Here is a 144,179-nt window from a genome sequence, read left to right on the forward strand (position 1 = left end):
ATAAAATCAGATTGTTAAGAACTTGTTTCAATAGAATAAGCATTGCGATAAAATGTTGTATGGAAACAGCAGTTAAATATTTTTCTGTTGCTAAAATGTTCAAGGTGTTGAATTTGCTCATCTTATTCACAGCAGCAGTAGACACACTACAATTGGTCTTGTGTTCTTGGACTATAGTGGGTGAGAGGGGGGGAAACAGCCAAGGTTCATGCTCCTAATCATTATCTATTGACTTCTGCTGGAAAGTGCATGTGTGCAGACATCAGGTGTGAACATCATTGGGCTCTGTTATAGTTCCCCTGCACATAGTCTAAGAGGTTACTGGCACTGATTGTGTAGGGTCACTCCTGAAGAATGGCCACTTGGATAAGATACTGAAGGGAACCTGACACTAATAGAGATGAAGAGACATATGAGAAACTTCAAATCCACATCTGGTTCATCAAAGATTTTGCCCTGTAATATTACACACCTCCATCCCTACCTCACCCGATTTTATGCTTTCCTTCAAAACCACCAAATCTCTCCTTTACTTTCCTTATTAGCTGCCTGAATTCAACTCTACATGAACTTCAATTCATCCCAAGCTTCACTGCCTGTATCCTCTGTCATATAAAATCCCATTCCCCATTGCACATGTCCTTAGCAACCTCCATCCACTTTCTGTCCTCCTGTACATTTACTTCAAAATTCTTGTCCTTGTTTACAAATCTCCCTACAGCTTCACTCCATCCTACCTCTAAAACATTCCAGTACACATCCTCTGCTTTCCCAACTGTGGTATATTTTACATCTGCCTTTCACCATTGACAAGTGTTAGGCTTCAGTAACATACCTTTGTGTGCTGGAATTTCTCCCTAAACCATTACCAAATTTCTTTTTACTTTCAAACATCTCCTCTAAAATTACTGCTTCAATTAACTTCCCAAACTCTCCTCCCTCGTCCTGCTGAGTATCCTGATATACCTTCGGACATTTTTCTACCTTATAACATTTAAGTGCAGTTATTGGTTTTAAGGAGAAAAAATTGGAAGGAGGCAAAGAAAGTTTCAAGGTAATTGGTACAATTTGTAGTGACATAATATGAATAATACGTCTAGGATGGGAGATAGAATTTTCTGGGAAGGTCACAGTTTGAACTTCAAATTTGAAATACACAAAATTGCAAAAAGTAATTTGTTGCACAAAGCACTTTGAGTTGTCTTGACATAATTTACGTTTAGACAACGTCCTTTATATTATATTTATGAAAAAATACTTCTTTCTTTTGGGCCTCCTTATCTCGAGAGACAATGGATACGCGCCTGGAGGTGGTCAGTGGTTTGTGAAGCAGCGCCTGGAGTGGCTATAAAGGCCAATTCTGGAGTGACAGGCTCTTCCACAGGTGCTGCAGAGAAATTTGTTTGTTGGGGCTGTTGCACAGTTGGCTCTCCCCTTGCGCCTCTGTCTTTTTTCCTGCCAACTACTAAGTCTCTTCGACTCGCCACAATTTAGCCCTGTCTTTATGGCTGCCCGCCAGCTCTGGCGAATGCTGGCAACTGACTCCCACGACTTGTAATCAATGTCACACGATTTCATGTCGCGTTTGCAGACGTCTTTATAACGGAGACATGGACGGCCGGTGGGTCTGATACCAGTGGCGAGCTCGCTGTACAATGTGTCTTTGGGGATCCTGCCATCTTCCATGCGGCTCACATGGCCAAGCCATCTCAAGCGCCGCTGACTCAGTAGTGTGTATAAGCTGGGGGTGTTGGCCGCTTCAAGGACTTCTGTGTTGGAGATATAGTCCTGCCACCTGATGCCAAGTATTCTCCGAAGGCAGCGAAGATGGAATGAATTGAGACGTCGCTCTTGGCTGGCATACGTTGTCCAGGCCTCGCTGCCGTAGAGCAAGGTACTGAGGACACAGGCCTGATACACTCGGACTTTTGTGTTCCGTGTCAGTGCGCCATTTTCCCACACTCTCTTGGCCAGTCTGGACATAGCAGTGGAAGCCTTACCCATGCGCTTGTTGATTTCTGCATCTAGAGACAGGTTACTGGTGATAGTTGAGCCTAGGTAGGTGAACTCTTGAACCACTTCCAGAGCGTGGTCGCCAATATTGATGGATGGAGCATTTCTGACATCCTGCCCCATGATGTTCGTTTTCTTGAGGCTGATGGTTAGGCCAAATTCATTGCAGGCAGACGCAAACCTGTCGATGAGACTCTGCAGGCATTCTTCAGTGTGAGATGTTAAAGCAGCATCGTCAGCAAAGAGGAGTTCTCTGATGAGGACTTTCCGTACTTTGGACTTCGCTCTTAGACGGGCAAGGTTGAACAACCTGCCCCCTGATACTAAAAGGTGTAAAATAAGTATTGTATCGTGCATAGTGATAGACATCACTGAGTATGTCACGTGGAGTCTAGGGTTACTGTTAAAAGCATTCAAATATCTCCTTTCCTTACAAATAAAAATTGTCAGATCAATGGTCAAAACTTACAATTGACTTCTACTGTCATTATTATTGTTTTAGAACTCTTCACGCAGAAATATTAAAGATATCCAACTTCTTCCCTTCACTACACCTGGTCAAAAGAATGGGTTATCTGGGTATTGATCATTTTCCATGGATTAATTAAAATTTTATGAACTAGTTTCTAGTTTGTCTCAGGAAATATTGCTTAACATCGAACTGCACCTAAAATTCAAATTTTCCAACATGAAGAAAGGAAGCCAACTGTGGCTCTGTTCCCCCTGCAACAGCTGTTCCACATGCAAATGGGTCTTTAGGTACAGTCTGTTCAGCTATATGATGTCATCAGAGCCAAATTCAGTAGCTCAGCAGACCTGAGGATTGGGAGCAGTTTAGAATTCAGCAAAGGAGGACCAAGGGATTGATTAAAAAGGGGAAAATAGAGTATGAGAGCAAGCTTGCAAGGAACATAAAAACTGACTATAAAAGTTTCTGCAGATATGTGAAGAGAAAAAGATTGGTGAAGACAAATGTAGGTCCCTTACAGTCAGAAACAGAAGAATTTATTATGGAGAATAAAGAAATGGCTGACCAACTAAATGCATACTTTGGTTCTGTCTTCCCAAAGGAGGACACAAATATCATACCAGAAATGTTGGGGAACACAGGATTTAGTGAGAGAGAGGAACTGAAAGAAATCAGTATTAGTAGAGAAATGGTGTTGGGGAAATTGATGGTATGCATCCCAGGGTACTTAAGAAAGTGGCCCTAGAAATAGTGGATGCATTGGTGGTCATCTTCCAAGATTCTATAGACTCTGGAACAGTTCCTACAGATTGGAGGGTAGCTAATGTAACCCCACTATTTAAAAAGGGAGGGAGAGAGAAAGCAGGGAATTATAGACCAATCAGCCTGACGTCGGTAGTGGGGAAAATTCTAGAGTCCATTATCAAAGATTTTACTGCAGAGCACTTAGAGAACAGTGGTAGAATCGGGCAGAGTCAGCATGGATTTACAAAAGGGAAATCATGCTTGGCAAATCTACTAGAATTTATCGAGGATGTAACGAGGAGAGTTGATGAGGGGGAGCCAGTGGATGTGGTTTATTTGGACTTTCAGAAGGCTTTCGACAAAGTCCCACATAAGAGATTAGCGTGTAAAATTCAAGCACATGGGATTGGGAGTAGTGTATTGCGATGGATAGAAAATTGGTTGGCAGACAGGAAACAGAGTAGGGATAAATGGGTCTTTTTCCGAATGGCAGGCAGTGACTAGTGGGGTACCGTAGGGATCAGTGCTGGGACCCCAGATATTCACAATATATATTAATGACTTAGATGAGGGAACGAAATGTAATATATCCAAATTTACAGATGACACAAAACTGGGTGGGAGGGTGAGTTGTGAAGAGGATGCAGAGAGGCTTCATTGGACAAGTTGAGTGAGTGGTCTAATGCATGGCAGATGCAGTATAATGTGGATAAATGTGAGGTTATCCACTTTGGTAGCAAAAACAGGAAGGCAGATTATTATCTGAACGGCTATAAACTGAGAGAGGGGAATATGCAGCGAGACCTGGGTGTTTTCATACGCCAGTCACTGAAGGTAAGCATGCAGGTCCAACAGGTGGTAAAAAAGGCAAATGGTATGTTAGCCTTCATTGTGAGAGGATTCGAGTACAGGAGCAGGGACATCTTGCTGAAATTATACAGGGCCTTGGTGAGGCCACACCTGGAATATTGTGTGCAGTTTTGTTCTCCTTATCTGAGGAAGGATGCTCTTGCTATAGAGGGAATGCAGCGAAGATTTACCAGACCGATTCCTGGGATGGCAGGACTGACGTATGAGGAGAGATTGAGTTGGTTAGGATTATATTCACTGGAGTTCAGAAGAGTGAGGGGGGATCTCATCGAAACCTATAAAATTCTAACAGGACTTGACAGGGTAGATGCAGGAAGGATGTTCCCAATGGTGGAGGAGTACAGAACCAGGGGTCATAGTCTAAAGATACGGGGTAAGCCTTTCAGAACTGAGATGAGGAGAAATTTCTTCACCCAGAGAGTGGTGAGCCTGTGGAATTCACTACCACAGAAAGCAGTTGAGGCCAAACCGTTGTATGTTTTCAAGGAGGAGTTAGATATAGCTCTTGGGTCTAAAGGGATCAAAGGGTATGGGGCGAAAGCGGGAACAGGTTACTGAGTTGGATGATCAGCCATGATCATAATGAATGGTGGAGCAGGCTGGAAGGGCCGAATGGCCTACTCCTGCTCCTTTTTTCTATGTTTCTATGTAGTCTTCACTCTCCAGTGAGAGAAGTTAAGGAGATGCCATTAAGAGGCAATGTAATCCTACCATCCATAGAGCAAGTAAATATATGAAAGGGTTGCTTTGAAATTTTCGGGCTCATTGGACGTTTATCTCCTTTAATACGTGAAATGTTTCTATCTTCCACCTAGGACCACAATAGTGAGATCTGGAGCTCACTGAATAAGGAGTAATGATGTTAAACCAGATCCCATTCCTCCATGCTGGAGTCAGAGAATTCCTGAGAATATAGTAAAGGTAGAGGTTTGGGGAGCAGGTTTTCTGTTGGCTGCATTTGGTACATTACCTGGAAACCAGGAAAAAGGAGAGGAATGGGGGAAAAATTGGGTGATGCTCGAAAACGGGTGTGGGGTTCATGATGCATGATTCACCCACGCCTTTTAGTTGTGATGCAGGCAGTAAGCAAACTTCTTACTGCCTCCTAATTTAAATAATGGAAGTGTGCAGCCCAGCACTAAATGTGTAGCTGAGTGACTGTACACCTCAGCAGGGGGCCCAGTTCATGTGAGGCTAGCACCCCTTAAAGCTAGCCTGCACCTCGTAAGGGGAGGTGCATTCTGGTTGCAGCAGCTGCTGGAAGTGGCTGGGAAGAGTGTCTGGCCTGCACAAAGAGTGAATAAAGCAACAGGGCAAAGACTGAGCTTCAAGATTCTCTGATGTAGCATTGGAGTTCTTGGTGCAAGAGATAGACAGGAGGAGAGGCATCCTTTATTCACAGAGGGCCAGGAGGCCCTCCACACAGAACGAATGGTCATCACTGTCTCTGTAAGTAGTCTTGCAGTGCAGTAAGAAGTTAAATGACCTCAAAGAGTAGTCAAGATCAGTGAATGCATCTTCAAATGCCATTTCCTTACAACTGCTCAATCCACCACTGCTACCCCACCTCCCCGCCAACTCACATACCAACCATGACTAACATCTCACATTCATAGCTTCACTTCACCCACACACATTTAGCACTGCTGCAAGCCTCACGCTCACAGCTTGTGCACACTGTCAGCTATTCAACTATGACAGGCACCTCACCCAAATACATTTCTCCATGCTCACTGGCACACTTCCCTCTCTGTTGCAAGACAAGGTGGCACAGAACCAGAGGCAGCAGCACCTAATCAGCAGGGTACAGGTATGGCTGCATGCCCTCACCCTGATAAATGAGATGGCGTTGGCAATCATTGGAGTGGCCATGCCAGTGGCAGGCATGAAATCATTGAAGATGACGGTTCCTACAAAATCCATTTTCTCACATTCCACTTCCCTCCCATCCCACAACCTCTTCCGATTTACAAGCTGTAGATTGTGTAAACATGCACCACTTCCATGCCCCACGGCCCCCACCTTTCCCTCACCGCAACCCTACCCTTATACCCTTCTCCTTTCAGATACCTAAAAACTGCCACCTGGCCAGGCAGTGGTGCAGGAGCATGAAGTGCAAGAGAAACAAGAGACTGATGATGATCAAACATTATCAGGTGATCTCAGACTTGCAGACACCAGCTCAAATACTGGATTTGTGTTTACTGTAGAGAGCAGCATAGAGGTGGGATTTGCACACTGGGCATGAGTGACCTGCACCCAGGTCGGGGAGCAAGGGTAGCAAAGGTAGCCAGCTCCCCATAGGGTGAAGTTGCACACATGTTCTGCTGCAAAGGACTTAGATGTGGACTTCGATGAGGCAGCATGCAGAAAGAGACTGATGGGTATGTACACAGATATACTTGATGCTTTGGCAGGCCTGCCAGAAAGCCTTCTGTCATTGTCAAGTAGTGTGGAGGAGTCTGGCACCAATTTGGCACAGGGCTTTGCATGGAGCTTGGAGCCCATCCTTTCCAGCATGGAAGTGGTGGCCAACTCACTGAGAACACTTGGAGACCCAACGATGGTACAATGTCTGATGTTCAAAGTCTCATCAATTTCCACATAAGTAGAAGACACCCAATGTCTGAGTGCTGCAATCAAACTGAGGCCATGTAATCTCAGCTTGTTGCCATACAGACTCATACTCTGACCATCATGTCTGCAGATGCCAGACCTCAAAGGGACATGCAGGATCTCACAGCAATTCAGTAATCTGTCCTCCAACATATTACAAGGTTTGATGAGGTGCCACCCCGTGAAAGTGGCAGTGGTGCAATGGAGAATAAACCAGCAATCTTCTATCAGGACGACAGCGTTCGTCCTCCCACCACTGCCACTCCACCAGTGCTCCTGCTGTTGCCTGTCAGCCAGCCAGCCCAGATTGCTGCCACCTATGCCAAGGTGGTGTAATCTGAAGCCAGGCCTGATAAATCAACACTGCTCAAGGGTGTCCTGCAAGGCCAACTGCAGTCTCCCCCACTGAAAGTCATCAGCCTTCCACCAGGTATGCAGCCACTGGGGTAGCCAAGAGGATGCAAGAGGTCAATGATAGAGTGAAGGTAAGGTGTGTGACTATTGCAGAATGAGGAATTGGGGTTGTGCTCAATGGTACTGCAGTCGGATGAGCCGATTACAGACAGCCCAACTGGAAAGGGGATGTGTGGGCTGCCTCTTCCCTTCCTCTGCCTCCTCAGCTGCTTGCTATATAACTGGTGGCAAGGGCTGATCCCTCATTCTGGCAAGGTTATACAGGATACAGCAGACCACGATGAATCATGACTTGCGCCTTGCACAGAACTGCAGGACTCCTCCGGAGCAGTCCAGGCAACAGAAGGGTTACTTGAGCACTGGAATGGTCTGCTCAATGATTTTGTTTTGTGGCAGCATGTTTCTTATTATATGGATGCTGCCCACATGTGTTGCATTGCACACCAGACTCATGAGCCAAGTGGTCAGTGGATAGCCCTTGTCACCCAGCAACCACCCTCCAGTTTGATGTGGTGGCTGAAATACTCAACAAACATGGGGAGTGCAGCAGAATGAAGGCATCATGACTGTTGCCAGGATACCAGACATTCACCTGCATGATGTGCCAAGCTTGATCACACATTAACTGCACATTCAGGGAATGGAATCCTTTGTGGTTGTGGTACATCTCTGCATTGAGATACGGTGATAGCAATGCCACGTGTGTGCAGTTGATTGTATCGTGCCCCATGGGGAAGCCTACTATCCTGGCAAAGCCACGTTCACCCTCTGCCTGCTTCTCTCTGGTCAGAGAGAACACAATGTAATCCCCTCTCCTAGCTTACTGAGCATCTTATACAGGACAACAAAATGGGAAATGTTAAGAGATGTCACCTGTAGCCTGGAAGGACCCTGATGCAATGACACCTGCACAGGCACTGGCAGCACCATCCTCACCCTGTTCTGAGGCTGCAGGTCTGTCTGCAAGAGGAGTTCAATTTCTGTCAGTACCTCCTTCGTAAAATGGAGACATCGTACGCACTGCTCCTCGCTGAGGTTGAGGTAAGAGAAATGCACCCTGAGGATCTTGAGTGGATAAGTCCTCTAACTGAGAGCCCTTCTCCCCCTCCTCATTTTTGTCCTCTGTGTCACCTCTGCTCAATCTCCCTGACATGCTGCAGGCCAAGAGGGATAGAAACTGCAGCACCCATGACGGGGAGCAAGTTGTCAGAGCAGAACTCTTAAAGTCAGAACAAACGCTTTCACCAAATGCAACACCACTCCCCGCAGACTTCACTAATTTTAGCTCGCACTAGAAAACATACAGCATTTCTACAAACTCAGACAGAGCGAGTAGAAATTAATCAGCAACTAATTTGAAAGTAATTTTAATAGCACTGGTGGGGATTCCTTCCTGCTGCTGAATGCATGCTCAGCTGTGCATGTTCAAGAGAGGTTGAAATGACAGTGCTAGCATTAAGTATAGGCTACATGCTGACACGTCACGATCTGCCTACTCTATATACTTCTGGCGCACACTCACAGCACTGCGCAGGTAACCTACCCAAAGTGGCATCCAATGTGGTTTGCACTGGAAAGTGCGCAACCTGGTTGCCATTTTGGTACTAAAAGTGCATCCATAGCACGGAAACGCTACCGAGCCAAATTTTGCAGCAAATCATTTTTAAAAGGAGATAAAATAACTTGATTAAATGAGTTTCACTTATTTTTACACCTGTTTTATGGCATATACCTAACAAGCCTGCCAACAGTAATATTTTAATTTGTTGCGAACAGTTCTTGTTAACTTGCATGAGCATCAAGAACTTCTAGTTCTGCTGATGCACTGTTTCACCTACCTTATTGTTAAAATTCCACTTCATCAAGAAAAGCACAAATATTGAAAAGTAATTCTTCAATAATTGGAAATGAGTCCAGGGAGAAGACTCGGAGGGCGGAGTTCCGGACCGGTAAGTATAAAAAACTTACCTCGGGGATTCGCGGCCTTCATCCAGGGAGAAGACTCGGAGGGCGGAGTTTCGGACCGGTAAGTATAAAAAACTTACCTCGGGGATTCGCGGCCTTCATCCAGGGAGAAGACTCGGAGGGCGGAGTTTCGGACCGGTAAGTATAAAAAACTTACCTCGGGGATTAGCGGCCTTCATCCAGGGAGAAGACTCGGAGGGCGGAGTTCCGGACCGGTAAGTATAAAAAACTTACCTCGGGGATTCGCGGCCTTCATCCAGGGAGAAGACTCGGAGGGCGGAGTTCCGGACCGGTAAGTATAAAAAACTTACCTCGGGGATTCGCGGCCTTCATCCAGGGAGAAGACTCAGAGGGCGGAGTTCCGGACCGGTAAGTATAAAAAACTTACCTCGGGGATTCGCGGCCTTCATCCAGGGAGAAGACTCGGAGGGCGGAGTTCCGGACCGGTAAGTGTAAAAAACTTACCTCGGGGATTCGCGGCCTTCATCCAGGGAGAAGACTCGGAGGGCGGAGTTCCGGACCGGTAAGTGTAAAAAACTTACCTCGGGGATTCGCGGCCTTCATCCAGGGAGAAGACTCGGAGGGCGGAGTTCCGGACCGGTAAGTGTAAAAAACTTACCTCGGGGATTCGCGGCCTTCATCCAGGGAGAAGACTCGGAGGGCGGAGTTCCAGGCCGGTAAGTGTAAAAAACTTACCTCGGGGATTCGCGGCCTTCATCCAGGGAGAAGACTCGGAGGGCGGAGTTCCAGGCCGGTAAGTGTAAAAAACTTACCTCGGGGATTCGCGGCCTTCATCCAGGGAGAAGACTCGGAGGGCGGAGTTCCAGGCCGGTAAGTGTAAAAAACTTACCTCGGGGATTCGCGGCCTTCATCCAGGGAGAAGACTCGGAGGGCGGAGTTCCAGGCCGGTAAGTGTAAAAAACTTACCTCGGGGATTCGCGGCCTTCATCCAGGGAGAAGACTCGGAGGGCGGAGTTCCGGACCGGTAAGTGTAAAAAACTTACCTCGGGGATTCGCGGCCTTCATCCAGGGAGAAGACTCGGAGGGCGGAGTTCCGGACCGGTAAGTGTAAAAAACTTACCTCGGGGATTCGCGGCCTTCATCCAGGGAGAAGACTCGGAGGGCGGAGTTCCGGACCGGTAAGTGTAAAAAACTTACCTCGGGGATTCGCGGCCTTCATCCAGGGAGAAGACTCGGAGGGCGGAGTTCCGGACCGGTAAGTGTAAAAAACTTACCTCTGGTAAAAAAAACAGTAAAAAAACTGAAAAAGTGATGTCACAGGAAAGCTGTGACCTGATTGGCTGGTAGGGAATCTGTACTGAATTTGAAAATAAAACGTTGATAAAAATTGATTCATACCCTATAATTAACTAATTAATTAATAAGTAGAGTAACTAAACTAGAGGGAGGAGATTACTGTATTTAGTTTGTTTAGTTTAGAGATACAGCACTGAAACAGGCCCTTCGGCTCACCGAGTCTATGCTGACCATCAACCACCCATTTATACTAATCCTACACTAATCCCATATTCCTACCACATCCTCACCTCTCCCTATATTTCCCTACCACCTACCTATACTAGGGGCAATTTATAATGGCCAATTTACCTATCAACCTGCAAGTCTTTTGGCAGGAAACCGGAGCACCCGGAGAAAATCCACGCAGACACAGGGAGAACTTGCAAACTCCACACAGGCAGTACCCAGAATTGAACCCGGGTCGTTGGAGCTGTGAGGCTGCGGTGCTAACCACTGCGCCACTGTGCCGCCCAAATAGCAGATAGCATTTAATATTTATGGTAGCTATCTAGCACTAGGGACCATATAGTTAATTGTAACATAAAATTTAGTAAGGATTTAATAAGTATTTATTTATTTTAAATTAATTTAACAATTAGTGCTAGAAATGTCAGTTAGAGGGGCAAAGTGCTTCACCTGCGAGATGTGGGAGGTCCGTGACGCTTCCAGCATTCCGGGCGACTACATCTGCAGGAAGTGTACCAAGTGGCAGCTCCTCACAGACCGCATGGATCGGTTGGAGCAGCAACTGGATGCACTTAGGAGCATGCAGGTGGCAGAAAGCGTCATAGACAGGAGTTTTAGAGACGTGGTTACACCCAAGGTGCAGGCAGATAGATGGGTGACTGCTAGAAGGAGCAGGCAGTCAGTGCAGGAATCCCCTGTGGCTATCCCCCTCTCTAACAAGTATACCGTTTTGGATACTGTTGGGGGGATGGCCTATCAGGGGAAAACAACAGCAGCAGCCAGAGCAGTGGCACCACGGCTGGCTCTGTTATTCAGCAGTGAGGGACAAAGCACAGAAGAGCAATAGTTATAGAGGACTCTATAGTCAGGGGCACAGATAGGCGCTTCTGTGGACGTGAAAGAGACTACAGGATGGTATGTTGCCTCCCTGGTGCCAGCGTCAAGGATGTCTCTGAACGGACAGGGGGTATTCTGAAGGAGGAGGGTGAACAGCCAGAGGTTGTGGTACACATCGGTACCAACGACATAGGCAGGAATAGTGACGAGGTCTTGCAGGGGGAGTTTAGGGAGTTAGTTAGAAAGTTAAAAGACAGGACCTCTAGGGTTGTAATCTCGGGACTACTCCCTGTGCCATGTGCCAGTGAGGCTAGAAATAGGAAGATAGTGCAGCTAAACACATGGCTGAACAGCTGGTGTAGGAGGGAGAGTTTCAGATATCTGGATCATTGGGATCTATTCAAGGACCGGTGGGGCTTGTACAAGAAGGACGGGTTGCATCTAAACTGGAGGGGCACAAATATCCTGGCTGCGAGGTCTGCTAGTGTCACTCGGGAGGGTTTAAACTAGTGTGGCAGGGGGGTGGGAACCAGAGCAGTAGGACAGCAGGTGAAATAACTGGGGGGGAACTAGTAAATAAGGCCAGTAAGACTAAGAGAAAGAGTAGGCAGGGAGATGTTGCTGAGCACAGCGGGACTGGTGGTCTGAAGTGCATTTGTTTCAATGCGAGAAGTATAACAGGTAAGGCAGATGAACTTAGAGCTTGGATTAGTACTTGGAAATATGATGTTGTTGCTATTACAGAGACTTGGTTGAGGGAAGGACAGGATTGGCAGCTAAATGTTCCAGGATTTAGAAGCTTCAGGCGGGATAGAGGGGGATGTAAAAGGGGTGGGTGAGTTGCATTACTGGTTAAAGAAAATATCACAGCTGTACTGCGAGAGGACACCTCAGAGGGGTCATGCAGTGAGGCAATATGGGTAGAGCTCAGGAATAGGAAGGGTGCAGTCACGATGTTGGGGGTTTACGAAAGGCCTCCAAACAGCCAGCATGAGGCAGAGGAGCAGATATATAGACAGATTTTGGAAAAATGTAAAGTTAACAGGGTTGTAGTCGTGGGTGATTTTAACTTCCCCTATATTGACTGGGACTCACTTAGTGCTAGGTGCTTGGATGGGGCAGAATTTGTAAGGAGCATCCAGGATGAGCTTCTTGAAACAATATATAGATAGTCCAACTCGGGAAGAGGCCGTACTGGACCTGGTATTGGGGAATGAGCCCGGCCAAGTGGTCGAAGTTTCAGTAGGGGAGCATTTTGGGAACAGTGACCAAAATTCCGTAAGTTTTAAGGTACTTGTGGATAAGGATAAGAGTAGTCCTCGGGTCAAGGTGCTAAATTGGGGGAAGGCTAATTATAACAATATTAGGCAGGAACTGAAGAATTTAGATTGGGGGCGGCTGTTTGAGGGTAAGTCAACATCTGACATGTGGGAGTCTTTCAAACGTCAGTTGATTAGAATCTAGGACTGGCATGTTCCTGTGAGGAAGAAGGATAAGTTTGGCAAGTTTCGGGAACCTTGGACAACAAGGGATATTGTGAGCCTAGTCAAAAAGAAAAAGGAAGCATTCGTAAGGGCGAGAAGGCTGGGAACAGACGAAGCCCTTGAGGAATATAAAGAAAGTAAGAAGGAACTTAAGCAAGGAGTCAGGAGGGCTAAAAGGGGTTATGAGAAGTCATTGGCAAACAGGATTAAGGAGAATCCCAAGGCTTTTTCTCCGTATATAAAGAGCAAGAGGGTAACTAGGGAAAGGGTTGGCCCACTCAAGAACAGAGAAGGGAATCTTTGTGTGGAGCCAGAGGAAATGGGCGAGGTACTAAATGAGTACTTTGCATCAGTATTCACCAAAGAGAAGGACTTGGTGGATGATGAGTCTAGGGAAGGGAGTGTAGATAGTCTGGGTCATGTCGTCATCAAAAAGGAGGAGGTGTTGGGCGTCTTGCAAAGCATTAAGGTAGATAAATCCCCAGGGCCTGATGGGATCTACCCCAGAATACTGAGGGAGGCAAGGGAAGAAATTGCTGGGGCCTTGACAGAAATCTTTGTATCCTCATTGGCTACAGGTGAGGTCCAAGAGGACTGGAGAATAGCCAATGTTGTTCCTTTGTTTAAGAAGGGTAGCAAGGATAATCCAGGAAATTATTGGCCGGTGAGCCTTACATCAGTGGTAGGGAAATTATTAGAGAGGATTCTTCAGGACAGGATTTAATCCCATTTGGAAACAAATGAACTTATTAGCGAGAGGCAGCATGGTTTTGTGAAGGGGAGGTCGTGTTTCACTAACTTGATTGAGTTTTTTGAGGAAGTGACGAAGATGATTGATGAAGGAAGGGCAGTGGATGTTGTCCATATGGACTTCAGTAAAGCCTTTGACAAGGCGCCTCATGGCAGTCTGGTACAAATGGTGAAGTCACACGGGATCAGAGGTGAGCTGGCAAGATGGATACAGAACTGACTCGGTCATAGAAGTCAGAGGGTAGCAGTGGAAGGGTGCTTTTCTGAATGGAGGGCTGTGACTAATGGTGTTCCGCAGGGATCAGTGCTGGGACCTTTGCTGTTTGTATTATATATAAATGATTTGGAGGAAAATCTAGCTGGTCTGATTAGTAAGTTTGCGGACGACGCAATGGTTGGTGGAGTTGCGGATAATGATGAGGATTGTCAGAGGATACAGCAGGATCTAGATCGGTTGGAGACTTGGGCGGAGAAATGGCAGATGGAGTTTAATCCGGACAAATGTAAGGTAATGGAGGTATACGGTAAATGGCAGAACCCTTAGGAGTATTGACAGGCAGAGAGATCTGGGCGTACAGGTCCACAGGTCACTGAAAGTGGCAACGCAGGCCAAGCACAGGTTTGGAGGGCCGAATGGCCTGTTCCTGTGCTGTACTGTTCTTTGTTCTTTGTTTGTTCTTTGAGTTTGTGAATTTGCTTCAAACTAATTAAAAACTGGTTTTGCTCTGCATTGATAATAAATAATTCACTGATAGCAAATGATTTAAGAATACCAATATAAAAATATAATTCTGTGTGGACATTGTAGGTAAATGCTCCATTTTGGGAGAAACAGCAGGCACACAGGAACACCCCCCTCTGCAAGTTGCTCTCCAAGCCACACACCATCCTGACCTGGAATTATATAGCCGTTCCTTCACTATTGTTGGGCAAAAATCCTGGAACTCCCTCCCTTATTGAATTGTCGGTGTACCTACACCACATGGACTGCAGGTTCAAGAAGGCAGCTCACCACTACCTTCTCAAGGGCAATTAGGGATGGGCAATAAATGCTACTCTTTCTGATGATGGCCACATCCCGTGAATGATAAGCCCTCAAAAAGCAGCTCTTCGCAAGATTCACATACCTGCCCAGATTGCAGCAGGGGATACTTCATTGCCACCACTTCAAAATGCAACTGCTTTTGCACTCCGTTTGGAAAGTTGACCCCTCAAAGTAAGCTTCCCACATCACTAACCTGTATGATACATGTTCATTTATTCACTTACAAGCTGGGAAGCTGTGTGGTTACTTGGCTCTCATCTGTTCTTGTGCTCTTCAAGTTTTCAATATCTCAGAATCACTATTTCTTTGCTTGCAGCAGAACAGAAGGCAGCAATGCTGAGCTGAAGGACATTTCCCTTTGGTTAAAATTTTCAGTGGGTATGAATGGGCTATGCTGGACAAGGTAGTGCTTGAAAACAAAGAGGGAATAGGCCATGATGAAGCTGGAGGACTCCTTGAAGCTGAGAGTTAACATTATCCTTTTCTTGTTATTCTCCCTTCACCTACTTACTCATATTTTAAAGCAAAATACTATGACAAATCCTAAGCTTTATTTCAAGTGCTGCTTTTCAGACACTGTTCGAATGTCTGCTTTTGTTCCCTTTCTAAAGGTCCCTTTCTAAAAGTGCCCCCCAAAAGTGAGTCACAGGCTCATGCTCCACCCACAAAGCCAGCATCTCTCAGTAGTCAGCATCACCTATTTCACCTGCAGCAAGCACCAGCACAAGCGCATCCAACGCATGGGATTTGGTGGATAGTTTAAGGCCGAGCAGACCAGGAGCCTGAACACAGCACGTGAGGGAGTGAGAGAGAGAGTGGAACTGGAACCTTAAAACATATGAACATACAAGCATACATATCAGGAGCAGGAGTAGGCTACTCGGCCCCTCGAGCCTGCTCCACCATTCAACAAGATCATGGCTGACCTGATTGTAACCTCAACTCCACATTCCCGCCTACCCCCGATAACCTTTCACCCCTTTGCTTCACAAGAATGTTTCTATCTCTGCCTTAAAAATATTCAAAGACTCTGCTTCCACTGCCTTTTGAGGACGAGAGTTTCAAAGACTCACGACCCTCAGAGAGAAAAAATTTCTCCTCATCTCTGTCTTAAATGGGTGACCCCTTATTTTTAAACAGTGACTCCTAGTATTAGATTCTCCCACAAGAGGAAACATCCTTTCCACATCCACCCTGTCAAGACCCCTCAGGATCTTATATGTTTCAATCAAGCCGCCTGTTACCCTTCTAAACTCAAGCCGATACAAGTCTAGTCTGCCCAACCTTTCCTCATAAGACAACCCACTCATTCCAGGTAAAACAGAGTGAGAGGGAGCGAGACAGAGAGAGTGGATCCGGAGCCTTAAATCAGCACCAAAGGGAGTGAGTGAGATAGTGGACCCGGAGCCATAAAACAGCACCAGAGGGAGCAAGAGAGGGAGTGGACACGGAGCTTAAAACAGTGCGAGAGGGAGTGGACCCAGAGCCAAGTCTGAGGAGCAACTGCGTTCAGAGAAAAATCAAAGTGTGATGTCACAGGAAAACAGGTAAGTGATTGGTTCGTGAATATTTTTCTCATTTGTCTTTCAAAACTCATGTAATTTATGAATAATTTTAAGGTTTCATTAATAGTGGTAAGGCTTACTATCAGTAGTGTTATGAAAGTGACTCTGTTTTGTTAAAAATAATTTTTAAGGAAAGGAATTTTTATTTAAGCTAAATAAATGTTTTAATGAAAAGGACAGTGAGGGCTGGATTGGCACCAATGTTACTGTTTGTCATGTGGTTTGGGCTAGGCTTAGGGCAGAAGCCATGGCAACAGGGGCAGAAAATTGACAACTCTCCTTTGATTGGACAAGCCTAGTAACAGGCACAGAACATCTGGGTGGGTAAAGAAACTGCCAAGCTGTTTGGCTGTTAATCAGTGTGTGCATCAAACCTGGAGGAGAAGTCAAGAAAGAACAGAAGACCACAACCCAGCTTTGTTTTCCAATATTTCTGAAGGATCCTGTGAAGTCCACAGTGAATTTGTCTTGTTTCCTGTACTTCATTGAGGCCTGCTAAATTACTTTCAATGCCGTATGAAGACAACTAATTTCTGGAAGATTCTAAAGATCCTAAAGATTTGTGTGCTCAGAAAGTTGGATTGTATGCCAGTTTGGAACAATATATCTCATCTGCTGTTTACTTCAAAAAATTAGCTCTTTTTGTTTGTAACAGAGTTCTGATCTAACAATCCTTTTTTACATTTTCCAGTTAACCAATTTATGTATAGGAATATATACACGTGTGTGTGAGTGCAAGTGCAAGTGTGAAAGGACTAAAGTAAAAAGGGACTTTAAAACTGGTTAAGGTAGAAAAGAAGACTTTTTAAAAATTTAATTGGATATTTAAATGTTTGATACATGTGCTATTGTTTTACTTTACTGTTAATTTTGTTGTTCAGTAAAGAAACCTGGTTAGTGTGTTCTATTCTGGGGGGAAAATAGTGTATCCGATTGACTGTTACAACAAGTGGAAAATTTAAAAAAATGTGTTGTGACTTGTGAAGAAGTGGGACTGAATTGACAGTGCACTCCTCCCGCCTTGGTGTAACATATTTAATTGGGGCTCAATTTTTCCGGGATAAACCCTACGCTGACAACGTTCAATCGTAAGTGGGGTGATAAAAATTGGAAAAGGGAAAATAAAAGAACCAGGTTTCTTCTGTAATAGAGTACAGTTTACATCACCAGAATATCTTTAACAGTTGCTGTGACTTTTCTGGGGAAGGAGGTATCCCTCAGTGACTTGCAAAATTTAACCAAGGCTGAACTAAAGGATTTTGTAGCACAATTGGGATTAGAATTGAAATCAGGTGCTAAAAAAGCAGAGATAATTGAAGTAATAGCCCAACATTTGAAATTGAAAACAGAAGAAGAGGACAGTAAGTCAGAAATTCAATTACAGCTGAAAAAACTTGAGCAGGAACAAGAAATTGAAATACTTAGCCTTCAACAGGAAACAGAAAAAGAAAAAGAAAACTTGACAAGGAAAAAGAAAAAGAAATAGAATTGGAAAGACTTAAGCTTGAATTTCAAAGAGAAAGTGGAAGAGGAACAAAGGAATTCAAGTTAAAAGAGATGGACCTAAGACAAAAGGGTGATCTTGACTCCAGGGAAAATTCTGGTCAGGAAGAATCTGAGTCCAGCCCAGGACCCAGTGAAAAGCTGTTGAAATTTGTACATGCTCCCCCTAAGTTTGAGGAAAGGGATGTAGAGGCATTTTTCATTTCTTTTGAAAAATAGCCAAACAAATTAAACGGCCAAAGGAAAGCTGGACACTACTTATGTAAAGCAGGTTGATAGGCAGAGCTAATTAAGTTTATGGCATGCTTTTTGAAGAGGCTTCTGCAGATTATGAGATGGCAAAAAAGACTATTCTTGCTGCGTATGAGTTAGTCCCTGAAGCTTACCAACAGAAATTTCGGAACCTCCGGAGAGTGGCTGGGCAGACTTACATAGAATTTGAGAGGGTAAAACAAATTATTTTTGGTTGGATACGAGCATTAAAGATGGAAGCCATGTAAGGGACCCTTAAACAACTGATTCTCATGGAACAATTTAAAAATTCACTCCCTCCAGTAGTGAAAACTCATGTAAAGAACCAAAAGGCTTCAAGCGCCAGACAAGCAGCAGAAAGTGCTGATGATTATGATCTTGTGTATAAGCCCAAACGCTTTGTCCATCACACCCCAAAACCCAAGAAGATAGAAGGTGGGAGAGTGAACGGAAGGCAAGTTTTCGGGGACAAGAAGGGATAGCTGGGAAGGGCCCAAGATCGCCTCCTCAGGCCAGAAAGTAAGGTGCTGAGTGTAGAAGTGAAGTCCGCAAGCCAAAGTGTTATCATTGTCACAAAGTGGAACATCTTTGTTCAGAATGCTGGAAGTTGTGGAGTAAACCCATGGGACCTTTTGGAGTGTACAAAGCTAATGCAGAGAAAGGGGCTCTGACTAAGAGTACAGCAGATCAGGCTGTAGCTTTGACAGCAGCTGTAAAACCAGATACAAAAACCAATGTGAGTGTAGACGTTGAGAATAAAATACCTGAGAGTTATATGGAATTCTTATCGAAAGAAAAAGTAACTCCTTATCTCTTAAATGAGGCAGGAAAACCTATCGTTAGGGATACGGGAGCAACCCAAACTCTTTTGCTGGGGAAAGGCATAACATTTCCACCAGAGAGCACACTGAATGCTAAAGCTTTAGTGAACGGTATTAGCGGGGAGTATATACCCGTACCTTTGTATCAGGTGCACTTAGAGTGTGACCTAATGTCTGGAACGGTAGCTGTAGGAGATATCCTAGTTTTCCAGTAGCTGGAATTGACCTACACCTGGGGATGATTTGGCTAGAACAAAAGTATTAGTTTCTCCTATAGTCACAGAGAAACCAAGTGAAGTTAAAGCGACAAAACAGTTACAGAAAAAAGTTCCAGGAATTTTTCCTTTGCGTGTAGTAACCCGAGTAATCGCTCAACAAGTTCCATTGTCGGAAGTAAAATTGGCACCACAAAAGATAGCTGAATATCTGAAACTTTCTTTGGAGATTTAGATAATCCAAATGAGATGTTGAATAAATCTTCTCCGTTCACAGCACAACAAACTGATCCTGAGTTAAATAAAATGGCACAATCAGCTCTGACAGAAGCTGAGACAAAGGCATTCCAGAAGGCTATTATGTTAAAGATGAGGTTCTGATGAGGAGATGGAGACCGCCTCATAGATCTGCGGACGAAGAATGGACGTTTGTTCCACAGGTAATGGTACCGCCTAAGTATTGCCGGGATTTATTAAGGTTAGCACATGAAATTCCTATAGCAGGTCATATGGGGATCTGGAAGACCAAATCACGTATAAGCCAACATTATTACTGGCCAGGTCTAACCAAGGACATGGTGTAGTATTGCAAAACATGCCATACGTGCCAGATTGTGGGAAAACCGCAACCAGCCATAAAACCAGCATCTCAAATTCCCACACCAGTTACTGGGGAATCATTTAGTAGGGTTATTGGTAAAACCCTTGCCAAAATCAAAAATGGGACACCAATATATACTCACTATCATCGATATGTCTACTCGATTCCCAGAAGCAATTCCCTTGAGGACAATTACTGCTAAGGTAGTGGTAGAGAAGGTAACCCAATTCTTTCCGAGATATGGACTACTAATTGAAGTTCAGTCGGATCAAGGTTCCAATTTTATGACTAAGATATTTCAAGACGTTATGGGTAAGTTGGGTATCACAAAGTTAATGTCTTCAGCATATCGCCCACAGACAAAGGGAGCTTTAGAAGGGTGCCATCAAACCCACAAAACAATTATTAGGGCATCTTTTTTTTCTTTTGGGCCTCCTTATCTCGAGAGACAATGGATACGCGCCTGGAGGTGGTCAGTGGTTTGTGAAGCAGCGCCTGGAGTGGCCACAGCCATACTGTCATGAATAACACCATCTTTGGGATAAAGCGTTAGACTGTCTTTGATTTGTCACGTGAGATTCACTGGCTGGAATTTTATGGTAGGTGGATGGGAGCCGGCCACCGTCTGAAAAGTCGGTGGCGAACCCACTTCCGCCTCACCTAGGGATCCGACCTGTATTTTGCGGGCCCCCGGGCTTCAATTGATGTGAGGCGGGACTTCCACCCACTTGAGGTAGGAAGTCACGCCTAATAGAGCTGCTGGCCAATCAGCGGGCTGGCAGCTCATAGTCCCAGCTGCGCCACTGGGAGTGGTGGCCACTGCTGGGACTGCAGCCCAGCATGAGGACGAAATGCCTGGGAGCCAGGAGGGAAGGTAAGTCTTGGTTGCCTGGCCAGGGGTAATCAGTCGGGCCCCGGTGAGGCAAGTGTGGTTGATTGAGGAGAAGGGGGGACGTGTTGGGTCTTGAACGTGGTTGAGGTAGCGGGGGCGGCCCTCCATCGGGCACAGGGTGTCCGATCATGAGGGCCATCCCAGGACGCTCGGAAGTCGCCTGCTTTTCTTAGGCGGCTTCACCCAGCTCCAGGACGCCCGCTTGCTACGCGTAAAATCGGCGTGGAGGTGGGCGATAGCCCTTAAGTGGCCATTAAGAGGCCACTTAAGGGCCTTGATTGGCCTGACGCAGACGGACCGTTTTTTGCTGCTTCCACCCTGTGCAAAGTGGCGGCAGAGACAGAAGCAGGTCTGGAATGTCTCCTGGTGCCTCCCGCTCCATTTTACGCCATGCACCACCACCCCACCACCGACCCCCCTCCCACCCCCCAGCCACTAACCCGCTTGTTGGGATGGCATAAAATTCCAGCCACTGAATGAGTCGACAGGCTTTAGTCCTTTTGAATTGATTTATGGACATAAGATAAGAGGTCCTCTAAAACTAATCAAAGAAAGATTTTTAGAACACAGGGATGAATCTTCTGTACTAGACTACGTATCCGTGCTCCAGGAAAGGCTCACAAATGCTTGCAATGTGGCTCAGGAACACCTTAAAGCAGGTTTGCAGGCGTCACTTGGGAGGGTTTAAACTAGTGTGGCAGGGGGGTGGGAACCAGAGCAGTAGGACAGCAAGTGAAATAAATGAAGGGGAACGAGTAAATAAGGCCAGTAAGACTAAGAGGAAGAGCAGGCAGGGAGATGTTGCGGAGAACAGCGGGACTGGTGGTCTGAAGTGCATTTGTTTCAATGCAAGAGGTATAACAGGTAAGGCAGATGAACTTAGAGCTTGGATTAGTACTTGGAACTATGATGTTGTTGCTATTACAGAGACTTGTTTGAGGGAAGGACAGGATTGGCAGCTAAATGTTCCAGGATTTAGAAGCTTCAGGCGGGATAGAGGGGGATGTAAAAGGGGTGGGGGAGTTGCATTACTGGTTAAGGAGAATATCACAGCTGCACTGCGGGAGGACACCTCAGAGGGGTCATGCAGCGAGGCAATATGGGTGGAGCTCAGGAATAGGAAGGGTGCAGTCACGATGTTGGGGGTTTACTACAGGCCTCCAAACAGCCAGCGGGAGGTAGAGGAGCAGATATGTAGACAGATTTTGGAAATATGTAAAGGTAACAGGGTTGTAGTCGTGGGTGATTTTAACTTCCCCTATATTGACTGGGACTCACTTAGTGCTAGGGGCTTGGATGGGGCAGAATTTGTAAGGAGCATCCAGGAGGGCATCTTGAAACAATACGTAGATAGTCCAACTAGGGATGGGGCCGTACTGGACCTGGTATTGGGGAATGAGCCCGGCCAGGTGGTCGAAGTTTCAGTAGGGGAGCATTTCGGGAACAGTGACCATAATTCCATAAGTTTTAAGGTACTTGTGGATAAGGATAAGAGTAGTCCTCGGGTGAAGGTGCTAAATTGGGGGAAGGCTAATTATAACAATATTAGGCAGGAACTGAAGAATTTAGATTGGGGGCGGCTGTTTGAGGGTAAATCAACATCTGACATGTGGGAGTCTTTCAAACGTCAGTTGATTAGAATCCAGGGCCAGCATGTTCCTGTGAGGAAGAAGGATAAGTTTGGCAAGTTTCGGGAACCTTGGATAACGCGGGATATGGTGAGCCTCGTCAAAGAGAAAAAGGAAGCATTCATAAGGGCTGGAAGGCTAGGAACAGACGAATCCCTTGAGGAATATAAAGACAGTAGGAAGGAACTTAAGCAAGGAGTCAGGAGGGCTAAAAGGGGTTATGAGAAGTCATTGGCAAACAGGATTAAGGAAAATCCCAAGGCTTTTTGTACGTATATAAAGAGCAAGAGGGTAACCAGGGAAAGGGTTGGCCCACTCAAGGACAGAGAAGGGAATCGATGTGTGGAGCCAGACGAAATGGGCAAGGTACTAAATGAGTACTTTGCATCAGTATTCACCAAGGAGAAGGACTTGGTGGATGATGAGCCTAGGGAAGGGAATGTAGATAGTCTCAGTCATCTCATTATCAAAAAGGAGGAGGTGTTGGGTATCTTGCAAAGCATTAAGGTACATAAGTCCCCAGGGCCTGATGGGATCTACCCCAGAATACTGAGGGAGGTAAGAGAAGAAATTGCTGGGGCCTTGACAGAAATCTTTGCATCCTCATTGGCTACAGGTGAGGTCCCAGAGGACTGGAGAATAGCCAATGTTGTTCCTTTGTTTAAGAAGGGTAGCAAGGATAATCCAGGAAATTATAGGCCGGTGAGCCTTACGTCAGTGGTAGAGAAATTATTAGAGAGGATTCTTCGGGACAGGATTTACTCCCATTTGGAAACAAATGGACTTATTAGCGAGAGGCAGCATGGATTTGTGAAGGGGAGGTCATGTCTCACTAATTTGATTGAGTTTTGTGAGGAAGTGACAAAGATGATTGATGAAGGAAGGGCAGTGGATGTTGTCTATATGGACTTCAGTAAAGCCTTTGACAAGGTCCCTCATGGCAGACTGATACAAAAGGTGAAGTCACATGGGATCAGAGGGGAGCTGGCAAGATGCATACAGAACTGGCTCGGTCATAGAAGGCAGAGGGTAGCAGTGGAAGGGTGCTTTTCTGAATGGAGGGATGTCTAGTGGTGTTCCGCAGGGATCAGTGCTGGGACCTTTGCTGTTTGTAGTATATATAAATGATTTGGAGGAAAATGTAGCTGGTCTGATTAGTAATTTTGCAGACGACACAAAGGTTGGTGGAGTTGCAGACAGTGATGAGGATTGTCAGAGGATACAGCAGGATATAGATCGGTTGGAGACTTGGGCGGAGAAATGGCAGATGGAGTTTAATTCGGACAAATGTGAGGTAATGCATTTTGGAAGGTCTAATGCAGGTGGGAAGTATACAGTAAATGGCAGAACCCTTAGGAGTATTGACAGGCAGAGAGATCTGGGCGTACAGGTCCACAGGTCACTGAAAGTGGCAACACAGGTGGATAAGGTAGTCAAGAAGGCATACAGCATGCTTGCCTTCATTGGTCGGGGCATAGAGTATAAAAATAGGCAAGTCATGCTGCAGCTGTACATAACTTTAGTTAGGCCACACTTAGAGTATTGCGTGCAATTCTGGTCACCACACTACCAGAAGGACGTGGAGGCTTTGGAGAAGGTACAGAAGAGGTTTACCAGGATGTTGCCTGGTCTGGAGGGCATTAGCTATGAGGAGAGGTTGGATAAACTCGGATTGTTTTCACTGGAACGACGGAGGTGGAGGGGCGACATGATAGAGGTTTACAAAGTTATAAGCGGCATGGACAGAGTGGATAGTCAGAAGCTTTTTCCCAGGGTGGAAGAGTCAGTTACTAGGGGACATAGGTTTAAGGTGAGAGGGGCAAAGTTTAGAGGGGATGTGCGAGGCAAGTTCTTTACAGAGAGGGTGGTGAGTGCCTGGAACTTGTTGCCGGGGGAGGTGGTGGAAGCAGGTACCATAGAGACGTTTAAGAGGCATCTTGACAAATACATGAATAGGATGGGAATAGAGGGATACGGACCCCGGAAGTGCAGAAGGTTTTAGTTTAGGCAGGCATCAAGATCGGCGCAGGCCTGGAGGGTCGAATGACCTGTTCCTGTGCTGTACTGTTCTTTGTTCTTTGTTCATCCCAAACCACTATGAAAAAATGAGCAGACAAGCATGCTGAGACCCAAACATTTTAATGAGGGGTTGAAGTGTTAGTATTATTACCTTTACAGGGTGAACCGTTAAAAGCATGGTTCAATGGTCCATATAAAGTGGTCAAAAGAATTGGTAAGGTAAATTATTTGATTGACACCCCAGATTGCCGGAAAAAGAGTTGACTGTATCATTTCGATATGTTAAAACAATATTATCGCAGGGAGCAGGACAAACAAACGCAAGTATGTCGGGTAGTAGGGACGGTGAAGGATGAAAGGGATAGTGAGGATGAGGGCAGAAGGAGGCCTAGATGATTCTCAAATTGAACCTCCTATTATCTGGTTAGCTAATATGGAATTGCTAGGAAAATTGGACTTTCATATTTAGATGCAGAACACCGAGAAGACTTAACAAGACTACTCACAGCATTTAAGAGTCTGTAGGGATAAACCAGGATTTACAACCTTAGCCACACATGGCGTGGATGTAGGGGAATCCGTTCCTATAAAACAGCTTAAATCCAGACAAACAGGCCCAAGTAAAAGTAGAAATCCAATACATGCTGGAAAACAGTTTAATTGAACCTAGTCAAAGCAGCTGGAGTTCACCAATAAATCTGATGGGTCAACCAGACTTTGCATAGACTACAGAAAAGTTAATATGGTAACAAAGGCAGACTCCTACCCAATTCCTCACTTGGAAGACTGTATTGACAGAGTGGGCAGTGTGATGTTTCTTCCAAAGATAGATTTGTTAAAGGGATAGCGGCAAGTTCCTTTAACACTCTGAATTAAAGAAATATTGGCTTTTGTCATCCCCTAGTCTTTACCCAAGCCAAGTGATGCCATTCAGGCTAAAAAAATGCCCCGGCATTGTTTCAGAGACTAATGAATCAAGTAGTAGCCCTTGTTCCTAACTGTATAGTTTATCTTAATGATGTGCTGGTATACAATAACACTTGGAAGGAACACTTGAAACAGCTAGAAACTCTGTTTAAAAAGCTGCAAGCAGCTGATTTAGTGGTAAACCTGGCCAAAAGCGAATTCGCAACAGCAAGAGTGATCTACCTCGGGCATATAGTAGGGCAAGGACAAGTGTTGCCAAGAACATCGAAAATACAAGCTTTGGTGGAGTTGCTTACCCCTAAGACCAAGCGTGAAATCATGAGGTTTTTGGGGATGTGTGGTTTCTACAGAAAGTTTGTATCAAGTTTCAGCACTGTAGCTGCTCCATTAACAGATTTGCTACAGAAAAAGAAAATCAAGGTAGTATGGTCAGGAGAGTGTCAGGTATCTTTTGAAAAGCTGAAGGCCATTTTGACTAATGAACCAGTGTTACTGCTCCAAATGTCACTAAGATGATGAATCAGGCATAGGAAGACCAGTGGGATACTTTTCAAAAAAACTAAATGACCACCAAAAAAAGGATATTCCAAGTGGAAAAAGAAACGGTGGGTCTATTATCGGTTCTTAATCTTTTTGAAGTCTATGTCCACCACGACTACAGAGAAACACTGATATATACTGATCATAACCCACTAACCTTTGTGGAAAAATTTAAAACACCGGATGCCAGAATATTCTGATGGAGATCTCTGTTGCATACCTATCATTTAAAGAATGTCCACGTTTTGGGAAAAAATAATGTTATTGCAGATGTTTTGTAGCAAATCTAACTTTGTTTGAATTATATGAATAAAGATGGTACAAAGCAAAATTGTACTAACTAACTAACAAGTAGAATGAATGGGGGATGAGTGTGAGAATGTGTTTAAAATATTTTCAACTTTTTTTTATTACATAGTAATGAAACACATTCAAAAATGGCATTTCATTTCACCAAGGGCAGAGGTCATAGAGTTATACAGCACAGAAACAGGTCTTCCAGCCCATCGTGTCTGTGCCGGCCATCCAGCACCCAACTATTCTAATCCCATATTCCTGCACTTGGCCCATAGCCTTGTATGCTATGGCGTTTCAAGTGCTCATCTAAAGCTGTTACGAGATTTCCATTTTTTTTTAAACTTGAGAATCTATATTTTTAAAAAGAAACTATAAAGGATTTCAGTGGACATTGAAACATTTGGAGATAGCTGAACTTTATGGATACTTTAAAAAAAAAAGCAAGGTCAACAGGAGGTTCCTGGTTTTGACCAGTAAACAAATACTGGAAACCAGGTAATTTCAAGGAAACCAGCAGGGAGTGTGACCGAAGAGCTACCCTTTGTTGTGACAAGGAGTGATTTATGGTGGCCATGTGACTTGTTTCTGGAAAATTTTAGTTTCATTTTGAACTTTAAAAGCCAGTGGGTTAGGCCAAAAGCAGGCAATTGGAATTTGAGACGGACCTGCCAGGAGATGAGAAGAAGAACCAGACAAGTATTACCTCTCTGTAAAGAATCTTTGCTCTTGAAACACAAAAGCTTATATGAGGTGGTACTGTTGCCTCCTTCATGTTTAAAGAACCCCTGAATTTGCAGAAACCTTGCATCTTTAAAAGGACTTTAGCATCGAATGTGAGAATTGACACCTGTTGCTACACCCCTGATGGAAGACCTATGTGAAGCCTTCTACAGTTGAATTTCTTTGATTACTTACCCAACACAGACTGTTTATCAACCTCGCCTGGAAAGACTTCAAGTGGCGTCCAACTATTCGACTTTGGGACACCTCACCAAATCAAAGAACTTCCTTCCAGATCATTGCAGTCTAAGTTTTCTTCTATTCCTTTTATTCCTTTGTAAACAAAAATACCTTTTTTCCCAGTTAACTGATTTTTGGATGTATGTGCGGGTGCCTGAGGGTTGGGGAAAAAAAGGAGCTTTAATATCTCAACTCATATATATATATTTACTCAATTATTGGTTAACACTTGGTTTTATAATAAATGGATAATTTTGTTGGTTCATTAAAAAAAACCTGGTTGGTGTGCTTTATTCTAGGGACAAATAGAGTATCTAATTGGTTGTTTCTGTATGTGGGAAATTTTATTGATATTCTGTGACCTGTGGACAAGTGGGAATGAATTAACAGTGCACTCTTCCCACCTTGGTAGTAACACTTGGCATATTTGTGTCTTGGAGGATACTTATGCTTGTTCTTTTGTCTTTGATTTTAGAATATCAGGTCGCTAACGGATAACTCAGAATGACCTGAGAACCAAACAGCAATAGCAGCCCACAAGCCCCAATGGTTAGATATTGACATCGGGATCCTTAGAGAGACACATAGAACAGATGAGTGACAAATCAAAGAATATGGTGGTGGTTATGCTTTGTTCTGGAAAGGGAAATCATGAAAAGGACACAGAATTCACGGCGTTGGCTTTGCCATCAAAGAAAAAACTCATGAAGGGACTCCACAAACAAACCCCCTGTTGGGATCAATGAGCGTCTTATGACATTCAAACTTAAGCTCAAAGGCGATAAATCTGCCACCCTCATCACAGGTTATGCACCTACCTTAGACTCTCACAGTAAAAGATCATATTTCTTGTTCATTTAAATGCCAGGATGAGGGACAACCACAGCCTTTGGCTGAATAATACTGGAAAGCATGGGGTTGAAAAATCCAATCCCATCCCTTACCCTGTGCTCTGAACACGATCTTGTGATCTTCTTCTTTTTCTTCTTCTTCTTTGGCCTCCTTGTCTCGAGAGACAATGGGTAAGCACCTGGAGGTGGTCAGTGGTTTGTGGAGCAGTGCCTGGAGTGACTATAAAGGCCAATATTAGAGTCACAGACTCTTCCACAGGTGCTGCAGAAAAAATTGTTTGTCGGGGCTGTTACACAGTTGGCTCTCCCCTTGCGCTTCTGTCTTTTTTCCTGCCAACTGCTAAGTCTGTTCGATAGCCACTCTTTAGCCCCGCCTTTATGGCTGCCCGCAAGCTCTGGCGATCGCTGGCAACTGACTCCCACGACTTGTGATCGATGTCACAGGACTTCAAGTCGCGTTTGCAGACGTCTTTAAAGCGGAGACATGGACGGCCGGTGAGCCTGATACCAGTCGCGAGCTCGCTGTACAATGTGTCTTTGGGGATCCTGCCGTCTTCCTTGCGGCTCACATGGCCAAGCCCTCTCAAGTGCCGCTGACTCAGTAGTGTGTATAAGCTGGGGATGTTGGCCGCCTCGAGGACTTCTGTGTTGGAGATACGGTCCTGCCACCTGATGCCAAGGATTCTCCGGAGGCAGCGAAGATGGAATGAGTTGAGACATCGCTCTTGGCTGGCATACGTTGTCCAGGCCTCACTGCCATAGAGCAAGGTACTGAGGACACAGGCTTGATATACTCGGACTTTTGTGTTCCGTGTCAGTGCGCCATTTTTCCACACTCTCTTGGCCAGTCTGGACATAGCAGAGGAAGCCTTTCCCATGCGCTTGTTGATTTCTGCATCGAGAGACAGGTTACTGGTGATAGTTGAACCTAGGTAGGTGAACTCTTGAACCACTTCCAGAGCGTGGTCGCCGATATTGATGGATGGAGCATTTCTGACGTCCTGTCCCATGATGTTCGTTTTTTTGAGGCTGATGGTTAGGCCAAATTCGTTGCAGACAGCCGCAAACCTGTCGATGAGACTCTGCAGACACTCTTCAGTGTGAGATGTTAAAGCAGCATCGTCAGCAAAGAGGAGTTCCCTGATGAGGACTTTCCGTACTTTGGTCTTCGCTTTTAGACGGGCAAGGTTGAACAACCTGCCCCCTGATCTTGTGTGGAGGAAAATTCCTTCTTCTGAAGACTTGAACGCATGTGAGAGCAGCAGGGAGAAGAAGATCCCAAACCGTGTGGGTGCGAGAACACAGCCCTGTTTCACGCCACTCAGGATAGGAAAGGGGTCTGATGAGGTGCCATTAACACTCTTTTCTGCCAAAAAAAAGTTTCAATACATCTTGTCAACATTCAACATTGAAGCACTGGCACTTAATAGACTATGTGATAGTCAGAACCAAGGATCGATAAGATGTGCACATTACACAAGGCAACCAAAGAGACCTATGGACCCTCAATGCATGGACCAACAACAGTAGGATCCAAAGATGACAAGACTCTCCTCAAAGACATGGACAGTGTCGACACATGCTGGAGAGAACACTTTGTAGAGCTACTCATTCAGAACTCCACAGTGGACATGCACCTGCTGGAGAACCTCTTATAACATACAATCAGAAGTGAGCGAGATGATGATCCAATGCTTGACAAAGTGATAACTGCTGTCACCAGATGAGAAACAACAAATAGAACATAGAACATAGAACAGTACAGGACAGTACAGGCCCTTCGACCCACGATGTTGTGCCGAACCTTTAACCTACTCTAAGATCAAACTAACTACCTACCCTTCATTCTACTATCATCCATGTACCTATCCAAGAGTCGCTTAAATGTCCCTAATGTATCTGCTTCTACTACCACCGCTGGCAGCGCATTCCACGCACCCACCACTCTCTGTGTAAAGAACCTACCTCTGACATCTCCCCGAAACCTTCCTCCAATCACCTTAAAATTATGCCCCCTGGTGATAGCCCTTTCCACCCTGGGAAAAAGTCTCTGACTATCCACTCTATCTATGCCTCTCATCATCTTGTACCCCTCTATCAAGTCGCCTCTCATCCTTCTTCGCTCCAATGAGAAAAGCCCAATCTCCCTCAATCCTTCTTCGTAGGACATGCCCTCCAGTCCAGGCAGCATCCTGGTAAATCTCCTCTGCACCCTCTCTAAAGCTTCCACATCCTTCCTATAATGAGGCGACCAGAACTGAACACAATATTCCAAGTGTGGTCGAACCAGGGCCTTATAGAGCTGCAGCATAACCTCGCAGCTCTTAAACTCAATCCCCCTATTAATGAAAGCCAACACACCATATGCCTTCTTAACAACCCTATCAACTTGGGTGGCAACTTTGAGCAATCTATGGACATGGACCCCAAGATCCCTCTGTTCCTCCACACTACCAAGAATCCTGTCTTTAAGCCTGTATTCCGCATTCAAATTCGACCTTCCAAAATGAATCACTTCACATTTTTCCAGGTTGAACTCCATCTGCCACTTCTCAGCCCAGCTCTGCATCCTGTCAATGTCCCGTTGCAACCTACAACAGCCTTCCACACTATCCACAACTCCAGCAACCTTCATGTCATCGGCAAACTTGCGAACCCAGCCTTCCACTTCATCATCCAAGTCATTTATAAAAATCACAAAGAGCAGAGGTCCCAGAACAGTTCCTTGTAGAACACCACTGGTCACCGAGCTCCATGCTGCATACTTTCCATCTACTACCACCCTCTGACTTCTATGGGCAAGCCAATTTTGTATCCAGACAGCCAACTTTCCCTGAATCCCATGCCTCCTTACTTTCTGAATGAGCCTACCATGGGGAACCTTATCAAACACCTTGCTAAAATCCACATACACCACATCCACTGCTCTTCCTTCATCAATGTGTTTTGTCACATCTTCAAAGAATTCAATAAGGCTTGTGAGGCATGACCTGCCCCTCACAAAGCCATGCTGACTGTCTCTAATCAAACCATGCTTTTCCAAATAATCATAAATCCTGTCTCTCAGAATCCTCTCCAATAATTTGCCCACTACCGACATAAGACTGACTGGTCTATAATTCCCAGGGTTATCCCTATTCCCTTTCTTGAACAAGGGAACAACATTTGCTACCCTCCAATCATCCGGTACTACTCCAGTGGACAGTGAAGATGCAAAGATCATCGCCAAAGGCGCAGCAATCTCTTCCCTCGCTTCCCGTAATATCCTTGGGTATATCCCGTCTGGCCCCAGGGACTTATCTGTCCTCATATCATTCAAAATTTCCAGCACATCCTCCCTCTTAACCTCAACCTGTTCGAGCATATCAGCCTGTTCCACGCTGTCCTCACAAACAACCAGGTCCCTCTCACTAGTGAATACTGAAGCAAAGTATTCATTTAGGACCTCCCCTACCTCCTCCGACTCTAGGCACAAGTTCCCTCCACTATCCCTGATCGGCCCTACCCTCACTCTGGCCATCGTCTTGTTCCTCACATAAGTGTAGAACGCCTTGGGACTTTCCTTAATCCTACCCGCCAAGACTTTTTCATGTCCCCTTCTCGCTCTCCTAAGTCCATTCTTCAGTTCCTTCCTGGCTACCTTGTAACCCTCTAGAGCCCTGTCTGATCCTTGCTTCCTCAACCTTAAGTAAGCTTCCTTCTTCCTCTTGACTAGCTGTTGCACATCTCTTGTCATCCAACGTTCCTTCACCCTACCATTCCTTCCCTGCCTCATCGGGACAAACCTATCCAGCAGTCGCAGCAAGTGCTCCCTAAACAACCTCCACATTTCTGTCGTACATTTCCCTGAAAACATCTGTTCCCAATTTATGCTCTCCAGTTCCTGCCTAATAGCATTGTAATTCCCCCTCCCCCAATTAAATATTTTCCCATCCTGTCTGCTCCTGTCCCTCTCCATGACTATCGTAAAGGTCAGGGAGTTGTGATCACTATCACCGAAATGCTCTCCCACCGAGAGATCTGCCACCTGGCCTGGTTCGTTGCCAAGCACCAAGTCCAACATAGTCTCCCCTCTCGTCAGCCTATCTACATATTGAGTCAGGAAACCTTCCTGGACACACCTGACAAAAACTGCTCCATCCAAACTATTTGCACTAAGGAGGTTCCAATCAATATTAGGGAAGTTGAAGTCACCCATGACAACAACCCTGTTACTTCTGCACCTTTCCAAAATCTGCCTCCCAATCTGTTCTTCCGTGTCTCTGTTGCTATTGGGGGGTCTATAGAAAACTCCCAACAAAGTGACTGCTCCTTTCCTGTTTCTGACTTCCACCCATAATGACTCAGTAGACAAACCCTCCTCGATGACCTCCCTTTCTGCAGCTGTGATACTATCCCTGATTAACAATGCCACTCCCCCACCTCTTTTACCTCCCGCCCTATTCCTTTTGAAACATCTAAACCCCGGAACATCCAACATCCATTCCTGCCCCTGTGATATCCACGTCTCCGTAATGGTCACAACATCGTAGCTCCAAGTACTGATCCATGCTCTAAGTTCATCACCCTTATTCCTGACACTTCTTGCGTTAAAATAGATACACTTCAACCCATCTTCTGGACCTGACAATATCCCTGCGGAAGTACTGAAACATGGGAGGAAAACTGATCTCTCGAGTACATGCCCTATTTGTGAACATCTGGCAGAATGAAGAAATTCCAAGTGACCTTAGAGACGCTGTGATGATCGCAATCTTCAAGAAAGGAGACAAGTTGAACTGTAGCAACTACAGGAGCGTAGCATTGCTCTCGACTGTTGGCAAAGTCCTAGCCAGGATACCTCTTAATCGCCTCTCACCAGTTGCAGAGGAGGCCCTTCCAGAGCCCCAGGTGGCTTCCAACCCACCAGAGGAATGACCGACATGATCTTCACAGCACGCCAACTTCAGGAAAAGTGCGGAAAGCAGAACATCCATTTGCACATGGCTTTCCTCAATCTCACAAAAACCCTTGGCTCACTGAATTGAACTGCCCTTTGGAAGGTACTACAGTGATACGGATGTCCATCTAAGTTCACAAGCATCATCCATCTCCTACATGACTCGGCAAGTAACAGTACTCTGCATTGGCTCCACTGCAGACAACTCCCCTGTCAAAACAGGCATCAAACAGGGTGTGCCATTGCACTAACACTATTCTCAATCTTTCTTGCAGCAATGTTGTGGCTTTGTACTGACAGGCTCTCCCCAGGTGTGGTAATAACCTGTCACACTGATGGTAAACTCTTCAACCAACTGAAGACCAAAACCAAGCCAACAATAATTCCTATATTAGAACTACAGTGTGCTGATGACGCACAAGTTAGTGCTCACTCTGAAGAGGAACTACAAGAGATTGTTGACATATTCACTGAAGCCTATAAGAACATGGGATTTGCCCTGAACACCAGAAAGACCAAAGCCCTCCTACCAACCCCCACCAAATGTATCAAATTCAACACCTTCAATTGAGATTCATGGTGAACTGCTGAAAAATATCCCTCACTTCTGATATCTTGGAAGCCATCTATCCCAAAAGTTGACATTGTTGAAGAGGTACACCACCAAATCCAATGTATTAGCTCAGCCTATGTAAATTATGCACCTACGTTTTTGAGAATTATGATATCAGACCCTACACTAAACTGAAAGTCTATCAGCCATTGGCTTCCCCCACGCTTCTCTATGGTGCTGAAGCTTGGACAATTTATAGATGCCATATCAAGGCCCTTCCTTGGGGAGTGCAAGAGAAAAACAAAGATTGCTGGGAAGCAGAAATCTTAGTGGGGGAAAATAAAACCAACTTCAAATTAGATAGAGGAGCAGTGGTTTCTGCCCTATTTGACCAAACACGTTTGCTGAGGAAGGAAAGGCTTAGGGAAACCAACAAGAAATTATACGGGCCAGGAGGGATTCTGAAGGTTGTAGGAGAAATACAGACAACCTTAACACACAGAAATAACACCATTCCTGAAACCCTATATGTTATAAGGAACTAAGCCTGTTCACTACTCAATAAGAAAGCTTGTTTAGCCTTACAACTGTTCTGCAGGGTGGAAAGATCAAGGGTAAGGAAAAACAGCTCAGTGATTTTAGAGCTGAAGTTGCCAAATTATTTGAAGGTTTAGGGAATTTAAAAACAGAGTATCGCATTACTCTCAACAAAGAGGCGGAACCGGTATGTTTGTTACACCAAGAAAGGTCCCACACTGATTTCTAGAAAAGATGAAGAAGGAAATCGATGCCATGATAAACCAAGGAGTTATCTCTGCAGTAACTAAACCCACGAGGTGGAGCTCTGGGATGGTTTCAGAAAGGTAACCAAACGGGTCTATTAGGATTTGTGTGGATCTTACCCAACTCAATAAAGCTGCAGAGAGAGAGATTCACCCTTTGGCGTCAGTCGACGACAGCCTTGCCAAATTGGGAGAAGCTCCATATTTACCAAGATGGACGCAAATAGTGGGTTCTGGTAGTTGCCTTTAGATGAGGAGTCTAAATTGTCAACCACCTTTATCACATCATTTGGTAGATTCTGCTTCAGCAGATTGCCATTCAGTATTGCATCAAGACCAGGGATATTCCAGTGGGTGATGTCAACAGTCCTAGAAGGCTTGGAAGGAATCATCTGCCAAATGGATGATGCTCTGATTCATGGAGCAAACCAAGAAGAACACGATGCAAGGGTAAGAGCAGTATTACACAGACTACAAGAGGCAGGGCTCACATTAAATGACAAGTGTGTATTCTCACAGTCGACAGTGAGGTTCTTTAGCCACATAATTGATGGATCTGGAACCACAATAGATCCACAGAAGATGAAGGTAATAAAAGATTTCCCAGAGCCAAGGAATATAACAGATTTACAGTGATTTATGGGTATGGTTAACCAGGTAGGGAAATACCTACCAAATCTAGCAACTATTAACAAGCTTCTATGGCTACTGCTAAAGAGCAGCAATGCCTGGTGCTGGGAAGACTGCCAGAAAAATTCTTTTGAGAAGATCAAGGAAATGTTGACTTCATCAGAAGTTTTGGTGCATTATGATCCGGAACTAGTGACTATTATTACAGCAGACACATTGCCAATAGGATTAGGTACAGTCTTGTTCCAGATTCAAAAAGATGGACAACGTGGGCCTGTGTACTTTGCCTCTCGTTCACTGTCAGAGACAGAACAAAGGTATGCAGTGATTGAAAAAGAAGCATTAGCATCAACATGGGCGTGCGAAAAATTTTCGGACTACATACTGGGCCTCGAGGTCAAGATCGAAACTGACCACAAGCCACTAGTGACATATGAGATATGAGGCAACAACTGAATATGTCCCAGGTAAGCATCAGATGACAGCTGCTGCTTTATTGAGATCAAGTGATATACCTGAAGTGGGAGATGGCTCATTCCTGGAGGAAGTGGAAGTCTTTGCTTTAGCTATAACTGAAGATTTGCCAGGAACTGCTCAAAAATTATACCAAATTAGAAATCTACAGAAAGAGGATGAAGCCTGCTAAAAAGTAAAACAGTTTTGCCAAGAGGGCTGGCCAGAATATACGCCTAATAACCTGGTTCTAAGAAAGTATCATTTGCAGCAAAGCTATCTTACCATTGTAGATATTATGGTAAGGTGAGGAGGGGCCGAAGGGCTTCTCTCTCCTTGTTTGACCACAACAGATTTAAATGTTTTTTGAAGTGAATGTACTGGCCAATTCAGCAGGTGTTTGATTACTGACTTGCTATTATCATAACAAGAAACAATTGGATAAGTTTTCTTGAATTTAACAAAGTCAGAGGTTCACTTTATTGTACTTAAACCAAACTAAGTAAAATAATAAACTACGAGCCAACTTTCACTCACACAGAGTGGGGAAGGGTACAGAGTGCGGAAGGGTAGATTGGTTGGGTTAGAGTCCATAGACAAAAAAGGGGTATACAGTCTGTGGAGTTTGGTGATTCAGCTGGCTTCGAGCTGAATTCGGTGGTCCTGAGGTTTTTAGTTTGGAGAGATAAATGACTGATTCAGTGGGTCTCTTGGAGACAGCGATGTGGATGATTTCCTCCAAAGAAGTTTCTGATGCATTATGCAGAGGTGCTCATACAGCAGGCAGAGTTCGAAGCTTGCAAGCTGAAATGGGGAGAGAGAGAGAGAGAGCGGGACCCCCACTTGGGTCTGCGCATGTCAGAGTCCAGCAGATTCTTCTCAAGCTGCTGCAGAGAAGAATCAGCTTAAAAACCACAGATTGTTGGGGGTGGGGCTTGTCACATGATAGTCACCGAGTGATTCAAGCATGGTAGTTAGCAGTGTATTTCTTCTTGCTAAAAAGAACAGGCAATTCCCTTTAACTTCCTGGGTCTTGTTACTTGCTGGGTTGAGCAGCCATTTTGTCTCCATCTCACAGGCCTTGCAATATAGGGTACAGTATTGCAAATTAAGTGGCCATCTTAATCTGCTAGCAAAGTTATCTTTTAGCTGCTCCTTTTTAAAATTTCTTTAGAAAATATAAATTCAGATCTCCAGTCAATGGATTAAAGAAAATTATCATTCAACAAATCATGTTGGTGTGACACCTCCCCACCATGCAAAATGAAATGTGACAACAAAAGCATTTAATAATGAGGTTGCAAATTAAAACGAAACTGTTTGCATACACTCATCCTCAAACACTCACTCGTCAGTCTCACACTGTCATAGCCATACTCTGGTTTAGTTTTTTTCATCTTGAATTGGGCACGAGCACAACTGGGGAACTCCAACTGCTCTGACTGGGCTCAATCAGCTTGTGCTCCAGCATATATTGAATTTCCTCCTGAACCTGGGTCAGTTTCCTGGGACCCAGGCAATAAGGATTTTATTTTAAGGGTGGGGTGTCTGCTATATCCACCTCATGTGGGGTTAGGGTTGTGCACCCTGGTTTGTCCTTGCAGATCCCGTAAAACGCTATGAGCAGCCTTGTTAGAACAACTCTCTGTTCTGCATTTAAATAGGACAGTATGGTATCTAATTTCCCTAACATTTCAGTGTTAGCTAACCGGACGATAGGGGGTTTAATTTAGGAATCCTCCAGGCCTCCCTCTATCTTGTTTTCACAGTCCCTTTCACCCTCCTCTTTCCTGACTGCCTGTCAGACCTGTACTTGTTTGTCCCCTTCCTGGCTGTGATACCACTTTAACTTATTGATGTGACACAGCCTTTGCTTTTTCCTACTTTCTGGGGTGTCAATTATATAACTCACCTTGCTAATTCTCTTTGCTACTCTACACGGACCACTGAACCAGGCTTTCAATGGTTCACCCTTTATTGGTAATAGCACAAACACACGGTCTCCAGGCTGAAATGTTCTGACCTTGGCATGTTTATCCGTCTGCTTTTCATAGCTGTCTGGGAGGTTTTTAGGTGTTCCTGAGCCACTGCACAGGCTCTCGTGAGCCATTCTCGGAACATGGAGATGTAGTCTAACAGGGAAGGTTCGTCCTTGTGTTCTAAAAACCTCTCATTGATTAGTTTTAGAGGACCTCTCACCTTGTGTCCATAAACTAATTCAAAGAGACTAAAGCCAGTGGACTCATTGGGTGAGTCCCTGGTAGCAAACAGAAGAAATCCCAGCCCTTTGTCACAGTCATGGGGTTACTCATAGCAGTATGCCCTGATCACTGTCTTTAGGGTCTGGTGGTACTGCTGAAAATCAACTTGTGCTGTGGGTGGTAGACTGAGGACTTTAGCTGGATTATGCCCAGATTACCCATGATCTTTTGAAAAATACTGGACATAAAATTTGTGCCCTGATCTGCTTGGATCTCAGCAGGAAGCGCATATCAGGTGAAGAATTGGGTTAGCCCCTCCATCACTACCTTGGCAAAGATAGTTCTTCGAGGGTAGCCTCTGGAAATTGGGTTGCCACATCCATAATGGTGAGAAGATACTGGTAGCCCCCTTTTGTTTTCTGCAGGGGCCCCACACAATCCACCAGCACTCTGCTGATGGTTCCCCAAAAGCCAGTATGGGAATTAGGGGTGCAGGTTTATTGCAGGTTGAGACTTTTCCACAACCTACACATGTGGCAAGTCTTACAGAACTCCACCACATCCTTGTGGAATTGTGGCCAGTGAAAATGCTGTCTTATGTGGGCTTGGGTTTTTCTGATACCAACATGTCCAGCCATTGGAATCTCATGGGCTACTCTCAATATTTCCCAACGGTACCTCAGCAGCATTACTACCTGGTGAACCACAGTCCACTTTTCATCTGCAGGTCTGTGAGGAGGTCTCCACTTCCTTATCAGCACCTCATTCTTTAAATAATAGCACTCTGGAACTTCCTCTGCTTCAGCTTCAGTTTGGGCTGTTTGTGCTAACCTTTTTAACCCTGGGTCGGCTTGCTGAGCCACGACCTGTTGAACACTTCCTTTGGTTCCAATAAATTCCCAAAGTAGGTTTCAAATAACCAGACAGCAGGATCATCATCTGCAATGCCAGTTCAGCCTCCTCTGACAGAGCTTGTTTGCACATGGACCGGATCACCACACAGTGAAAGAAAATGCCAGGGACCTTTTCCTGTAACTGCCTTATCTCCCTGACTTTGTTTGGTCTCTCTAAGACCATTGGGGAAGCCAGGTCATTACCAAGGAGCAGGTCGACCCCGTCCATAGGTAAAGAACAAAGAACAGTACAGCACAGGAACAGGCCATTCGGCCCTCCAAGCCTGCGCCAACCTTGATGCCTGCCTAAACTAACACCTTCTGCACTTCCGGGGCCCATATCCCTCTATTCCCATCCTATTCATATATTTGTCAAGATGTCTCTTAAATGTCGCTATCGTATCTGCTTCCACCACCTCCCCTGGCAGCATGTTCCAGGCACTCACCACCCTCTGTATAAAAAACTTGCCTCGCACCTCCCCTCTAAACTTTGCCCCTCTCACCTTAAACCTATGTCCCCTAGTAACTGACTCTTCCACCCTGGGAAAAAGCTTCTGACTATCCACTCTGTCCATGCCGCACATAACTTTGTAAACCTCTATCATATCGCCCCTCCACCTACGTTGTTCCTGTGAATACAATCCGAGTTTTTCCAACCTCTCCTCATAGCTAATGCCCTCCAGACCAGGCAACATCCAGGTTAACCTCCTCTGTACCCTCTCCTAAGCCTCCACGTCCTTCTGGTAGTGTGGCGACCAGAATTGCACGCAATTTTCTAAGTGTGGCCTAGCTAAGGTTCTGTACAGCTGCAACATGACTTGCCAATTTTTATACTCTATGCCCCGACAGATGAAGGCAAGCATGCCGTATGCCTTCTTGACTACCTTATCCACCTGCGTTGCCACTTTCAGTGACCTGTGGACCTGTACGCCCAGATCTCTCTGCCTGTCAATACTCCTAAGGGTTCTGCCATTTACTGTATACTTCCCACCTGCATTAGACCTTCCAAAATGCATTACCTCACATTTGTCCGGATTAAACTCCATCTGCCATTTCTCCGCCCAAGTCTCCAACCAATCAATATCCTGCTGTATCCTCTGACAATCCTCATCATTATCCGCAACTCCACCAACCTTTGTGTCGTCCGCAAACTTACTTATCAGACCAGCTACATTTTCCTCCAAATCATTTATATATACTACAAACAGCAAAGGTCCCAGCACTGATCCCTGCGGAACACCACTAGTCACATTCCTCCATTCAGAAAAACACCCATCCACTGTTACCCTCTGTCTTCTGTGACTGAGCCAGTTCCGTATCCATCTTGCCAGCTCACCTCTGATCCCGTGTGACTTCACCTTTTGCACCAGTTTGCCATGCCAGACCTTGTCAAAGGCTTTACTAAAGTCCATGTAGACAACATCCACCGTCCTTCCCTCATCAATCATCTTCGTCACTTCCACAAAAAAATCAATCAAATTAGTAAGACACGACCTCCCCTTCACAAAACCATGCTGTCTCTCGCTAATGAGTTTGTTTGTTTCCAAATGGGAGTAAATCCTGTCCCGAAGAATCCTCTCCAATAATTTCCCTACCACTGACGTAAGGCTCACCGGCCTATAATTTCCTGGATTATCCTTACTACCCTTCTTAAACAAAGGAACAACATTGGCTATTCTCCAGTCCTCTGGGACCTCACCTGTAGCCAATGAGGATGCAAAGATTTCTGTCAAGGCCCCAGCAATTTCTTCCCTTGCCTCCCTCAGTATTCTGGGGTAGATCCCATCAGGCCCTGGGGACTTATCTACCTTAATGCTTTGCAAGACACCCAACACCTCCTCCTTTTTGATTATGAGACGACTGAGACTATCTGCACTCCCTTTCCTAGGCTCATCATAAACTTGTGACAATCCCATGCTTACTGGTCCTGAAACAAGGTCGCACTCCAGGTGCACCTGGTATAAATGTATGGGCATATAGCTTCCCTCGATAATGTTTAATAATACTTTAGCATTCAATGCAGTCTCTGGAGGAAAGGTCATGGCTTTTCACAGTAGAAGGGATTGGGTGGCCGTGTATCCCTAAGTATGACTATGGGCTTACTCACCTCACTCAAGGTATGGGGTCACTTTTCCTCTGGACACAAAATCCTGGTAACTCTCAGGGATTTTGTGAAGTTCTCCCACACACACAACGATATGTTTGCTGGGTTTTACTGCTGCAATTAAAGCCACAGGCTGGTCTGCTATGCTTTCCATCAGGGCCCCTTTTCTTGCACTGCTCTGGTGTACCCTGACTAAACCTATGGGTTTTCCCTGTAGCTTACCTGCCTTGTTACAATGCAAACATACAGGCTTCCGGGCATCACTTCTGTTCTCAGCACCTTCCTTTTTGGCCTGAGGAGGGCACCCTATGTTTCCAGCTCTCCCTTCTCGCCCATGGCTGTTCATCCTATCACTCTCCCGCCTTCTATCCTTTTCAGATTTTTGGAGGTGACAAGGGAAGGGTCTCCCTTGGGGAAAGGGCTTGTGAACAAATGTATAATCATCAGCCAGAATTTCTGCCTTCCTGGCTCTTGGAACCATTTGTTCCTCTCCATGGTTTTTTATGGAAAGGGGAAGTGAGTTTTTGAACTCCTCGAGGAGGATCAACTCTCTTAGGTTTTCATAGGTGGACTCTATCTTAAGTTCCCATATTCATAGGTTGCAAGCGAGTTGCTTAACCCTTTTGACCTCAATGTAAATTTGTTCCAGCTACTTTAGGAGAGTTTAGAATTTTTGGTGGTATGCCTCTGGTACTAACTCATATGTGCCCAGGATAGTAATTTTGGTCATCTCATTGTCTGATGAACTCTGGGAATAAACATCACGGGCTTTTCTCATTAATCTGGTTTGCTGTGGCAGGGTCCACTGCTCCGCTGGCCACTTCAACTCTTTTTCAAGCTTTTCAAATGAGATGCAAAATGCTTCCACAACTCCCTCATTGAATTTTGGAATCAATTGGGAGAACTTTAAGAGCTCAGCACTTGGTCCTGTGCTCGGGGTAACTCTCTTTCCAGAGGTGCCTTCAATGGTTGTTGGGTCTTCCCCTAGTTAGTTCAAATCGCCTTAACTCCCTTTCCTCTTTCTCCTTCTAGAAAGCTCTTTCTTTTTCCTTTCCCAATACTCTCCTCTTCCTCCTTCTGGAATTCTAATTCTAGTTCCTCTGTTCTAGTTGTACTTTAGCTAAAGTTATTCTGTCGTTTCCGACTCTAAACCTATCTCTGAGTCTTCAGTTTCAAGTGAAAAATGGCCACATGTTTAAGAATTTCGGGCTTCCTAGCCTTTGGACGGATAATAATTTCTAACTTCCCAGCTACATTCCTCAACTCTTCAGTAGATAGGGCTTTTAACCTGTCCCAAGTTACTTCACTCTGTTCTAGGAAGGTACTGGCCTTAACTGTGGACATCTTAGTACTGTAGCACTGAAAATCACAAGAAAATCTGTATTGAAGTTTTTAAATTATTGCTCGGGTTCAATTTGATTTCCTGCTTCCAATTTTGCATTTGTCTTTGGGTTTGATCCCAGACATGAGCCCCCAAATTTCTGTTATGGTCAGGTGAGGAGGTGTCGAAGGGTTTCCCTCTTTTCCCTCACCTTGTTTGACCACAACAGGTTTAATTCTTTTTTATAGTCGATGTACTAGCCAATTCAGTAGGTATTTGATTACTTACTTGCTATTATCATAACAAGAACCAATTGGACAGGTTTTTCTTCAGTTTAATGAAGAAAGAGGTTAACTTTATTGTACTTAAACCGAACTAAGTAAAATAATAAACTATGCAGCAACTTTCACTCACACACACACATTAGAGGTTCACGCACACAAATAGGTTACAGAGTGGGGAAGGGTAGATTGGTCGAGTTAGAGTCCATAGAAAAAAATAGGTATACATTCTGTGGAGTTTGGTGATTCGGCTGGCTTCTAGCTGAATTTGGTGGGGGTCTTGAGGCTTTTAGTTTGAAGATATAGATGACTGAATCAGGGGGTCTCTTGAAGACAGCGATGTGGATGATTTCCTCCAAAGGGATTTCTGATTGTAGCTGGAGCAGAGGTAGTCAATCAGCAGGCAGAGTTTGAAGCTTGCAAGCTGAAATGGAGAGACAGAAAGAGAGAGAGAGTGGGACCCCCACTTGGGTCTGCACGTGTCAGAGTCCAGATGCTTCTCAGCCTGCTGTAGAGAAACACCAGCTTAAAACCACGGATGGGGGGGTGGGGGGGGGCTTGTCACATGATAGTCACCGAGTGATTCAAGCATGGTAGTTAGCAGTGTATTTCTTCTTGCTAAAATGAACATGCAATTCCCTTAAACTTCCTGGATCTTAGTTCTTGCTGGGATGAGCAGTCATTTTGTCTCCAGCTCACAGGCTTTGCAATGCAGGATACAATGTTGCCAATTAGGTAGCCATCTTAATCTGCTAGCAAAGTATACTTCTATCTGTTCCTTTCTTAAATTTCTTTTAAAAATAGAAGTTCAGATATCCAGTCAATGGATTAAAGAAAATTATCATTCAACAAAGCACGTTGGCGTGACATAGACAAGTTACTAGTCTACAATGAAAGACTAGTTATTCCAAGAGCTTTAAGGTTCAACATCCTAGAGAAACTACATCAAGGGCATTTCAGAATCACCAAGGGTAGAGCAAAAGCGAGGAACTCCGTATGGTGACCGGGTGTTTCCAAGGAGATCAAAGATATGATTTCCAAGTGTATCACATGCGCTACTACCGGACTGGACTCTAGAAAACCACTGATGTCGTCTTTGTTTCCATCCAGGCCATGCAGCACCTGGGAATGGACCTGTTTGAACATAAAGGAAAGACTTTCCTTATTGTTGTTGACTATTACTCTTGATGGGTTGAAGTCAAACCAATAAATGGCCAGAGTTCTGAAGCCATAATCAAATCACTAAAAGAAATTTTTGCAACGCATGGCATTCTGGACCTAGTGATTGTTGATAATGGTCCACAATTTGCAAATGAAGCCTTCAAAGATTTTTCAGAAATGTATGGGTTTGCCCATATTACAAGTTCACTGAGATACCCCCAGAGAGAGGCTTTCGAACCATAAAAATACCACTAAAAAAGAATGAGGATTTTCAGCGAGCGCTATTAAACTATCAATCAATGCCACTCCAGGATGGGCTGGCTCCATGTGAGTTGCTAATGGGCAGAAGGTTAAGGACACAATTACCCACACTCCCAAACACCCTTCAGCCATGAAGTGGTGCAGATGACTGGGAAAGGGTGAAGGTGAGAGAAGAGAAAGAAAGGTCAACGCAAATGGAGAATCATAATAGACGTTACAGAGCAAAACATCAAACAGGTCTATAACCTGGAGATTTGGTTTGGATTAAAGATCAGGGTTGATATGGGGGAGTGATGAATAAATCTCCATATCCTCAGTCCTACATATTCCAGACAGAGCAGGATGGATAAGGAGAAATAGAAGATCTTTGGTACTGACATCTCAGAAAAAACAAATGAAGAAAGATCAAGAGAAACGGCTGCCCGAGAGCAGTGATGAACCAGTGATACAACCAACAACAGATCACCCAGATGACAGTGAAAACAGAAAACCTGAGTCATCCAATAGCTCCAGGGGAGGTGGTGGCATAGTGGTAATGTCACTAGACTAATAATCCAAAGGAGCCCAGCCTGGTTGTCTAGGGACATGGGTTCAAATCCTGCTATGGCAGATGGTGAAATCTAATTAATAAATATGGAATTAAAATCTAGTCTAACGGTGACTGTGAAACCATTGTCTATTTTTGTAAAAACCCAACCCATCGGGTTCACTAATGTCCTTTAAGGGAGGAGATCTGCTGTCCTTACCTGGTCTGGCCTTCATGTGACTCCAGACCCATAGTAATGTGGTTGACTCTTTACTGCCCTCTGAAATGGCCTAGCAAGCCACTCAGTTCAAGGGAAATTAGGGATGAACAATAAATGCTGGCTTTACCAGCGATGCCCACATCCCACAAAACAAAGTTTAAAAAAACCTCACACACAGGAAAGTAAGGAAAAAGACCCAGTGTCCCTGTGGCAGGGTTGTGAAAATCCCACAGCGTTACAGACCTGATGAATGAAGTCAGAGACTAGGGGGAAGATAGAGTGAAATGTACATAAGCTGTTGGTGGGTAGATTATGTATATAAACCTTAAGCATCATCACAGGATGTGATGTCAAGAGTCTGAACCTCCTGTTGCTCAGTGTTAATATAGATGCCTTAGATATAAGAGTCCTGTTACTTTGACCCAAAGTCTACTATCCTCATTTAATACTAACAGCACACTGACAATAAAGTACAAAAACTACCTGGAAACAGTTGAAACGAAGTGCAATCAAATTGAATATGAGTCATTTGCATATCTGCAGCTAAAGGTCACATTGCAGGAAACAGCATTGCCTATTACTACCTCTGCAGTGAAGCAGAGCCTGTGAGGGCAGATTTCATCTGACATTCCAAGGTATGTGTGCCTCGATGTGGCGACATGGCCTCATGAGTATAGGTGGGTAAGGACTGTTTCCTTTTTATACAATTTCCACATTTTGTTGTTTTAGCAAATACCTCATGTTCACAGCATGAGTTGTTTAGATAGTAGTGTTGACTACTGTGAGGCATTTCCATGTGATGGTTCATAGTTGCTTTAAGAACATAAAAACGCACCATTTAGTTCATCAAGTCTGCTGCTTCCACAGACCTTCTGCAATTTATTCTGGATTCTCCCTAACTCATTTGACCTCAGGAGGAAACGTTCTATAAAATTCTCCTTGGCCCTAGTGGTCAGTTTTCTGAAACTCCATGACATCTAGCTAGTACTATTTATCCATGAGTGGTTGCCTTCCTTGGCACATTTTCATACCAAGTTCCGAGGATCATCCCTCATTGCAGTTATCCCTATAACCCTTTGGGCAATGGATTCTTTTTACTATTATCATTTTGATGATAAATTTTTAGCTCTGGTGCATGACATGACTGCCTGAACCTGCAGGATAGTTTTCCCTTTATACAGATTTCTACAAATGCCTTGGACCAGTAAGTGGATTATCATCAAGTACCACTCATTTGTAGTTCTCTGGAGGAGGGCTTTTAACATTGTTCTCTTAATTGACAATATAGGGAATATTTTTTCTGATGAAACTAGATAGTCATCAATCATAATTATCCAGCATAATATGAAAATTGCAGTATGTGAGATTATTAGAACAAATCAGATGAGAAATATTCACTTCTCAATAGAACACAATTATTCTAATCTAAAAAATAATGCTTATGAATGAATAGCTCTCAGAATTATATTTTCCTCGGTTAAAAATAAATGGAAGATCTGTCCTTTTTTTTCATCTAAGTAAGTGCCCATGAATCCATTGCTGGATCGGTTGAAGATGTGGACCTGAATTTTACCAGCCTCTTGGTGACAGACTGGGAGGCTAGAAGGCTCGCAAAATGGTGCAGGAAAGCGTCACGGGCATGCCTGATGTCATCCTGCTATCATACTATTTAGCTAGCAGCGGAAAATCTGGCAGACATGCCGTCCGTCAGCAACCCAATTGAGTCCCTTAAGAGCCTTTTGTCAGCACTGCCACCACGTGGGCAGACAGTCCAGTGCAACATGGTGGCCCCCCAGCAGGTTCATTTATGGCATTCCATGGCCCACAGATGGGTGCTCTGTCAGCAATGGCCACCCTCTTGGCAACAGCCGCCTGCCCTCAGCAAATCTCAGCCCCCCCACCCCGCCCAGATTACTGGAATCTATCTGCCTGGCCCCAGTGTCCCCAGACTCCACTTACCACTCTCCAAGGCCACACAGCCATCGATGCACCCTCATCTTGCAGGTGCATGTTCAGCAACTGCCACTGCTAGCAGGGTAGTACTGCTGAGACTGCTGAACTGACAGCTCTCTGTTTGGGCTGGCAGCTCTTGGGGGTGGATCACCATCCTTAATAGGGATGGCAACCCCAGCGACAGCCACTTAATTTACCAATGCTGGGAATAGGTGTCCCCAGGTCCCGCCGCTGGCCAAAGCAGCTCGTCTCCTGCTTTTGGCCTCAGTGCGGGATTTCAGCCATCATGGAAAAATTCAGCTATAATTTCTGAAAGCACAATTTTGTCAGCAGAATGTGAAAAATAAGCCAATCACAACACACCTACAATAATGATCCAAACACTGCATGGGAGATGGTGGTGTAGTGCAAATGTCATTGGACAAATAATTCAGAGACTTAGGCTAATGCCCTGGGGACATGGGTTCAAGCCCCACCTCAGCAGCTAGCAGAATTTAAAATAAATTGAAAGCTAGTTTGGAATGGTGCCAATGAAGTTGTCATAAAAACCCATCTTTTTCACTAATGGCCTTTAGGGAAGAAAATCTGCCATTCTAGTCTGGCCTGTGTGTGACTCTTAACTGCCCTCTGAAACAGCTTAGCAAGTCAACAAATACTGGCCTTGCCAGTGACACCCACATCCCATTTTTTTTTTAAAAGGTGACAGTGAGTCACTAAATACAGAACACCAGTGAGACGTTGATATTGGAGGTTGTGATTGATAATTAGTTGACTGGTACAGGACAGGTACTGCAACATGCTGTGTGCCCCTCAGGATAAAATGGAAATAAAATAAAATGGAACCAAAGATTGGCAAGAGAAACTGTAATGAAACAATGGGTTATCTTTAAGGAAGAGATGCTTCAGGTACAGGTTAGGTACATTCCAACAGGGTCGAAAGGTAGGGGAGCCAAAAACAAAGCTCCTTGGATGACGAGGGCGATAGAGATCATGATGAAACAAAAAAAGAGAATGTATGATGTATGCCAGGTCAACTGAGAACCAGGCCAAATACATTAAATTGAGAAGGGAGGTGAAAAGATAAACAAGACTGGCAAAGAGAGAATAGGAGAATAGAATGGCTATCAACACAAAAGAAACCCAAGGCAGTAAGTGGGTAGTAAGAGGTGGAGTGGGGCCTATTACAGATAAACAGGGTAATATATGCTTAGAGACACAGGGCAAGACTAGAATACTTAATGAGTACTTTGTGTTTGATAAGGAAGAGAAATCTGACAAAATATTGGTAGAAGCGAAGAGAGTGGAGCCACTGGATAAGGTAAAAATTGAGAGGAAAGAGGTACTGGAAAGGCTGGCTATGCTTAAGGTAGATAAATCACTTTGTCCAAATGACTTGTATCCCAGGTTGCTTAAAGAAGTGAGGGTGGAGATAGTGGAAGGGCTTGTCATAATCTTCCAATCTTCCCTAGATAGAAAGGTGGCACCATAGGATTGGAGAGTGGCAAATGTAATACCCTTATTCATGAAAGGGAATAGAGACAGTCCTAGCAACTACAGGCAGTTAGTTTAACATCAGTGGTGGGTAAGGTTTTAAAACAATAATCAGGGGGAAAAAATCAACAGGCACTTGGAGAGATTTGGGTTAATTAAGGATAGTAAATGTTAGATCATACTTGACTCATCTAATTGAATTTTTTGATGAAGTAAAAGAGAAGGTTGATGAAGGGAATGCAGTACATGTTGTCTATTTGTATTTTTAAAAAGCATTTGATAAAGTACGACATAAAAGACGGGTTAACAAAATTGAGGCTGAACGAATAAAAGGGTCACTGTCCAATTGGATAAAAAAATTAGCTTACGGACAGAAAACAGCGAGTCGTAGTAAAATGGTTGTTTTTCAGACTGGAGGATAGTAGACAGTGGTGTTCTCCAAGAGTCAGTGCACTGGGCAACAAGGGCCTGCAACAGATCAACACATCAGGATTGTTGGCTGAGGATCAGAAGGAACCTAGCAAGCTATGGACATTCCTGGAAGATCAACTCAAGGTAAAGGTCAATTTGCAAGTGCATAGACTTGAGTTTATGACCTACTGGCAAAGGCAAGATGAGTCCATTGCCCAGTTTGTAGCAAGGTGCCGAGACAAACCTCAGGAATGCGACCTCACAGATATTGAATTGTCAGAATGGATTATAGAACTAGTCATCATGTCTACCCCACTAGAGGCCTTTCAAAAAGAGCTGCTGAAAAGAAGAAAGGGCACAGCAAAGATACATTACTTAATGATGGGGGAAAAGTTGAAGCCATCATGAGTGGGCACTAACAGTTACAAGCATTGGGGGTGGCTACGACAATTGGTATGGTAACCAAGGCTCAGAAGTCTGCTAAGCCTTCTGGCAAATGTGGCCTGACTCACCCAATTCACAGATGTTTGGTGTACCAGTACCAGTGCAAACCTTGTAGCATGCGAGGACATTGGGCAAGGCAGCGCAGAAGGCCGAGCTCAGATACTGCACGCGCGAATAGTGGCAGATCACATGCAGAGAGAACGTCTGCAAGACAGGATGGCAAGCATAATAAAAGGTATGACTACACACAACAAAAGCCCAAGCAGGTACATCAGGTCAGCAGACAGATTGTCAGGTGGATATGGATGAAGAGTGCACTCATGCGAACAGCGAGCAATCATTTCACATAGTTAATTTGGATCAACATGCCAATGCTATTACACAATCTGAGGCATTTGCCATGATTGGGATTATATGTCTGCAGAAGAGTGACAAATATGAGCTCAGAGTGAAAATCGACACTGGAACAAGTGCAAGTATCCTTCCCCGCTGTATATCAAAGGACATTTACTTAAAGAAATGGGAATCTATGGTACCCACCACAGCCGGTTGACTGTCTACAATGGTTTTCCAATCAAGTATATTGGAATGATAACCTTGAAGTGCAGCTATGGGAGCCCCGAATGGCTACCAGAAATCTTTTATATTGTCGACACAACTGGACCAGCCATTGCAGGATTTCCAGTAGGCTGAGATTTACGAATCGTCGCAATACATGAGGTCAACACTGCACCAAAAGACACAGAAGGTTGCAACACGGAGTGCATTGAGTTGGTTAGAGACCTGAACTTCCTTGACTCAGCTCTACCCAGACAAGATTAAAGCAAAGGTGATTTCAAGGATGATGCCATATTGCAAATGAGGGAGGATGTAGCTCCTACTATCGGCGTGCCAAGGAAGTGCAGCGTGCACATTCAAGAGAAGCTGAAAGTGGGGCAGGAAGTCATGGGACACAACAGAGTCATCCGCCAAGTGCATCAGCATTCCAATTGGTGCAGCTCCACTATCTGCGTGCTGAAGAAAGATGACAATCTCAGGATTTGCTTAGACCCACGACAACTGAATTTAGTCCTCAAGAGATGCCCACATAAAATCCTGACCCTTGAGGAGCTGAATCCTAAGTTTACTTATGCTAAGTATTTTTCAAAGCTCGACGTGAAGCATGTTTTTTAAAAATTCTTTCACAGGATGTGGGCATCGCAGGTTAGGCCAGCATTTATTGCCCATCCCTAATTGCCCTTGAGAAGGTGGTGGTAAGCCGCCTTCTTGAACTGCTGCAGTCTATGTGGGACACCAACAGTGCTGTTAGGAAGGGAGTTCCAAGATTTTGATCCAGTGACAGTGAAGGAACAGTGATATAGTTCCAAGTCAGGATGGCACATGGCTTGGAGGGGAAATTGCAGGTGGTATTGTTCCCATGCGTCTGCTACCCTTGTCCTTCTAGAGGGTAGACGTCGTGGGTTTGGAAGGTGCTGTTGAAGGAGCCTTGGTGAGTTGCTGCAGTGCATCTTGTAGATGGTACACATTGCTATCACTGAGTGTCGATGTTGGAGGAAGTGAATGTTGAAGGTGGTGCATGGGATGCCGGTCAAGAGGCCTGCTTTGTCCTGGATGGTGTTCATCCTCTTGAGTGTTGTTAGAGTTGTACTCATCCAGTCAAGTGGAGAGTACTCCATCACACTCCTGCCTTGTGCCGTGTAGATGGTGGACAAGCATTGGGGAGTCAGGAGGTGAGTTACTCCCCACAAAACTCCCAGCCTCTGACCTGCTCTTATAGCCACAGTACTGATATAGCTGGTCCAGTTCAATTTCTGGTCAATGGTAACCCCCAGGATATTAATAGTGGGGAATTCAGCGATGGTAATGTCATTGAATATTGAGGAGAAATGGCTGGATTCTCTCTTTTTGGAGATGGTCATTACCTACACTCGTGTGGCACAAATGTAACTTGCCACTTATCAACCCAAGCCTGAATGCTGTCCAGGTCTTGTTGCATATGGACACAGACTGCTTCAGTATCTGAGGAGTTGCGAATGGTGCTGAACATTGTACAATCATCAGTGAACATCCTCACTTCTGACCTTATGATGGAGGGAAGGTTATTGATGAAGCAACTGAAGAAGGTTGGGGATAGAACACTACCTTGAAGAACTCCTGCAGTGATGTCCTGGGACAGAGATGATTCACCTCCAACAACCACAACCATCTTCCTTTGTGCGAGGTATGACTCCAACCAGTGGAGCATTTGCCCCCTGATTCCCATTGACTGTAATTTTGCTAGGGCGCCTTCATGCTACACTCGGTCAAATGCTGCCATGATGTCAAGGGCAGTCACTCTCACCATACCTGGTCTGTAGTCTCAGTTGCTCACAGCATTTAGAATGCCATTCGGGAGATATTGTTTCAGACAGTTAACGTTTGATCTGTGCATCAGCCAAGTCTTTTCCAACAAGGCTGCGTTTGCTGACAACACAACCAGTAGGTGGTGCAGTACTTTCACATGCGCAAATGCAGGCTTTTCAACTGAAACATCAGTGTCTGAGACATTCAGGCAGCTGCCAGGATTAAAGATGGCGCTGCTCAATTTATCACAGGAAATGCTTATGGTTAGATCATCTCGCAAACTAACCTTACATTAAGTTGGATGGAAGCCCAGTAATATGTTACTATGTAGTTATAGGATACTAACTGTAATCCTCAGATCCATTTAATATTCCAGTAATCCTATCAAATGCAAATGGAATGTTATGATTGCATTTCCATTGGAAATCGGGCAAAGTATAAAATGTGTTGCCAATTCTTTATTGTGATTTGATTATATGACTGACCAGGACTGATTTCACCTGAATGCAGCTACGAGCTCCTGCCCCAATGGCCGCTCTCCTCCCACTCGGCAACTTGCTTTCTCCCCCTCCCCACCAGCCGCTTCCCCCCGTCAGCCGCTTGCTCCAGACCTCGTTGCTCCCCCTAACACCCCTGCCGATTGTTCCCCTCTCCTCGATACCCCGCTCTCCAGTCGCTCGCTCCCCGCTTCACCCCCCACCACCACCCCTCCCAGCCGCTAGCTCCATGCCGCGCTGCTGCCCTCCTCTTGGCCATTCGTTTCCACGTTTGATTGGTCCCAATGCGCTGCCCAAAGAAGCAAGGGGTCATGGGGCGACGTAGGAGCGAATGGCCAAGAGGAGGGAAGCGGCATGCCCTAGAGCTAGCGGCTGGATGGGGGCGGTGCGGGGGAAGTGGGGAGCGAGCGACTGGAGAGTGGGGTGGCGAGGAGTGGGGAACAATCAGCCAGGGGAGTGGAGTGGGAGGGAGCAGCGAGGTCCAGAGTGAGCGGCTGAGGGGGGAGAGCTCCAACCTCAAAGTCTCCCATTCAGCCGCTTCCTCCAATCGAGTGGGGGGCTGGATACCCGGTGACGCTGTATTGTACATGCGCAAAGATGGACCAGGTGCGTATATGTGATTACATTGGCGCTGCGGGGTGACGTCATCCCGCGCATGCGCCACTTACTCCTGGCAAGACATGTGGGCAGCTTGGCGCACTCTGATGACATCAGCGGGACGCTGCTTTGTCAGAAATCACTTTGTTCCAACAATACATGGACAGGATAACGGAAAATGGCCTGGGCTGTATCTGTATGGCGACGCTATTGCAGTGATGGGGCAGACCAAGGCAGAGCACGGCTGAAACTTGCATTTGCTAATGCTGGCTACTTGTCATAAGGGCCTTGTGGGGATTGTGTTTAATAGCAGAAAGTGCCAGGTCAACGCTGGGCACATCAACTTCTTTGGGTCGATATATTCCACCACAGGAATACACCCAGACCCAGACAAAATCAAAGATGTCAGAGTGATGCAACTCCTCAAGACTGGGAAGGCCTACAAGAGTGTCTAGGGCTGTTTATCTTTTGGGCCCTGTTCATCCCCAATTGCGCTGAGCAAGCAGCAACACTTAGGGAACTGTTGGATAAGGATGCCCCTTACTATAGCAGGAAGACAACCAGCAGGCATTTGAGTCTTTAAAGTAAGCTCTGTCAGGTCAAGACAGCATGCTACAATATTACGACACAACCAAAGAGACTGTGCTCAAAATTGACATCTGCATGATGCAGGACGGGAAGCCAATCGCCTTTGCGTCGAAGAGTTTGTTGCAAACCCAAGCCAACTACTTTAACATTGAACATGAGATCTTAGTTGTGGTGTTTGATATCGCTAGGTTTCACACCTATTTGTTCAGAAAACCTTTTACTGTGGAAACTGACCGCAAGCCACTCGAGACCATATGGGACAAACCACTTATGAGTGCTGCTCCACGGTTGCAGTGGCTTTTGGTAAAGGTCCAGGGCTACGATTGTGACGTCTGATATAAACCGGGCTGCAAACTGGTCACACTGAACACCCTGAGCTGGTTGCCTAACCCAAGTAAAGATGCAGATGTCTCGCTAGATTTGCATATCCTCAGTATGGATACTGAGATTGAAAATGACTTGAACATCGATCTCATGAATTTAGACCCCAAAATTATGAACAATTAAGAGATGAGACAGCACATGACCCTACCCTATTGTTGTTGTGGAAGGTGATTGTGGATGGATGACCTGGCACCATACAGGAAGTAACCGAACATCTGATAGAATGTACCAGACATCTTGCCGGAGAGACGGTCCACTGGCCAGGAATCGACAGGGATGTTGAGACGGTGGTGAAATCCTGTGAGGTATGCCAAAGTCATCAACCAAATCAACAGAAGGAACCCTTGTTTCCACCTGAAACTCCTTCACATCCATGGGTGAAGACTGGCACAGTCTTTCATGTTCAAGGTAATGATTTCCTCTTTGTTATGGATTACTTCACCAAATTTCCGATCCTCAGGCAGCTACGAGATACATCAAGTGCAGTGGCTGCTGACATGATCAGTGCACTGCTTAGCTTATTTGGCATGCCAGAAGAAATGGACCTTTGACAGCGGACCACATTATGCTGGAAGACCATTTCAAGACATGTGTGTCAGATGGGGCGTCCAACACATGACATTATCGCCACATTATCCAAAGTCCAATAGTACGGCTGAACACATGGTGCGCACAATCAAACCATGAATTTTGAAGTGTCGGTAGACGGGACAAGATTGCAATGCTAAACCTTCAAGATACTCCTTCGGACATGGGCTTACTGTCGCCTGTGAGCTGATGTTTGGAAGGCAGGTAAGAACTGCCCTGCCAAGGCGTCATCTTTCTAAGTTTTCAACGGTGAGAGATGTACTGCTTTCCAAACAAGGGAAGGTGAAGGTTTCTTATGACAGGCAAGCAGGGATAGAATTGGCTCAATTGTGAGAAGGACAGAAGGTCAGAGTCCTCAAACATGCATTGAGAACTTGGTATCTTGCAGAGGTTGCCGTATATGTGACCAGCCCAAATCGTACAAGCTCAAGAAACCCAATGGTGCGATTCTCAGATGGAACTGAAATCAACTCAGAGGGCTATACGACAATGCTACATGTGACAACCCTGTGGCATTGCAGACACGTTCAAAGACAAAGTCTGAAGATGAACGTACAGAGGCTACGAGCACAGAAGAAGAGCATGTAAACCAGAGTTCTGAGTTACCAGAATCTCAGAGGAGTTGTAAAGATGATCACAGCTCTGAGAAGAGGTTTACGATAACAAGACAGGGAAAAATAAGCAAACCTCCCCTACATTTTTACAGAATGTTAAACTTGCTTTCTTGTAAATTATATTTTGTTTTATTCCTGTACAATTAGTTTAGTTTAGAGATACAGCACTGAAACAGGCCCTTCGGCCCACCGAGTCTGTGCCGACCATCAACCACCCATTTATACTAATCCTACACTAATTCCATATTCCTACCACATCCCCACCTGTCCCTATATTTTCCCTACCACCTACCTATACTAGGGGCAATTTATAATGGCCAATTTACGTATCAACCTGCAAGTCTTTGGCATGTGGGAGGAAACCGGAGCACCCGGAGGAAACCCACGCAGACACAGGGAGAACTTGCAAACTCCACACAGGCAGTACCCAGAATTGAAGCCGGGTCGCTGGAGCTGTGAGGCTGCGGTGCTAACCACTGCGCCACTGTGCCGCCCACAACATCATTGTACACTGTACATATGTTTTTTGATTAATGGGATATGTTTTTTATCTTTGGCAAAATGGGGGATGATGTGGGATCAATTTAAGAGACTGTAAGTGGAGAGTCACCAAAGAAAGTGATGTCATGCTACCCATGACCAGAGAGCTGTGGGTGTAGACCAATAGAGAAAGGTGTGTGTAGGTGTGCTGCTGTATTAGTTGTGCGTATATATGTTCCAGTTTATGTTACAATAAAGGCCGACGTATTCTTTGTCAATTATTTGTATTCGTGTGAATCTTGTAATAATTCACGTACTAAGGGACAAATAATATAATGCTGGCCACTGCATTTTAGGAAGGATGTGAAGGTCATTGAGAGGGTGCAGAGAAGATTTACCAGAATGGTTCCAGGGATGGAGGATTTTAGTTACAAGGTTAGGTTGGAAAAGTTGAGGTTGTTCTTCTGGGAGCAAAGGAGATTGTGGGGAGATTTGATAGTGGTGTACAAGACTATGACAGGCTTAGATAAGTTAGACAAGGAAAGATTGTTCCTATTAACTGATGATACAAGGACTAGGGGACACAGATTGAAGGTTTTGGGAAAGAGATGCAGGGGGAATGTGAGGAAGAACTTTTTACGCAGTGAGTGGTAATGACCTGGAACTCGCTGCCCACGAGATTGGTGGAAGTGGTGGCGTAGTGGTATTGTCACTGGACTAGTAGCCCAGAGACCCAGGGTATTGCTCAGGAGACATGGATTCAAATCCCACCAAGGCAGAAGGTGGAATTTTAATTCAATTAATAAAATCTGGAATTAAAAAGCTAGTCTAATGATGGCCATGAAACCATTGTCGATTGTTGTAAAAACCCACCTGGTTGACTAACGTCCTTTAGGGAAGGAGATCTGCTGTCTGACCTACATGTGACTCCAGACCCACAGCAATGTGATTGAGTCTGAAATGCCCTCTGAAATGGCCTAGCAAGCCATTCAGTTGTATCTAACTGCTGCGAAGTCAAAAAGGAATGAAACTGGACAGACCACGCGGCATGGACTTAAGTACTGGAAATGACAACAGCAAACCCAGGCCTGTCGACCCTGCAAAGTCCTCCTTACTAACAACTGGGGGCGTGTGCCAAAGTTGGGAGAGCTGCCCCACAGACTAGTCAAGCAACAGCCTGACATAGTCATACACATCGAATCATACCTGACAGACAATTTCCCAGCCAGCACCATCACCATCCCTGGGTGTGTCCTGTCCCACCAGCAGGACTGACCCAGCAAAGGTGGCGGCACAGTGGTGTTAAGTCAGGAGGGTGTCGCCCTGGCAGTCTTCAACATTGACTCCAGACCCCATGAAGTCTCATGGCATCAGGTCAAACATGGGCAAGGAAATCTCTTGCTGATTACCACCTACTGCCCTCCCTCAGCAGATGAATCAGTACTCCTCCATGTTGAACAGCACTTGGAGGAAACACTGAGGGTGGCAAGGGTGCAGAATGTACTCTGGGTGGAGGACTTCAACGGCCATCACCAAGAGTGGCTCGGTAGCACCACTACTGACCGAGCTGGTTGAGTCCTAAAGGACATAGCAGCTAGACTGGGTCTGCAGCAGGTGTTGAGGGAACCAACAAGAGGGAAAAATGTACTTGACCTCGACCTCACCAATCTGCCTGCCGCAGATGCATCTGTCCTTGACAGTATTGGTAGGAGTGACCACTGCACAGTTCTTGTGGAGACAAAGTCCTGTCTTCACATTGAGGATACCTTCCATCGTGTTGTATGGCACTTCCACTGTGCTAAATGAGATAGATTTCAAGCAGATCTAGAAATGCAAAACTGGGCATCCACGAGGCGCTGTGTGCCATCAGCAGCAGCAGAATTGTACTCAACCACAATCTGTAACCTCATGGCCCGGCATATCCTCCACTCTACCATTACCATCAAGCAAGGTGATCAACCCTGGTTCAATGAAGAGTGCAGGAGGGCATGCCAGGAGTAGCACCAGGCATACCTCAAAATGAGGTGTCAACCTGGTGAAGCTACAACCCAGGACTACTTGCATGCTAAACAGCATGTAGCTAAGCGATCCCAAAACCAACGGATCAGATCTAAGTTCTGCATTCCTGGCACATCCAGCCGTGAATGGTGGTGGACAATTAAACAACTAACTAGAGGAGGTGGCTCCACAAATATCCCCATCCTCAATGGTGGGGTGATGGGGGAGCTCAACACATCAGTGCAAAAGACACGGTTGAAGCATTTGCAACAATCTTCAGCCAGAAGTGCCGAGTTGATTATTCACCTCGGACTCCTCCTGAAGTCCCCAGCATCACAGATGCCATTCTTCAGCCGATTCGATTCACTCCGCATGATACCAAGAAACAACTGAAGGCACTGGATACTGCAAAGGCTATGGGCCCTGACAACATTCCGGCAATAGTACTAAAGACCTGTGCTCCAGAACTTGCTACGCCTCTAGCCAAGCTGTTCCAGCACAGCTACAACACTGGCATCTGCCCAGCAGTGTGGCAAATTCCCCAGGTATGTCTTGTACACAAAAAGCAGGACAAATCCAACCTGGCCAATTACCACCCCATCAGTCTACTCTCAATCATCAGTAAAGTGATGTAAGGTGTAGTCAACAGTGCTATCAAGCGGCACTTACTTAGCAATAACCTGCTCAGTTTGGGTTCTGCCAGGGTCACTCAGCTCCTGACCTGATTACAGCCTTGGTTCAAGCATGGACAAAAGAGCTGAACTCAAGAGGTGAGGTGACAGTGACTGCCCTTGACATCAAGGCAGCATTTGACCAAGTATGGCATCAAGGAGCCCTAGCAAAACTGGAGTCAATGGGAATCAGGGGGAAAACTCTCCGCTGGTTGGAGTCGTACCTAATGCAAAGGAAGATGGTTGTGGTTGTTGGAGGTCAATCATCTGAGCTCCAGGACATCACTGCAGGAGTTCCTTAGGATAGTTGTCCTCGGCCCAACCATCTTCAGCTGCTTCATCAATGACCTTCCTTCAATTCTAAGGTCAGAAGTGGGCAAGTTCACTGATGATTGCACAATGTTCAGCACCATTCACGAAGCCTCAGATACTGAAGCAGTCCGAGTAGAAATGCAGCAAAACCTGGACAATATCCAGGCTTGGGCTGATAAGTGGTAAGTAATATTCGTGCCACACTAGTGCAGGCAATGACCATCTCAAACATGAGAGAATCTAACCATCTCCCCTTGATATTCAATGGCATTACAACTGCTGAATCCCCCACGATCAACAGCCTGGGGGTTACCATTGACCAGAAACTGAACTGGACCAGCCATATAAATGCCATGACTGCAGGAACAGGTCAGAGGCTAGGAATCCTGCAGTGAGTAACTCACCACCTGACTCCCCAAAGCCTGTCGATCATCTACAAGGCACAAGTCAGGAATGTTGCATTCTCTCCACCTGCCTGGATGGGTGCAGCTCCAACAACACTCAAGAAGCTCGACACCATCCAGGACAAAGCAGCCCTCTTGATTGGCACCCCATCCACAAACGTTCACTCCCTCCACCACTGATGCACAGTGGCAGCAGTGTGTATCATCTACAAGATGCACTGCAGCAATGCAGCAAGGCTCCTTAGACGGCACCTTACAAACCCGTGATCTCTACCACCTAGAAGGACAAGAGCAGCAGATGCATGGGAACACCACCACCTCAGGTTCCCCTCCAAGCCACACATCATTCTGACTTGGAACTATATCGCCGTTCCTTCACTGTCGCTGGGCTAAAATCCTGGAACTCCCATCCTAACAGCACTGTGGGTATATCTACCCCACGTGGTTCAAGAAGGTGACTCACCATCACCTTCTCAAGGGCAATTAGGGATGGGCAATAAATGCTGGCCTAGCCAGCAATGCCCGCATCCCACAAACGAATATAAAAAACAGAGACAATCTATGATTTCAAAAGGAAATTTGAAAGGCAGTTGAAGAAAATAAAATTGCAGGGCTACGGGATTGAGAGGGGGAGTGGGACTGACTGGATTGCTGCGCAGAGAGCTGGCATACACTTAGTGGGCCGAATGGCCTTCTTCTATGCCGTAAATGACTCGATAATAAATAGATAATAAACAGGTTTGGTGGTTTCTGGAAAATAATTTGAGTAGCACTGGCAATACAACTCTTGCAGCAATGTCACAAATGCTTTATTTTTTTATGAACCACTGGTTTCTGGTATTCTATTTACAAAGTGTATCTAGTGTGCTTTAATTATTTTGATAGTTAGCTTTCTGTTGTTTTGGGGAGCCTTTATTGTTCTGGCTGTGTAGTGATACATATTGTTGAGTCATATGCTATAATCCTGCTTTTATTTTCAGGGTCAATTTGAGGCTAGAGTTTGGAAAGTGAGTTTGTGCAGCCTAACAGTGACTGAAAGCCCGTCTAACTGGATCAATCATCCAAATCCTTCCCCTCTGACTCAGGTCCAAACCCCATCAAATTCTTCCACAAAATTAAACACAAATCTTCACTGTTTAATCTGCTTCCCAGTCTTTGACTTTCTGTTTATACAGTTTCCTATCTCTAGTGTGATTGAGTTCTTGATATAATTGACGTTTGGTGGCCACATGATAGACAGTGTGATGCTATAATGTCCAAAAACCTGTTTTAGCCGTCACTTGGAGCATAAACCATTGAGTGCAGACTGCACAATTTATGTTAATTATACTGCATGGTTTCAGCTATAAAACCTGTGTCCAATATAAAGTTGAAAATATAAATTTAGGAAATTATATGCCAGTTTTCATAGAAACCCTAGCCTCTGAAGATTACCAGCTGATCTGGAGCCTATTGTATGAGTTACTCACTGCAGGATTCCTAGCCTCTGACCAGTTCTTGCAGTCATGGCATTTATATGGCTGGTCCAGTTCAGTTTCTGGTCAATGGTAACCCCCAGGCTGTTGATAGTGGGGGATTCAGCAATGGTATTTTTCTTTTCACATTGCATGAGCACAGTAGCAGTACTTATCTTACAGATGGCTATTCCTCTACATTCAATTGTTGCCACGGAAAGGTAGAACCTGATCTGATGTATTTCAACAGGGCAGTTTGGTTGACTTAGTCCTCAGGTTCCATTAGTGGCACATAATTCTAATAGCTGTAAGGTAGTCCTACATATAGCACTTCACAATTTACTATATACTCCATATTAAAATACAACCCAAATACAATCACTGGATCCAGTTGGTGTTGTTGATGTAAATGAAAACAGTAAAGGATAATTAGGTATATAGCAAATCCAATATCTATTTTTACCTTCCTCTTGATGAGGAGCTTTGTGGGAGAGACAGTTTATTCACTCTCAATAACAGCAATCTCTGTAATCATGAAACCCAATTAGTTGGCAGTGTACTCAGCTATCTAAACTATTTGCTTACTGCTCTACATCAGTACTTTCAGAGGATCTCTAATTAGCTTTCATCTAAAGAGGCTAGTCAAAGGAAAAAAAGGGGCTTAAGTGATTGTACCACCACTCAGCATTCGGCAAAATAATCATAAGCAATTTCAATCAGATTAATTTTGTCACAGATATCACTGAAAATTACCTCCCTCTTCCCTCTTATGATAAGGACCAATCTTCATTCCCAGAGTACCAGCACCCGAAGGAGACCAAAATATGTTTGATAATTATAAACCATCAGCTAAAAAAAATATTTTCACTAGATTTCCCAGATACATTGTGTAGTATTAGGTTGCATCGTTGCTATGGAACACAGCAACAGGTACAGTTTAATAAATGCTGGACATAATTGGATTTGTCTAGCCATATTCTGCAGCAGCTGAGTACAATGGAAAAGTACAACCAGCTATAGCAGTGATGTATAAAAGTGTGAAGGCTGTGATAGAGGACTGTAATGACAGCACTTTGACTCCTTCAACATTGTGTTTGTTTAGGAAGGTCCCAGAAATTGTATTTCACAGACCACATTCGCTATCAACACACAATTATCTGGCTTAATCATGTGGAACGGTGGCAAATTCACCTGGGGCTTAGGAACTAATGACATTCGCGTATGAGCTGCTTTAGTGAAATGGCCTAGCACCTGAAGCAGGAACAGCAAGATTGCTGGAGAAATTTGGTTTTCTTTCTTTTTCCCATTTCACAGCATCGAAACTCAACTCAAATCAACAAACACTCTTGATTGAACAGTGGAATAGTTGTGTTATTTTCACTTGCTTGCATTGAGCAGAATATATGTCGAGAGTATCTCGTTCCTGAAGAAAGTTCTCTCCCTCTTCCTGAGGGGAGTAATGAACTCTGTCAATAAGTACATGAAGAATAATCACATTAATACTAGGGTTTTCAATGGGTGGCAAAATATAATGATATGAGTAAAAGCATCATATGAAACTAAGATAGTACAGCACCAAACAATTTAAAAGACTATATGAGACAGTCAGAAAAATGAATGCACTAGCAGCTATTAATTGTGAACCTGAAGATGGTGAAACCTTATTTCTAGTGACAGATATTCTAAAATCCCAATCTTACTTCATATTTGACTAAATGGAACTTTACTCAAGCTACAGTGGAATTTCTACCTGTTTATACTGAAAAGCTGCTCTACTTTTTCATTATTGAATCAAAAAGAACAATAATATTTCAAGAATATAAACCTGAATCATCTGTCTGAAACCCCAAATTAGATATCCATGCAATGATTGGCTCAGTTAATTATACTTTTTAAAGACATCCATTCCAGCACAGTTCATAGAATTGCAGAATCACCGAATTATTAGAGCATGCAAGGAGGCCATTCGGCCCATCGTGTCTGCACTAGCTCTCCGAATGAGCAATTCACTGAGTGCCATTCCCCCGCCTTCTCCCCATAGCCCTGCACGCTCTTCCTTTTCAGATAACTATCTAATTCCCTTTCAAATGCCTCGATTGAACCTGCCTCCACCACACTCACTGGCGGGGCGTTCCAGATCCTAACCATTTACTGTGTGAAAAAGGTTTTCCTCATGTCGCCATTGCTTCTTTTGCCAATTACCTTAAATCTGTGCCCTCTCATTCTTGATCCTTTCATGAGTGGGAACATTTTTTCCCTATCTACTCTGTCCAGACCCCTAATGATTTTGAATACCTTTATCAAATCTCCTCTCAGCCTTCTCTTCTCCAAGGAAAATAGTCACAACTTCTCCAATCTTTGTAAATGAAGTTCCTCATCCCTGGAACCATTCTCAGGAATTGTTTCTGCACTCTCTCCAATCCCTTCACATCTTTCCTCAAATGTGGCACCCCATACTGGACAATACTCCAGTTGAGGTCGAACCAGTATTTTATACAAGTTTAACATAACTTCCCTGTTCCTGTACTCTGCCTCTATTAATAAAGCCTAGGCTACTGTATGTTTTATTAACCGCTCTCTCAACCTGTTCTGCCACCTTCAATGACTTATGCACATATGCACCCAAATCCCTCTGCTCCTGCACCCCTTTTAGAATTGTACCCTTTATTCTATATTGTCTCTCCATGTTCTACCTACCAAAATGAATCACCTCACATGTCTCCGCATTGAGTTTCATCAGCCACCTGTCCACACATTCCACCAACTTGTCTATGTCCTTTTTAAATTCCACACTATCTTCCTCACAGTTCACAATGCTTCCAAGTTTTGTATCTTCTGCAAATTTTGAAATTGCGCCCTATACACGAAGGTCTAGGTCATTAATATATATCAGGAAGAGCAAGAGTCCCAACACTGACCCCCAGGGAACTCCACTACAAACCTTCTTCCAGTCCGGAAAAACATCCATTAACCATTACTCTCTGTTTCCTGTCACTCAGCAAATTTTGTATCCATGTTGCTACTGTCCCTTTTATTCCATGAGCTATAGCCTTGCTCGCAAGTCTGTTGTACGGTACTGTATCAAATGCTTTTTGGATGTCCATGTACACCACATCAACAGCATTGCCCTCATCAATCCTCTCTATTACCTCTTCAAAAAAAACTCCAGCAAGTTAGTTAAATATGATTTTCCCTTAACAAATCCGTACTGTCTTTCTTTATTTAACCTGCATTTGTCCAGTTAAAGAAAATAATTTTAAGACTATTTCTATTTGATTATATTTCTAACAAAGTATATAGCAGTTTCAGGGCAGGCTTGCAATAATTGCAAGTTTCTTTAGGTTAGAATTGAAACCACTCTTATAATTACTGCCAGGAATGCAAACAATGACCTCCCCCAATAAATCAGTTAATAAAGGCAGTGAGCTTCAACTTTCTGGACTAAAAAGAACAAAAATCCCATTTCAGATCACCATTTAGGGATTCTTGCTGGAAAGTGCAATTTGGCTCAACTATGATGACATCAACAGTTGAATAGCCAATTGACACTCAATGCCTAGGTTCATAGATGAATGAATTCTTGGTGAGACACACCCAACACTTGTGAAATCATTTGTCTGCAGGAGCTGATAACTTCAGGAAGAAAGAAAATTGGCAAAATAAAAGAAGAATATAACAATTTCAAGTTTACTGTAATTGAATGACCTTGGCGCTCTCCCTACTTGATCATACTGTCACTCAATAATGCTCAATTGGTTAACCCTTGATACAGCCACACTTCCAGTGCATAAAGTATTTTTATGGCAAAAAAAAGGATTTAAAGAGCTTCCCTCTACCAGAAGACCATAAATAGGCCTGAGTGCTTTGACTATCTTTCTGTCAATATATCATACGTTGCTGCCACATTAAATAAAGTCCAGATATATTCATCACCCCTCAGCCCTCAATAGAACACTGTGATGTGAAATGTTTAATAATAGGTTTAATATGTTAAACAAAACATGGATTTTATTTGATAAGGTCACTAAGATAGCTCGATGCAGCAACTATTATAGATTCTTAAACCCACTTAAAATTATTCTTGTCACATTGGTGAGTATGTATCTTTTTGATGTTCTCGCAATTCCCAGTGAATGCAGGTCCACATTGTTATGAAGGAAAGATTTGAGTTCTGTCTCTGATAGTAAATCATTCTTATTTAACATGAACACTGACAGAATTGTTGGGAATTTTACAGCAGCATTACCATTTCGCAATGGAAAAATATATCATATTGCACTGTGATACAGTTTTACTTGGGTGTAGCAGGCGTTGAATATTTGTGCCTTCAAATTCTACATTTTATAATTTGCAAGTCAGTAAAATAAGGTTTTCAATATTGAAAACGTTCCAAAATGGGATTCAAGCTAAACTGCAGATTGCATGATACCTGTAGATTCATATATGAAGGGCCTTATATAGTTATTTGGGTCTGAACATTGGTTATAATTCCTAGTTAACAAAACTAGGTCTACTTCATAACAAGAATCGATTTAGCACTAATGTTCACAAGACCACACACTATGTAGTACTCCCCAGTTGATCTTTCATAATTAGGGATAACAAAGTTTAAAGATAAATGTATTCCCATTCAAAATAGAATAATTATTGTCAGAAATGATCTCTGGGGAATCAGTTAAACTGATTTGATGGTGATGATTCTGCTATTCCTATTTACAGTTCCACTAGACACATCCTTTTTTTTCTTTACTTGTCCCATTACCATCTCTTTTTGTCTTGCACCATCAACCCTTTTGTCATTTAATCTCCCCTGTCTTCCAAGCTATCACAGACCTTCCCATTTGTTCTTTCCCCACTTTTCCTCTTTCCATCCCTCTGTACTTGCTTATACAGCTCTAACATTTTCCAATTCTGATGAAAGGTCATCAACCTGAAACCTTAGCTATGGTTCTCTCTCCACAAATCTTGGCTGATCTGCTGAGTATTTCCAGAATTTTCTGTTTTGATCCCTTAAGGTACAATGGCAGTTTCAAAAGGACTCAGTAAGACATAGCTGTACAATTTTAAGAAAGCCTACAACACATATATTTTAATCATACAATGGAATGTCCTGTGAAGTTTACAAATAGCACACAGAAGAATTTCAAAATTAGGTTTATTATTTATCTGATTGTATCCATTGTGCTAGGTGTGACGGAACTTAATTAGCTTCATGAGATATTTTGCAGGGTACTGCAACCGGGCTGGATTTTACCAGCTGCTCAACGTCGGGGGTCATGGTGGGGGGGCCGGAAAACACTTGCGGGAAAGGCCTGCCACGCTACCTGATGCTGAGAAGGCCCCACTCCATATTACTGGCAGTGGTGAGGCCTCAGTGCAGCCGACCCACCGCATGGCAGCAGAGCCTTCATTTCAACATGTAAATAAAGGTTAATGCATGCAAATAAACTTACCTTGTCCTGATATCCGTCCCGCTGCGATATTCCAGCCGCTGGCCAGAACTCCCGTGCCTTCGGATCTCCTTTTGGAGAAATCAAGGCGTGACACTGGTGAAGAGGGGGGAGGAGTGAAATTTTCAGGGCGGGGGGGGGGGGGGGAGGTGGGACGGGAGAACACTTTTTTGATTGGTGGGGGGGGGGGGGGTCGAGGGTTAAAGTTATTTAAGGGTGGGGGGAAAGGTTGGAATCGGAATAAAAGTGTTTTGGGGGGATGGAATGGGCAGTTAATGAATCGCTTATTCCTTGGGGGTGTGGATGAGGGGAGTGAAAATGTTATTGAATGTGTAACTTTAGTTTTCAACATTCTTGGCCTCCAAAACTTCAAATGCTGCTGAAGGGCTTGAAGCCCTTTAAAAATGGCGCCGGCGCCTGCGCTGTTGCCAGGGATGGAGTGGCCACCCGCTTTACGTCATTTGGGGAGGTCATTCCACCCCATCCATTTAAATGAGCTGCTGCGTGAAATATCGCGGCGGCTCAGCGGCGCACAAGTCGCACGGCGCCGCACCTTTTTTCAAGCTTGCCGCCGTTCTCGGCAAATTCAGCCTGTGATGTCTTATGGAAGAAGTAGATAGTATTTGTTCATGCACTTATACCTGAGTTTCAATTGTCCTTCAGCTTTGATTAGAATTATGCATTTGACAACTGTGCAAGCTCAGTTCCTGAGTGAAATATTTAATAATGAAAATGCAAAATATACAGTATAGCTAATACTTTCGGCACTTCAATCTTAAAATTCTCATTTTAGTTTTCAAATGCCTTGATGGCCTCGCTACCACCCTACCTTTGTAATCTCCTCCAGCCCTATAACCCTCTGAGAGCTCTGCACTCCTCCAATTCAGGCCTCCTGGGCATCCCCAATTTTAATCGCTCCACCATTGGTGGCTGTGCCTTCAGCTGGCAAAGCTCTAAACTCTGGAATTCCCTTCCTAAATCTCTCTACCTCTCTTTCTTTCTTTAAGATGCTCCTTAAAACTTACATCTCTGACCAATTTTTTGGTCGTCTCTCCTAATATCTCCCTATGCGACTTGAGGCAGGATTTCCATAGCCCTGAGCTGGTGAGCTCAGAGGCAGGGAGAATGGGAAAATAGCAGGAAGCCATATCGGAATGGCTTCCTGATACACTCCTGCCTCCAGCGAAGTTTCCCATGGGCGGGCCGGCAGGTGGATTGGCTGCCCGCTCAATTGACACGAGAGCCAATTGAAGTAATTACGGCTCCAATTAGGGGTGATTTTACCAGCATTTGCCAGCATCGAGTGGCACTCAATTTTTGCGAAGGCTGCCAGCTTCATAGTGGAGTCTGGGGGAGCCATCAGAGCCAGAGACTCCATTCCCCAAAGTGGGGGCCACAAGCAGGGAAGGCCGCACACGCAGCCCCAATGGGTTTCCCCTCCAATCAGAGGGGCCTGCCTGATTGGTCACTCTGAATGCTTATTTTTAACTTACGTCCCCAAGGGCACCTCCATGTTGAGGTTCCCTCTCAATCCATGGCCTGTCTCAGCAGCGTCCACGTCTCTCTGTGAGGTTGCCAACACTTCAGAGCTGCCGGCCCTGTGATGGTTCCAGCAGCATCAGGAGTCCGTCCACCATCCTTAATTGGATAGTGAGTTTGGAGGCAGCCAATTAGGAAGCTGTCTCCGGGAAAACAGCTCGGCCAGTCTGGCTCCCGGCAAGTGCAGCCTCAGGCTCCCCATTTGATCCCGATGTTAGGGTCCCGAAGCCCCCAGTAAAATTCCACTGTTGTGTCAAATTTTGTTTGATAACTATCTTATGAAGGATTTTCGGGCGTTCTACTAAATTAAAGGTGCTCTACTGATGTAAGTTGTTTTTGTTGTTGAATGATGTGGCTAGCAGGTAAGAAACTCTGGATCCCAGTTTCTTGACCTTCCCTTTAGAATTTTTGCAGTAATCTGTAACACACCAAAGTTTTTAAAAATGATTTTGATAATTATTTCCACCCAAAAAATGAATATTTGCATATGATACAAAATACTGTTAACTGTTAATAAAAATTACTGTGCTGTTGGTACAGAAAGTAGCATGATGGTTTGGAATTATCGGGTGGCACTGACATATTGCAGGTACAATTGATTTTGCCTTTGCTGCTACCAATGTTTATTGTGGCAGGAAAGCAAAGTATGCAGGCATATCTGATGCCTCTAACTCTCAAATATCCATCAAAAATATAAAATCCCTTTAAGCTGGTTTGTTTGTATTTTGCCATTTATGTTAGCAGATGAGAGCCAAATTGTTTTCTCTTACACATGACATCTAAGTTTTCTCCTGTGAAGAATGATGCTACTGCTTCAGGCAAATCTTGTGTAATTCTGACAACGTTTTACGAATGCAGACTTTGTGAGAAGAAAACAAACCAACAATTCACTTGAAGACTGCCTCAGAGCTTTTCAATGGAGTAAACTTGGTTACATGAGCGCTGGTCACCAAACAGTACCCGCAATAGGAAATATGCTTGAAGAAATACATTCAGTTGAGAATCCAGATATACAGAGCAGTCATTTATTTAGAAGCCGTAACACTGTTTGCTTTCTTGTATTAATCTTTCTTGAGACATGTAAAGTCTAATGGGTACAGTGTTCATGTATATGTGGAAAACCAAGCTTCAAACAGCTTGAGACCAAATAATAATTAAACTAGTATCTTACCATAAAAACATAGATGAGCTGAAGTAACTGGGAATTTCATAATTATACCATGTAATATCAATATAGCAAAATATCATTAATTCAAATGACTCAACTATTTGGCACAGTTCTATGTGTGTGGTTTATGATATGGTCTAAATCACTTCATTATGCTGGTGCCTTATAATAACTTCCTCTCAAGTACATATCATTTTGTTCCCAATCCATCCCAGTCTATCTGCTATTTTATCCTAGCAGATTTATCCTGATGTAATTTGACAGCTTTACTGAGATCTAGTATATCATAATATGCAGGCTATAGGGTTGAGCAGAAGGTGACGGTGTTTATTTAAAAATACACAATAGATGAATGACAATGAGAGCTAAAAATGACAGGTTTGTTCCACTGCACATTTTGATGTCACAACATAAAACATAAAAATTCCAGTGAAATTCAATGCAAGCTCGAGGAACAGCATCTCATTTACTGATTAGGCATGCTACGACCTGCCGGACTGAACATTGAGTTCAATCATTTCAGAGCATGACGGGCCCCTCCTTTTCATTTTTAGTTCTTTTTTCTTTTTTCTTTGTTTATTTTATTTTGGTTTGTTTCATCATTCTTTTTTTGTACTATGTGCCTGCCCACTGTTTTTTTCATGTTTTGCTTTTGGCCAGGGCTGTTCATTTTTCTGTCAATTAACACCCTCTCTGCACTAACGCTTTGTCTTTCATCATACCATTAACATATCATTTGCCTTTGCTCCATGACCTTCTGGTCAGTTATTCTCTGTGACCCTGTCCTATCAACACCTTCCCTTTTGTTATCTCTTGCCCCACCTCTGCTTTACTTGCTTAAAACCTTTGCCAGTTTCAATGAAAGGTCACTGACCTGAACTGTTAACTCCGCTTCTCTCTCCACAGATGCTGCCAGACCTGTTGAATATTTCCAGCATTTCTTGTTTTTATTTCAGATTTCCAGCATCTGCAGTATTTTGCTTTAATAAAAATTACAAAATTATTTTTGACTGTGCGGAATAGTTCCAGGATGTTCAGCAAGAGGCAGTTTCATTCACTTCTAGTGCACAAGATGTTGGGCGGCACAGTGGCGCAATGGTTAGCACCGCAGCCTCACAGCTCCAGCGACCCGAGTTTGATTCTGGGTACTGCCTCTGTGGAGTTTGCAAGTTCTCCCTGTGACCGTGTGGGTTTTCGCCGGGTGCTCCGGTTTCCTCCCACAGCCAAAGACTTGCAGGTTGATAGATAAATTGGCCATTATAAACTGCCCCTAGTATAGGTAGGTGATGTGGTAGGAATATGGGATTAATGTCGGATTACTATAAATGGGTGGTTGATGGTCAGCACAGACTCAAAGGCCTGTTTCAGTGCTGTATCTGTAAAAAAATAAATGAATACTTTACAGTTGTCCACATTTAATGTTGGCCCTTAAAATGTTGAAGAGATCATTTTTTTAGAATATTTAATTTTTGTTTATTTACAGTCTTAAGAATAAACAACCAAGAGTAATTCCATTGAATAGTTTCCTCAAACAATTCAAATGATATCATAAAACAATGACTAGCAATCCAGAGTCCCAGGCTAATGCTCCCACCATGGCAACTGGTGGAATTTAAATTCAAGTAATACATCTGGAATTGAAAGCTAGTCTCAGTAATGGTGACCATGAAACTACCAGATTGTTGGAAACACCCATTTAGTTCACTAATCTCCTTTAGGGAAGGAAATCTGTCATCCTTACTTGGTCTGGCCTACATGTGACTCCAGACTCTTAACTGCCCTCTGAAATGGCCCAGCAAACCATTCAGTTGTTAAGGGCAACTAGGGTTGGGCAATAATTGTTGGCCTTGCCAATGCCATCCACATCCCATGAAAGAATAAATGAAAAAGTAAAGCTAAAGTGTTCATAACAATTACCAAAATCCCAAAGTGAGACTCCAGCCTTCAGATCACTCATGTCTTTATAATATACATTACAAGATTTAGTGGCGAGTTCCCCAGAATTCAGCACAGAAAGCCCAGATTTACGAGTCTGGAAACTGCTTTATGCATTGTCATCTTATGAATGTTTAACATGTTTACAGCAAATTCTTATCTCTGCCATTTTAACAAAGACATTAATCCAGTTTTTAAAAAAGTGGTTCCTTGACAATTTCCCTGGCCTTGCCACACTAGAAAGGTAGGCAGGAGCAGGATTGGCATTGTGTTTAAATATAAAAGAATAATTTGTTCAGAAGAAATGAACTCAAATGCTTTTCCCATTTTTTCAAATAACAGCTGGCAGTGATGATTCTATGATTGCCATTTACACCTCCTTTACATCCATCTTTTGTATCTTTTCTCAGCCCATTACCACCTCCTTTGCCTTGCACCATCACTCCTTTTGTCATTTAATCTCTTTTGCCTTCTACCTACCTTCTCTTTTGTTCTTCCCCCCATTCCCTGGCTCTGTGCTTGCTTAAAACCTGTTACAAAACTAACATTTTCCAGTTTTGTTGATAGGACATCGACCTATTATCTCTGTCTCTCTCCAATGCTGCTTGACCTGTTAACTATTCCCAACATTTTATAGGAATAGGAGTAGGCCGTTTAACCTCTTAAGCCTTTTTCAACATCAAATAAATATTTACAAATTGTACCAGTGACCCCGTAGTGCTGTTAGTGTGATTTTTTGAAACATTTGCGAGTGCTTATGCGTTTGGACGATCTCTCGCCACCAGCCACACCAGAGGCAGGTGGCTGTTCAGGCTGCCCCATTGCTCTGGATGACTTTGGTGGGTGTCCTGTGCCTGTCCGAGGCTGTGTGGGCCTCGGTATGTTATGGTGACCCTGACGAGTCTCAGGAACATCCTCTGACATCCTGGGAGTATGCAGTGCGAATGTCACTGGCAGAGGGTTCGGAGCTGCAGGATGCATCAGGAGCACCCTGAGAGGATACCCCATATGAATTATGCTGCTGCCCCTGTGCCCTCTCAAGGCTCAATTGGTCCTCTCTGCTGACCTCAGAGGGATGAGCAGATTCCAAACGTCGCCTGAGCACCATACACAGATCTCTAAGGCACTGGTCCATGGAGCCCACTCTCTCTGTGAGGTTATGCATGGCCTCCAGGATCTGGCCCTCCAACACAGCCGCCAATCTGTCAGTGGAGGAAGCCTGATGGGCAGATCACAGGGACTGTGTGGGACTCATGGCCTGGATGGAGATCTCCAAAGTCCGAGCCATAGCACGCAATGTCTCTGGTAACTCTGCCATATCTCCACGCACCACACGCTGCACCTGCAGCATCTCCTGCCGAATGGATGTCAGTAGAGGCTCGTCATTAGCTTATGGCTCTGCACTGGGGAATGGGGGCAACTCTGCATTCTCTGAGCAGGGCTGGCAGCCCTTTAAAAATGGACAGTTGACATGCTCATGGCATCACCTAACCCGCTTCTCACCTCTCCATCACCAGGTTTGTGAGGCGCAGCAGATGACAATAATTCTAGATACCCTTGCTGACGAATATTGGAGGGTACCACCCGAGCGATCAAGACACCTAAATCTCATTTTGAGAAGACCTATGGTCTGCTCTATGGTGACTCTGATGGTTGCATGGCTTTCATTGTAACGTTCCTCTGCCTCATTCCATGGGTTCCTCACCAGTGTCATCAGCCATATCTTCAGCAGATAACCCCTGTCGCCAAGTATCCATCCTTGCAGACATTCAGGAGGGCTGAATAGTGCTGGCACCTGGGAGTTCCGGAGAATGAATGCATCGTGACTGCTTCCAGGATACTGAGTACACACCTGTAATATTCCCTTACGGTGGTCACAGATGATTTGAACATTCATTGAGTGAAAGCCCTTTCGGTTAATGAAGGCCCCTGACTGACCTGTAGGTGCTCGAATGGCCACATGAGTGCAGTCTATCATGCCCTGGACCATGGGGAACCCAGCAATGGCGCTGAAGCCTCTGGCTCTTTCGGCCTGACTGACGGCATCCGTCTTGAACTTGATGATCTGGTTGACACGTCTGAATATGGCATCAGTCACCATCTTAATGCAGTGATGCGCTGATGATTGCAAGACCCCGCACATGTCTACCGATGAAGCCTGGAATGAGACTGATGCATAGACATTTAGTGCAACTATTAGCTTCGGTGTAATTGACATTGGATGGCCACCCGTGCTGTCGGAAGCGACCTCCATTGCCAGAATCTCACAGAGAGATATGACAGTCTCCCATGACAGGTGCAGTCTTCTTTGGCACTGGCGCTCTGACATTTGTAGAAAGCTCAAACGCAGGTGGTAGACCTGGCCTGCTGGGTAGTCTCGTCTCCTGACAGGTGGTTGCACCCGGGCCACTCTGTCACTTTCTCCCCCTCCCCCATTATGAGGCTGCACTTGGTCAGCAGGTTGCTGGTTCCCCTGGCCAGTTGCCCTCCTATTCCTCCTTGGGGTGTAGTCTTCCTCATTAGATGAGCCGCCTCCAGAGTGGACAATTCCCATTGATGCAGTGTTCCAGAGATGTAATTAGTACAGGTATTACCAGCCTGCTGTAAGGACTGGCACTCACAAACCCCTCCCCTTAACTCAATAAATCAATACTGTTGGGGCCAGACCAGAAGTGACTAACACTCAGGTGACCCCTGGTGAATCAGCAGAAACAACCCCAAACGTAAAAGTAATGTACAGAAATATCACAGAATAATGAACCAAAACAGTACCTCCAACTCCTTCACAAGAGACACTGCTTGCCGCTCTTTTAAAGCTGCCGGGTTCCCAACTCGCCCCTCGACTCGTTTTGCAGCTGTAAAATTTGACAGCCGATGTAAAATGGCTGTCAATTGTTTTAAAAAAAAAATCTCAATTGGCATTTAATTGATGCAAATCGGACGGTGAACTGCGCCTCGATCTCACCCGTCATCCGACCTGCGTAAAATTATGCTTGGGCGTCATGACATCAGGGACCCGACCCGACGTCATCGCCTGCCATTTTTTACCTCCGCCACCTCAGAAGACTGCCATTTTTAGAAGGTAAAACTCCAGCCCTCGTTAGTTAATTTGGAACATGAGCCAGGCTTGAATGCTGATGTTACTAACTTCCAGAGAGGCTTGGGGAGAACTAATATACAGATGGCACAGGTGAACTAGAATTATTCGAGTCCAAGAGTGTACGAAATCTCTGGAGAGACAGGAAGTGGTGTGGGTAACTTCCACTTCTCACCTCCCAACTGACCACAATAGTGTTTTGTTAAAAATGGTGTGTTATTTCCTGAGTATTTTACGGTCAAATAAACAGACAAATGATAGGTTTCCGCATAAGTTTAAAAAAAATGAAGGTTAAATTTTACTTAAACAGCAAAATCTGAATTGTTCACAACCTTCACCGACTCTCACACTCACATACATGCATAGACAAGAAAAAAGGGTAGGATGCAATTAAAATCCAAAGTGAGGTAAAAGTTCGTGGTTCACAGAAACCTGTTGAATCTTCTCAAGAGGAAGGTGTAGGCCTATATGTTTGAAGTTATAAACTTGCTGACATGTCGTAGATTTCTGGTGGTTAAAACTTCGGTTTGGCAGTGGTGGTCATTTTTTAAGTTCTCTGCTGCAGCAAGTTGAATTATAGCATTAGCAGCAGGGTTTCTCTCTTATGCTGGACCACTCTTACAGCCCTTGGCTGGAACTGGCTTTTGGTGGTCTTTTCTTGATCTCCCCTCTCTCTTCAGAGGGCTACCTTTTAACGTAAATATCCATCACATTTGAGTCTCTGTCATGTCACACCGAGCCCTCTCCCCTGGTGTGACCACACAATGGTCCAAGATATGGAAACTATTGCTATCCGTTGGCGTCTGGATGAGGGTCATCTGTTACAATGGAGCTACTTCACATCCATTCATTTCAGTTTGGGCTGTGGAGTCAGTCTGTCTTACAGAACCTCTGTTAGATCCATTCCTGTAGGTAGGAGTCATTAACATGTAATGGGTTCCTTTGAATTTCAATGGGTTTTCCCCAGAGCTAATTCAGATACAGATAATGAGTTTCATCTTTGCAGCCAGGCTTGTTGATTGCCAGGACAGGAGGGGTCACCTGACCTCTACTCCGTTTTGTCTGTGGTACAGATGTTCCCATTTTCTTGTGGCTCAGTTTTATTGTCATAATTCCTCCAGTTCATTGTTTAAAAATTCTTCCGAGCATGACAAAACCAAAAAGCTGCAGCTTTGTGGGAGACACAAAATCTGCTCACAGGAAATGTAGCAAGATTGCTGAAAAAGCGAATGACTTGTTAACATTACCGCTCCTTCTTAGGATGGAACTTGAGCAGAGAACAGAGGGGTTGGAAGTTAAAGTCTTACCCCATTGATCAAGGCATAGCAAATCCAATAGAACAGGGATGGACACTTCTTCCGCCCATGACCCTACATCACAACTGTATTATGCTCATTTCAACGCACTGGCCTGTTCCTTTCATCACTTCATGTCACACACATTTCCCTTTGCATTGTTGTTTGCCTTTGCCTGGTAGTTGCATGATAGTAACAGCAATAATGGAGTTGTTGACTAAGAATTGGAATTAATGTAATTCAATTAGCCCATCAACTAGCCTACAACCATGTATCATGCCTCAAATTATTCAAATACTGGACCCCGAAATATTATCTTCTGAAAGAAATCTGTCTAATTTGGATAAATTACTCCTCAACCTTCTAAATTCAAGGGAATACAAGCCACATTTAGGCAACCTGTCTTCATAATTTAACCCTTTAAACTGGGGAACAAAGCATTGATCATCTGCTAAATGAAGCTGTGAACTGCAGACTGTGCTATGCAGTTGATGTCCCCTCCTGTAGTCTGAAAGGATCCAGCGGTAAAAATGTTCAGGGCAATGGTGACTTTGAGGGCCGTTGGCATGGCATGCACCCTGACCCAGCAGGCAGCAGATCCTGTTGCAGGAATGCAGTTGTCAGCAACAGTTTCCCTGGAGAAGTGCAGCCTCCTCTTGCACTGCTCCTCAGATATGTCCAAGAAGGTGACTCTTGGCCTGTAGATGCTGTGTGCTGGGTATGGCCTCGTTATGCATTCCCCAACCACACACACTCCACCCCTCCTACCTGAACTCTTCTGCGAGGCCCAGCTGCTAGTGCTGTTGTTGCTGCACCTTTAAGTCTTGCTGCATCCAGAACAGAAAATCAATAAATGCTCTAATAGTAAGTAGAGAAAGCTGAGTAAAGGGTTGTAAAGCAACAAAAGGTGTGGTTGTATAAATTGGAAGCTCTCATGGTAAACCAGACCTTAAACAATCCTGTGATTCAGTGATGTGCAGCTGCTGGATTATACTGCTTCAAAAGCTCAAAAGCTCTCAGACATCAAACCCACTAGGTTTTGCTGGACAGTCCAGGACTGGGAGAGGCTAGTTTCCTGCATATAGATGCACTAACCGAGTGAATGATTCATAACGTTGAATTTTCTCTAAGCAGACCCACATGGAACGGGGAGGCCAGTAGCGGGTTGGAACCCGTTTGCAATTGAAGTGTTTTAAAAAAAAATTCAGCCACACAATCAGCATTCGCTTATGGGTTTCCCTGAGAGGGTGGAGTGATGATGACCCGCATCTGTCAAAGGAAAGATTTCCACTTAAAGGGACCCCGGAAAGGATCAGAAGGGATGAACTGTACATTGATTCTTGTGGTTTTGGTAACTACAAGAATGAAGATCTCGCACATCAACTGCCACCACCACCGCCCCCCATCCCCACCCCACACCCCGAGGTCTCTGACTCTTATCTGGAGGACCCGCAATGGGATCTGAGGGACTGAAATGAGGTGATGCTTACTGAGATTGGGAGGAAGCGACCAGCCTCTCAAACCAAGCAGGCATGGATGGAAGTGGCCGAGGAAGTGAGCAGCAGAAGAGTGGTCCCTCAAACCTGGAGACAATGGCCCAAGAGATTCAAGGACCTCATTAGGGTGGGAAAGGTGAGTGGCATAACATTTGCAGGTGCCAGATCCCACACTCTGATTTTTCAGCATTCTCCTGCACAGCATTCCTCAGAACAACACACCTTGCAGTTGCACTCATTCATCTCTCTCCAGGTACCTCCTTTCATCCGCATCTGAACAGTCAACACTCAAACTCACCCTCATTTTTGTGCCATTTCACACCCATCTCTCACAATCACCCTCCACCAATGTTGTCCTCCATACAATCCATTTCTCACTCTGTGCTTTCTGAGCTTGCAGAACTCTAGGGAGAGGCAGAGAACTGAGGGGTGAGGGGTGGTTGGGGAGCCCCCCAGTGAGAGCTACCTTGACAGTCACTGGCAATGCTGCCCACCTGCTTCATTGGGAAGGAGGCCTTGCTTCAGGAGGCTGCAGATGTCAGCAATGATCTTCCATGAAAGCCTGAGCCTCCTGAGGCACTGGTGCTCATACATGTTGAGAGAACTGATCTTCTGCCTGTAGACCCAGTATTGAGGGTCTCACCTCTTTTGAACTAGATCTTTGTATCCATCCTCTCTGCTTATAGTTCAGAAGGGTCATCATTTTCATCTCAGTGAATAGCAACAACATCATTTTAAATCACCAGTGTTTTGCCTTTGGTTCAGACACAAGGTCTGAATTAAAAGGTCAAAGTTATGCTGCGATGATGTCATACGTGCCCCCACTGCAACTTAAACGCACTCGGTTAGTGCATCTATATGCAGGAAACTAGCTGACATTGCAGGTAATATCTTTAATTTTCAGGAAAGAGACATTACAGTTGAGGGAGATGTTGGACAGTTGAGAGTTAATAATAAACTATAATAATCATGGGGATCCCCAAAGACACATTGTACAGCGAGCTCGCCACTGGTATCAGACCCACCGGCCGTCCATGTCTCCGTTATAAAGACGTCTGCAAACGCGACATGAAATCGTGTGACATTGATCACAAGTCGTGGGAGTCAGTTGCCAGCATTCGCCAGAGCTGGCGGGCAGCCATAAAGACAGGGCTAAATTGTGGCGAGTCGAAGAGACTTAGTAGTTGGCAGGAAAAAAGACAGAGGCGCAAGGGGAGAGCCAACTGTGCAACAGCCCCAACAAACAAATTTCTCTGCAGCACCTGTGGAAGAGCCTGTTACTCCAGAATTGGCCTTTATAGCCACTCCAGGCGCTGCTTCACAAACCACTGACCACCTCCAGGCGCGTATCCATTGTCTCTCGAGATAAGGAGGCCCAAAAGAAAAAAAAGAATAATAATCATAATGAACCGTAGTAATAGAGAGTGATGGATGGACCAGCATGTTACTAGGTAATACAAAGAAAGATGAAACATGGAATACAAACAAAGGGGTTTTGTTTTACTCTAGGGGCTGAATTTTTTTGGCCCTGGCGTAGCGAGCTTGGAGGCAGGGAATCGGTAAAATGGGGACTCATGTTGGGATTTTGCCACCGACGGAGTGGTCCCCGTGCCGCATGTGGAGGTCGCCAGCTCAATGGAGGTGACCTCCCTGACAGGCCATGGGAGGTCATCGGTGCTGGAGATTCCATGTCCAATTGACAGGGCTGCGGGCAGGAAAGGCTGCACCCACAGGCCAAACGATGCCTTAGAGAGGTTTTCCCTCCACTTCAAGTCTTCAGCCTCATATTTCTTTATTTGTATCCATGCCTCCAATGACACTTCCAGTTGAGGTGCCTTTATGGTCCCCAACCTGCTTCAGCAGCACCCAGCTCTCCTGGTGGGGCAATTGAGGCTCCAGAGCTTCTGGCCCTCTGATTGGGCCTGCAGCATCGGGAGTCTACCCATTGTCCTTGTTAGGACGGCAAGTGCGGAAGCAGCCAATTAGGAGGCCACCTCCTGGAGGATTGTGCCGATGGTCTTGCTGCCGGCACGTGCAGGTCAGGACCCGTATTTGGTCCCAACTTCAGGGTACCAAAACCCACAGGAAAATCCAACCCTAGATATCTGGTTATCAAATGGAATGTCAGGGTATGCCAGCAAGAATGGACATTGACCATGGGTGATTCATTAAGAACTAATATCCATAATACAGAATGCTTTGAAATAATAATAAGACTGTACCTATCTCAAAAGAGGGTTAAACAGTCTGAAAGTCTGCCTTTGTCTGAAATACCAGTTTGTGGTAAACAATCAGTGTATATAGGGCTCAGTCAGGTAGCAGAAACAAGAGAAATCCGAATTGCTACCCTTTGTATTGTATGGACTGATCATCTACACTGCACAAATGGGGCAACATTTAGTGGAGCTGGCGGGGCTCCCTGAAGCCGAGCCAAAAAACGGTGGGAATCCTGTCTCGGCCTTTTGGAGCCCCTCCTGTAATATACTGTATTAGACTGGCTGAATGTATTGTGATATATGTAATAGTTAAGCATTGTTATACTGCTAAACTGCCTCTCTGCTGCCCTATCTGTTGGGAAGTGTAAATGAAAGTTGGCAACATTGCTGACCCCAGTAAAGACCTCATACAGTTTTACTCTGAATACACAACAGAACATGATGACGAAAGGATGGGATTTTTTTTTTAAATCTCATTCCAGAAATTACAGTCTGAAGAACATTCTGACACACTTTTTGAAATGCCCAAAGTCGAGTTTGAGCAATTTGAAAGATTATTCTGGGTGTGTCTTCAAATTGTGCTCAGCTACAACTCAGTGACTACATTATTTTAAAAATATGGCACTGAAGACTTATTGTGGAACAATGGGGGAATTCAACCCTAACAAAGAGGACTGGTGTAATTATGAACGAAGGTTACACATTTGGCTTAAAGCCAACAAAATCTTAGATGAGGATAAAGTGATTTAAAAGGGCCAAATGCCTTTGAGGTGGTGTTTAACCAATGTTGCCCATGAGATCCCTGTACTTTGGAATATTCTGAGATAAATAAGACTCATATTATGACTCGACTAAGAACAAAATTATGCTCCAAGTTGCATTTCGTGGAAGGAAGCAGTTGCCAAGTGAGTCTATTGCAGATTATATTCTTGAATTAAAGATATTGTCTCATCACTGTGATTATAGTGCCAACTTAGAAGTCAATCTTAGAGACACATTCGTTGGAGGTCTAAAGAACAGTAAAATCCAGGCCAAGCTTTTGTTTAAAGGCAATAAGCTGATGTGGAAGGAGGCCTTCGATGCGGCTACAACCATGGAAAAGGCAGGATGAGATAGTGACAGATTGCAAGGAAGTTCTTTTACTGAGCCCGCAGGGAAGGTCCACTGGATTTCAATGGGAACCAGGCAGCCAAGTTCACAGACTCAGAGTCAGAAATTTAGATGCTATCATTGCCCTGGTATCCACCAACCACCTAAGTGTTCCCATTTCCAGTCAAAGTGCTGCCTGTGGGAAAATTGGCATGCAGGAGCAGAGGAAATAGTCATCCACCAAGTCGTGGAAAAGCTCCAGGTCGCAGCAATGCACCAGGTCATGGTCGTGGTAGACCTAAATCTAGATCAGGCTCCTGGAAGTCCTCGAATGAGCATATGGTAGATATAGAAACAGATGTTGATGTCATCAAGCAGGAAGATCAAGAGTTGTACTCAGTCAGAGAGCAAGGAAAACAGAACATGGAAGTTGACAGAAAAAGGGCTGAAGATATAATTGCAGCACCTACAGTAAAAATGAGTGTCGGAGAGTCATAATTTAAGTTTGCTGTCAATACAGCTGCAGCAGTTTCTGTTATCTCAGAAGGAGAGTACAAGAAGTCCCTAAGTCACATTCGCTTATAAAAATCAGGTGTGAAACTGACTAGTTATTCCAATAACAGTATTCCAGTATCAGGTGAAGTGAGTGTTAAGGTGGAATACAATGATGCATCCTATTATTTGCCATTGGTAGGAGGAGGGAACAAAGTTTCCCTGATGGGAAAACAAAATTGGCTTAAGAAAATATGTTTAAACTAGGCTGAGTTATTTACAGTAGGGATCAGTCCAAGTATGTCTGACATTGAAGAAGTAAACAAAAACAAGAAATGCTGGAATCACTCAGCAGGTCTGGCAGCATCTGTGGAAAGAGAAGCAGAGTTAACGTTTCGGGTCAGCGACCCTTCTTCGGATTGAAGAAGTAAAGACTGATTAATTTTTAGCCCATGAGTTACCTATAGATTACTTTACATACACAAGTGGCACACTAGTGCCTGCCTGAGAAATTTCTGAAGAAGCTTGCAAGGATGTGGTGCTCAGTAAAGTATTCAGCCAAGTCATGAATGTCTGGTCTTAAGAGTGTGATAATGAGAAATTGCAGGAGTATTTTACATGTAGAAATGGTCTAAGTGCAGATCAAGGCTGTCCTCTATGGGGTTTAAGAGTCATTATTCCACCAAGGTTTAGACAGAGATTGTTAGAGGAACACACAGGGATAGTCTGTATGAAAGAAGTAGCAAGAAGCTATTTTTGGTATCCAAAGGTAGATAGATCTATTGAAGAGTTGGTGAAAAGTTGTGAAGTGTGTCTCAGAATGAGCAATGATCCAAACAAAGTTCCTTTTATTCCAAACGCAAGAAAACTATGGAAATGAGTACATGTTGATTTCATTGAAATGGAAGGTGAAGAGTACTTTGTTTTAGTCTATAGCTGTAGCAACTGGATAAATGTTGAGTTTATGCCCAACACCACAAGTGCCAAAAGTATCAAGGTTTTGAGAAGTTGGTTTGCAATTTATGGTTGCCAGAAGTGTTGGTGTCAGATAGTTTTCCACAGTTTATGTCAGAAGAGTTTGAAATATTTCTGAGTAAGAATGGAGTTGAACACACTCTAATATCTCCATATCACCCAGCATCAAATGGTGCTGCTGGAAGAAGTGTACAAGTTGTGAAGAGATCTTTGCAGAAGTATTATCATGCTTATGCGAGGCATGAAACTTAAGAGTTCAGTGCAGGTCAGAAGGTCATGGTGAAAAACCATCGAGGTGATAAGGGGAAGTGTGTGGTTGGAGTTGTTGTAAAAAGACTTGGTACATTCACATACCTGATGAAGATTGGAGAGAGATTCTGTCAGTGTCATGTAGATCATTTGCTTGAAAGAGGATATCTGACAAAGGGAGAGCATGAGAAACCTCCTATAGTCCATGTTCCTACAGTCCCAAGAAAAAGTCAGAATGAAAGTTTGTCAGTATCACAGAATCCACTAGTACAGCAAAGTGAGTCAGGGTCTTTGATTAAGACTAATCAATCAATTTCACAGTCCCAATCCATTAAGTGGAGTTGGTAGTCAAAGTCAAAGTTCAGGGTTGACGCAGATGTTGGGGAACAGAGTCAAGCTAATGGAAATGGAAGAAGATACCCAGATAGAAAGAGAAAGAAGCCGGATAGGTTAATTGAAAGTATGTGGGAAGGAAGAAGAAATAAGCTGTTCTTTTTGTCAGTTTTTGTCAATGATGACATTTTTGTTAAAGACATATTGGTGTTAAGGAATAACATTTTTTTACATGCAAAGTACTAGGAAGTATTGGATATATATGTTTTAGTTATTATTACAGTAACAAGAAGCACAGTGGCGCAGTGGTTAGCACTGTAGCCTCACAGCTCCAGCGACCTGGGTTCAATTCTGGGTACTGCCTGTGTGGAGTTTGCAAGTTCTCCCTGTGTCTGCGTGGGTTTTCCCCGGGTGCTCCGGTTTCCTCCCACAGGCTAAAAGACTTGCAGGTTGGGAGGTAAATTGGCCATTATAAATTGCCCCTAGTATAGGTAGGTGGTAGGGGAATATAGGGACAGGTGGGGATGTGGTAGGAATATGGGATTAGTGTAGGATTAGTATAAATGGGTGGTTGATGGTCGGCACAGACTCAGTGGGCCGAAGGGCCTGTTTCAGTGCTGTATCGCTAAACATAAACATAAACAAGAAGCATCCAACCCAACCTGTTAAATGTCAGAGTATTTTTATTGCTTTCTGGGAAATTATGTACAAGTACCATATTATATTTAATGTAAAAAAAAATTAAGTGGGGAGGGAGTGCAGTATACTGTATTAAACTGGCTGAGTGTATTGTGATATATGTAATACGTAAGCATTGTTATAATGCTATAGTGTTGCCCTCTCTGTTGGGAGGTGTAAATAAAAGTTGTCAATATGGCTGCTCCCGGGAAAGACCTCATGTAGTTTTACTCTGAATGCACAACAACCCCCAGCTCTATTTTACAGCACCAGGCCAATTAACAGCCCTATAAAGATGGGGATCCCGCCTCCAAGAGCTGCCAGCTAATCAGAGGGTTGCCCGCTCAGTGGTATCAGCATTGCCACCGGGAGCAGTAGCCACTGCCAGTACTACAAGAGGTCTTGAAACCAGGTCCAGTGCTGAAGGCCCGGACTGCAGATAAGTGAGGTACGGTTGCTGGGGCCAGTCTGGCGCTGGGGGGAGGGAGGGTGGGCATTGACTGCAGGGGGAAGGGGGGGTCAGGTAAGTAGGTGCTTTTCTGCCGGGAACCCTCTGTGGGCCACAGATTGCCCACGGAGGAGGGCCCCCCCCCCCACCACCACGAAGCCCACATGGAGGTCAATTCATTTTACTGGGCAACTTCCCGCATGGTGGAGGCCCCCCCACCCTGCCCCCCTCCCCACCCCGCCACTGGCTTAATTCCAGCGGTGGCAGGAAGAGGCCCTTAATTGGCTGATAATAGGTATCTTAAGGTCCTCAAACGGCCTTTGGGCAGGAAGGCCATCCTCGGCATATCCTGCCCCTGACTAAATTCCGGTGTGACAGGATGGCAATGGGCCCTCCAACCCCCACCTCCCATCGCAACTCTAGCCCATCTCCGGGGGGCCCATTTAATTCAGCCCATAATGTCTGTTCCGTACACTCAACCATCATGTACTTATTCAAAGCGTGCTGCCAGATCCCGTAGAGGGAATGAGGTTGACAGGAGATGTAGACCTTGACTGCCAATGCTGTTCCCGTGGCGGATATTGGCCACAATTCTTCACACAGTACACAGCAAAACTCTGCAACTACATCTATTGCTGACCTGAAGCTTGTTGGGCCATTTCCTTTCAGTCAAGGTCAGGTAAGTGTACCAAGGTTAGTGGCTTAACGGTCTGGCTCTGGTCTTATCTAATCTCTGCAGTGTTTTGAAAGTTGCATTGTGCATTTTGTCCACTTAAGGCTATCATACACACATATACCAGCAGAGACTGTCTGTAGAAGAATAAGAGGAATCCATGTTTTTAACAGCCTGTAGCAGTTCTGTGTCTTACTAACTCTGACTGAATAATGTTTATTCCCAAGGACATTGCAATGGCAACGAGGATGGTGAAAAATAGGAAACATTGCTTTCAGGTATGAAACTTTCGGAAGGTGTTTATCTGCTTTCTGCAGACAGCATTTTAAGTTGGAGTCTTAGAGAACACATTGAGGCTGTGTTAGACACACCCAAGAAGCTTGCACAGAGTACGCACGCACACACAGACCTCCCCAAAATAACCATGCAATCAAAAAAAATTGCAGATCATGACAGAGAAGTTTTCTTTGAAAGGAATGCTACCCCGGATCCCTGATCATGTACTACCACTGTGTTGCTGATCAATATGGCATTGTCTATGCCCAAACTACCACCTTTTGATGTGCGTTCAGAGTCATCATCTATATTCCCATGTTGGCAAAAGTGGCTGCAATGTTTCGAAGGTGCAATTGCAGATTTTGCAATCACAGAAAGAAAAAAGACCTTACTTCTCCACTATGGAGAAGAATTGGAAGATTGGAATTGAGACACTAACAGCTGAGAAAAATGGTTATGACTCAGTAAAAAATGCTCCAGCAACCTACTTCACGCCCCTATACTATATACAAAACAATTGTCTTTCGAAACACTAAGTAAGGAGCAAATGCGACAATTGACCAATACTGCTATTGAGGCAACTAGCAATCAAAATGTGACTTCAGTTATGTTGAACATGTCGAACGGGAAATCGACACACAAATAATCAAAGGTTGCCTCTCCAGTCAACTATGTTGAACAGCCCTCAAGAAAGACAGAAACCTGTCAGAGCTGTTGGAGTCAGCAAGATCACTATGACTTTCGGATATCAGTGCTACTGCAGTTGAGGCTGCTAACAGTAACTACCACACTCCAAGTTCAACTCCTGTGAACACTATTCATCATCCACTTGCCAAGAAACCACCTACAAAGCAACAACAGCCATCTCACAGAATTGTGACTTGTCCAAAGAATATTTCCACTGTGGCGGTGCTTACCATACAGGACAGAGTATCCTGCTACTGGTAAATAGTATGAAGCTTGTGGAAAACCTAACCACGTTGCTCGCGTTTGTCACTCATCAGCAAAATCAACTACTAAGACCAATACCAACAGAAGGGTGCTGCATATGCATACCACAGCAAAAGGGCAAGAGAATTTAGCCAATGTTGAGGCAGATGACCCTAAATATTCTTTTGCAGTCTCTCTCGGACACTGCAAACAGCCATGTGTGACAGTGACCATTGGCTGCTCAGACATAGATGCTCTCATCTGTCAGTGTCATGGGAGACAAAATGATCAATAAATTTTAGGATTGCCAGATTCTCTGCAAACTAGGGAGTACAAAAATTTTCCCTTTCGACTGTGGCAAACTGCTGAATGTACTCGGGACTTTTGAAACATCAGTCTTATTCAAAGACACTAGAACGAATGTTGTATTCTATGTCAAAGAACAAAGAACAAAGAAAATTACAGCACAGGAACAGGCCCTTCGGCCCTCCAAGCCTACGCCGATCCAGATCCTCTATCTAAACATGATGCCTATTTTCTAAGGGTCTGTATCTCTTTACTTCCTGCCCATTCATGTATCTGTCTAGATACATCTTAAAAGACGCTATCGTGCCCGCGTCTACCACCTCTGTTGGCAACGCGGTCCAGGCACCCACCACCCTCTGCGTAAAGAACTTTCCACGCATATCCCCCCTAAACTTTTCCCCTTTCACTTTGAACTCGTGACCCCTAGTAATTGAATCCCCCACTCTGGGAAAAAGCTTCTTGCTATCCACCCTGTCTATACCCCTCATGATTTTGTACACCTCGATCAGGTGTCCCCTCAACCTCCGTATTTCTAATGAAAATAATCCTAATCTACTCAACCTCTCTTCATAGCTAGCGCCCTCCATACCAGGCAACATCCTGGTGAACCTCCTCTGCACCCTCTCCAAAGCATCTACATCCTTTTGGTAATGTGGCGACCAGAACTGTACACAGTATTCCAAATGTGGCCGAACCAAAGTCCTATACAACTGTAACATGACCTGCCAACTCTTGTACTCAATACCCCGTCCGATGAAGGAAAGCATGCCGTATGCCTTCTTGACCACTCTATTGACCTGCGTTGCCACCTTCAGGGAACAATGGACCTGAACACCCAAATCTCTCTGTACATCAATTTTCCCCAGGACTTTTCCATTTACTGTATAGTTCACTCTTGAATTGGATCTTCCAAAATGCATCACCTCGCATTTGCCCTGATTGAACTCCATCTGCCATTTCTCTGCCCAGCTCTCCAATCTATCTATATTCTGCTGTATTCTCTGACTGTCCCCTTCACTATCTGCTACTCCACCAATCTTAGTGCCGTCTGCAAACTTGCTAATCAGACCACCTATACTTTCCTCCAAATCATTTATGTATATCACAAACAACAGTGGTCCCAGCACGGATCCCTGTGGAACACCAGTTGTCACACGTCTCCATTTTGAGAAACTCCCTTCCACTGCTACTCTCTGTCTCCTGTTGCCCAGCCAGTTCTTTATCCATCTAGCTAGTACACCTTGGACACCATGCGCCTTCACTTTCTCCATCAGCCTACCATGGGGAACCTTATCAAACACCTTACTGAAGTCCATGTATATGACATCTACAGCCCTTCCCTCATCAATCAACTTTGTCACTTCCTCAAAGAATTCTATTAAGTTGGTAAGACATGACCTTCCCTGCACAAAACCATGTTGCCTATCACTGATAAGCCCATTTTCTTCCAAATGGGAATAGATCCTATCCCTCAGTAACTTCTCCAGCAGCTTCCCTACCACTGACGTCAGGCTCACCGGTCTATAATTACCTGGATTATCCCTGCTACCCTTCTTAAACAAGGGGACAACATTAGCAATTCTCCAGTCCTCCGGGACCTCACCCGTGTTTAAGGATGCTGCAAAGATATCTGTTAAGGCCCTAGCTATTTCCTCTCTCGCTTCCCTCAGTAACCTGGGATAGATCCCATCCGGACCTGGGGACTTGTCCACCTTAATGCCTTTCAGAATACCCAACACTTCCTCCCTCCTCATGCCGACTTGACCTCGAGTAATCAAACATCTGTTCCTAACCTCAACATCCTTCATGTCCCTCTCCTCGGTGAATACCGATGCAAAGTACTCGTTTAGAATCTCACCCATTTTATCTGACTCCACGCATAACTTTCCTCCTTTGTCCTTGAGTGGGCCAATCCTTTCTCTAGTTACCCTCTTGCTCCTTATATATGAATAAAAGGCTTTGGGATTTTCCTTAACCCTGTTTGCTAAAGATATTTCATGACCCCTTTTAGCCCTCTTAATTCCACGTTTCTGATTGGTCCTACATTCCCGATATTCTTTCAAAGCTTTGTCTTTCTTCAGCCACCTAGACCTTATGTATGCTTCCTTTTTCCTCTTAGCTAGTCTCACAATTTCACCTGTCATCCATGGTTCCCTAATCTTGCCATTTCTATCCCTCATTTTCACAGGAACATGTCTCTCCTGCACGCTAATCAACCTCTCTTTAAAAGCCTCCCACATATCACATGTGGATTTACCTTCAAACAGCTGCTCCCAATCTACATTCCCCAGCTCCTGCCGAATTTTGGTATAGTTGGCCTTCCCCCAATTTAGCACTCGTCCTTTGGGACCACTCTCGTCTTTGTCCATGAGTATTTTAAAGCTTACGGAATTGTGATCATTCTTCCCAAAGTAGTCCCCTACTGAAACTTCAAACACCTGGCCGGGCTCATTCCCCAACACCAGGTCCAGTATGGCCCCTTCCCGAGTTGGACTATTTACATACTGCTCTAGAAAACCCTCCTGGATGCTCCTGACAAATTCTGCTCCATCTAGACCTCTAACACTAAGTGAATCCTAGTCAATGTTGGGAAAATTAAAATCTCCTATCACCACCACCCTGTTGCTCCTACATCTTTCCATAATCTGTTTACATATTTGTACCTCTATCTCACGCTCGCTGTTGGGAGGCCTGTAGTACAGCCCCAACATTGTTACCGCACCCTTCCTATTTCTGAGTTCTGCCCATATTGCCTCACTGCTCGAGTCCTCCATAGTGCCCTCCTTCAGCACAGCTGTGATATCCTCTTTGACCAGTAATGCAACTCCTCCACCCCTTTTACCTCCCTCTCTATCCCGCCTGAAGCATCGATATCCTGGGATATTTAGTTGCCAATCATGCCCTTCCCTCAACCAAGTCTCAGTAATAGCAATAACATCATACTGCCAGGTACTAATCCAAGCCCTAAGTTCATCTGCCTTACCTACTACACGTCTTGCATTAAAACAAATGCACCTCAGACCACCAGTCCCTCTGCGTTCATCATCTGCTCCCTGCCTACTCTTCCCCTTAGTCACGCTGACTTCATCATCTAGTTCCTTACAGGCTTTTGTTACTACCTCCTTACTGTCCACTGACCTCCTCATTTGGTTCCCATCCCCCTGCCACGTTAGTTTAAACCCTCCCCAACAGCGTTAGCAAAAGCACTCCCAAGGACATTGGTTCCAGTCCGGCCCAGGTGTCGACCGTCCAATTTGTAATAGTCCCACCTCCCCCAGAACCGGTCCCAATGCCCCAAAAATTTGAACCCCTCCTTCCTGCACCATCTCTCAAGCCACGCATTCATCCTGACTATTCTTTCATTTCTACTCTGACTATCACGTGGCACTGGTAGCAATCCTGAGATTACTACCTCTGAGGTCCTATTTTTTAACTTGACTCCTAACTCCCTAAATTCTGCTTGTAGGACCTCATCCCGTTTTTTACCTATATCATTGGTGCCTATGTGCACAATGACAACTGGCTGTTCACCCTCCCCCTTCAGAATGTTCTGCAGCCGATCTGGAGGCTGTGACACACTTATCAGTTTCCACACAGCAACAGATCTGCACTTGATTGCAGTCACATACGTGATTCCTTTGCATAATATCACCTTTCTTGAACTGTATGCAGACCACTTCACTGGTATCGTCAAACTGAAAGGTGTTATATGCAAGCTGCATGTAGACCCTAATGTGCTCTCAGTCGCACATCAACGGCGACAAATATCATTTCATGTCAGGAAACAGAGAGAGAAGGAACTTCAGCGCCTACTCAACCTTGACATTATTGAGAAAGTTGGGGATGAGCCTATCCCTTCGGTCTCACCCATACAAGTCGTCAAGAAACCCAAGAGTGCGAACCAAATGAAAATCTGCATTGATAAGCAATCATCAAACCAAGCCATACAACAAGAAAGACACTTGACACTGACAATTTATGATATTGTAGAGAAAGTGAATGGTGCTAAACTGTTCACTAAACTTGACCTCAATGAGGTTACCATCAAATCAAGCTTGCAGCAGAATCAAGATATCTTGCTGTATTATCTACTCTCATCAGTCATTTCTGATACAAGAGGCTCAACTTCAGAGTCAATTCAGCGGCTGAGATATTTCAGCATTTAATTCAGTCTGTACTTCAAGTACTTGAAGGCATGCTGAACATCAGGGATGACATTCTCATATGTAGTAGCTCTTACCTTTCAGGACCGGAGCGGAGAGGAATGGAGCAGACCTGTGGGGAGAACGCCGAGTGCTGAGCCTATATAGCGACCCTGAGGATCAAGGCCCAGTCTCTTACCTTCCGGGAGCAGAGTGGAGCAGAGCGGACCCGTGTGAGAGCAGTCGAACCTCTTCCAGCGCGCTGAAGTTTCGAAAAAAAAAAGTGACGTTTGCTGCAAGGTGATTGGTTGAGTGAGTAGCAGCTGTTAGAATATCTTAAAAAAATAAGGGGAAAGTTTTTTTTGTTGAAAAAAGTCCTCTGGTGAAAAGGTGAGTACTATTAAAGTGTTTTTTTTTTAAGGACTTCAGATTGAAGTGGGTAGAACAAGGCCCCTAGTGTAATTAGTATTTTTTAATTAAGGGAGTAATGAATTAACCTTAGGGTAAGTCATGGCAGGAGAGCTCAGCCCCGTGATATGCTCCTCCTGGGCTATGTGGGAAATCAGGGATGCTTCCAGTGTCCCTGACGACCATGTGTGCAGGAAGTGTATCCAGCTGCAGCTACTGGCTACCTGCATAACGGAGCTGGAGCTGCGGGTGGATTCACTGTGGAGCATCCGCGATGCTGAGGACGTCGTGGATAGCACGTTTAGTGAGGTGGTCACACCGCAGGTAATGGCTGCACAGGCAGAAAAGAGATGGGTGACCACCAGACGGAGTAGTAGGCGCAGGTAGGTAGTGCAGGAGTCCCCTGTGGCCATCCCCCTCTCAAACAGATATACCGCTTTGGATACTGTTAGGGGGGGAATGACCTCCCAGGGGAAAGCAGAACAGCCAAGTTCGGGGCACCACGGAGGGCTCTGCTGCACAGCAGGGGAGGAAAAGGGTTGGAAGAGCTATAGTGATAGGGGATTCTAAAGGGTGCAGATAGGCATTTCTGTGGCCACAAACGAGACTCCAAGATTGTATGTTGCCTCCCTGGTGCTAGCGTCAAGGATGTCTCGGAGCGGCTGCAGGACATTCTGAAAGGGGAGGGTAAGCAGCCAGAGGTCGTGGTCCATATTGGTATGAACGACATAGACAGGAAGAGAGATGAGGTCCTGCGAAGTGAATATAGTGAGTTAGGCAGAAGGTTAAAAAGCAGGACCTCGAGGGTTGTAATCTCAGGATTACTCCCTGTGCCACGTGCTAGTGAGGGTAGGAATAGGAGGATTAGGCAAATGAATGCGTGGCTGAAGAGCTGGTGTAGGCAGGAGGGCTTCAGCTACTTGGATCATTGGGATCTCTTCTGGTGCAGAGGTGACCTGTACAAGAAGGACGGGTTACATCTAAACTGGAGGGGGACCAATATCCTTGTGGGGAGGTTTGCTAGTACTATTCGGGAGGGTTTAAACTAGTCTTGCAGTGGGGTGGGACCCAAAGTAGTAGTCTCCCCGATGAGATAGTTGAGGCAAATGTAGAGTTTAAAGCAAGCAAGTCCAGTAGGCAGGTCGGGCAGGGACAGGACAGGGAGCGTGGAAGGTCTGGTAGACTAAACTGCATTTACTTTAATGCAAGAAGCCTTACAGGTAAGGCAGATGAACTCAGAGCATGGATCGGTACATGGGATTGTGATATTCGCCTTGTTTGGAATCCCTCAAACAGTGAAAAGTGACAATGGACCTCCATTCAACACCAATAAGTTCAGTAAATTCAAAAACTACCTCGGGTTCATTCATCAAAAATTCACACCCCGTTGGCCAAGAGCTGATGGAGACGTTGAGAGATTGATGCAAAATTTGAAAAAAGTGATAAGTACAGCTACAGCTGAGAACAAGTTGTGGAAGCAAGAGTTATATCGTTTACTGAGCAACTCCTCACTCGACTACTGGAAAACGTCCAGCTACACTCATCTTGGCACATCCTATGTGCACACGTCTTCCTGAGCTACACCGTGGAGCTAATGACCAACATGTATGCAAATGCGATGGAGAACACAAGGATCGAATGAAAGTAAATGCAGAGCGAAGCATGAAATTTAGAGCTACACTGCTAAAGCCAGGAGATAAAGTGCTTGTGACATCTGGTGGTCATGTTGGAAAGCAAACAACCCTTTATAACATCCAACCATTTGTTGTGACCAACACAAAAGGATCAATGATCACTGCTGAGCGCAGTTCACAAATCATCACAAGATACGCGTCATTCTTCAAAGCCCTGAAAACACCACTCGTCAGCATTGAATCCAATTCCAACATCGACACCTCAGATGAAGAACATGAGTTATATGAAACTACACCTGATGTCAGATGATATCCTATTCGTGAGAGAAAATGTCCACCATACCTAAGTGATTATGTTACTAAGTCAACTATTATCACTTGGTGAACAAATCTTTCGTCTGATATTCCAAACCCATGATCTCTACCAACTAGAAGGACAAGGGCAGCAAATGCATGGGAACACCACCACCTGCAAGTTCCCCTCCAAGTCACACACCATCCTGACTTGAAACTATATCGCCTTTCCTTCACTGTCACTGGGTCAAAATCCTGGAACTCCCTTCCTAACAGCACTGTGGGTATACCTACCTCACATGGACTGCAGCGGTTCAAGAAGGCAGCTCACCACCACCTTCTCAAGGGCAATGAGGGATGGGCAATTAATGCTGGCCTGGCCAGCGACACCTGGATCCCATGAATTAATAAAAAAAATGACAGAATGCATTGTTAAATCAATACAAAAGTTAGAATATGTAATAGTGTTACTGGTGAAGCTGAATGTTCAAGTTAAGCTTAAGTTTATTGTTTACACTTTTGGAAACAAACCATTGGAAAATGCTCTATCTCTCATTTACTAAGAAGGGGAGGGATCTAGTGCTTTGAAAATTGCATTGTACATTTTGTCCACTTGGAGGAAGCATTGAGGGTGGCAAGGGTGCAAAATGTACTCTGGGTGGGGGACTTCAATGTCCAGCACCAAGAGTGGCTCAGTAACAACACTACTGACCGAGCTGACCAAGTCCCAAAGGACATAGCTGCTAGACTGGGTGTGTGGCAGGTTGTGAGGGAACCACCAAGAGGGAAAAACATACTTGACCTCGTCCTCACCAATCTGCCTGCCGCAGATGCATCTGTCCTTGACAGCATTGGTAGGAGTGACCACCGCACAATCCTTGTGGAGATGACGTCACACCTTCACATTGAGGATACCCTCCATCGTGTTGTGTGGCACCACCACTGTGCTAAACAGGATAGATTTCAAACACATCTAGCAATGCAAAACTGGGCATCCATGAGGCACTGTGTGCCATCAGCAGCAGCCGAATTGTACTCAACCACAATCTGTAACCTCATGGCCCGGCATATTCCCCACTCTATGCCGGAGACCAACCCTGGTTCGATGAACAGTGCAGGAGGGCATGCCAGGACTAGCACCAGGCATACCTCAAAATGAGGTGTCAACTTCCAAACCACATCCAGCCATGAATGGTGGTGGACAATTAAACAACTAACTGAAGGAGGTGGCTCCACAAATATCCCCATCCTCAATGATGGGAGGAGCCCAGCACATCAGTGCGAAAGATGAAGCTGAAGCATTTGCAACAATCTTCAGCCAGAAGTGCTGAGTTGATGATCCATCTTGGCCTCCTCCTGAAGTCCCCAGCATCACAGATGCCAATCTGTAGCCAATTCGATTCACTCTACATGATATCAAGAAACGACTGAAGACATTGGATACTGCAAAGGCTATGGGCCCTGACAATATTCCGGCAATAGTATTGAAGACTATGCTCCGAACTTGTCGCACCCCTAGCCAAGCTGTTTCAGTACAGCTACAACCCTGGAAACTACCCGGCAATATGAAAAATTGCCCAGATATGACCTGTACACAAAAAGCAGAAAAAGTCCAACCTGGCCAATTACTGCCACATCAGTTTACTCTCAATCATCAATGATGGAAGGTGTCATCGACAGTGCTATCAAGCAGCACATGCTTAGCAATAACCTGCTCAGTGATGCTCAGTTTGGGTTCTGCCAGGGCCACTCAGCTCCTGCCCTCATTATAGCCTTGGTTCAAACATGGACAAAAGAGCTGAACTCAAGAGGTGAGATGAGAGTGACTGCCCTTGACTTTGACCGAGTATGGCATTAAGGAACCCTAGTATAACTGAAGTCAATGGAATCAGGGGGAAAACTCTCCGCTGGATGGAGTCATACCTAGCACAAAGGAAGATGGTTGTGGTTGTTGGATGTCAATCATCTCAGCTTCAGGAGATCACTGCGGGAGTTCCTCAGGGTACTGTCCTAGGCCCAACCATCTTCAGCTGTTTCATTCATGACCTTCCTTCAGTCATAAGGTCAAACGTGGGGATGTTCGCTGATGATTGCACAATGTTCAGCACCATTCACGACTCCTCAGATACTGAAGCAGTCCGTGTAGAAATGCAGCAAGACCTGGACAATATCCAGGCTTGGGCTGATAAGTGGCAAGTAACATTCACACCACACAAATGCCAGGCAATGACCATCTCCAACAAGAGAGAATCTAATCATCTCCCCCTTGACATTCAATAGTATTACGATCGCTGAATCCCCCACTATCAACATCCTAGGGATTACCATTAACCAGAAACTGAACTGGAGTAGCCATATAAATACCATGACCACAAGAGCAGGTCAGAGACTAGGAATCCTGCGGCGAGTAACTCATCTCCTGACTCCCCAAAGCATGTCCATTATCTGCAAGGCATATGTCAGGAGTGTGATGGAATACTCTCCACTTGCCTGGATGGGCACAGCTCCAACAACACTCAAGAAGCTCAACACCATCCAGGACAAAGCAGCCCGCTTGATTGGCACCCCATCCATAAACATTCATTCCCTCCACCACCCAATGCAGCAATGCACCAAGGCTCCTTAGACAGCACCTTTCAAACCCGCGACCTCTACCAACTAGAAGGACAAGGGCAGCAAATGCATGGGAACACCACCACCTGCAAGTTTCCCTCCAAGTCACACACCATCCTGACTTGGAACTATATCGCCATTCCTTCACTGTCGCTGGGTCAAAATCCTGGAACTCCCTTCCTAACAGCATTGTGGGTGTACCTACCTCACATGGACTGCAGTGGTTCAAAAGAGCAGCTCACAACCACCTTCTTAGGGATGGGCAATAAATACTGGCCTAGCCAGCGACACCCACATCCCATGAGCGAATATAAAAAAACTTAAGGCTACCATACACACATATACCAGCAGAGAGGGTCTGTAGGTGAATAAAAGGAATCTTTTTTTTTAACAATATGCAGCAGTTCTGTATCTTACTAACTGTTTAAATATTACAGTTTATTCTGAAGAACATCAAAATCTGCTCCTGGTGGCACTGCTGAGACTAAGAGCTGCTGGCCCGCTGATTGGCCGGCAGCTCAGTGAGGTGGGACCTCCTCCCACAAACAGGTGGAAGTCCCACCTCAGGACAATTAAAGCCCAGGGACCCATAAAATGCGGGACAGATCCCCTGGCTAGACGGAAGCAGGTTCACCACTGACTTTCAGGTCAGTGGCGAATTCCCATCTGCCTAAGGTGAAATCCAGCCCATAGGTTTTAAGGAGGAAAGAGAGGTAGAAAGGTGGTGAGGTTTAGGGGAGGGAACTCCAGAGTTTAGTGGCTTGGAAGTTGAAGGCACAGCTATCAATGGTGGAGCAATTGAAGTAGAGGATGCTCAAGAGGTCAGAATTGGAGGAGTGCAGAGTTGTAGGGCTGGAGGAGATAACAGGGATAGGGAATGGCGAGGACATGGAGGGATATGAAAACAAGGCTGAAAATTTTAAAATCTAGAGGTAACAATGGCATGGATGAGGGTTTCAGTAGCAGATGAGCTGAGGCAGGGATGGAGTGGAAATAGGCTGTCTTAGTGATGGTGCAGATATGTTGTCGAGCGCTCATTTCAGAGTTAAGTATGGCACCAAGATTATGAACAGTTTGGTTCAGCCTCAGACAGCTGCCAGGGAGAGGGATGGAGTCGGTGGCTAGGGAATGCAGTTTGTGGCAGGGACTTAAAACCATGGTTTAGTCTTCCCAGTATTTAGCTGGAAGAAATTTCTGCTCATCCAGTACTGAATATTGGACAAGCAGTCTGATCATTCAGAGACATTGGAGGGGTTGAGAGAGATGGTGGTGAGGTAGAACTGGGTGTTGCCAACATGTGTGTGGAAACTGATGCTGTGTTTTCAGATAATGAAACTAAGGGGCAGCATGTAGATGAGAAATAGGATGGATCCAGAGTTAGATCTTTGGGGGCACTAGACATAACAGTGCAGGAGCAGGAAGAGAAGCCATTGCAGGTGATTCTCTGGATGCAACTGGATAAATAAGAATGTACCCAGTAGAGCCAACTTATAACTTTTAAATTAGTTTGTTTTCTCATCGATAACTGAATTTGTTTACAATTTGAGCATTTAGCTTAGAATTCTGCATTTTGAAAGCTGGATCCAAAATCAGTCAAGCCAGTATGACTTACTTAAACACTGATAACTATAAGTAAAAGAGCAATGCATTTATATGTACCTCTAAGAATTTGTGCATCCAGCTACATTCCTTAAAGTCTGTGTTGCAAATGGAAAATAGGTGAGAGTCAGGCCTAATAAAAAGAAAATTCAGCACCGGGGTTATAGAAAATGTATTAAAATGCTTAATCTACAAACTACAGGCATTATTAATCTATCCTCGTAATATTTTTCTTCGCTTTTATGCTAAGTAATTTCTCATTACCATCTTCAGCATAGCTAAAACAAAGTAAAAAGGCAGTAACATATTACAGTGATGAGGTACCTGAAGCCTGCAGTGTATCTGAGCAGCAGTTAAAAAAAGCCTTAGCTTCTTGTCAATCAACCTCACATAATTTGCGGCTCGAATTTACAGTCATAATCTCCTGTGTGTTTCAACATTTATCTTCAAAAGCAAATAGATGAAAGAAGCACTAATACAACAATCAAACACCAACTTTCAAAAATGTTCTGCTCAGTCATCAAGTATGTCGATTATTTCCTGAAAACACAAAACATAAGAACTTTTTTTTGTCACGGCAAAACGATCATAAGAGTAATTATTAGATGACAATCCTCAGTGTACATGATTTCTAATGTAATTATCACCAGGAAATGTAGAGTGAGTTGCTCTTTGTAGATAAAAAAAAACCCACTGAGTTTGTATTAACAGCTCGAGAGAATATTTTTCCAGTAATCACTATTTCTTGAAGCCAGGTAGTAAATTCTTTCTGAAAGATGAGAAAGTCTTGGGAAGAAAAAAAGCTAATATGAGTTTTATTCTGTATACAGCAGGCTGGCAGTGAGTGACAAAGTTCATCACACAAAATATGACATAAAAAATAATCCCAATGGCAGTGTTTCATTTACTACAGGGACAGCGTTAATGACATATTTAACAGCTTCTTCTTGGTGTCCTCACTCTATATTAACCTGCTGCAAGATGCACTGAAAAAGAAGAGGAAGTGCAATCAGAACATCATTATGCTGACAGGCTGGGTTAACAGGGTTGTGAAAATAGGACAGTGGGGGATGGCAATTGTGTCCGATCAATGACCGGGAAGGGAGTGGCAGGTGCTTAACTGAACATTCTGATGAAAGGAACCTGATGATAATCATTGTGGATGTGAGGCTAGAGGTACAAAAATAAGCAGTCACTCCAACATCTTTGCAGTTATGCTTCACAGAGCCATAGAGGTTTGCAACACAAAATTAGTTCATTCCGCCCATTATGTCTGTACCAGCAATTTGGTAGGGTAATCCAAAACTAATCCCATTGCCCTGTTCTTTCCCACATCCGTGTTTCACCATCTGCTTTAAATATTTAACCAAAAGACTTTAAAAGGTACAAAGGTTACTGCCTCAATCATTCCCTATAATAATGTATTCCATGTTCCAACATCCCTCTGTGTAAATATATTTCACCTAACTTCTCTCCTCATTCTGTTAGTGATAATCTCAAATTGATTACTACTGTCATTGGACACTCACCAACCTAAGTCACAATATCTCAAGTCTTCCATAATAACTATACTTTCCCATTCCTGGTGCCATCCTTGTGAATCTATATTATATGCTCTCCATAGCTTTAATTCCCTTACCATGATGGAGTGCCTGAAATGGCATACAGTACACTAACTTTGGCTTAACCAATGTTCTGTATAAATTCAGGATGATCTCTTTACTCTTGAACTTCATTTATAAAACCAAAAATTCAATTAGCCTTTTGGTGGCCTTATCTATCTGCACTTGCATTTTCAGAGAATTGAATTCCCAGGTCTCTTTGTTTGTGCACAGCCTTCAGTATTTTCCCACTGAATGCACACTCCCATTCCTGTTTTTCTTCTCCCAAAATGTTTACACTTACACACATTAAATTGTATCTGCACGCTGTCTGCCAATTATGCTAAACTGTCTCTCTTCATGAAGTCTTTCAGTTATTCTCAAGGTTTGCCAAATCTCCTAAATTTAAGTCATCAACACATTTTGAGATTGTGTTCCCTGCACCTAAATTCAAATCACCTATAAAGACAGTGAACAAAAATGGACCCAGCAGTGACCTCTGTGTTAAACCATTTCCAGTCCATCACCAGTCCAAGCAACAGCCATCTATCCTAACCCTTTGTTTTCAGTCAATCAGCCAACTTTCTATCCATACTGTCACATTTCCTCATATTATATGCCTGAATTTTTCTATCAACTCTCTTGTGAGACACCTTATTGAATGCTTGCTGCAAATCCATATAGATGGCATTTTGTCTATTTTTCCAATCAGTCACTTCTTCACAAAAACATGATGACATTTACCTTTTATAAATCTGTACTGTCAGTTCTTGATTAACTCATACATCTCTAAATATTTAATAATTTTATTTCACATTACAGATGTTAGGAGTTTGCCCACAAATGATATTAGACTAATTGATTTAGTTACCCGATTTATCCTGAACAAAGGTGATACATTGACTACTTTCTAGCCCCATGGATCTGATAGCAGCATTATACCAACCAGTCCACTATTCAGTGGACAAACAGGTCTAGAGCCCAGCACAATGGTGATGGTTTAAGTGCAGCTGCATGATGCTTCCATTTCTCAGGACCACAGCACATGCCAGGTATCTAGCCTTCCCCTTTAGAGCACAGTGCAACTTGTAACTGATCAAGCAATTCAGCTCCGGAAGCAGCTCCCTTCCAGGAGCAAGCTGCCATCACAGAAGAGCCACCTGAGACCCATGAACCGTGTGTACACAGCAATAGGTAACCACATCTTGTGATTCTGGTTCTCAGGTTGCATCCAGGAGAAGCACTACCATAAGTGAAAGTAAAGCACATTTGGACAACCATGGGAGGCACATATAAAGATGGGAAAGAAGTAGGGTGGCTTATGGTGATTTTTGAATTGTTTGCAAAAAGGGGAAGGTGTATTTATTTTGTGCTCAGTTATTCATAGAGATTCTAAAGTTTGACACACTCATGTAGGGGCAAAATGGCCATGGTGCTTTGAGGTATGTACTGCATTAAAAGAATTGGAATTTACATGAAAGTGAGAGAAATAAAGAGATTGGTTACAAAGGGAGACTGTTAAATACTTCATTGATAAGTTGAGTTCGGGATACACCTTACAGTCATTACTGTTCTAATCCAGAAAGCCAGTTGTGAAAGATAGAACTGAAGCCTATCTTTATACACTTTCATATTTATTTACAGAGTTACACGTTACAAGCTTATACCTCCTAACCCAACAACCACAGATTTAGTCTGTGTCTATTTAAAGGGGCTCAAGTGAATCCTCAGTTAATGCCAACCACCTGCATACAATTAAATACAATTAATATACAATTAACAATCATGGAGGTGTCCTTGAAGTGACAGTCTTTGTGATGCTCCACTTCAAGACCTTCTGCCTCCAAAGCAGCTGGGGCCATCACCCCATACCCAACACTTTCTGACTGCAAAGTTGTGCAGGTCACAGCAAGCGCTATGTGAGATACCCAGTGGGGAGCATATAGCACCTTCTTCCGAATGCTTCATGTTTTAGCACTTGCCTGGCATAACTGCAGGAAAATGAGGCAGGAAATAAGACCTCTACTGCCTAAATTGCATAGCAACCCAATGCTCCAAGTGTAACCACTCTGCCTCTCCCGGACGAAAGCGCATAAATTCATGGGAATCAGAAAGGTCAGCAAAACACCTGATGTCACTATCTCCTTTTCCCTTAGCTTTTTTCCTGAGGCTTGAACTTCTCTAGGTGCACGGCAGAGGTAAATCGATCCCCTTAGGATAGAATCTCCAATTGTTGCTGCCTAATTTCTGCGGGTAAGGGGAGTGTCAATTTCAATATTGGAACAATGTTCCAATGACCTGACTTGACATGCATAGAATTTCTCGAATTTTGTGCATGCAGTACACAGAAAGAGCTACCTTTCCATATAAATTGGGCATCCACAGATATGAAAGGGTAATATATTTGCTGACGAAAGGAACAACAACAGACTCTCCTCCTCTGCCACCAGCTGCTCCACTCACTATTGCATGTCACCCAAAGCATTCCACTGTGGCTTACTGTCTAAATATGCTGGATCAATATATTTGAGCTAGTGTTTGGGTGGTATTAAGTGAATGCCCACATCTACTAAAGCCTGTCTTAGCTTCCTGAGGCACACTTAGAGCAAAAGAGGAATACAGGCTATAATGGTGTACTTTTGAGGAGTCTTCACTTATAGTAATAGAAAGGATGACCTGTTAAAGACCGTCAACACTATATCCTTTGTTGCCAGTAGGCGAATGATAAAATAGATGAGCAGCAGCAGATTTATCACAAACCCTGAGCTGACGGGAGTCCCAATCTCCAGCAGCCACGACTTCTTGTTTTCTAAGGCTTTCTAAGCTTTCCACGTTATACAGAATTAGATGTTGAATGTTTGTGTTCCTGGTTTGCAATCCAGGAGGAAGGTGTTATTTCTGGAGAGCAACAGGAGGAAGCCTGCCAGCCTGTCTAAGCAGGCATGGCCGGAGGTTGCTTGAGAGGTCAGCAGCCACAATGTGGTGAGCAAGACATGGATCCAGTACAGGAAGATCTTCAACGACCTTCTGAAGTCTGGCAAGGTAAGATGCAATGCCCATTTGGCAGACATGAAGTGGATAGATGTGGAGCCCACCTCTGAGCAGAAGGGCCTCAAGGCAGGCATCGCCCTGAGAAAACTTGAGACATGCCTGTCCATGTTGACTCCTCACCAGAGAGAAGGGCTCACAGCAATGTAGCTTTTGGAGAATGTTGAGTTGAACCCATCAACAGTAAATTGTCAGGATTACGACGTGTGAATGCATCTCATGATGTTATGGTGGGAAGTATCACAGTCTTAACACTCTTGATTGGCACTTTGCAGGTAAAACAAGCAAGCAACCCTCGTGAGAGAAATAATTCCGGGGGTGGAGTGACCCAGCTGACAGTTTTCATGCTGATGGAGGAGGAGGCTCTAGACGGGCAGTTGCCGAGGGCAAGATGGGTGTCCAGAACAGAGAGGGTGAAAGCTTCTTGTTGTATCTATGCAAGCACCTTGCAGCAGCTTTCTAATTTGTGTAGTCGCTTACGGCAGCCCACACTTGATTGTCAGCCAGGTGTCTGATGAAGCAGCTACTGAAAGATGGGAGGTTGAGTAACTGATGTTTTTTCTCTTCCACAGGGCCAATGCCAAAAGAGCAGCACTAAGCGATGTTTGAGGCCGAGCTGACCTCAGAGGAAGAGATGCACCATCACAGCAGTCAAGTGCACACTCCAGCAATGCAGTGGGGTGACACAGATACAGGCACCTCGGTGGGGGCTCAGGCATGGTTAGAAAGGGGGCACAAGGTCAGCATCACATGTGAACAGGAGCAGATAATAGAGGCAACAGCATTGGAGGATGGAGGACAGCTCTAGCCATGCTCACATGGCTGGAGATGCTGAGCCTTGGGGTTCATATACAAAGCAGGTGCTTGTGGAGTAGCAAAAGTAAATGTGTGGCCATCTGTCAGAGTTCCTGAGGCAGTGCGGACTCTTGCGCAGAAAATGGAGGAGTCCATTCACATGATGAATGAATGAACTCTACAGTGTCTCAGTGGTATGAGTGCATGAGCTCCTTTGTTGAAAAATTGGCCAACTTTATTGAGAGTCAAATACGGCAGTCCACCAAATGAATGCAGGAGCAGCAGAGTGGCAAGGACAGAGATGGTGGTGAAGTGGTAATGTCACTCAGCTAGTAATCCAGAGGCCCAGGCTAATGTCTTGGGGACACGGGTTCAAATTCCACCATGGCAGCTGCTGGAATTTGAACTCAATTAATTAATAATAATCTGGAATTGAAAGCTAATCTCAGTAATGGTGCCCCAAGAAACTATCATAGATTGTTGTAAAAAACCCATCTGGCTCATTAATGCCCTTTAGGGAAGGGAATCTGCTGTCCTTACCTGGTCTGGCCTATATGTGACTCCAGACCCAAAGCAATGTAGTTGACTGTTTACTGCCTTCTGAAATAGCCTAGCAAGCGCTTCAGTTGTCAAGGGCAAGTGGGTTGGGCAACAAATGCTGGCGTTGCCAGCAACACCCATAGCCCATGAAAGAATTAAAAGAAAATAAATTGACTGCTCCTTTGCACATAGATGCATGGACAGGCAGCCAGGCGCTCTCCCTATCTTGGTCAGTGCGGACATGCAGGTGCGCTAGGAAAGGGCTGAGGTAAACTGGGATGATATAGATGATGTCTCTCCTGAAGGGGCCCCATCTTCTAATGCAGCCCCTCTGATACTCAAGACCCCATGACTGAGGCTGTCTTTGCACAGGTGCAGCGCCACAGGCATCTCAGCTGCTGGAGCAGCCTGCCTCCACATCTGTTTAGGCCAGAGGGGGAGCACACTGTGGAAGCTGATGTAAGAGGACAGAGAAGCAGCAGTACAATCACTTTGGAGTTCACTTGGGTGCAGCTTGTAATGAACCTGCTCAATGGTGGCCCTTGTGTTGAGAGGGCGGCATTGTATTCCTACTGCACCTCTGTCGTAGGGTCACACCACAGGTGTCATCAGCCATCTCTTCAAAGAGTATTCCTTGTCAGCCAGGAGCCAGCCACAGAGGCTGCCTGGTGCCATAGACAGCTGCAGCATCTGTGATTTCCTGAGGATGATTGGATCATGACAGCTGCCAGGAAATCTAGCACACACCGGAAGGAAACACTTACAATGGTTGCACACCCGCTGAACATTGAATGAGTGGAACCCCTTCCTATTGATAAAAGCACTGAGTTGCTCTTGTGCGGCCTTGATGACCATATGGGTGTAGTTGATTATGCCCTGTACCTGAGGGAATCCTGCCATGGAGGCAAACCCCAGGGCCCTCTATGCCTGACTGGCCAAAGCTGTAGCGATGATAATAAAGTCCAATGCTCTCTCATACAGGGCATCTGTCACCTGAGTGATGCTGCTGTGGGCGGCCACCTGCAAGATCCCACACAGGTCTGTCGCCAATCCCTGAAACGAGCTAAATGCTAAAAACTTCAAGATGACTGCCACCTTGACAGCTACTGGCAGCAGGTGTCCATGTGCTCCATGCAGTCTATGGTCCTCCTCCAAGATGGCACTTAGATCAGCCAACACCTCCTCGATAGGCACAGCTTTCAGCACTATTGCCACTCAGACAAGCACCTCTGCATCCCTGTGAACCAGGCCTTTGTAACTGAAGCCGATGCCCCTTCCCAGTGCTCCAGCCCACCTCTGAGTAGATGCCCCCCCGTGCTCAGACACAACCTCAATCACTAGGACCACAGCTGCTAAATTTCCCTTGCACCTTGCACTAAGTGACCCAGCATGAGTCCTATTCCAAGATCCAGCCTCTTCAGCACTCACAACCTGCTCTGCTTCCACTATGGCAAGTCAGTGGCAATTCATGAGCTCCCCTTTGCTGATTCCCCCTTGTATACAAAGTATATAATGCTGCTTTAATCAAGGCCTTCCCACTGTGCAGCTGCCTTATCTGTTTGGACGAGGTGCTAACACATGTTGGGGCGCACATGCCTCTGACAAAATTTCAAAGCTGTGTCAAACAACCTCTCAAGTGCCAGCTAAATCACACTAATTGCCTGCCCGCTGCTAATGGGCAGGTGGCCATCTTCCCCGAGAAGCCGCCTCCAGAAAAATCGCATGGAGGTGCCAACATGTCGGTTTACCAGCACGCTATCCTCTTGGGAGAAATTACCAGTACGCCCTCTTCCGAACCCGGCTCCAGGGCAAAATTCAGCCTAAAGTCTCAGAGATCTGTTTCCCGACACAAACTCTCTCCAACCTGCTTGGGCTGATAACTGGCAAGTAACATTTGCAGTACACAAGTGCAGGAAATGATCATCTCCAATAAGAGAGCTATAACCATCTACCTATGACATTCATTAGCATTAATATTTTCATATTCCTCATTGGCAACATCCTGGGTGTCACCATTGACCAGAAACTTAACTAGACCAGCCACATAATTACTAGAGCAGGTCAGAAACTGGGTATTCTGTGAGGAGGGGCTCACCACCTAAAAGACACAAGTCAGAAGTGCGATGAAATACCTTCTTGAATGTGTGTAACTGCAACAACACTCAAGATGCACAATACAATCCAAGACAAAGCAGTCCACTTGATTGGCCCTTCATTAACTAACTTAACCATCCACCCCCTCATTCTCTATGGCTGCAGTGTGTACTATCTACAGGATACACTGCAGCCACTCACCAATTTTTCTTTGGCAGCATCTCCTAAACCTGTGACCTCTACCAGCAGGTAGAACAAGGATGGTAGGTGCATGGGAACACCATCACCTCCAAGTTCTGCTCCAAATCACATCCCTTTCTGAATATACATTGTCATACCTTCATCACTGCTGGCTCAAAATCCTGCAACTCCCTATCTAGCAACACCGTGGGAAAACCCTCACCACATGCACTCCATTGATTTAAGAAGAAGGTCCACCTCCACCTTCTCAAGGGTACACAAGAACACAAGAAGTAGGAGCAGGAGTACGCCGTTCAGCCCCTCGAGCCTGTCCTGCCATTCAATAAGATCATGGCTGATCTGTCCCAGGCCTGAACTCCTCTTTTGGGCCTGCTCCGCATAACCCTCGACTCCCCGAGATTTCAAAAATCTATCTACCTCCTCCTTAAATACAATTAGTGACCTAGCCTCCACAACTCTCTGAGGTAGAGAATTTCAGAGATTCACTATCCTCTGAGAGAAGAAATTCCTTCGCATCTCAGTTTTAAATGTTTAGTTTAGTGATACAGCACTGAAACAGGCCCTTCGGCCCACCAAGTCTGTGCCGACCATCAACCACCCATTTATACTAATCCTACACTAATCCCATATTCCTACCACATCCCCACCTGTCCCTATATTTCCCTACCACCTACCTATACTAGGGGCAATTTATAATGGCCAATTTACCTACCAACCTGCTTGTGGGAGGAAACCGGAGCGCCCAGAGAAAACCCACGCAGACACAGGGAGAACTTACAAACTCCACACAGGCAGTACCCAGAATTGAACCCGGGTCGCTGGAGCTGTGAGGCTGCAGTGCTAACCACTGCGCCACTGTGCCGCCCATAATGTGTAACCCCTTATTCTGTAACTATGTCCCCTAGTTTGAGATTCCCCCACCAGTGGAAACATATTCTCAAGATCGACCCTGTCAAGCCATTAGAATCTTATATGTTTCAGTAAGATCACCTCTCATTCTTCTAAACTCCGATGAATAAAGGCCTAACCTGTTTAGCCGTTCTTGATAAGACAACCCCTTCATCCCAGGAATCAGCCTAGTGAACCTTTTCTGAACTGCCTCCAATGCTAGTATATCCTTCCTTAAATTCTTTTGTTCTTTCTTTCTTTCTTTTGGGCCTCCTTATCTCGAGAGACAATGGATACGCGCCTGGAGGTGGTCAGTGGTTTGTGAAGCAGCGCCTGGAGTGGCTATAAAGGCCAATTCTGGAGTGACAGGCTCTTCCACAGGTGCTGCAGAGAAATTTGTTTGTTGGGGCTGTTGCGCAGTTGGCTCTCCCCTTGCGCCTCTGTCTTTTTTCCTGCCAACTACTAAGTCTCTTCGACTCGCCACAATTTAGCCCTGTCTTTATGGCTGCCCGCCAGCTCTGGCGAATGCTGGCAACTGACTCCCACGACTTGTGATCAATGTCACACGATTTCATGTCGCGTTTGCAGACGTCTTTATAACGGAGACATGGACGGCCGGTGGGTCTGATACCAGTGGCGAGCTCGCTGTACAATGTGTCTTTGGGGATCCTGCCATCTTCCATGCGGCTCACATGGCCAAGCCATCTCAAGCGCCGCTGACTCAGTAGTGTGTATAAGCTGGGGATGTTGGCCGCTTCAAGGACTTCTGTGTTGGAGATATAGTCCTGCCACCTGATGCCAAGTATTCTCCGAAGGCAGCGAAGATGGAATGAATTGAGACGTCGCTCTTGGCTGGCATACGTTGTCCAGGCCTCGCTGCCGTAGAGCAAGGTACTGAGGACACAGGCCTGATACACTCGGACTTTTGTGTTCCGTGTCAGTGCGCCATTTTCCCACACTCTCTTGGCCAGTCTGAACATAGCAGTGGAAGCCTTACCCATGCGCTTGTTGATTTCTGCATCTAGAGACAGGTTACTGGTGATAGTTGAGCCTAGGTAGGTGAACTCTTGAACCACTTCCAGAGCGTGGTCGCCAATATTGATGGATGGAGCATTTCTGACATCCTGCCCCATGATGTTCGTTTTCTTGAGGCTGATGGTTAGGCCAAATTCATTGCAGGCAGACGCAAACCTGTCGATGAGACTCTGCAGGCATTCTTCAGTGTGAGATGTTAAAGCAGCATCGTCAGCAAAGAGGAGTTCTCTGATGAGGACTTTCCGTACTTTGGACTTCGCTCTTAGACGGGCAAGGTTGAACAACCTGCCCCCTGATCTTGTGTGGAGGAAAATTCCTTCTTCAGAGGATTTGAACGCATGTGAAAGCAGCAGGGAGAAGAAAATCCCAAAAAGTGTGGGTGCGAGAACACAGCCCTGTTTCACACCACTCAGGATAGGAAAGGGCTCTGATGAGGAGCCACCATGTTGAATTGTGCCTTTCATATTGTCATGGAATGAGGTGATGATACTTAGTAGCTTTGGTGGACATCCGATCTTTTCTAGTAGTCTGAAGAGACCACGTCTGCTGACGAGGTCAAAGGCTTAAATACGGGGACCAAAACTGTATGCAGTGCTCCAGGTATAGCCTCACCAACACCCTGTACAGTTGTAATCGGACTTCCCTATTTTTAAACTCTAACCCCCTGGCAATAAAGGCCAAAATTCCATTTGCCTTCCTAATTACTTGCTGCACCTGCATGCTGACTTTTTGTGTTTCCTGTACAAGAACACCCAGATCCCTCTGTACTGCCATATTTTGTAGCCTTTCTCCATCTAAATAATAATCTGCCTTTTTATTCTTTCTACCAAAGTGGATGATCTCACACTTTCCCACATTGAACACCATCTGCCAAGTTTTTGCCCACTCACTCAACCTATCTATATCCCTTTGCAGGTTCTTTGTGTCCTCATCACAACATGCCTTCCCACCTATTTTTGTATCATCAGCAAATTTGGATGCTCTGCACTCTGTCTCTTCCTCCAAGTCATTAATATAGATAGTAAATAGTTGAGGCCCTAGGACCGATCCTTATGGCACCCCGCTAGTTACGGCTTTCCAACCTAAAAAGACCCATTAATCCTGACTCTCTGCCTTCTGTGTGTTAGCCAATCATCAATCCATGCCAACATATTACCTCCAATACCCTGAGCTCTTATTTTGTGTAATAACCTTTTATGTAGCAGTTTATCGAACGCCTTCTAAAAATCCAAATACACTACATCTCCCGGCTCCCCTTTATCCACTCTCTTTGTTATATCCTCAAAGAACTCTAATACATTTTTCAAACATGATCTCCCTTTCATAAAACCATGTTGGCTCTGTTTGATTGCTTTATGTTTTTCTAAATGTCCTGCTATTTCTTCCTTAATAATGGACTCTAGCATTTTCCCAATGACAGATGTGAAGAAAACTGGTCTATAGTTTCTGTCTCCCTCCTTTCTTCAATAGGGGTGTCACATTAGCAGTTTTCCAATCCGCTGGTACCCTACCGGAATCCCGTGAGTTTTGGTATACTATGACCAATGCCTCTACTATCTCTGCAGCCACTTCTTTTAAAACCCTTGGATGCAGGCCATCAGGTCCTGGTGACTTGTCTGACTTTAGTCCCATCAGTTTGTCCAGCATCTTTTCCCTCGTGATAGAGATTGTTGCAAGTTCTTCCCTCCCATTTACAGCTTGCTCATCTATTATTGTTGGGATGTTTATAGTGCCCTCCACCATGAAGACCAATGCAAAATAATGGTTTAAATTATCTGCCATTTCCTTGTTCCCTGCTATTAATTCCCCAGTCTCATCCTCTAAGGGTCCCACACTTACTTTAGCTACTCTCTTCCTTTTTATATACCCATAGAAGCTCTTACTGTTTGTTTTTATATTTCTTGCCAATTTACTCTCAGAATCAATTTTCTCTCTCTTTATTAGTTTTTTTAGTCATCCGCTGCTGGTTTCTAAAAATTCCCAATCCTCTGGCCTACCACTAGCTTTATACACCTTTGTTTTTGATTTGATACTCTCCCTAACTTGTTTTGTTATCGATGGTTGGTTCATCGTTTTCTTCGAGTCCTTCCTTCTGACCGGAATAAATGTTTGCTGATTGTTATGAAATATCTGCGTAAAAGTCTGCCACTGCTCATCTACTGACCTACCCTGTAGTCTATTTTCCCAACCAACTTTCAACAACTCTTTCGTCATACCTCTGTAATTGTCCTTGTTTAAGTTGCAGACACTAGTTTGAGACCCGAGTTGCTCACCCTCAAACTGAATTTGAAATTCTACCATGTTATGATCACTTCCCCCTAGAGAATCCTTAACTACGAGACCTCTTATTAATCCTACCTCATTACACATTACCAAATCTAAAATAGCCTGTTCCCGGGTAGGTTCTGCAATGTGTTGTTCTAAGAAACAATCCGTGATGCATTCTACAAATTCGTCTTCCATGCTACCCTCGCCAATTTGATTTGTCCAGTTTATATGCAGACTAAAATCACCCATGATAATTGCACTGCCCTTCTTACACACCTCCATTACTTCCTGATTAATATTTTGTCCTACAGAGAGGCAACTCCTCGGGGGCCTATAGACCACTCCCATCCATGATTTCTTCCCCTTGCTATTCTTTATTTCCACCCAAACTGATTCTACATCATAATCTATTACACTTATATCATTACTCACAACTGCACTGATCCCTTCCTTTAATAACAAAGCTACCCCACCTCCTTTTCCTTTCTGCCTATTCTTCTGGAACGTCAAATATCCTTGAACATTGAGATTCCAGTCCTGGTCATCCAGCAACCACATCTCTGCGATAGCTATCAAATCATATTCATTTATTTCTATCTGTGCCATCAGCTCATCTATCTTGTTACAAATGCTATGTGCATTCAGATGAAGAGCCTTAAGCTTTGACTTATTACCATTTTTACCTACTCTGGTTCTGATTTCTGCTGTACTCTTATGCTAGGGTAGCTAGGTATTGGCAAAAAATTCCAGCTTTGACATAAACACACACATCCCAAGAATTAATTTGAAAACAGCAGCAATTCCAGCATCATTTTGCTTCTGGTCTTGCTATGCCTGATCAGAATATCCACACCCTTGTATTGATTCAATACCGCAGCAGTATATTCATGATCTATCAACTGATGGATCAAAACAAAACCACTTTTCTTTCCTTCTATTTATTTAGCGTTAAGTGATAAGACTAATTTTGTGAGGTTATAAAACTTAAAACCAGAATTCAATCTATAAAACTATTTCTTCTATGCAATTTACTTTAATAGAATGCTTAGTCAATGACAGGTGAATTATATCAAGGGTGGCCTGTGGTTGTTGGAAAACTAAACTTTTTTTCAGTTCTTGTTTGCCTCACTGATACCCATTTTATATTTGTATTATTAATTGGACCCCTGAGGTCTGTATACTCACATTGTATTTTGGGAATATAACTTTAATAATGAATATGTATGTATATGACTAGAATCAATTGTAGAATACATCCAGATGTATCCAGAACAGTCATAGCTCAAATAAATTTCATTCCCATCCCCAGATTTATTTCATTATCAAAGTAGAAAACTAGCTCATGCTGTGAGCCTAAAGCAAATGACAATGTACATTTTAAAACAGAGTGTACATTTAATGACATTTTTTTCCACAAGGAAAGATTAAAATGCCTTGGTTCATGCAGATTACAGGTTCAGTCAGTAATTGCAATGGACAGAAGAGTTTCAGGGACACAGAATTAGATTCTAAAACAGTCAGATACTGAAAGTGTACAAGGGAAAAAATTAAACAACTTTATATAAAATGCACTAGGTGCCTCTATAGTAATGAATCTGCCAAAGGCTGATAACATTTTACCTGAAGAGTTGATTGAATAAACCAGATCATTCATTAACTGGTATCTTTAACAATATCAATTTATTCTGATTATTTCTTGCAGGTTAAAGAGCAACTAGGAAATCTGACAGAACAGATTAAAACGGCAGTTCATTAGTGAAACAAATTTGACAAACGCCTTATAATCCATGGTTTGTAAACTTGTCAGGAACTGCAATCCATTTTTGTCATTATGTCAACTGTCCATTTCAGATAATAAGAAATATATACATTTTAAAAATTCAATAGCAATACAGTTGTATGGCACACACAATGTTGCTTTAGAATCACTTTGCTCTTTACTGATTATATTTCACAAAAAGTCGCATCCAGTTTTGATTATTGTATGTTATTCATTTATATATTACTGTGAACTTTTTTTATTTTTATTTCCCTTCTTTTACAATTTATTATTTAATTAGTATGAGAAAAAATCTGATAAGATTGCATTGTTGGGGCAGGATGACTTTTGATCAAAAGAAAAATGATTTCTTAATATTTGTTTTCACCATTGCAGCATAGGTGACAGGGATAGGATTTGAGTTATAACATGAATTCTGACCCTATCAGCTTTGTCCTTTGGGTTTTACTGAGCATCTTCAGTTTGGAAAGTAGAAATGTTCATGTGTGAAAGTGCATCTTTATATGTAAAACTTTCAGCTGTGACTCAGTTGGTAACACAATTGGGGCAAATTTTACAGACTCTCCTGATGTCGGGGGTCATGGCGGGGGGAGCCAGAAAATGCCTCTGGGAGAGGCCCGCCACAGGCCTCCACGCCAGGAAGGCCCGACCCCATATTGCCGGCGATGGCGAGGTCTCACGGTGGCCCACCCAGCCGCTCGGCGGCGGGCTCAAAATTGAAAGATGTTAATTTATTTAAAGAATTAAATTAAATGTTTACCCTCTCCCGCCGGTGGCTGACACTCCAACGAGACGATGCGGGACACTGGTGGGGAGGGGGGAGCAGGTAAGTATTTCAGTGTTGGGTGGCAGGGGAAGTGGGGTCAAAGCAATCTGATTGGTCTAGAGGATGGTGGGAAGGGGTTAAAGTGAAAAGTTCATAAACTTTGTCGGGGGAAGGTCAGGTACACAAGGTAAGTATTTTTGGGAGGAAGAGGGCGAGGAATGAACTGTATGGTCATTGGCATGTGTGGGAGAGGGGTGAGAAACGTTATTTTAACTATTTCAATAAAATGTAAAATGTCTATAACTTTAAATATCTAAACGAAATTGAAGGACTTGGAGCACTTTAAAAATGGCGTCAGCGCCTGTGCAATGGCACCTGACGCCGTTAGCGGGGATGAACTGCCAGCCCCCTCCACATCATCAGGGGGGCACGGTCTGCCCCAGCCATGTAAATGAGCCACCGCTTTTAATATCGCAGCAGCTTCACCAGTAAAGCCCGCAGGGGCGGGCCGCCATTTTTTTTACAGCCGCCGACGATTATGGCAGCGGCAACATAAATTTCAGCTATTGCCTCTGAGTCAATAAGATTCTGGGTTTAAGTCTCAGTCCAGGACAAAAATCAATGGTAGCACTCAAGTGCTGCAATGTTGGAGGTGCTGTTTTTCAGATGAGATGTTCAATTGTGGCCCTGGCAGGTGGATGTAAAGAATCCCATGGATTCAAATTTTTTGTTGGGCGGGTGGCCCCGCCCACCAGCTGAAAAGTCGGTGGTGAGCCCGCCTCCCTGGGCCTGGGGAGTCAGGCTGGGATTTTTCGCTCCCGAGGCCTTTAATTGGTCTTGGGTGGGACTTCCACCTCCTTGAGGCAGGAGGTCCTGCCTAATGGAGCTGCCAGCCAATCAGCAGGCCAGCAGCTCTTAGTCCCACACTGGGAGCGGTGGCCACAGCTGGGACTGCACCGAGCCATTGCAAGGAAGGTGAAGGATGGCCCCAGAAGACAGGTAAATTTTTAGGGCCTCGCCGGAGACAATCACCCAGGCCCCGACGAGGCAAGGGGGGTTTGGTTAGGGGGTTGCTGGGAGTGTTGTGCATTGCAGGTGGTTGGGGCTTCGGGGGCCAGCCCTTGGTGGGGCACAGGGTGCCCGATCAGGAGGGCCCCTCACAAGCCTGCAAGAAGGCTGCCTGGTTTTACCAGGCAGAGGTCTTGAGGCTTCTGCCATCTCGCTGTCGAGGGTAAAATACCCATGGCAGTGGGAGGAGGCCCTTAAGTGCTAGTTAATTGGCCACTTAAGGGCCTTGATTGGCCTGGGCAGGCGGGTCATTTCTCGCTGCCACCACCCCATGTAAAATTGCAGCAGGGGTGGAAGGGGGTCAGGAATGGCCCCTCCCCCATCTCTCACTCAATTTTAAGCACCCCACTGCCACCAGCCCACTTGTTTGGGGGCCGTAAATTTCCGGCCATGGTGTTATTGTAAAGAAGAGCAGGGGAGTTATCCCTGGTGTCCTTGCTATCACAATAAAAAACAGATTACCTGGTCATTATCACATTGCTGTTTGTGGGAGTTTGTTGTGTGCAAATTGGCTGCCATGTTTCCTACATTACAACAATGACTGCACTTCAAAAGTTCTTCATTGGCTGTAAAGCACTTTGAGAAATGTTGTGGTTGTGAAAGGTTCCATATAAATACAAATCTTCCTTTCTTTCTTTTGAATGTTACATGTTTCTTTGTAGCAATCATGATACAATATATAATGTCACTATGGTGACAATGTATAATATTATGGTAGTCATGCACAGGAACAGATGATTAGTCAACTGCTCTTGGCCAAAATATTTTCTGAGTTAAATAACATTTTAACTTTTGATGTACTTTGAATAGGCTGCATATGGGGGTAAGAGCTCCACGTACAAAATCCATTAGACATCTCCATTCAAAGAAAGAACTTGCATTTATATAGCACCTTTCATGACCTCAGGGCACTTCAATGATCTTTACAGCCAATGAAGTACTTTTGAAGTGCTAGTCACTGCTTTATTTTAGAGAAATGCAGCAACCAATTTGCACACAGCAAAGTCCCACGCACAGCAAAGGGATAAAAGGCCAGATAATCTGTTATAGTAATATTGGTTAAGGGATAAATATTGGCCAGGACATGAGGAAAACACCCCTGCTTTTCTTCAAATAGTGCCGTGAAATCTTGTATATCTACTTTGGGAGCGCAGCTGGGACCTTAGTTTAAGATCACATCTGAAAGAACACACCTCCAACAGTGTGGAACTCCCTCAGTACTGCACCTAAATGCCAACATAATTTAGTTGCACAAGTCTCAGGAGTGAACCCCTGACCTTCTGACCCAAAGGTGAGAATGTTTCTACTGTGCCAAGGTTGGAACCCAATATTTAGGTTAAAGACGCAGATAAAACTGAATATAAACATAAATGTTTCCAGCTGATAGGTTAGCAAATGCAATATTGACAGCCAATGGATGAGGATTATAAGAATGACTGGGGAGCTTGAATTCTATATGAGCAGGGATGGAAGTTACATGGTCAGAATTGGGTTACGTAATGGTTGGGGGATAATGTTTCTGTTGAAGCCTACAATGAATGCTACAGGCTTCAGAATATCTCATTAGGGTTGGTAGTAAATATGCTTATGCTTATAAAACAGTCCTCACCTCTTACCTCGAAGAAAGCTGCCCAGAAAGATCTAGCAATCTCCGTGGCATGGGTTTCCCCTTTCCTGACATCAGGTTGAATCTGGCACCAAGCCAAGGGAATCTTCAAGTGTCCAGCAACAGCAATGTCATCAAGCAGGGTGAACAGCCAATTACATTGAAGTATTCTCACAGACAGCAAACCAGGAAGTAAAATGCACTGCTTATCCTTTATTTGTAATTTTACAGAGAACAAAATAAATAATTTGACATATACATGAGATTAAGGTAGAACCTGAAATATCACACAAAAACTTTTAAAATATTTTAAAGATATGTAATTTTTTATCAGAATGGAGAAATGTAACTTTCCACAATTATAATATTAGTTTTTCAGCATCAGAAAGGCTTTTCAGCAGTAATTATGAACTTTGTACACCATTAAAAATGCATTTACAATGCATGCAACAAAGGGTAACTTTTTCAAAGGTTTATAAAGTTTATAATAGCGTAAAAGAGCAGGTTCTCATCAGTTCAGTGATTTCTAACTGATTGCAGTCTGTCAGGGGACTTCAACAGCTGCTAACTTTGATAGGGCTCCAGAGTCAAATCCAACATCCAATAAACAGCATTTCTGCTTATAGTGTAGATTAATTTATTTTCTATTCTAGAATTCAGCTTCTGACAATGAAACCAAATACATTATAAGTAACCCATGACTGACGAGGTCTCAGGCTATCTGCAATACTGTTTATGACCATTGATAGGAACAGTTATGCTGTGTCATGCAGAGCTACTAATGAATATCAGTTACTCAATTATTGGTGCTATTTTCTACTCTGAGTTTTATGCGCTATAAAAAGCTTTATATACACCAAGTGCAAGAAAAACATGTTATGTAAAGTTAGAACTAAAAAGACAATGTGAAACCTCCCTAAACTCTCCACCTCCCTGTCCTCTTAAGACCTCCCTTAAAACCTGCCTCTTTAACCAAGCTTTTATCATTCTTCCTAATATCTCCTTCTTTAGCTTTGTATCTATTTTTTTCCTTATGTCTCTGTAAAGCACCTTGGGATGATTTCTACATTAAAAGTACTTTATAAATGCAAATTGGTGCTCAAATAGTAAAATTTTGAAAGTTTACACTAACTAGGGTATTACAGAGGGGCCTCAGCATACATTATAGTTATTTCAAAATATACTGCAGTTGTCTGGCACACACAATGTTGATTTTGAATCATTACCCTCTTTATTGATTCTATTCTAAAATCACCCATGTCCAATTTTGCTTATTGATAGTTCTTTACTTTTTATGTTTCCGTGAAACTAAATTTACAGCTGTGCCAGGCACTGATCACTGTACTGCAGATTGCTAGAGGTCCAGTCAGCCGTGAGTCACTTATTTAAAGCAGCAATTGTCCAGTATCAAGTTTTTGTTCCAAGAGGCTGGATGACTGAGTAGAAAACACATTAACACATACAATTTATGGCACTTCTCAAAAACCTCAGAAGACCTAAGTGATATGTATCTATATTATGGGCTGAATTTAGTGATCCCCTCTCAGGCCCCTTCAGGGGAGCCAGAAATAGGCTCCGTTCCCATTAGTCATGTGGGCGGCAGGCCCACCGCGATTACACAGCAGGTGGACAATTTGCATAATGGAGGCATGGTCCCAGCCAATCACATGGTGGGGGCAGGATGTGAGACATCAAATACAGCATCGGAGGACTCCGGAGCAGGTGCTGGCACCATACTTAAAGCCCTGCTATTTGCTGCTTTGGAGTGATTTGCTGCTAGTTCTTTCTTGGTTTGCATGCTTGTTGTTACTGTACAGAAACATAGAAACATAGAAAATAGGAGCAGGAGTAGGCCATTCGGCCCTTCGAGCCTGCTCCGCCATTCATTATGATCATGGCTGATCATCCAGCTCAGTAGCCTGTTCCTGCTTTCACCCCATAACCCTTTGATCCCTTTAGACCCAAGAGCTATATCTTACTCCTTCTTGAAAACATACAATGTTTTGGCCTCAACTGCTTTCTGTGGTAGCGAATTCCACAGGCTCACCACTCTCTGGGTGAAGAAATTTCTCCTCATCTCTGTCCTGAAAGGTTTACCCCGTATCCTTATGACCCCTGGTTCTGGACTCCCCCACCATCGGGAACATCCTTCCTGCATCTACCCTGTCAAGTCCTGTTAGAATTTTATAGGTTTCTATGAGATCCCCCCTTGCTCTTCTGAACTCCAGTGAATATAATCCTAACCAACTCAATCTCTCCTCATATGTCAAAGAACAAAGAACAGTACAGCACAGGAACAGGCCATTCGGCCCTCCAAGCCTGCGCCGATCTTGATGCCTGCCTAAACTAAAACCTTCTGCATTTCCGGGGACCGTATCCCTCTATTCCCATCCTATTCATGTATTTGTCAAGATGCCTCTTAAACGTCATTATCCTACCTGCTTCCACCACCTCCCCCGGCAGCAAGTTCCAGGCAGTCACCACCCTCTGTGTAAAGAACTTGCCTCGCACATCCCCTCTAAACTTCACCTTAAACCTATGTCCCCTAGTAACTGACTCTTCCACCCTGGGAAAAAGCTTCTGACTATCCACTCTGTCCATGCCACTCATAACTTTGTAAACCTCTATCATGTCACTCCTCCACCTCCGTCGTTCCAGTGAAAACAATCCGAGTTTATCCAACCTCTCCTCATAGCTAATGCCCTCCAGACCAGGCAACATCCTGGTAAACCTCTTCTGTACCCTCTCCAAAGCCTCCACGTCCTTCTGGTAGTGTGGCGACCAGAATTGCACACAATATTCTAAGTGTGGCCTAACTAAAGTTCTGTACAGCTGCAGCATGACTTGCCAATTTTTATACTCTATGCCCCGACCGATGAAGGCAAGCATGCCGTATGCCTTCTTGACTACCTTATCCACGTGCGTTGTCACTTTCAGTGACCTGTGGACCTGTACGCCCAGATCTCGCTGCCTGTCAATACTCCGAAGGGTTCTGCCATTTACTGTATACTTCCCACCTGCATTAGATCTTCCAAAATGCATTACCTCACATTTATCCGGATTAAACTCCATCTGCCATTTCTCTGCCCAAGTCTCCAACTAATCTATATCCTGCTGTATCCTCTGACAATCCTCATCACTATCCGCAACTCCACCAACCTTTGTGTCGTCCGCAAACTTACTAATCAGACCAGCTACATTTTCCTCCAAATCATTTATATATACGACAAAGAGCAAAGGTCCCAGCACTGATCCCTGCGGAACACCACTAGTCACATCCCTCCATTCAGAAAAGCACCCTTCCACTGCTATCCTCTGTCTTCTATGACAGAGCCAGTTCTGTATCCATCTTGCCAGCTCACCTTTGATCCTGTGTGCCTTCACCTTTTGTACCAATCTGCCATGAGGGACCTTGTCAAAGGCTTTACTGAAGTCCATATAGATAACATTCACTGCCCTTCCTTCATCAATCATCTTTGTCACTTCCTCACAAAACTCAATCAAATTAGTGAGACACGATCTCCCCTTTACAAAACCATGCTGCCTCTCGCTAATAAGTTTGTTTGTTTCCAAATTGGAGTAAATACTGTCCCGAAGAATCCTCTCTAATAATTTCCCTACCACTGATGTAAGGCTCACCGGCCTATAATTTCCTGGATAATCCTTGCTACCCTTCTTAAACAAAGGAACAACATTGGCTATTCTCCAGTCCTCTGGGACCTCACCTGTAGCCAATGAGGATGCAAAGATTTCTGTCAAGGCCCCAGCAATTTCTTCCCTTGGCTCCCTTAGTATTCTGGGGTAGATCCCATCCAGCCCTGGGGGCTTATCTACCTTAATGCTTTGCAAGACACCCAACACCTCCTCATTTTTGATAATGAGATGACTGAGACTGTCTACACTCCCTTCCCTAGGCTCATCATCCACCAAGTCCTTCTCTTTGGTGAATACTGATGCAAAGTACTCATTTAGTATCTCGCCCATATCCTCTGGCTCCACACATAGATTCCCTTCTCTGTCCTTGAGCGGGCCAACCCTTTCCCTGGTTGGTCCCGCCATCCCAGGAATCAGTCTGGTAAACCTTTGCTGCACTCCCTCTATAGCAAGAACATCCTTCCTCAGATAAGGAGAACAAAACTGCACACAATATTCCAGGTGTGGCCTCGCCAAGGCCCTGTATAATTGCAGCAAGACATCCCTGCTCCTGTACTCGAATCTTCTCGCTATGAAGGCCAACATACCATTTGCCTTTTTTACCGCCTGTTGGACCTGCATGCTTACCTTCAGCGACTGGTGTACGAGAACACCCAGGTCTCGATGCATAGTCCCCTCTCTCAGTTTATAGCCATTCAGATAATCATCTGCCTTCCTGTTTTTGCTACCAAAGTGGATAACCTCACATTTATCCACATTATACTGCATCTGCCATGCATTAGCCCATTCACTCAACTTGTCCAAATCATCCTGAAGCCTCTCTGCATCCTCCTCACAACTCACCCTCCCACCCAGTTTTGTGTCATCTGCAAATTTGGAGATATTACATTTAGTTCCCTCATCTAAATCATTAATGCATATTGTGAATAGCTGCAGTCATAGCACCGATCCCTGTGGTACCCGCTAGTCACTGCCTGCCATTCAGAAAAAGACCCATTTATCCCTATTCTTTCATTTCCTGTCCACCAACCAATTTTCTATCCATCGCAATACACTACGCCCAATCCCATGCGCTTTAATTTTACATGCTAATCTCTTATGTGGGACTTTGTTGAAAGCCTTCTGAAAGTCCAAATAAACCACATCCACTGGCTCACCCTCATCAACTCTACTAGTTACATTCTCGAAGAGGAGAATCTCAACTAAAACATATATAACCAATATTTCCAGAGTAATTTACATGTAAAAGAAATGTTTTTCCTTATCACCTGTATGTCTTTAACAAAAATATCATCATCTGACAAAAAGTAATGAAAAGAACAGCTTATAGCTTCTTCCTTCCTATATATTTTCAGTTAACCTATCTGCCTTCTTTCTCTTTCTATCTGGGTATCTTCGTCCATTTCCATTAGCTTGACTCTGTTCTCCCAACATCTTAGACCGTGTCAACCCCGAACTTTGACTTTGACCACCAACTCCATTGAATGTTTGGAACTGTGAAATTGATTGATTAGTCTTCATCAAAAATCCTGACTAACTTTGCTGTACCGATGGATTCTGTGATACCAGCAAACTTCCAGTGTCTCTGTGACTCGCACTTTCTTTCTGACTTTCACTTTGGAATATAGGTATTTGGACTATAGGATGTTTCTGCAGGTTTCTCATGCTGTCCCATGTCAAATTTCCTCTTTCAAGCAAATGATCCAAATGACACTGACAGAGTTTCTCTCCAATCTTCACTAGATATGTGAATGCACGTAGTCTTTTTACAACAACTCCAAACATATACCTCTTCTTATCACCTTGTGTTTTTTCTTCATGACCGTCTGACTAGCACCAAACTCTGTAAAGTTCACGCCTCAAGTATCATGACTCATCTTCATTCTGACATGCTTTTACTTTGCTATTGACGTCTGACTTAAGCAACAAAACCTTGTCCTAGGAGCGTGTTAAACACTAACTCATAGGGTGAGCAACCTGTTGTAGACTGTGGAGTTATTATGTAAGAGAACAGAAAATTGTCTCGCCTGTGTCAAAGAGAAACATAGAAATTACTGCCTAGCTTGTCACCTATCAAATACTTATCCAAAGACCTCTTCACAAATTGTACACTTCTTTCTATAGTACCATTCGATGCTGGGTAATATCTTGTTATTAGAGTGTATTTGACTCAATTCTTACTCAAAAATATTTCAAGCTCTTCTGACGTAAACTGTGGACCATTATCTGATACCAACACCTCTGGCAACCCATAAATTGCAAACCAATTTCTCAAAACCTCAATAGTCTGGCACTTGTGGCATTCGGCATAGACTCGACATTTATCCACTTGCTGCAGCTATCGACCAAAACACTTTCCACTTCAAAGAAGTCAACATTTACTTGTTCCCACAGTTTTCTTCTGTTTGACCATGGATCACAGTTGGATTATTTGGTCCTCCTTGCTCAAAGACCACTTTGTGCTCTCTTAGCACTTCTTCAATATCAGACGCACTCTTACTGATCTGTCTTCTTCTTCTCTTCTTCTTTGGCCTCCTTGTCTCGAGAGACAATGGGTAAGCGCCTGGAGGTGGTCAGTGGTTTGTGGAGCAGCGCCTGGAGTGGCTATAAAGGCCAATTCTAGAGTGACAGACTCTTCCACAGGTGCTGCAGATAAAATTGGTTGTCAGGGCTGTTGCGCAGTTGGCTCTCCACTTGCACTTCTGTATTTTTTCCTGCCAACTGCTAAGTCTCTTCGACTCGCCACACTTTAGTCCCGCCTTTATGGCTGCCCGCCAGCTCTGGTGATTGCTGGCAACTGACTCCCACAACTTGTGATCAATGTCACAGGACTTCATGTCGCATTTGCAGACGTCTTTAAAGCAGAGACATGGACGGCCGGTGGGTCTGATACCAGTGGTGAGCTCACTGTACAATGTGTCCTTGGGGATCCTGCCATCTTCCATGCGGCTTACATGGCCAAGCCATCTCAAGCACCGCTGGCTCAGTAGGGTGTATAAGCTGGCCGCCTCGAGGACTTCTGTGTTGGAGATACGGTCCTACCACCTAATGCCAAGGATTCTCCGGAGGCAGCGAAAATGGAATGAATTGAGACGTCGCTCTCGGCTGACATCCGTTGTCCAGGCCTCGCTGCCGTAGAGCAGTACTGTACTGTAAATAAATCTGTACTGTAAATAAATCAATACAGTTTAAACATATTTTCTTAAGCCACTTTCTTCCCATCAGGGAGATTTTGTTCGCTCTTACTACTTCAATGGCAAGTAATATTTTTGTAATATTTTGCTTTTTGAAGCGGTGACAGGGAGAGCGAGGTGGCAGCTGGGTAAGTGAGTTTACAACTTATATAAACTTACCTTTTTGTTTTGGTGGTTTCTTTTTGCAGCAGCGACAGGGAGAGCGAGGTGGCAGCTGGGTAAGTGAGTTTACAACTTATATAAACTTACCTTTTTGTTTTGGTGGTTTCTTTTTGCAGCGGTGACAGGGAGAGCGAGGTGGCAGCTGGGTAAGTAAGTCCTATATATTTGGGCAGCGATTGAACCCGAGACACAACACCTGTAGTGTCTCCCACCCGCCCCCCTCCTCTGACCAAAAAAAAGGACTCGGTGGTGTGCAGATAAAGTAAGGCTTTTCTATTGATTTTTATTTCGTGTGATTGGTAAAAACTTTTCGTTCCTTTTTCGTTTATCTAAGTTAAGACTAACTTAAGCTTAAGATTGAAAATGGCAGGAGATCTCAGACCCGTGTTATGCTCCTCTTGCTCAATGTGGGAGCTCAGGGACACGGCTGATGTCCCGGACTCCTTCACGTGCTGGAAGTGTGTCCAGCTGCAGCTCTTGTTAGACCGCATGACGGCTCTGGAGCTGCGGATGGACTCATTTTGGAGCATCCGCGATGCTGAGGAGGTCGTGGATAGCACGTTTAGCGAATTGGTCACACCGCAGATTAGGATTGCTGAGGGTGAAAGGGAATGGGTGACCAAAAGGCAGAGAAAGAGCAGGTAGGCAGCGCAGGTGTCCCCTGCAGTCATCTCCCTCCAAAACAGGTATACCGTTTTGGATACTGTTGAGGGAGATGGCTCACCAGGGGAAGGCAGCAGTAGCCAGGTTCATGGCACCGTGGCTGGCTCTGCTGTTCGGAAGGGCGGGAAAAAGAGTGGAAGGGCTATAGTCATCGGGGATTCGATTGTAAGGGGAGTAGATAGGCGGTTCTGTGGTCGAAAACGAGACTCCCGAATGGTATGTTGCCTCCCAGGTGCACGGGTCAGGGATGTCTCAGATCGACTGCAGAACATTCTGAAAGGGGAGGGTGAACAGCCAGTTGTCGTTGTGCACATAGGCACCAATGATATAGGTAAAAAACGGGATGAGGTCCTACAAGCAGAATTTAGGGAGTTAGGAGCCAAGTTAAAAAGTAGGACCTCAGAGGTAGTAATCTCAGGATTGCTACCAGTGCCACGTGATAGTCAGAGTAGAAATGAAAGAATAGTCAGGATGAATGCATGGCTTGAGAGATGGTGCAGGAGGGAGGGGTTCAGATTTTTGGGACATTGGGACCGGTTCTGGGGGAGGTGGGACTATTACAAATTGGACGGTCTACACCTGGGCCGGACTGGAACCAATGTCCTTGGGGGTGCTTTTGCTAACGCTGTTGGGGAGGGTTTAAACTAATGTGGCAGGGGGATGGGAACCAAATGAGGTCAATGGACAGTAAGGAGGTAGTCACTAAAGCCTGTAAGGAACTAGATAATGAAGTCAGCGTGACTAAGGGAAAGAGTAGACAGGGAGCAGATGATGAACGCAAAGGGACTGGTGGTCTGAGGTGCATTTGTTTTAATGCAAGAAGTGTAGTAGGTAAGGCAGATGAACTTAGGGCCTGGATTAGTACCTGGGAGTATGATGTTATTGTTATAACTGAGACTTGGTTGACGGAAGGGCATGATTGGCAACTAAATATCCCAGGATATCGCTGCTTCAGGCGGGATAGAGAGGGAGGTAAAAGGGGTGGAGGAGTTGCATTACTGGTCAAAAAGGATATCACAGCAGTGCTGAAGGAGGGCACTATGGAGGACTCGAGCAGTGAGGCAATATGGGCAGAACTCAGAAATAGGAAGGGTGCGGTAACAATGTTGGGGCTGTACTACAGGCCTCCCAACAGCGAGCGTGAGATAGAGGTACAAGTATGTAAACAGATTACGGAAAGATGTAGGAGCAACAGGGTGGTGGTGACAGGAGATTTTAATTTTCCCAACATTGACTGCGATTCACTTAGTGTTAGAGTTCCAGATGGAGCAGAATTTGTAAGGAGCATCCAGGAGGGTTTTCTAGAGCAGTATGTAAATAGTCCAACTCGGGAAGGGGCCATACTGGACCTGGTGTTGGGGAATGAGCCCGGCCAGGTGGTTGAAGTTTCAGTAGGGGACTACTTTGGGAATAGTGATCACAATTCCGTAAGTTTTAGAATACTCATGGACAAAGACGAGAGTGGTCCCAAAGGAAGAGTGCTAAAGTGGGGGAAGGCCAACTATACCAAAATTCAGCAGGAGCTGGGGAATGTAGATTGGGAGCAGCTGTTTGAAGGTAAATCCACATGTGATATGTGGGAGGCTTTTAAAGAGAGGTTGATTAGCGTGCAGGAGAGACATGTTCCTGTGAAAATGAGGGACAGAAATTGCAAGATTAGGGAACCATGGATGACAGGTGAAATTGTGAGACCAGCTAAGAGGAAAAAGGAAGCATACATAAGGTCTAGGAGGCTGAAGAAAGACGAAGCTTTGAAAGAATATCGGGAATGTAGGACCAATCTGAAACGAAGAATTAAGAGGGCTAAAAGGGGTCATGAAATATCTTTAGCAAACAGGGTTAAGGAAAATCCCAAAGCCTTTTATTCATATATAAGGAGCAAGAGGGTAACTAGAGAAAGGATTGGCCCACTCAAGGACAAAGGAGGAAAGTTATGCGTGGAGTCAGAGAAAATGGGTGAGATTCTAAACGAGTACTTTGCATCGGTATTCACCGAGGAGAGGGACATGACGGATGTTGAGGTTAGGGACAGATGTTTGATTACTCTAGGTCAAGTCGGCATAAGGAGGGAGGAAGTGTTGGGTATTCTAAAAGGCATTAAGGTGGACAAGTCCCCAGGTCCGGATGGGATCTATCCCAGGTTACTGAGGGAAGCGAGAGAGGAAATAGCTAGGGCCTTAACAGATATCTTTGCAGCATCCTTAAACACGGGTGAGGTCCCGGAGGACTGGAGAATTGCTAATGTTGTCCCCTTGTTTAAGAAGGGTAGCAGGGATAATCCAGGTAATTATAGACCGGTGAGCCTGACGTCAGTGGTAGGGAAGCTGCTGGAGAAGTTACTGAGGGATAGGATCTATTCCCATTTGGAAGAAAATGGGCTGATCAGTGATAGGCAACATGGTTTTGTGCAGGGAAGGTCATGTCTTACCAACTTAATAGAATTCTTTGAGGAAGTGACAAAGTTGATTGATGAGGGAAGGGCTGTAGATGTCATATACATAGACTTCAGTAAGGCGTTTGATAAGGTTCCCCATGGTAGGCTGATGGAGAAAGTGAAGTCGCATGGGGTCCAGGGTATACTAGCTAGATGGATAAAGAACTGGCTGGGCAACAGGAGACAGAGAGTAGCAGTGGAAGGGAGTTTCTCAAAATGGAGACGTGTGACCAGTGGTGTTCCACAGGGATCCGTGCTGGGACCACTGTTGTTTGTGATATACATAAATGATTTGGAGGAAAGTATAGGTGGACTGATTAGCAAGTTTGCAGACGACACTAAGATTGGTGGAGTAGCAGATAGTGAAGGGGACTGTCAGAGAATACAGCAGAATATAGATAGATTGGAGAGTTGGGCAGAGAAATGGCAGATGGAGTTCAATCAGGGCAAATGCGAGGTGATGCATTTTGGAAGATCCAATTCAAGAGTGAATTATACAGTAAATGGAAAAGTCCTGGGGAAATTTGATGTGCAGAGAGATTTGGGTGTTCAGGTCCATTGTTCCCTGAAGGTGGCAACGCAGGTCAATAGAGTGGTCAAGAAGGCATATGGCATGCTTTCCTTCATTGGACGGGGTATTGAGTACAAGGGTTGGCAGGTCATGTTACAGTTGTATAAGACTTTGGTTCGGCCACATTTGGAATACTGCGTGCAGTTCTGGTCGCCACATTATCAAAAGGATGTAGATGCTTTGGAGAGGGTGCAGAGGAGGTTCACCAGGATGTTGCCTGGTATGGAGGGTGCTAGCTATGAAGAGAGGTTGAGCAGATTAGGATTATTTTCATTAGAAAGACGGAGGTTGAGGGGGGACCTGATTGAGGTGTACAAAATCATGAGAGGTATAGACAGGGTGGATAGCAAGAAGCTTTTTCCCAGAGTGGGGGATTCAATTACTAGGGGTCATGAGTTCAAAGTGAGAGGGGAAAAGTTTAGGGGGGATATGCGTGGAAAGTTCTTTACGCAGAGGGTGGTGGGTGCCTGGAACGCGTTGCCAGCGGAGGTGGTAGACGCGGGCACGATAGCGTCTTTTAAGATGTATCTAGACAGATACATGAATGGGCAGGAAGCAAAGAGATACAGACCCTTAGAAAATAGGCGACATGTTTAGATAGAGGATCTGGATCGGCACAGGCTTGGAGGGCCGACCGGCCTGTTCCTGTGCTGTAATTTTCTTTGTTCTTTGTTCTCTTTGTAATAGGATGTATCATTGTATTCCACCCTAACACTAACTTCACCTAACACTGGAATACTGTTATTGGAAGAACTAGTCAGTTTCACACCAGTTTTTTGTAAGGGAATGTAACTTAGGGACTTCTTGTACTCTCCTTCTGAGATAACAAACACTGCTGCAGCGGTATCAACTACGAAAGTCAGCTGTGAATCTCCAACTTTCATTTTTCTGTGATGCTGGAATTATATCTTCAGCCCTTTTACTCTTAACTTCCATGTGCTGTTTTTCTTACTCTCTGACAGAGTACAACTCTTGATCTTCCTGCTCTATAACATCAACTTCTGTTTCCATATCTATTATGTGCTCATTCAAGGACTTTCAGAAGCCTGAACTAACTTTAGGTTTACCACGACCTCAACCTGGTGCATTTCTGTGACCTGGAGCTTTTCCATGATGTGGAACATTACTGTTTCCTCTACTTCTGCATGCCATCTGTATGTGACCAACTTTCCCACAGGCATAGCATTTCAACTGGAAATGGGAGCATCTAGATGGTTGATGGCTACCATGGCAATGGTCGTATCTAATTTTCTGACTCTGAGTCTGTGAATTTGACTGCTGTGGCCTGATTCCTGCTGAAAACTGACGGACCTCCCCTGCCGACTCAGGAAAAGAAATTCCTTGCAATCTGCACCCATCTCTTCCTGCCATTTCCATAGTTGTGACCTCATTGAAGGCTTCCTTCCATATCAGCTTATTGCCATTACTCAAAAGCTTGGCCTGGATTTTAATGTTCTTTAGATCTCCAATCAACATGTCTCTAAAGTTGACTTCTAGGTTTGCATCATAACCATAGTGACAAGAGAGTTTCTTTAATTCAAGAATATAATCTGCACTTGGCAACTGCTTCTTTCCATGAAATGCAATTCGCAGTGTAATTTCATTCTTAGAAGTGCTATGAGTCCAGAATCTCATTAATTTCCAAATAGTCCAAAAGTATTGGGGTCACATGGGCAACATTGGTTAAACATAAACCTCAAAAGCATCTGGCCCCATCATGGTGAGGAAAATATTCACTTTACCCTCATTTCCTATTTTATTAGCTTGCAGCCAAATGTGAAACCTTCATTCATAATTACACCAGTCCTCTTTGTAAGGGTTGAATTCTCCCAAAATAAGTCTTCAGTGCCATTTTTTTCAATTATGCTGCAGTTACAACCGGAGCAATCTTTCAAATTGCCCAACTTCCTCAAAATCAACTTTGGGAGTTCCAAAAAATGTGTCACAATATTTTTTATACTGTAATCTCTCAAATGAATGTAAAAAAAAATCAGTTCCACCTCATCGCCATCCTGCTGTTATGTATTCAGAGAATAAATCTACATGAGGTCTTTACTGGGATCAGCCATGTTGAAACTTTATTTACACCTCCCAACAATGAGAGCAGCAGAAAGACAGTATACAAATGCTTCGCTATCACAATCCAATCACCCAGTTCAATACAGTACACTACAGCCTTCACAACTGAGACTGGTATTGCAGTGACTCTGAAACCTTCCACCCCCCCAAAGCAAACCCCACAGGATGGCAGAGACAAGACACAGGGTGGCCTCATGATTTAGTGATGCCTCCCTCCAGATTCTTCTCCAGGCTGCAAAGGAAAGGTGGGTGATTTTCTTCGCCAACGATGGCAGGAACAGGTCCTCCCACCTGACCAAAGGCTTGGATGTAGATCGCAGAGGAGGACATAAGCCATGGGGTAACCCCATGCCACAAGAGGGTCAATGACTTGCTTTGTTCTGCCAAGGTAATGCTCCTTACCGCTCTCCTTTTTAGTGATTGCAAGTGGTTATGCAGGAGGAAGCAGGAAATGGAGACGGAGGCAATAAAACGGCGATGGCCCAGGAATAAGGCATCGCCTCATTCTGACAGATGTATGGCTGCATCTCAACTATAGGCCATCTTCTTTCACAACTCACCCCCAATTAACTCCCCTGAGAGCAGACGGGAGCATGAGCTATATAGGGAACCCCAGTAGGAGACGAGGGGATGGCACTATCAGGACTGTCATGTTGATCTCTCTGCGAAGTATGACTGTCTCCATCTTTCCACTTGCAGGACAAGAGGGTCTACAACAGGAGGGAGACATCCTGGACTGGCAAAGGCAGCCCAGATCTTTGGCCTCTTAACAGTTGAGGAGGAGGCACTAGAACTGGCAGGCACCCAGGGCATTCACCCCATATGAGATGGAGAGACTGGACTCTCTGTGCAAGAGAGTGAGGGTTGGCTTCCATCGACATACCGATCACTTCTGGAGACTCACATCATGTATGTTTGGCATGACAAGATCTGCACACCCAAACCCACACATTTGTGTTCTCTTGTGCAGGTTGGTGTCCGCGGGAGACTCCAGCAGAAGGGCGACAGTCATCAACCTCTGAGGAGAAACCGCAGTCAGAGGAAGCACCATCCCATGACTCTCCTACATCTGAATTTCCACCAACACAGATACTTTCACCTCAGTGGGTTTCCATTCGGCTGTAGAATCAGGGTCACAAGCTGTTGAGAGCACTGCACACATGCTGGAGCAGCTGGCTGAGGCTAAAGCACCCGAGACCACTGACAGTCAGAGGACTGTGGGTGGCCAGGCCCATTTTTTTTCTTTTTTTCCCTCTGTATCTAACCATGCTTTTTTTTCTTTTTTTTTAAGGTGTCCTTTATACCCCAGGCCCCTTTTATGTATTTTATTGCGAGGGGGCCTTTATTCTTCAGGGCCCCCCTTATATACATTTTAAATTAACTTTATTAAAAACAGATAAATAAAACAAAAACTCGAATTAAAATAGTATTGTCTGCATCAACGATACACTCCCGTCCTTGCAATGCCCACCGGTCACGGAAGGCCTCAAGCGTACCAGCGGACACCACTTGCTCCTTCTCCAGGGACACCTGAGCGTGTGCCCAGGCCTATGCTGAGCATCAGGCTCATGACAAGCCTCTGGTGTCAACAGCACAGACATGCTGGAGTTGCAGAGGGAAGCAAGGCAACATATGACAGAAATGCCAGAGGCAATGAGCAGCCATGACAGACGATGGAAGAGCTCACCCATGCCATGAATGCTGCCATGTCTCAGGCATGTAAGTGCATGGTTTCCTCCATCGAGAGGTTGGCAACCCTCATGAAGAACCAGATCCCACCAATGCACACAGACCCGCATGCCTTGGCCATGAGCTCAATGCAGCAGTGGCAAGGCAAGAGAAGGACAAGGAACCTGGAGTCTTCTCCAGCTCCTCACCCTTTCTGGTCAGAAGGGAGCCTCAAGTGAGCCTTGAAAAGGAGGAGGAGGCTGACCTCCACAGCTGGAGGGGCCCCCCTCAGGGTGCTCCGAGTGTTGCCACTGGCTCGTCAGCCCTTCCGCCAGTGAGCCCAGCTCCAGTAGCTGTGATGCCTGAGGAGAGTCCTGCACCAGTGCAAGAAACCCTCAGGCAGCATGGGCCTTCCAGAGGCAGCCAGAGGACAGCTGCCGAAGTTATCACAGGCCAAAGGGCAGCCTGCCTCCAGCCCAGCTTCCAGCACAGGGGTCATACCTCATACAAAAACAAGAAATGCTGGATTCACTCAGCAGGTCCGGCAGCATCCGCGGAAAGAGAAGCAGAGCCAACATTTCGAGTCAGTGACCCTTCTTCGGAACTGAGATGCACTCGTAAATGTAGAAAGAAATCCACATAGAAAAGCTTGGGGTTCACAGGTGTTTAAATTTTGACATGTGCTGCATCATATAAAGTTCTTTTGCCCAAGCCATTAACCTTCATTGTGTAAATGTGATTATTCTATCATGCATTAATTGTGAGCTGCTGACTTCACCCTTCCCCCTTAGTGGATGACAATGTAGGCACAGCCCTCATTTGAATATCATCTCCTATGGGCCATAACGCGTGGTTGAGGTGGGCACTAGGCATGGAACACGAATAGGATGATGGCAATAGACTGCATAGATTGAGGTGAGTCTTTATTGTTTTTACTCTGAGTGGATATCAGGATGGCTGGAAGTGGGTAATTATGTTACTGTCTCTTGCTTCCTTGGCCCGTTGCTCAATCTGCCTGGCCTCTGGTGCAAGGGCTTCAACATTCGGTGCTGCTTGCTCATCTCTCTCCTCCCCGTCTTCCTTGTCGGAGGAGCAGTGTCACTCAGTCATGTCATTGTCATACAAGGCCTCACCCCTCTGCAGTTCTAGACTGTGCACAGCACAGCAGACCACAACAATACACAAAGCCCTCACTGGAGTATTCTTCAGGACTCCACTGGATCAATCTAGGCAATGGAATCTCATCTTCAGTAGTCCAATACCCTACTCGATGGTTGCTCAGGTGGAGCCATGGTAAATGCTGTTTCTGTCCTCTGCTGCAGTGTGAGGGTTCCTCATTGATGTCAGTAGCCAAGGCTTCAATCTTGTTCCCAAGAATCCATCCCTGAAAACGGGCGGGGCCCCTGAAAAGCTGTGGGACTTGGGGCTGTCGAAGTATGTAGGCATCTGGCTGCATCACGGGAAGCAGGCACACACCTACAGGAAATGTTGGGTGGTCGCAGACCATTTGCATGTTGATTGAATGGAAGCCCTTCCTGTTGATGAAGGCAGCTGGCTGGTCTGTTGGAGCCTTAATGGCCACATGCATGTAATCTATCACACCTTGCACCTGGGGAAATCCAGCAATGGCCCTGAATCCAATGGCCCTCTTGGCCTGACTGTCAGTGTTGGTCCAGGAGCACACTTAGTCGCTGGCCCTCTTGAACAGGGCATTGGTCTCCTTGATGCCACAGTGGGCTGCTGCCTGGGAAACCCCACGCATGTCCTCAGTGGATCTTTGGAATGATTCAGACACATAAAGGTTTAGTGCCACTGTGATCTTCAGGGCCACTGGCCTCCAAATCCCACAGGTCACAACGTCCTGCAGCAGGGCACATAGTTGGCATAAAGAGGCACAGTCTTCACTGATAATGCCGCTCAAACATTTGGGGGAAGCTGATTAGAATCCGGTACACTCTCTGGCCTTTCTTGACGTGGCCGGCTGCTGCTGTTCTTGTCATGGAGCTTCATGGGCATGCACAGCTGCCTCTTTTTTTAAATTCTTTCGTGGGATGTGGGTATTGCTGGCAAAGGCGGCATTTGTTGCCCATCCCTAATTGCCTTTGACAACTGAGTGGCTTGCGAGGCCATTTCAGAGGGCAGTTAAGAGTCAACCACATTGCTATGGGTCTGGAGTCACATGTCAGCCAGACCAGGTAAGGACAGTAGATTTCTTTCCCTAAAGGACATTAGTGAACCAAATGGTATTTTACGACAATCAATGATAGTTTCATGGCACTAATGCAGATATTTTTTATGAATTAATTGAACTCATTAATTAATTGAATTTAAATTCCACCAGCTGCTGTGGTGGGATTTGACTTGCATCCCCAGGGCATTGGTCTGAGCCTCTGGATTACTAGTTCAGTGACATTACCACCACACACCCGTCTCCCCCTTGGTCCTCCCCCCATCTGAGACACCACATCACGCCAAGGGGGTCCAAAATGTCAGGGTGTATGAGATCAGTGGGCCTCCTGAGCACAGCTGATGCAGAGATGACATTGCCTTGGCAGCTGTGCCTTTGCTACTTCTCCCGGCAGATTCCCTGATGGCCCTCAGTGCCCAACTTTGCTGATGGCCGACTCTCTCATCCAGCAGTATACCAAACATCTCACCCAACAGTTGGTCACCCGATACAGCCAACCAAGCCACCCTTCCCCCTTGCAAACCACCCAAGACTCTGCTCAGCCGGCAATCCCACCCAAGACCCTGATGCCCCCTTGTGGAGCACCCGATACCCTGACAACGCACCCCCCCCCCCCCCCGCCAAGTGCACAGCACTATATGCTGACAATGACCTCCACTCCCACCACCCCCCACCCCCACCCATGCCACACTGGCTTGAGTGCCTCAGTGCCGCCAGCTCTCAACGGGTCAGGAATCCGAAAGCATGTGAGTGCCACCCATCGTCCACTAAATCCCAAGCCCCCCACAGAATCGCGATTAATTAGATACTAATACATTAAAAGTAAGTGTTTTACAATTTAAAATACATTCCCGTCATGTCGGGGTGGCAATGCCGCCTTGGTGCATTTCTGCCACTAACTAAATCTGGAACTGAAGTCAAGATGCTGGATTTCCAGGTGGACACTTCGCGCGACTCTTTGGCCCCCACCCCACCCCCCGCTCCACACCTCCATTCCCACTCCAAACAGACGCACAAAATTCCACCATATGAGTGCTTGTGCATATTGAGTAACATCAGGCTCAAATGGATTGATGAAAACAGTAAAATAAGAGATTTCCCATTCTAAAATCCAGGTGTGGGGCAACAGTTAGCCGAGTTTCTGCATGTTACATTGGGATCTTTTCATTAACTAACTTCAGATCGCTTATTGGCTGTTATTATTTGTGACATGTTCTTAAACAGGATCTCTCACTCTCATTTCAAATTTTCTTGGCTACAAATATCCCTGTGCATTATAACTGCAAATGGAACTTACAATTGGCAGTGCACAGTTTTTCATAGTGTGAAATACTACAGCCCTGAAATTTACTGACTTAAAAAAAGGAATGCACAGGCACATGACTTAAACCGCAAATGCTGTCTTAATAACAGTGAAATCAAAATGGAGAGCTAATTTCCTTTTCAGTTCAGCTGACAGGCTGCTAGGTAATATTTTAAATGCGTACATCTTTGTTCCGTTCTCTTAATCAAATTGCAACATAATGATTTTTAGCAACCAAGGGCAGGATTTTGCCTTTGGGTTGGACCCCGACGTCAGGGTCAAATGGGGATCATGACCCCGGACTATGTCGGAAACAGTCACCTGGCAGTGATTTTCCCTGAATTGGCCAATTAATGGCCAGAGGGTGGGCTAGCCATTCAATTAAGGATGGCAGGCAGACTCTCAAAGCTGGAGGGCCAATAAGCTGCCCTCCAGGTTAGAAGGAGCTGCAGCCTGACATTCAGGTAAGAGAGAGACAAGGTGCCTCCATCTTGAGGTGCTCTCCATCTTGAGGTGCCCTCCGTCTTGAGGCATCCTCTCTGCACATTTTAAAAGTTTAATATTAAAAAATGGCCTTAGCAACCAGGACACCATTTTGGAGGGGATGCCCTTCCACAGGGCAGCCTGCGGCCACAGCTGTATCCAAGCAGGCAGAGCGGGCCTCAAAGCCTGCATGAAGTGCTAGCCCCCGGTCTGCCACCAGGAGACCAACTCCAGGCAGCTGGCCTAATCCCCGACGCCTCGGAAGACCCGCAGGCCGATGGGAAAATTCCAGCCAACCTCTGACAATAGACCTTAATAGGCAATTAAGTATTCTGAATTGGCTACCCTGCCCCAAATCTCCCTGAAAAAAAAGCATGTTAATGACGTATGAATTTATTAATGCGAAAATCAGTCAGTAAGTTCCAGGGATGAAGAGACATGCTGTGAAATGTGAAACTCCATTACTTGCTGGTCAATCTCCACCAATTGACTTGCAAGAACTGCATTGAATCATAGAATCATCTCACCCTTAGCCTCCCATTATTTTTAGGAGCTTGTTGGATTTGCATATTAATTGTCCGTTGACTTGCCACAGAAAGTTAGGGCTCATACCTCAGGTAAGTACCCATTTAACGATAAAAGAAAGGGAATATTTGAAACCAATGAGTCTCATTCTTGCATGTAGTAAATTGTTTTTAGAGATTTAACAAACACTTCTGTCAAAGTGCATCCTGCCAATGCCATACAGAAATCCCAAATTTATCTCATTGTTTTGCTGCCATAAGAAAGCCCACACTCACAATTTCAAAAATTCAATCTTTAAAAAATGTTATTTTGATTTTATGGGAGGAAGCTTTCCTCAAGTCTTAATGATTTACAGATATTTCTAATGAAATATTAAATGCAATCTTTTGGAATGTTTTTATGATTTTGCTAGTAATAGCAAAGGGGGAAATCCCTCTCTTTATTTATCATGTTGGTAGCATGTAGTGGCCAAGTGGAAAGCCTGTCCCTAAGTCTTCCTACAGGCTAAATACCAAGGATGAAGCCAGAGTGACAGAGATGACAAAAACTGTTTTCTATGCCTTATCTATCCTCATCCCTCAACGTTATCAGGTATATTCTCCAACAGCTCTGAACTAAATTCTCGTCGCTCATAATATTTCTGGTTCTAGGTACATTTCTGAGTGAACCTCAAGCCAGTATTTCCAAAACTGAAAGAGTTCAGTTGGTCGAAGTTATAAACTCGAGTGTTATTCCTGTATTTAGTCACATCAATCTGTTGGCAGGTCTGATCTGAGAAAAATGTATATATTGTCGAATACGTTTTTCGAGCAACTTCCAGGCTGCTCTTGGTTATATCATTATTGATCATTAGAACAAGGTCCACCACAAGCCCACAGCTGGAACAAGCAAAAAGCAAAATATTTCCTTCATCCAGTTGGTTATTAAGGAAACACAATTGAGTATTTGAAGAATTAATCAGTGCTTGACTAAATTATCCTTTTGAATAAGGGTTGTCATGAACAGCTATATATCGCAAACCCAAATGTGGTATACAAGGCTCATTACAAGTAACTTTTGATCTAATCCTAGGTTGTTTCTTCAAATACTCCATTGCTTTTTCTATAGGATCACAACTTGTGCAATCCAATAGGATTCTCATTAGTATTGTTCTCTTTCTGCTCTTTGATAGATGGTTTAATCGCTCCATTGCTCACAATTATTATGAATTCCAGAGAATTGTGCAAGTAGGTGTATTCCTGCTGCTGTGAAATACATACAACATTGCCCTCTAGTGTGTTTATATGGAATATCTTCTTCTTCTTCTTCTTTGGCCTTGTCTCGAGAGACAATGGGTAAGTGCCTGGAGGTGGTCAGTGGTTTGTGGAGCAGCGCCTGGAGTGGCTATAAAGGCCAATTCTAGAATGACAGACTCTTCCACAGGTGCTGCAGAAAACTTTGTTTGTCGGGGCTGTTACACAGTTGGCTCTCCCCTTGCGCTTCTGTCTTTTTTCCTGCCAATTGCTAAGTCTCTTCGACTCACCACACTTTAGCCCCGCCTTTATGGCTGCCCGCCAGCTCTGACGATCACTGGCAACTGACTCCCACGATTTGTGATCAATGTCACAGGACTTCATGTGGCGTTTTCAGACGTCTTTAAAGCGGAGACATGGACGGCCAGTGGGTCTGATACCAGTGGCGAGCTCGCTGTACAATGTGCCTTTGGGGATCCTGCCATCTTCCATGCGGCTCACATGGCCATGCCATCTCAAGCGCCGCTGACTCAGTAGTGTGTATAAGCTGGGAATGTTGGCCGCCTCGAGGACTTCTGTGTTGGAGATACGGTCCTGCCACCTGATGCCAAGTATTCTCCGGAGGCAGCGAAGATGGAATGAATTGAGACGTCGCTCTTGGTTGACATACATTGTCCAGGCCTCGCTGCCATAGAGCAAGGTACTGAGGACACAGGCTTGATACACTCGGACTTTTGTGTTCCGTGTCAGTACGCCATTTTACCACACTCTCTTGGCCAGTCTGGACATAGCAGTGGAAGCCTTTCCCATGCACTTGTTGATTTCTGCATCTAGAGACAGGTTACTGGTGATAGTTGAGCCTAGGTAGGTGAACTCTTGAACCACTTCCAGAGCATGGTTGCCGATATTGATGGACGGAGCATTTCTGACGTCCTGTCCCATGATGTTCGTTTTCTTGAGGCTGATGGTTAGGCCAAATTCGTTGCAGGCAGCCGCAAACCTGTCAATGAGACTCTGCAGACACTCTTCAGTGTGAGATGTTAAAGCAGCATCGTCAGCAAAGAGGAGTTTCCTGATGAGGACTTTCCGTACTTTGGTCTTCGCTCTTAGACGGGCAAGGTTGAACAACCTGCCCCCTGATCTTGTGTGGAGGAAAATTCCTTCTTCTGAAGACTTGAACGCATGTGAGAGCAGCAGGGAGAAGAAAATCCCAAACAATGTGGGTGCGAGAACACAGCCCTGTTTCACGCCACTCAGGATAGGAAAGGGGTTTGATGAGGTGCTGCTGTGCTGAATTGTGCCTTTCATATTGTGAATTCATATGGAATGAGGTGATGATACTTAGTAGCTTTGGTGGACATCCGATCTTTTCTAGTAGTCTGAAGAGACCACATCTGCTGACGAGGTCAAAGGCTTTGGTGAGATCAATGAAAGCAATGTAGAGGGGCATCTGTTGTTCGCAGCATTTCTCCTGTATCTAACGAAGGGACTCGAGCAAAGACTTTCCCCACTATGCTGAGCAGGGAGATTCCACAGTAGTTGTTGCAGTCACCGCGGTCACCTTTGTTTTTATAGAGGGTGATGATATTGGCATCGCACATGTCCTGGGGTACTGCTCCCTCGTCCCAGCACAGGCAAAGCAGTTCATGTAGTGCTGAGAGTATAGCAGGCTTGGCACTCTTGATTATTTCAGGGGTAATGCCGTCCTTCCCAGGGGCTTTTCCGCTGGCTAGAGAATCAATGGCATCACTGAGTTCCGATTTTGTTGGCTGTACGTCCAGCTCATCCATGACTGGTAGAGGCTGGGCTGCATTGAGGGCGGTCTCAGTGACAACATTTTCCCTGGAGTACAGTTCTAGGTAGTGCTCAACCCAGCGGTCCATTTGCTTGCGTTGGTCAGTGATTGTGTCCCCTGATTTAGATTTGAGGGGGGCGATCTTCTTGATGGTTGGCCCAAAAGCTTTCTTAATGCCATCATACATTCCTCTGATGTTTCCAGTGTCTGAGGCCAGCTGAATATGACTGCATAGGTGTTGCCAGTAGTCATTTGCGCAGCGCCTGGCTGTTCTTTGTGCAGTGCTTCTGGCTGCTTTAAGTGCTACGGATGTTAACTCACTGGGGGCAGAAGTTATTTTGCCATTTAAGTTCATTTGAAAAATTCTATTGGTGTATGGAAGAGAATGCCTGCAATAGGAACTGCTCCATAATATACATTTAGCCAATGATTTTTAAATAAATGTTTCCGCATAGATGGGAATTGAACCAGTGCCACATAAATTTTGCCTTTAAATAAGTGTTCACACTGCAAATGAGAAACATGTAAATATTTTCCTCCTAGCTCTTAAGATCAGAAAATTCAGAGATTTACAGAACAATTTAAATGAACGGCTCATTGTAAATTTATTGTCATGAAGACCCCCACCTGCCAAGAATGAGGCATATTAATTTTGTCCTTTGAACATCAATTTTAAACTGTTGCTGGAGTGAAGAGATGACTTGTTTAAAGAGACCAGCAATGTCTGGAAGGACATTTGCATACTAAGAGATAGTTCTTGGAGAGACAAAAGAATTGCTCACTGATTCAATTAACAGAGATTGTGATCCACAGTTTGTCGGGGTAAGAGACAAAGTACACCCACCCCCCCCCCCCCCACCCCCATCGAGAGCTTTGGAATCCACAAATGCAGAAGTGGTTAAACCAGCTGCTTACATGACTAACCTGCTGGTCCAAGTTTGTATGTACTGCACACAGCACAGAGTTTGGTCAGATGGCAGATTGAAACTGAAGCTGGAACAAGAAAGCCTCTCTCCTGGCTGACTCTCTCTTGCTTTCTCCCAAGCTTCCAGACCCACTGAAGTCACATAATCCTCAAGAGAGAAAAGACTCCTATATCAAAACAAGTGAAAGCGTGCATTGGCCCCCAATGAGCAGCAAGACTTACCAGCAACCAAAGACTCAACATCAAACTCAAAGGACTGTAACTATAATCCAGCTACTGCCTCAAACTTTTTCCCTTTATTCCTTCTACCTTTTCTGTCTCTATCTGTGTGTGTGTTTATCGCTTATGCATGCTAGCGTGGTCACGTCGCATATTCGTAGTCGTTAACCGAATTAGAGTTTAAGATTAATAAACTTCCACCTTTATTGTTTAAATCTAAGAAAATCTGTCTGATTTCTTTGCCTTACAATTGGAAAAGTGAACAAGGATTCAATGAGGAGGAGCTAAAACACAGTGTTTTTAAAAAGTAAACCCTGTTATGATTGGAACAGGCAAGGGCTGAGAGTGAACCCCTAGACCCCTAGCTCACCTGGTCATAACAATATTTTGTGAGAGAATGCATGCAATGAATAATTTTCCCCTGTTAAAGGAAAGATAAGTCTCACCATGTGTTCACTGTAAAAAGGACTATAACTGACACTTTTTGTTTCATCTCTGGGTAAAAGTGGTATCAACAGGAGGGAACTGCTCTGCAGATTTTTAAAACAATTCTGTATAACGGCATATGCTGATGATAGTATTAGGGTAATTGTCTGGGGAAGATTTATTGAGTCAGACAGAGTGAGGGTGCTGAATTAAGATCAGTAGACACAGCCACAAGCCCAATCCTCAATGATCTTGTCATTCCAATTGTGTGTGTTAATTCAGCTCTTACACTGTCAAGGTGGCTCCGGCGAATGCTGCTGTTACTACTCATTGCTTAAATAACATTTTTTCAAGCATCAAAAGAAATAGGCAAAAGAAAATGAATTTAACCTCTGGACCTCTTTTCAGTTGTCTTAGCTATACTGCTGGTCAATGTTTCACTTTAACAATTTGCGTCTTCTTTGTGCAGTTAAAAACTCCATCAGATATACTTACATATTTGTACTCGAATAAATGTAACAACTGCAGACAAGAGTTCTCATCTCAGCATGCATCATGACTTAATCTCTCCAGTCATGCCCATAGCCTGTGGCCACCATTGTGTATAATATACCCCTGCATTCCAGGTAACAATGACAGGATGACAAACCCAGTGCTAATGTTAGTTTCTTTTTTATTACCACTGTGTGCAATTTCATTAGAACACTGAAAATATTGGTCTCCTAACCATATCTACTGCATGGCAATCCAAATTAATGCTACATGTACTGTACATCTCTTGCGTTTAATCATATTTTGGCACGTTTACTTACAGCCTGTTAGGAGCATACCTTTTCTGTTGTGCTAATTCCTACTGATTTGTTACTTATATTTAATAGGTTATTGCGTGCAGGTAAATTAACTCCACAATTCCCTTGTGTTTAGTAAAATCCAGTCAAAGAAAAGACCGAGAAAAATAGATGCATGTTATCATGTTCTGCTGTAATCTAAATTGTAACTTGATCTATGTGATGCTTCAGTGCAATGCATCCTTTCTGGAAAAATCTTTTTTTTTAATGAAGCGTGTATTGGAGGCATTTTACATGTTTTTTCTATTGAAAGAAGACCAATAAAGCAGTTAGGAGAATCCACACCACCGACAGAAACCTCATTTAGCAGTTATGCTAATTAGATATTCGGGCACACTGAGCCTCTTGCATTCCAACTATTAACCTTAATCAAGGCTGAATGAACGTATGGGCCGATGTGGCCCATGCCCAGGGGGCCCCAGAAAAATATGGGTTCCTTTGATCTGATGGGTATTGCTGCAAGCAACCCAAGAGTTGTTTGTGAGCTGGATTGCAGACACAAATTGAGAGTGTGTTTGGTCACTAATTCTTTTTATCAAGCGAACAGAGCACAGAAATCGGGATATAAGAAATTCTGATGTGTATGGCAATATGGTAGTAGAATATGATTGGTCAGTAATACCAGCGAGAGAGAGAGAGAAATCACACCTTGGCTTGCGCAGGTCCCCCAGTCCTCAGAACTTCTCACGTAAAACACAATAGGCTGAATTTTACTCTGGTTTTTGAGATCCCAAAATTGTGACCACATGGGGGTCCCAAGCCCACATATGCTGGCAATGGGACAGACTCATCACTTTTACCATAGGCAATGTCCTAATTAGCTGCCTCCGGGCCCGCCATCCATTTAAGGACAGTGGGTGGGCTCCTGATGCTGCTGGCACAATCAGAGGGCTGGTAGCTTTGAAGCCTGAGCTTCGCCCACATCTAGAGGTGGGTGCTGCTGAGGCAGGTCGGGGACTCCGAGGCGCCCTCGGACAAGTAAGTAGAAATAATAAATTCAGGATTGCCAAGGGCAAAGGGCCCCATCGCTCGAAGGGAAAACCCCACCAGGGGAATTGTTGGGGCTGTGGGGCTGTTTTTCCTGCCCACAGCCCCCTCCTTGGGCCATGGAATCTCTGGCTTGTTTTACCACCAAACACATCTTCCCTTCCCCTCCCCTGTCAACATTCTGAAGGGATCGTTCCCTCCGCGATACCCTCGTCCACTCCTTCATCACCCCCGACACCTCGTCCCCTTCCCAGGACACCTTCCCATGCAATCACAGAAAGTGTTATACCTGCCCTTTTACCTCCTCTCTCCTCACTATCCAAGGCCCCAAACATTCCTTTCAGGTGAAGCAGCGATTAACTTGTACTTCCTTCAATTTAGTATACTGTATTTGCTGCTCACAATGCGGTCTCCTCTACATTGGGGAAACCAAACGCCGATTGGGTGGCCGCTTTGCGAACACCTCTGCTCAGTCCGAAAACATGACCCCGAGCTTCCAGTTGCTTGCCATTTCAACACCCCCCCTGCACCGCCCTCCCCCACTCCCCACCCCCAGCTCTCATGCTAACATTTCTGTCTTTGGCCTGCTCCAGTATTCGAGTGAACATCAATTCAAGCTCGAGGAGCAGCGCCTGATCTTTCAATTAGGCACTCTACAGCCTTGCAGACTGAACATTGAGTTCAATAACTTCAGAGCATGACTCGCCTTTTTTTATATTTTATATTTTTTTATCCATGTGCCTGTTTTTCATTATAGTCAGAGCTGCTCATTATTCTGCTATTAACACACTCTCTGAACTAATGCTTTGTCTTTCGAAACAAGCATTAACACACTCTTTGCCTTTGTCCCAGGACAGCTTTGTTATTTAATCTCCCTCTGCCCTATCAAACACCTTTCCCTTTGTTCTCCTCCCCACGCCCCTTCCCCCTCCCACCCCCCCTTCACTTGCTTAAAACCTAATTCTTTTCTAACCTTTGCTAGTTCTGATGAAAGATCACAGACTTGAAACGTTAACTCAGTTTCTCTCTCCACAGATGCTGCCTGACCTGTTGAGTAATTCCAGCACTTTCTGTTTTTATTTCAGATTTCCAGCATCTGCAGTATTTTGCTTTTTTTGTAGACTTCCTGGCAGCCATGTGGATTTGTAAAATTCCCATGTTATATTAAAGTTTGCTGTATATCAGTGTTAAGGTAGGGGGTCAGTTATTAGATCATGCTGCATTTATTTTGATATCAAGCATTTTATAAAATGCTGTGAAACAAAGTATTGTCTTAATGAGCAGTGAATGTGCAGAGGTATGGGGTGCCATGAAGGTTTTTCCATTATTAATACTTTTTGAGGACTCAGGTTTGAAAAGAATGTGAAAATTGGTCAATTTGAAAGACTGAAGAGATTCCATGGATGTGTTTTTTTTTGAAAGGGTCACTGGAAGGATACCTTGGATTAAAAAAAAAACACTGGAAGAAACAATGAAGGCTAAATAAACGTAAAGAGGCTTGCTGACTATTGGAGTTGTTTACAGAGAAGTCACATGTCTGGGTTTATGATGGTCAGGAGTTTTGGGCTTTCTGTCTTGGGACGTGGACTGTTTGAATGGCCAGTTGGGGTGTAAGCCTACTAAGAGAGAGAGGCAACCAGATCATCCTGTTCCACCTCTTTGACTAGAACTGGAGAAAGAAAGTGCATTCCTCCAGCCTTGGTCATATTCTGAAACTAAAATAGATAAATATATAATTGGCTGTATCGGTGACTAGGTAAAATATTTAAATATATGTTGTGACCCGTGGAGAAGTAGAACTAGAGAAAGAAAGTGCATTCCTCCAGCCTCGGTCATAACAGGGGCTGGATTTTCCCTCAGACTTCAGGACCCCACATCAGGACCAAATGGGAGTCCCAAGCTTGCACTTGCCGAGAGTGGTGAAGCAATCTCCTAATTGGCCACCTCCAAACTCAGCAAGCACTCTATGCTGCTGGCCCAATCAGAAGGCCGGTTGCTTAGGAGGCTTGGCAGCCCTACCAGGAGTTCCAGGTCAAAATCCTGGAACTCCCTTCCTAACAGCATTGTGGGTGTACCTACCCCAAATGCACTGCAGCGGTTCAAGAAGGCAGCTCACCACCACCTTCTCAAGGGCAATTAAGGATGAACAATAGATGCTGGCTTGGCCAGTGACGCCCACATCCCATGAATGAATTAAAAAAAAAGGTGGGTACTGCTGAGGCAGGTCGGAAAGCACATCCTCGCTGGGCTGCACATAATTCAATAAATAATAGGGATCTAGACTAGCAAGCCAAGCAGGGTGGAAGGGAAACCCTTCTGCTGGGTTGGTCTCAGCCGCCACAGTGGCCTTTCATAATTGCAACCGTCTTTTTGCTACATGGTGCCTCCGGCTAGGATGGCCGCCCTGGACTGTTGCATTGATCTGGCAGCCTCTGCAGGTGGTGGGGAGGTCCACTCCGCCACCAGCAAAATGCCAACGAGACCACAAATTCGTCCCTAATTGGGGCCTTAACAATGCAAATCGGCCGCCCTTCTCCATGAAGGGGTCAGTCGATTTAATTCCCAAACCACCCCAGGAAACTTCCAAGGGAGCAAGAATATGTTAGGGGACCTTCCCGATGCAGCTCTCATTATTTTCCCAGACACCTATCTCCAATCTCTCCATCACGGGGCCGGAAAAATTCAGCCCATGTTGACTTACAGTTGCATAATTCCGTAATTTGCTTTTATTTTGTTTCTGTAGCAATGATTAAAATATTCAATCCTGGAAATCATGTTATGTAATCATATTACCTTATACAGCTCAGAAGAAGGCCATTCGACCCATTGTGCTGATGCCAGCTCTTTGAAAGAGCTGTCCAATTTAATCCCACACCCCAACTTTTACCCCATAACATTACAAATTAGTCCACTTCAAGTGCATGTCCAATTGCCCTTTGAAAGTTCCGAAATAATCTGTTTCCAGTACCCTTTCAGGTTGAGTGTTGCAGATCTTATCAATCCTCTCTATGTGAAAAAAACTTTTCTTCATTTCCTCACTAGTTCTTTTACCAATTATTTTAAATTTGCCAGAGAAGCAGTTTCTCCCTACTTGCTCTATCAAAGTTCATCTTTCACATTTATTCACATTAAATTACACCTGCCATTTGTCTGCCCATTTCTTCAGTCTGTCTATGTCCTCCTGAAGTTTGCTTTTATCCTCCTCACTATTTACTATATTACCAAGTTTTGTATCATCCACAAACTTCAGAACTGTACTCCCTATACCTAAGTCCAGGTTAGTTACATATAACAAGAAAATTAATGGTCCTGATACCAACCCTTATAACCTCACTACACACTTCTCTTCAGTCAGAAAAACACCTGATCATGACTTCTCTCTGCCTCCTATCCTTTAGCCAATTACATACACAAGTTACTCTTTAATTCCACGTACTTGTTTTCTGAATAAGTCTATGATGTGGTACTTTACCAAATGCCTTTTGAAAGTCCATACATTTAACATCTACTGCACTACCTTCTACATTACATTTATAAACTGTTACTTCATCGAAGAACTCTTTCACAAATATATACTTTACGTCAAATGATGATTTTTAATCTACTGGCTGGAAACCCAAATTGAATTTTTTAAAAAACAGAGAATAAAGAGAACTTGATGCTTGCAGCTAACAATGGCTACCCCAATTTGTATCACTCTGCCTTCCATGTTCCAATCCATTGAGATGGAGACACCATGGCTGGAATTTTACCCCACCTCAACGAACGGGATGGTGGTGCGGGGGTGGTGTAAAATAGAGCGGGACCATTCCCCCCCCCCGCTCCTGCCTCCGCCCTCCTTTATATCGTGCGGAGGGGATTGGGGGGGCGATAAATAGCCTGCCTGCCCCAGGCCAATCAAGACCCTTAAGTGGCCACTTAACAGCCACTTAAGGGCCTTCGCCTCATGCGTGGCAAGCAGGTGTCCTGCAGCCGGGAAAAGCTGCCTGGGAAAAGCAGGTGGCTTCCGATCATCTCGGGATAGGGGGGACTGCTTATTGGTCACAGCGTGCCCGATGGAGGGTGTCCCCACTACCCCAACCACCCCCAGGTCCCAAAACGCCCCCTTCCCCCCAAACGACTACCCTTGCCTCGCCGGGGCCTGACCGATTACCCCCGGTGAGGTAACCAAAACTTACCTGGACTCCCGGCTGCATGTCTTCCTCTGCGGTCGGCTGGGCTGCAGTCCTAGCAGTGGCCACCACTCGCAGTGGCGCTGCCGGGACTAAGAACTGCCGGCCCGCTGATTGGTCAGCAGCTCAATGAGGTGGGACCTCCTCCCTCAAGCAGGTGGAGGTCCCGCCTCGGAACAATTAAAGCCTGGGGACTCATAAAATGCGAGTCGGATCCCCAGGCGAGGCGGAAGCGGATTCACCACCGACTTTTCAGTCAGCGACCGGCTCCCGTCTGCCCAATGTGAAATGCCAGCCCATATCTGCAAAGACCCATCAAGGACAATGACCTGGGAATCTGAGTGAACTACATACCCTCTTCCCATTAGCAAGGTATCAAGGCAATCACCTGAGGTACTCAACTGTTGGAGACGAACCACTAAACCTAATCATTTGAACAATGGGACCTAGCTGTGAGATAGAAATTCCTAGACATGGACTAATTAAGTTGCAAGGGGGAATACACTAGTAACGACCATGCTTGAATCACTGGATGACGGTCACATGACAGGCTGACCCTTTGTGTGTTTAGCTTCTGTTTTCTCTGCAATAAGGAGTCAAGCAGTGAGATGCTGATGAGAGAATACCCAAGTGGAGTCCCTCCTTCCTCCCCCTCTCTCTCCAGCCCACCTTTCAAGCTTTAAACCCTGTTTGCTGACTGTGACCACCCAGGGACACCCCTGTTGCAGACAGAGACTCCTTGAAGGAAATCAAATTCGCACTATTGTCTTCTGGAGAACAGCCAAATTAACCACCCACATCTTCAAATTGGAAACATTGGGACCACCAAAGGAAAGTCCCACAATCACCAAATTCAGCCTGAAGCCAGCCAACCTCCACAGGATTTAAAGGAACTTTGAAGGAGTTGCAAATCTAATGTTTGGGAGCTAAAATCCTTGTTGCTGTTTATGCCTGAAGAGAGGAAAAGACCCAGAAAAAGAGAAGGTGCTACATTCTGTGGAGAAACACTGCTTTGCTGAGAGGAAGTCTGCACTGTTGAAGGTAGCAAAATTCCTATTGTTTCCAGTCTCTCAAAAAATCTCTGCCTCAAGGGTGATTTCTGTTTTTGTGTTTTTTGAGAGATCCTGAAATCTCAAGAAAGTTTCTATTGTTAGACCGCTACTTTAAAATCTAAGCAGACCTGTTGCTACATCCTGTTGCTGAAAGATCTGTGTGATGCCTGCAGTGAACAAATTGCCTTGAACGCCTACCCATCACAGACTGTTCATCAAACTTGCCTGGAAAGACTTTGAGTGGCATCTGACTATTTGAATCTGGGACACCTCACTGATCTGGAATATCCGACCAGAAGTTACAACCCAGTTATTTTTTTTATTCCTAAGAAACTGTTGTAAATCAATATATCTGTCTTTCCTAGTTAAGCATTGGTAATTGAATGTGTGTGCATAAGGTTAGGAAGATTAAGGAGTTATAAAATCTTTTCATACATATAGATTCACCTCATTATCGTTTAAAACTTGGTTTATTAATAAATAGTTAATTTTGTTGTTGTTTGAAGAGACCTGATTTGGCATGATTTATTCAGGGGAATAAATAAAGTGTTTACTTTGCTATTTTCCAGTATGTGGGAAACTTTACTCCTATGTTGTGACCTGTGGAGTAGAGGAGCTGAATTAACAGTGCATATTAATTGGGGCCTCTTGTCAGGGTTCGAATCCAATGCTAATTATGTTAATTGTGAGGGGACTGATAATTTGAAAGAGGAAAAAAAAACAGGTTTCTTGTAATAAGGCAAAGGCTATATAATGAGAAGGGCATTAGCAGTTGCCACAGGTTTTCTGGGAAAGGAGAATGTGTCCTTCAGTGATTTGAAAACTTTAACCAGGGTTAAACTGATAGAATTGGCAGCAAGATTGGTGTTAGAATTGAAATCAGGTGCTAGAAAAGCAGCAATATTTGATGTAACAGTCCAACATTTAAAATTAGAAGGAGATGGTAAGGCAGCGAGTGATGCAGCAGAATTGAGTAAGGTTCAGTTAGAAATGAAAAAACTTGAGCAGGAAAAAGAAACAGCAATAGAATTGGAAAAACTTAAGCTTCACCAGGAAAAAGAAAAAGAAATAGAATGGGAAAGACTTAGGTTTGAATTTCAGAGAGAAACTGAAAACGAAGAGAGGGAATTTGAATTAAGAAGGATGGAACTAAGATAAATTTATACAAGCTCTTCCTAATGTGAGAACGGTGTCTAGGGGTCTATTGCTGTCTTCACCTGGTCTTATTGTAACAGGGTTTAATTTTGAAACACACTG

The sequence above is a fragment of the Heterodontus francisci genome, chromosome 6 (genome assembly GCF_036365525.1).
Source record: "Heterodontus francisci isolate sHetFra1 chromosome 6, sHetFra1.hap1, whole genome shotgun sequence".
In the NCBI taxonomy this organism is placed as follows: Eukaryota; Metazoa; Chordata; class Chondrichthyes; order Heterodontiformes; family Heterodontidae; genus Heterodontus; species Heterodontus francisci.